The 144,179-nt window shown below is 37.4% G+C and overlaps 5 protein-coding genes, 1 long non-coding RNA gene and 3 pseudogenes across 9 annotated transcripts in view; 5 read left to right on the top strand and 4 right to left on the bottom strand.

Moving 5' to 3' along the window:
* Positions 1-9,180: 9,180 nt before the first annotated feature.
* LOC122660980 (ABC transporter G family member 25-like) lies at positions 9,181-17,117 on the top strand. 2 transcript variants are annotated; one of them, XM_043856255.1, is made up of 4 exons: positions 9,181-9,276; positions 9,509-10,349; positions 15,758-16,819; positions 16,858-17,117. In XM_043856255.1, the coding sequence occupies exons 2-3, from the start codon at positions 9,656-9,658 to the stop codon at positions 16,768-16,770; spliced, it is 1,707 nt and encodes a 568-aa protein (XP_043712190.1). In that variant the 5' UTR covers positions 9,181-9,276; positions 9,509-9,655; the 3' UTR covers positions 16,771-16,819; positions 16,858-17,117. The 2 variants fall into 2 exon arrangements, 1 of the variants encoding a protein (XP_043712190.1); XR_006332812.1 differs by lacking the exon at positions 9,181-9,276 and having other exon boundaries at positions 9,515-10,349; positions 15,758-16,825.
* A 2,933-nt stretch (positions 17,118-20,050) lies between these two features.
* On the top strand, positions 20,051-39,589 carry LOC122661674. Its single transcript, XM_043857151.1, has 9 exons — positions 20,051-20,381; positions 20,484-20,605; positions 31,142-31,349; positions 31,436-32,015; positions 32,199-32,450; positions 32,551-32,742; positions 32,833-32,907; positions 33,015-35,507; positions 39,112-39,589. Exons 1-9 carry the CDS (start codon positions 20,218-20,220, stop codon positions 39,409-39,411), a joined length of 4,386 nt encoding a protein of 1,461 aa, XP_043713086.1. The 5' UTR covers positions 20,051-20,217; the 3' UTR covers positions 39,412-39,589.
* Positions 39,590-42,629: 3,040 nt separating this feature from the next.
* On the top strand, positions 42,630-46,748 carry LOC122663311 (annotated as a pseudogene).
* A 35-nt stretch (positions 46,749-46,783) lies between these two features.
* On the bottom strand, positions 46,784-83,510 carry LOC122661673 (annotated as a pseudogene).
* A 14,706-nt stretch (positions 83,511-98,216) lies between these two features.
* Positions 98,217-116,403, bottom strand: LOC122660869. The gene is made up of 3 exons (XR_006332796.1): positions 116,393-116,403; positions 114,048-114,052; positions 98,217-98,653 (listed from the first exon to the last, which is right to left on the bottom strand). It is a non-coding gene; the product is annotated as an uncharacterized LOC122660869 (long non-coding RNA).
* On the top strand, positions 107,923-120,625 carry LOC122660868 (annotated as a pseudogene).
* Positions 120,626-126,785: 6,160 nt separating this feature from the next.
* LOC122660879 (polygalacturonase non-catalytic subunit AroGP2-like) lies at positions 126,786-127,866 on the top strand. The gene is made up of 2 exons (XM_043856130.1): positions 126,786-126,883; positions 126,999-127,866. The coding sequence occupies exons 1-2, from the start codon at positions 126,836-126,838 to the stop codon at positions 127,494-127,496; spliced, it is 546 nt and encodes a 181-aa protein (XP_043712065.1). The 5' UTR covers positions 126,786-126,835; the 3' UTR covers positions 127,497-127,866.
* Positions 127,867-130,990: 3,124 nt separating this feature from the next.
* Positions 130,991-144,179, bottom strand: part of LOC122660876 (ABC transporter C family member 3-like) — a 20,409-nt gene continuing 7,220 nt past the window's right edge. Inside the window, exons 7-12 of one of the 3 annotated variants that reach the window (XM_043856126.1) lie at positions 144,107-144,179; positions 143,682-143,742; positions 143,235-143,474; positions 143,013-143,113; positions 139,589-139,594; positions 130,991-131,000 (exon numbers count right to left, since the gene is read on the bottom strand). The exon at positions 144,107-144,179 is cut by the window's right edge and continues 233 nt beyond it. In XM_043856126.1, the coding sequence (XP_043712061.1) occupies positions 143,013-143,113; positions 143,235-143,474; positions 143,682-143,742; positions 144,107-144,179 (475 nt within the window). In that variant the 3' untranslated portion in view covers positions 130,991-131,000; positions 139,589-139,594. Of the gene's footprint in view, positions 131,001-139,588; positions 139,595-143,009; positions 143,114-143,229; positions 143,475-143,681; positions 143,743-144,106 lie in introns of those variants that run through there. The other 2 variants (XM_043856127.1, XM_043856128.1) reach the window with 2 other exon arrangements.
* Positions 135,651-136,404, bottom strand: LOC122660878 (polygalacturonase-1 non-catalytic subunit beta-like). Its single transcript, XM_043856129.1, has one exon. The coding sequence runs from the start codon at positions 136,387-136,389 to the stop codon at positions 135,757-135,759; it is 633 nt and encodes a 210-aa protein (XP_043712064.1). The 5' UTR covers positions 136,390-136,404; the 3' UTR covers positions 135,651-135,756.

Raw genomic sequence — 144,179 nt, forward strand, 5'->3', positions numbered from 1 at the left:
TTTATGCCTCATCAGTATTTATTGAGGGAGATGATAAAGAAATGCACGTTTGTGAGAGTTCAAGTGACCACAGATACCATGATTTAATGTAAGAAACTGAACACAATGTGTGTGTCTTGGAAATGAAATTTTTTTTTTATTATTCCAAAGGACAAAGTTAAAGGTAGACCCCACACCACACCACATTTTGCAACTGAAAACCAGATCTTCTTTTTCGGAATGATTATCAAAGATCCCATGATAGATTAGTTGAACTTCAATTCTTTTCCTCTCAAATCTCAATTCTCAATCCCATTTTGTTTCCACTATATATCCCTTTGAGGGACACTTGGCATGGGTGGTGTTGTTGTCTCATCACTAGTGCTAGTTATGGACTTGGATTTTAAAGTAGTTAAGGTTATGTTTGGAAAGTAAGAAAGAAAAAAGTAAAAAATTGAAATCTCACTACATTATTTGAAACTTAAAAGTGAAATTAACCATGAGCGCATACATACATTGGATCAGAAATAGGGTGGAAATTGGATCAAGGAATTCAATCTCCCTGTAATTAATAATTGGGATTGGTTGCGTGGGTTTAGTCCCACATCAGGTGTGTGAGTATGATATATTTTGTTTGTATTTTTTATTTCGCGATCCCAAAAGTTGGTTAACCTTTTGAGATTGGCATGTGGTTTGTGTGATTACCAAAAAATTAATAGTTGGGAACAATTGATCCAGACATGGACCTGAAATACGGTGGAAATCAATAGTTTGGATCAGTTGATCCAAACATAGACCTAAAATAGGGTTGGTTATAAACCTTGTTCTCTATTGATAGGAATTCAAACTCCCTATAATTAATAGTTGGGATCAGTTGAATCAGACATGGACCTGAAATAGGGTGGAAATTGTTGGGAGTACGATATCTTGTATTCCGTCGCTTACGTTTATGGGTTTATGTAGGTTGTGTTATAAAATTGTAGCGATGGTTCTTTGTAATCTAAGAAAAGCATAAGAACAAATGACTATAACCCTGTTCTCCAATGATAGTGAAACATATCTCATTTCACTATGGATTAATGATGCCATGAATTGTGTCAAGTTTAGTCTTGAAAGGTATGGGGTAGAGGCAGGATTAAATCCTATCCACCCATGTTTCAAAAATTAATTTCATTTTCTAATGTAAAAATGAAGTGATTACTAACTATACTTTCAAAACTAGGGTTAGAACTCCACTCTTGGATCTTACACCCTCCAGTGCCCAACCCATATATATGGTGTCATTGAGTTGAATACTATAAAAATAAATAAAAAAATTGGCCAAATGTTCTCTGTGTCGAGGTCGCAGGCTGTATCCAAACACATGGGGGTGGACAAAATGACCACCTTGGCCCCCTGAATACTCAGCCCATGTGTTTGGGTCAAGCTCCACTACGACACAGAGAACATCAGCCTAAACAAATTCATAAAAATTGGATTGAGTCATGTTTGGCTGCGTAGTATACATTAAGGCCTCCCTGTTTCTATCTCTCTCCTCCCACAATAGGAGGCAAATATGTCATTTCATAGAAGGAAGAAGAGAGATATATACATAGGGAGACTCTAGCATGCACTACGCGCATCAAGGCAGCATGGATGGAATCTTCAAGAGATCACAATGTTTGAATTTTAGGGAGAGGGTTCCTCAATGCCGCCAGTGTGGGTGGAATCTTCAATACCATACCGATGGCAGTGCAAAGGATGTACGGTATCAGGCACATGGTCAGGGAAAGAGAGAAAATAATAACTTAAGCCTATGTGTGAGGGTGTACAATATATTGGCAGCATGGGAAACTTTTCCATCCAGTTTCTAGCATAGGATGGAAAATTTGAGGTGGACGGCCGACCACAATATGGTTTTGGCCATCACAATGTTGACTTATTTCTAACCCGAACCCTGAAAAGAACCTGCAGGTTTTGTTGCACCAAGTAGGGTCAAGGATAGCGACCCTTAAACTTTGGTTATATAGACATTTTTCATGACTAAAACTGAGAAAGACCCACTTAATTCTTTAGAAAAAGTTAGCATTAATAAAAACAAATATTTGATCAGGAAATACATCATAATAATGAATTATTTTTTAATGAAGAAATTTGGTTCTACAGTTCATAATTAATGACTTATAATATTTCATAAATTATTTATTTTTCTTGGACTTTCCTAATCTACTAACTACAAAGGGAAAGTTAAGACAAGCCAACAGAACCTATAACTACCAAGGGGGAAGGGGGAGAGGGAAAAGGTACCATTTTAATGACACAAATGTGACCAGATGAGTCGAACCCTTGACCTCCTAAGGGCCATGCGCCCCAACCGGCAAGCCTCTAACCAACCGAGATAGAGGCTGTTCATTATTTCATAAATTAATTACTTCTAAATGTTTGGTCCTCAGGGAATTATGCTTTTCCATTGGGGTGGCGCCAATCATTTCACGCAGCCCTATATATGGGTTTTCTTCTGTAAGTAATCTTAATTAGCTCATAAACTGATGCACAGTCAGATTCTCAGTTTCTCTGATACTAACTATTAAATCCTATTGTGGTCCCTGAAGACTACTAGGGTTGAAAAGTGATAGGCTAACAAAAGGTGTTGACTTTCTTGTATCTGGGCGTAGGAGCGACAGTCATTTCGCGTGCCTCTATGTCTGGGCACATGGGCAACGCACTGCACACACCCAGATAACATTCTTTCTTCCTAGTTTATTTTTAGATATTTTAATTTTTACCTAAAAAATCTTATAAATCTATCTACTAAATATGATTAAAGAGGAGAAACAGTGTTCAAAAGATGAGCTCATGCATGCATGTTTTTGGTTGTTTCCTTTGACCATTTTTGAAAATCAGAGGTAATATAATATCAGTTTACCTGGATCCGACTTGGATCCGTCAATTCCACTGACCCAATCCGAGTTTTGATAAGGGCCTTTTCACTTTCGGGTTTACAGACCCGACCTCGGTATGACCTGCTTGTTCCCTATGGACCTTCTGCTTTTCATCCCAAAGATTTTTATTTAACACCGTTACACATATGGACATACACGGAATGTGTGATAATGCAAAAAAAGAAAAGAAGGGTATTTGATTGAATTAAACTCTGAAATTTGACATGTGGCTATTTTAGATCATATTCTCTCTATCCAACGATCAGAATGGACATATCATTTGTCCACGTGACAAAAAGACTGGCAAACTGCAAGCGCCCTCTGTGTCTATTTCTCTCTTCCTCCTTAGAAATGATCCCATGTCCCTCCTGTATGATGTCTCATCTTGCACCTCCATTGGCTTATTAAGTTGATAGCTACGGATTGAAAGAATCGAACACACTTCAAAGGGTTTAACATGACTCTTCAAGAACACGGGAAAATTTGTAACTTTTCAAGGATGCAATATAACTTTCTAAGGTTACGGGGTAGAACAATTCGAGGTTCCGATAGGTTCCGAAAACAACGCAACAGTTGAATAAACTTAATTCAATTTCATGCTTCCCTTTTGAATGAGCATAGCTCTTACAATTTATTAAATTAAAAAAAAAAAAAAAAAAAAAAAAAAAAAAAAAAAACCTACTTTCTAGCATCTATTGCTATTAATCTATGATTGAGATTAAATCCTAAAAGCCCATAAAAGATACTAAATCCTGTAGCTAAGAGATTACATAAAGAAAATAAATTTAACCAAGGTAACCCTAAAAATTCTACTAAAAATAAGCAATCCAAAAACAAAGGGAAGAAAGTCGGCTGCCAAAAAAAAAATCATTGGCCATTGTAGTCTCTCCTCCAAAATCCGTTCAAGGATGTGTGGTCTTCAAAAATGGTCCAAAGATGATGTGGCAAAGGTGGCTACTGGACATTCCTCCAATGCTTCATCCACGTCAAAATATTTCACAATAAATAAGATTGAGAGAATCATCTTCATTCTCTAATTCTCCAAATCTGTAGTGCTTGAAATTATCTTCCAAAAAAATTTATTTGCATGCTCTTCCTTAATAGCTTCCTTAAAAATAGGAAAGTGTCTAACAAAATCTCCAAACAATTGATTGTGTTCACAATGGAATGAAGAGAAGGCTGATAGTATTCACAATGGAAGATTTAGAAAATAGTTCCTCTCCAATGATTGTTAATCACCAAAGTTGATTTCACACCATCTATGGGGATGGAGACCACCTCTAGGTTGTGGGGACCATACCCTATGGATGATGTGAGATTGACTCTGGTGGTTAAACGTCATTGGACTGGAGAGGATTTGGACTAACTAAAAGATTTATTGATGAGGTGCCATGGACGGCTGGTTGTGTTCAAAGTTTGTAAAACCAAATTTTAACTGCTGATGTAGCCTTGTGGAACTAAGCCTACATCACCATACCCTCTTTTATCAAAAAAATAAATAAAAAAGATATTTTTATCCTCACTCATTATATCATATTCCAATATTTGACACTCAATTGGATTAATAGAAATCGAAAAAACCTAATAGAAATCGATACCTCTTACTTTAATACTAACTCATGCATCAATTGGATTAATTAATAATATATAATTAATTTAATAAATATAATTATTGCATCAACTTGAAGCATAAAAGAAGTAAAATGTCATGGGTTAACTATATATTATATTTGTTCAAATATGAATTGAAAATTATGGATGATGTTAAAATGGATTAACAAAATCTTACTTTTTAATAGAAGAAATAGTTTGCTCATCATGTGAGAGTGAAGAACAAAAAAAAATGGAAAAACAAATAATAGGAAAGAAAAAGGACGAGTGAAGATGGTAAGTTTTTTATTTTTTATCACATAGGCATAGGAAATATGATGAGTGAGGGAGACCGGGAGAGAATGGGGAAACACGGGAATATAAAGGCCTTGAAAACTAAGGTTGTCTTCATTACTGTTTCCTAAAACGACACTACACAAACCGCATGTAAACCGGTTATGAATCGGATAACGAAAACTGAATAGAAACAAGTAAAATCGGACCGTATGTAAAACGATTCTGATTTTGACTGATTCCTATCCGGTTTGGTTTTTATTTCACCTTATCAAAATATAAACCACACCGCAACCGAACCGAATAACCAGAACCACACCGTTTGACACCCTTAGTGTGTCTATTATTAGGATTTTGGGTTTAAGCACAAGGTTGCTTAAAACAATACACCTTGCATATCAAGTTTGGAATAAACAGGTAGCTGCCTCTAGCTAGTATTTATAGGAAAGACTAGGGTTTTAGGTTAGATGGGTTTTATCAAGTAGGGCCCACCACAGCTTGATTCCATATTCAAGTAGACTTATATTAGAACATTTATTAGATTTGTAGAATATATATATACCCAACATCTGTTTCTCTCTTCCTTTTTAAAAATGACCCCATGTCCCTCCTGTATGATGTCTCATCTTGCACCTCCATTGGCTTATTAAGTTGATATCTATATGATGTAGCATCGTTGGAAGCTACGGATCGAGAGAATCGAACACACTTCAAGGGGTTTAACATGACTCTTCAAGAACACATGAAAATTTGCAACTCTTCAAGGATGCAATTTAACTTTCTAAGGTTACGGGGTAGAACACTTCGAGGTTCCGATAAACAACGCAACAATTGAATAAACTTAATTCAATTTCATGCTTCCCTACTGAATGAGCATAGCTCTTACAATTTATAAAAACAAAAAAAACTCTGATTGAGATTAAATCCTAAAAGCCCATAAAAGCTATTAAATCCTGCGGCTAAGATTTCATAAAGAAAAAAAATCTAACCAAGGTAACCCTAAAAACAAAGGGAAGAACGCCGGCTGCCAAAAAAAAAATCATTGGCCATTATAGTCTCTCCTCCAAAATCCGTTCAAGGATGTGTGGTCTTCAAAAATGGTCCAAAGATGATGTGGCAAAGGTGGCTACTAGACATTCCTCCAATGCTTCATCCAAGTCAAAATATTTCATAATAAATAGGATTGAGAGAATCATCTTCATTCTCTAATTCTCCAAATCAGTAGTACTTGAAATTATCTTCCAAAAAAAAAAAATAGCAAAAAAGAAAAAAAAATTCTTTGCGTGCTCTTCCTTAATAGCTTCCTTAAAAATAGGAAAGTGTCTAACGAATTCTTCTAACAATTGATTGTGTTCACAATGCAATGAAGAGACGGCTGATTGTATTCACATTGGAAGATTTAGAGAATAGTTCCTCTCCAATGATCGTTGATCACCAAAGTCGATCTCACATTGGGGGTGGGGGACCACCTCTAAGGTGTGGGGACTAGGGACCATACCCTATGGATGATGTAAGATCAACTCTGGTGGTTAAACGTCATTGGAGTGGAGAGGATTTGGACTAACTAAAAGATTTATTGATGAGGTGCCATGGATGGCTGGTTGTGTTCAGAGTTCGTAAAACCAAATTTTAACAGCGCAAGAATTGAATGAACTTAATTCAATTTCATGCTTCCCTACTAAATGAACATAGCTAGCTCTTACAATTTATAAAAACAAAAAAAAACTATGATTGAGATTAAATCCTAAAAGCCCATAAAAGCTACTAAATCCTGAGGCTAAGATTTCATGAAGAAAATAAATCTAACCAAGGTAACCCTAAAAATTCTACTAAAAATAAGCAATCCAAAAACAAAGGGAAGAAAGCCGGTTGTCAAACAAAAAAAAAAACATTGGCCATTGTAGTCTCTCCTCCAAAATCCATTCAAGGATGTGTGATCTTCAAAAATGGTCCAAAGGTGATGTGGCAAAGTGGTCGCTAGACATTCCTCCAATGCTTCATCCAAGTCAAAATATTTCATAATAAATAGGATTGAGAGAATCATCTTCATTCTCTAATTCTCCAAATCTGTAGTGCTTGAAATTATCTTTCAAAAAAAATTAGCAGAAAAGAAAAAAAAAATCTTTGTGTGCTCTTCCTTAAACATAGGAAAGTGTCTAACAAAATCTTCTAACAATTGATTATGTTCACAATACAATGAAGAGATGGCTAATTGTATTCACATCGGAAGATTTAGAGAATAGTTCCCCTCCAATGATCGTTGACCACCAAAATCAATCACACACTGGGATGGGGACCACCTCTTGGGTGTGGGGACTGGGGACCATACCCTATGGATGATGTGAGATCAACTCTGGTGATTAAACGTCATTGGAGTGGAGAGATTTTGGACTGAGTAAAAAATTTATTGATGAGGTGCCATGCACGGCTGGTTGTGTCAGAGTTCGTAAAACCAAATTTTAACCGCTGATGTAGCCTTGTGGAACTAAGCCTGCATCACCATACCCTCTTTTAACAAAAAATAAATAAAAAAGATATTCATATCCTCAGATTCGACACTCAAACAAACAAGAGGAATTTCTTTTCCTTTTATCACTTTGACGAAAAGAAAGGAAAAGAAATTAAAAGGATAGAGACAAAGACTGACGAAAAGTGGAGGAGGAATCGTGGGAAGCTATTTTGGGGATTCACTGGACGAATGGACTCCACGTTCCCTTTGCTTACGGCTTGGGTTGTATTTAAACGCCACGCGTCTCTTCCTTTCCTAAAACATAGTGGGTCCCATGTGATTCCGAACCCCTAAACAGTAAAACTGTCCCATTCCTATTCGTGACGTGGTTCTTCTCGAAGCAACCGCCTGACCCACCCGGTTCCTCCGGTTCCCCATGCCATGTATCCAATTTGGATCCTCTATTATCGAGCTCTCCGATAGGATCATGCTGTCTAGATACGGTGAAATGTGCAATGACCGTCTTATCCCTATCCAAACATCTTGCCCGAATGAGGGTAAAGCGGTCATTACGCACCTCATCATGTCTAGACAGCACGGTCCTGCCGGGTAACTTGATAGTAGAGGATCTGAATCCCCATGTATCAGTCTGCATTAATGTCGATTTTAATTTGGAAAGAATCAATTAAAAATACAAAAAATGAGATCAAAAGTAAGAGATATTAGATTATGGAAGAAAGAATGTTACTTGGGTACTTACGGTGCTTTAGACACAAAGTCATACAAAATGACCATCGCACCCCATGAAAAGATAGAAATTTTCGAAGATACCACAAACATTTTGCATGGCCTAGTGTCTAAGCACATGGGTCATGCACCCAACACGCTTAGGTAGCATTCTCTTTCTTAGAATTTTTTACATTTTAATTTTTGAGTCAAAAATCTTATAAATATATCTACTAATCATAATTTTACCAAAAAATAATCTATTAAACATAAGATAGCCGATAGCCTTCTCTTTCCCTAAGATTTTCTTAGATTTTAATTTTTGCTCAAAAATCTTATAAATCTATCTACTAAACATAATTTTACCAAAAAAAGTTCTATTAAACATAAAGTAGCCGGTAGCCTTCTCTTTCCATTAGATTTTCTTTGATTTAATTTTTGCGTAAAAGTCTTATACATCTATCTACTAAACATAATTTTACCTAAAAAAACAACTACTAAAATAATTAAAGAGGAGAAATAGTGGTCAAAAGATGAGATCATCCATGTTTCTGGCTGTTTCCTTTGACCATTTATGAAAAAACAGAGTTAAACCTATATATCAAATTGACCTGGATCCGACTTGGATCGGTCAATTCCACTGACCCGATCCAAGTTTTGAAAAGGGCCTTTATCTTGGACCCGATGCCTATAATTGGTCGATCGGGTTTGCCTTAAGGCAATAGCATGTAAATTTGCCAGCTGCAATAAGGAGCTGCCACGTAGCATGTTTTACTGGGAGTGTTACAGTTTGGTGGGACCTTTATCCGCTCCAATACTGGAGGCAATACTGTGCGCATTGTGCGGTGCAGCAGCGGCCATGTGTGCACAGTGGAGTTCGCAGTGGACACATGTCCACTGCTGCGCCGCACGATGACACAGCAGCGCTGTTGTGCACAGCAGCGGATAAAACTTCCAGTTTGGTGTGCCAAGCTGTGGGAGCCTAAAACTAAATAAATAGAGGTTGTTGTGCTTCAGGTGTCTCCATTTCTGGGCCATTTTTCAACTCTCAAACCTCTTCTTCTTCTTCTTCTTCTCTTTATCTCTCCTTTCCTTTTATCAAAACCAGGTGGATCGAAGCTTTAAGTTCTTCTTCAAATCCATATTGTGTCTCCTCCTTCTTCACTTACAGAAACAGGAAGAAAGAGAGACACCAAAATGCCTGAAGTTGGTGAAAAAGAAAGCCCAAGTGAGAGATCACCAAATGACCCTGAAACAACAAAGAATTGTGGAGATTTGGAGTCTATTATCTCTTCCTGCCATCCCATAACTCTCAAGGTAGAGAGAGCTTTCTTTGGTTCTTTTGTAAACTTTCTTTCTCTTCTCTATCAAAAATTTCAAAAATTTGTTATTTGGGTTCTTAAATTCTCTGTAAGTAGTCTTAATTAGCTCATAAACTGATATTAACTCTTAAGTCTTACCGTGGTCCCTGAAGACTACTAGGGTTGAAAAGTGATGGGCTAAGTATAGGTTTTGACTTTTCTGTATCTTCTACCTCTCTACGTTGCAGTTCATTGACATAGCTTTCCAAATAAAGCTGGAGAGCAAAAGCAGTAGCCATTGCAACATCAGAAATATACTTGCTGGTGGTCCAACCAACACCGGTCGAACCACGAACACTTCCGAAGAACGAACGATCCTAAATGGGATTACAGGGATGGTTTCACCAGGAGAGATCCTAGCCATCCTCGGTCCCTCCGGGAGCGGCAAATCTACACTTCTCAATGCTCTCGCAGGGAGACTTCATGGTTCCGATCTCACCGGAACGGTTCTCGCCAACGGCCGGAAAATCAACAAAGCGGTTCAGAGACGAACCGGGTTTGTTACCCAAGACGATATCCTCTACCCTCACCTCACCGTTCGTGAAACATTAATCTTCTGCTCGCTGCTTCGACTACCAGACGCGTTGTCCAAGAATGAGAAGATCCGAGTGGCCGAGTCAGTGATAGTTGAACTCGGACTCGGCAAATGTGAGAACATCATAATTGGGAATAGCTTCATTAGAGGAGTTTCGGGTGGTGAGAGAAAACGAGTCAGTATTGGACATGAAATGCTGGTGAACCCGAGTTTGTTACTCCTGGATGAGCCCACCTCGGGGCTTGACTCAACGACGGCTTACCGGTTGGTATCTACGTTGGAATCGCTGGCTCAGAAGGGTAAGACTATTGTCACGTCCATGCACCAACCGTCGAGCCGAGTTTACCAAATGTTCGACTCAGTTCTTGTCATGTCAGAAGGAAGGTGTATATATTACGGCAAGGGCTCCGATGCTATGCATTATTTCGCGTCAATCGGGTTCTCGCCGTCGTTCCCGGTCAATCCCGCCGATTTCCTCCTCGACCTCGCAAATGGTACGTGCCCATTTAGCTTCTTTACCTTCTTCGTTTACAATCCATAATTCAACAATAATGAGTTAGAATCGGTGACTCGGTGAGTCTGACTCGGAATTCTTTTTCAAAAATTCCAAACATGGAATGAGAGAACTAGCACGTGGGGACTTTCGGTGGTTGTGGTTGAATGGGAAAATAAGTTTCTTTGGGTCCACCATATATTCCGATCCAAGGGTGACAAGGGGAGGTCCCACCTAACTGCTCAGTCCTCTTGTGTTTTCTGCTTTAAGGGACTCTTTTTAAACTTTAAGTTTAAAGTGGATAGAATCAATTAGGATACGCACCAACTCTATAGTGGGAAAATTGTGCTCTGTTGCAGTCAACGTGGCAAATTCTAATGCTACCACGTACCACCTCTCTTTCGATCATCAACGTGTTTCGTTTTAGAGTATGTTAGGGTGGGTCCCAGCCTTACCAAAATGGACTCTCGATCGATCATTTTTTTGACTCTTTTTCATGATTGAGGGAATATTAATATGTTAGGTGTTATGGTGGGGCTCAGAGCTTCCACCATGAGACATGTGGCATTTTGAGTGGATACTACGGATAGGATGACACGTGGTATACAGTCCAGGTTCACCCCTACGTTTTGCTTTTGTGCTTTTGGATTTTATAAGATATAGATAGATCCACCAGATTAAATAGCAGTAAATTCATGAATTATGGATTTTATTAGGGTCCACGGTGTTGGAATTTTTGTAGTACTTTTAATTATGATAGTAGTTAATTTATTATATTATTTTTTTTCAAAAAAAAAAAACCTCCGAAAGGATGCGTGGCCCTGCACCTTGACGTAGGGGGCGATAATGACCACTCCACCACCCATGAAGGGCGATAATGACCGCCTATTGGAGAACCCTCTCCCTTAATTATCCTTTGAGTATCCAATACTAAAATATTTAGAAAAGATTGATTCCAATCTGATGGTTGACAATTGGGAGAGTTGGTAATCGGGTCAATTTTCTAGGGTTGCTTGGATAGTATGGTATCATGCAATGATTCCTACATAGTGCTCAAACCCTAAAATGTTTCTTCACAAATGGAGGGAAATAAAAAGAATATTTTGATTTGGAGAAATACCATTGGTCAGAAGCATTGAGACCAATTTTTATATATATATATATTTGAGAATATTACATTAATATAATCTATGAAGAACCTTCCATTTTGGGATCTTATCTATTAAATTTTGATAAATTAGCATGCTATTCTAATTCTAGATACATGGTATAGTCTATTCTATTAATAGTGTTCCTAATATTCTATTAATGGTCATTTTAGCCTCAATTGTAAACTTTGAATCTGCTCACTTCCTCTAAAATAAAAAATAAATTACATGAAAAATATTTTTACATGTGATACTATAAACACATATAAAAAAAATTAATAAATTTTTATTTTAAATATTGGTCTTCCAATACTATCTAAATAGTGGTCCTTGTTGCTTTTTTATTGGTTATCCTTTTCAATTTGAACTTTGCTTTTAATTTGTTAAGCTTTTAGGAAGTGAGAACTTTGTGGGTCACAATAATTGCTAAGAAATTTCATCCTACCTATAAACCATATTAATAGCATCTAGATAGGGAATATTAGATAGCCTAGGTTTTCTAGGTTAAGTCCTAGGTGACTAATAATCTTTCTTTTTTTCTTTTTCTTTTTTTTAACTTAACTTTCATTTATTTATCAATCAATTGTTTCTTTCATTACATTCCTTTTTTTTTGAAAAGAACCATAAGGTTTGTTTTACTATCATCGGCGTACCTCTCAAGTTAAAATGTAACAAGAGATTTGTTGGTACCATGATAAAGATCGAGCTATCAACCATTAAACTAATGACACTTCCCATTAGTATTATGGTACATGTAAATATGATCTGCATAGGTTGTCAATTTATAGATCGTTTGTTATTAATTCAACAATTGCTTATTAGTTAGATTGTCAATGGTGTTAGATAAATCATTCTAATTTTTTAAGATATTTCATCGCCAATCTCTTTAAAAAAACATTTAGAAAAAGACATGTTTACATGAAAAGAAACAAGCCATTAATTGCCAAAGTTATGTGGCAAGATCCTTCGCAAAAGCTATCATATGGAGAATCATTTGAACCTATCTACTTTTATAAAAATGTATCTCAACAAATTATTTTTTTAAGTACTAAAACAAACAATAATTTAAGTATAAGGTTCTTCTCATATCACTTGAAAGCTCTAGTGAGGGAAAAGAAAGAGGGCTCTCTCTCTCTCTCTCTCTCTCACATACACACACATTCATTGGACCTATCTTATCAGTGGATTCGGTGGATTCGGGTCCTTTCTTTATTGATCCTAAGAATATTTGGTTTATAAAAACATAGATTTTTGGGATGAAAATCTCCCAAAAATAAGTGATTTTTTTAATTAAAAATTCGTGGGGCTCATCTTATTCTAGTGTTTATATTTTCTAAAAAATTATATGTTTTTAGAGAGTCAAAACCATGACCTTAATATAATTATTGGAACCTATTTTCTTTAATGATAAAACTTTTCAAAACAACCCTAAATTTGTAAACACACGCATCTTAAGTCCAGTGCTCACATATAAAAATTCACCATAGACATAGTTTAGTTTTTTTTTTTGAACCATAGACAGTTCATCAAGTAGTAAAATAGAGTATTACCAAAAAAAAAAAAAAAAAAGTAGTAAAATAGAGTGATTTTTTTTTGATAAAATAGAGATTTTAAAATTTGGATTATGGGGAGTATAGAGTAGTGGTTGAATTTGAAGTACTATAGACATACATAGACGTACAATCATAAGTTGCGTGTGATACACAAAAGAATATTTTATTAAATCAAACTATAAAATTTGACACATGACTAATCTAGACCATATACCATATATCCAACGGTTAGAATTGTCATTCCAACATTCCCATGACACGATGAGGATGAGCTGCTTTGATAAGCAAGCTTCTCTAATTAGTTTTTCCTTTCTTTGAAAAGATATATAAACCTCAGGATATTTTTGGTCAATAGAAATATTTATAGAAAGAACTCCACTTTGGATCCTCTTAAAATCCTATAATGGTGGACGCACTAATCCAATATTTATGGTGTTTCTTCCTCATCAATTTGTGTCTCCTTAGTTCTTATAAATTAAAAAACCTTAATTTAGAGGTTCTTAAGCAACTTACTTAGAACCTAGAAGAGACACATGGCGGTACGGTGGGGTACGTCCTTTTCCATGATAGAAAGAATTAAAAATCTAAAGCTTTTAGTGGGGGTGGTATTTGACCACCATTATCATTTAACTTAAAAGGGTGGAAGTTGATTAGCTACCATTGAGGACTTTCTTCAAACACCATGATAGTAATACAGATTACAGTGAGTGTGACTCGGATATTGCGTAAGAAAGCATCTCTTATCCATTGAAGAATAGAGGAGGCGAGAGGCCAGTGCATGTGGCGCATAGAAACAACAATGTATAGTGCTGTGAGCCCCACACAGAGTAATGGGCTCTAGTTTTTCTTTTCAAAACTTCAACTTTTAAAAGTGTTTTCGTAGAGGGGAGATTGGAGAATGGAAGGGAAGGAAAGGCTAGGGAGAAGCCGACAGCAAGTACTGAGCCCCTTTTTTTTTTATTGCAGAACACTTTATATCTTCCTTTTTAGAGTCAGAGACTTGAGCATTATGGTTGTGTTATGAAAGATGAAGGTTAAATGATTCCCATTAAGCAATCACAAAGCATTGGAGGACCATTCTTTTCCTTTGCTTTTTCCCACCACGTGTGGGTGGAAGATGGAAATCCTAAGAGTTCCTTTGAATGCTCAAGGGCCTTTGGTAGTGCTCAGGCTTTTTTCATGAAATTGATCATCTAGATTAGGCTATCTTCCAATGGTTTGTGGCCATGTCGATCTGATTGATGTGGTTACTTGCTACTTTATATTTTTAAACTACGTGAGTTGGCTCACAGAACTTGTCCGTGTTGGGATTCCACCATGCGGAGGGTGAAAGTAATATATAATCCTCACATCAGATGTGAGTAACCCGATATGGAGACTTATAGGTACTTGGGCACCTTCTCCTTAACGGCTACCTTTTAAGGATAAGTTCCTACTCAAGTCCCAGTCCAACCTGGTCCCTCTTGTATAGAGGGAGAGATTGCTCATTATACAAACCAGTAAAACTTGCTATTCTTCCACAACACATGCATTTCAGACCAAGGGGTCTATTTGTTTGACAGAACCAACCATTGAGCCTTTCTGTTTAGAAGCTTTGATTAGTGGATCAACTTAGAAAGATTGTTGACAAGGAAAATTAAACAAATAATTCAAATATAGTAAAATACTTTGTTTAGTTAATGAATTATTATATCATATCTTCTTATATTAATATACTCTGTTGTTGATCATTAAAGAAAAGAGGAAACTTTCCACTATAAAAGGACATTAAGTGGTCTAATCCAGCCACCACCAACATCAGTGGATGCCCATTCCTCCTTTTGGTCTATAAACCTTTAGCTGACTAGCTTTACTTGCTAACATGAGATTTAGACACTAAGTATGTCTTTATATTAAATAAAATGGTTTAGTGCGCATCCTATTACATCATATATTACAGAAACTTTGTGGTGGAAAACCACTAGTATAAATTTGATGGGCCACATGTAATGATGTTTAGCAGATACTCTTTGCTTCATTTAGGATTGTTTTATTATTTTTTTTTATTTTTGTCATAATTGAAAAAAATGAGATTTATTAGATTTTTTCCTAATCAATCAGATAAGAAAATTCTATGGAGACCTCACTCATCCTTTGACCACCTATTGATTGAACTGTTTACAGAACTAGGTTAAATTCACTTTCAAGATGAATTGCTTGTGATCCAAATACAGGGAAGTGAAAGAGCACTCTAAGGATAAAGGCAGTTTCTATTATAGATGGAAATTATTAACTTCTTAATTAGTGCTTAACCAAAGTCCCTACACCATAAGGAACATTACTGCTAATGATTACTATTACTAGTTTATACATTAAATTTAAAACACCAAGGTACCCTCCATCATTCTATTTCTTTACACAATAAAGAAACCTTGTAGTGAAGAGGAGAGAAGGGTTCCTCTTAGTGATTAAGGAGCAGAAAGCAAGGTCTAGTGTTAGTAATTTGGTACTAATTTGATAATAAATGATTAGTGTGAAATGCTCCTCATAATTATCAGAGTGTCTCTTCCTTCATCTTCATTTTTAGGGCAGTCTTATTGACTATTTGGATTGCTGTAGCATTCCAAGAAGAAAATGGACTGTCAATAGTGCTGTCCTGTGTTGTTGTTGTCATAATCACATTATGTTGGAATGATCTAGATACTAATACACTGTGCAATACTTTGCAGGAGTTTTTCAACCTGATGGAACTAGAGAAACAGATAAGGCCAATTTAAAGCAAATCCTTACCACCTCATACAGCAATTTGCTAGCTCCCAAGGTGAAGGCTGCTTGTGTGGATACCAGTCCTATCATGGTGGGGAGCCATGGATCACCAATCAAAGAAACTCAAAGAAGTATTGGTAGTAGCAGCAGCTGTAGTTGGTTAAACCAATTCACTATCCTCCTCCAGAGAAGCCTAAAAGAGAGGAGGCATGAATCATTCAACTCACTAAGAGTCTTCCAAGTTATATTAGCTGCATTATTAGCTGGTATCATGTGGTGGCACTCTGATATTCATGATATTCAGGATCGTCTTGGCCTCCTCTTCTTCTTTGCTATCTTCTGGGGTGTATTCCCTGCATTCAATTCTGTTTTCACAATCCCTCAAGAACGTGCCATCTTCATCAAGGAGCGGTCCTCGGGCATGTACACACTATCATCTTACTTTATGGCTCGAGCTGTTGGAGATATCGCTATGGAGCTCCTTTTGCCTACGGTTTTCACTACCTTGGCTTATTGGATGGCTGGGTTAAAGCCTGATCCGGGAGCATTCTTGTTGATGCTAGCAGTGCTGCTAGGCTATGTACTAGTGGCTCAGGGGCTGGGCCTTGCACTTGGTGCAATCATCATGGATGCCAAACAGGCATCCACAGTTGTTACAGTTACAATGCTAGCATTTGTGCTCACAGGAGGCTTCTATGTGCACAAGGTGCCTGCTTGCGTGGCCTGGATAAAGTATACTTCAATTACATTCTACTGCTATAGACTCTTCATCTATATCCAGTACGGAGATGGCCACTCAATCTGGTATCTATTAGGTTGCTCAGAACAGAGCAACAGATACAGTTTAAGTTGCAGCTTTGTGGAAGAGGATTTGGAACGACAAATTCATCCAATTATGTGCATCGGCATATTGGTTTTCATGTTTGTGGGTTATAGGTTAATAGCATATGCTGCATTAAGGCGCATCAAAGTCTGAAATAGGTAACAATGATGAAGATATTGGGATAGCTTATTCCTCCTAGCTAGAGCTATTCTATTGAGGAAAACCTGATATTGGTTTTCTTTCATTTAGCTTCACATTGTAACTTTCAGTAGCAGTCAGGTACATCAAATAGTGTAGCCATCCACTATTTCTTGTAATAGCAGGTAATCCAGGGTGTTGCAGAGTTTTCAGCCACTTGTTTGCAACCCAAATTGATTGCAAAAAAAGAAATGTTACTGAACTGTTGTAACAAAAGAAAATAGGAAATGTTGTCCCCAAATGGCTACCATATTGATGTTGATTACTAGCACATCTTGCAATCAAAAGCAGCATTTTCTTCATATCTTGAATACATAGTTGGAAGATTTTAAGTGTTTCATTTTTCTCTTTTTCTTCTTGTTTCTTTTATAGACCAGAACTTCAGGACCTGACCAGCCCTCAAAATTTTATTAATCTTGAAGAGAGTTGGAACAGATCAGAGGGGCCCATCCAATCTTACTCAAGAAATATCTACACAATAAAACAGCCAACTCATCATAAAAATGAAACATTTAAAATAACCCAGGAGGGCAATTGATCTGGTTCCAAACTGATCTTTTGCCCTGTAATCCTCAAGATGGGTTCCACTAGCTTTATGTTTAACACTGAAGAATTAAGGCATCAATTTACTAAAATAGATAATGACAGTCATGTAGCTTCCTAAAGCAAATCATGCCACCATGAGGACTTAAAAATCTAAGAAGTAAAAATGCACTACTTTTTTTTATTTTTATGAAAGAAAAGACTACTTGTTGGGAGATGTAATCCCTTTATTTTAAATTTCTAAATACTTTGATCTTACCTCATGCAGATTCTCGTAAGGATCGCAACACTTGATCAATCCAGACATCACAGGATCTTGAAGAATGTCTCCAACAAGCAACAATTTCTAAGAATCAGCAGCACAATCCTCTCCACAAAATATTAGGGATCAAAACCCTAATCTCACACTGAAGAACACAGGAGGGATAGATCAATAACGATAAGAGGAGAATCACAGTTTTAGTTATTGCAATCGTATTTGCTAATACCAGACACGGATTTGGATCCTTTGCGGCCTGGGGTTGAGCGGCCATTATGTTGCGCTAAACTCACAAGCCGCCGTGTGGATTTTTTGCCGATCCAATAGTTGATAGACGAGCTCAATTCAAAATCACCGTTCAAAATTTAAAATGTGAGGTTGTCGTCTACCAACCATTGGATTGACATGAAATCCATGTGACGGCTTGTGAGTTGAGTGCAACACGATGGCCACAGAGGATAGAAATCCTAATAGATAGAGTATTATTGTAAGGGCTATGAACCCTAGATTTTAGGTAAAAAAGTGGATTTTTGATCCCGTATCGGACTGATAACAACAATACATATTGGTATCGACATCGATACAAATAGTGAACGATAAATCTGTGAGGAGGAGAAGAGAATATCAAAGAAATTTATGCGAAAGGAGAGAGAATATCTTATGATGGAATAGCCTCTCTCTCTCTCTTCGTCCCTCCCTTCGGACGAGGCTCCTTTATGGCATGGCAAAGGGTCTAGTGCACATCTGACGATTGGGAGCACCTTGGGCTGCTCCCACCTGTGCTGGACTACGCGATCGGGTGCTATTAGTCGTTGGATGTATGTTGAACACCCTGCCACCCCACAGAGAATCCGGCCCCCCCTCCCTCCCTTCCTTTAGCTGCTTAGTTATGTTTGAAATTGGTAGGTGATGGTAAGGGTGTCAACCGGTACAGTTTCGGTATTGCGGTACAGTACCAAAAATAGGTACCCAATACCGATACCGTATTTTATCGTTTAAAAATCATAGTTTTAGTACCGATACCGTATTGTTTCGGTACGATTTCGGTATGATATAAAAACGGTATAGAAACGGTTTAGAAAATCACATTTGACATTTCATGCATGATGTATGAAGCTCCCACCATGTCACTATGATCCCATCCTAGGCTTGACTTTGACATGCCATTTGGGACAATTTTCTAGTTAATAGAAATGTGTGTCAAATGTCACGGTTTTCGATATGAAAAAGTCAAAAGTTGTCTTGTTTTACTCATTGTTTACCGTGTCACACACTCACCCTTAGTAATATTTTCCTATTTTTTCTATTTATTTATAAAAAATGCTACACTTGTCAAGGTTTCTGATATGGAAAAGTTAAAAGAAGTCAAAAGTTATCTTATTTTACTCGTCGTTTACAACGTCAAACGCTCACATCTCTTAATTTTTTCCTATTTTTTTTACTTATTTACCAGAAATGCCACTGAAGTGAAGAAGCTTTTTATTACTTTAGTACCTATTCTTACGCTCCCCAACACGGTATGATTTCGATACAATTTCGGTATAACGGTACGGTTTTGGTACATACCATCGATATTGTATCCCAATATCGATACTGTACTGTATTGTGGTCAATACCGTTTGACCATACCATACCATTTTTGCAACAGTACGATTTGGTATGATTTTACACGGACGATTTCGGTTCCAAATTGACACCCTTAGGTGATGGGATCACCTTATCTATCTCAAATTTTATCACTAAAATAAAATAAATATAGATAAAGACACCTAAATAAACAAAAACTCAATTTTATACAATATTGTAACTGTTTTATATAATTTTCTTATACTTGGCTTATAACTTTATAAGTAAGTTTAATGTGAAATTGGTAGGTCATGGGATCACCTTATCTATCTCAAACATTATCACTAAAATAAAACAAGTGTACACAAGGACACCTAAATAAACAAAGGGAGAATGTTCTCTGGCAGCGCAGGTTGCACCAGACACATGGGCCTGCCACTCATGGGGGCAGGGTGGTCATTGCACCCACTCCCATGTGCCTGGGCGTAGCCTGCGCTGCGGCACAGAGAACAGCGCCCCAAAATAAAAACTCAATTTTATACAATATTGTAACTGTTATATATAATTTTTTTGTAATCTTTTTTCTACCAAAATTTTTTTTCTTGTAATTTTCTGTCTTCTACTTGGCTTATAACTTTATAAGTAAGTAATTCACCAAAAAAAACTTTATGAGTAAGTTTAATGTGAATAATCTGGAGCTCTGGGTCCAGGTAAAGGTCAGCCTCCGGGTCACTACACAAGTCATAACCCGTACAACTCTTCAAAGACCAAACTAGAACCGTCGAGGATCTTCCAATGAAAGTACCGATTCCCAAAGATCCAAATTGAAAAATAAGCAATTAGAATAAAAAATCTTCGACTGCAATATTGTTCCAAAATGAAGGAGCCACAACTCTACTGGATTCAGTGAGAAGGGTTCGAGGTCTCGAACAGCCAAGTTGAAAGGAGGAGAAGGAGAAGGAGAAGGAGAAGAAGTAGAAGAACCCTAACCAAGTTTATCTCCGAAGTTAGAATCTAAACGTTAGAGGAGAGCCATGGAGGGGATGGGCTCCGATGGTTCGGGCGAGCTCCAATGCGTGGGTACGTTGGAGATCGTTCCACCAAAACCTGTTGGTTTCCTCTGCGGAACTCTTCCCGTTCCCACTGATAATGCTTTCCACCACGCCTTCAACTCCGCTATCGTTCCTTCCTCTCAAACGTAACAATTTTCTTCCTTTCTCTCGTTTTTGGTTCCATTTGGTTGTTTATATGCACTACGAAATGTAAATTGTCTCTGTTTTTGGTTTTGATTGATCTTCAGTGTGAGTGCACCTCGTTATCGAATGCTTCCGACGGAGACGGATCTTAACACTCTTCCTCTCTTATCGCATTTCCCTGACAAGGTCCTCCCCGTTGATGCTGTACGCTCCAAGACCGGCGGTGGTATGTCCCGAACGCTTTTTCATGGCTGTTGAACTGCTTCTATGCTAAATACATTTGCATTTGAGACTTTTGTTTGGTTTCTTTCAATTTTTTATGAAAACAACATTGACAATTTCCGTTTTGAATGGTAAGACATCTCATGGTTCATTTCTATTAGTTTTCTTCAGGGTATATTAGGAAGGTCACAAAACTTGTTCATATAAAGTCAATTGTGGCCTCTTGAAAGGCTATCTGGTTGCCTTTTCAGTGAGACCAAGATTTTTCAATTCTATGTCCACTACAAATTATGGCCCCTTTATTTATAGGGTGTTAGTAGCCGACCAAACAAAGGGGCAGGCCTAAAATGTCCATAGGTGGAAGTTGTGAAAAAGGACATGCATAGCCTAGGCCTTGTGCCAAGTATGGCTTCAGATAGACCTCAGTTTTACCTCCTTTGTTTTGTTTGGATCCATGTAGTCAACCCCATTAAGTTGGGATAAGACTGAGTTTGTTATTGTTGTTGTAGTAGCCGGCCACATTTAGTTGGGATAAGGCTAGGTGGTGGTTGTTTTATTGATTGGGAGTCAGTCTATGGCAAGGGTTATATTATAGGAAGTTTTGTTAGTACCCATTCAGATTGCTAAATTGTTACTGCAATTATATTTGGAGTCTTGGTGTAACTAGGACTATAGTAAAATTACCTAGTGTCCTGGTGGATGAGCTTCCACCAAAAACATTCCTCCTTTCAATTTGAAATAAGACAAAATTAAGCCTCAAGACCTGGTAATATCTTGAACATGGCTTGAGCTTGAAGTTTACAAATAAGCTTTAGCCAGGGCCCAGGTAGAAAAGGTTGTATGCTAATGGATATATGTTGTTGAAGCTGTTATAATTCGAGTTCTGTTCGAGAATGAAAGATTATTGGTTTTGTGTGGGAAGCTTCTTGGTCAAGCTTATGATACTGCTTTATGCTATTGTCTCCTGAATCTTAAACTGAGCTCTTCCATTGTTCTTTACCTTTTTTAATCTTCACTCTTTGGCTGCATGATCTAAAACTTTATTCTATAATTTTTGAATTTCATCCTTTTAGAATCCTATTATCAACTTTAATCCTTCATAGGGTTACAAATTGGGCCTAGTACCTACAGAGTTACATTGGTTGTTAAAGCGCTCCTTGTCATGCTTCGAGTGCACATGTGATGTGTATGTAGGGAAAAAAAAAACCTCTTGTCTTTAGAATAGTGTAGTCACATACCTAACATACCTAGTCGTTGGAGTTTCGCCAGCACCACCATAAGCAAAGTGCGCATCTGGAGAACTGCTACGCCAAAAGCCAAGAGAAGGACCCACATCTCTAAAAAAACCCGACCACGTCGGGTGAAGTCTTTTGGATACTTCTTTCCGCGGTTTGAGGAATGGTTTCAGGGCATTGGTACTTGTTAAGATGTATATGAAATTGACATCTGTGAAGAATTGTCTGACTAAAAATTGAATGATTTCAGTGTGTAGTAGAAGTAACTTGCAACGATTGGGGCAGACAGGAGGATGAGTGTATTTAACAATGTTTGATATGCTTACGTGTTGAAAAAATTGTAGCCAAAGTAATCCTCTAGTGTCTTAGATAGGGGTTAGGTGGATGAGTTTATTTGACTGTGTTTGTAGATGATTGTATTGTGCATCTTAGATGGCTAGGTGAATATTGTACAACTAGGTCTAGAAGATTGATTCAATTCTAATGATATGTTTGAAATAATACACCCACCTATTTTCAAAGAGCTGGAGAAGCATAGTTGATGTAGGAAGTTGGACCACTGGAAGACCATCCTTCTGGATCAGATACCAGTAAAAAAGAAACTATGGGATTGAAGGGTGGGAAGGGTGTGGGAAACTATGAAGAAAATCTATGTTGGGTGGGCTGAACAAGGGGGTACCTTTGGAAGATAAAGTACCAAAGCCTGTCTCTAGATGGAGGTATCACAAGAATATAGTTGTGAGATGGTTAAATGATTTTTTGTTAGGCAGTTGGTTGCTTTGAATAATCAAACTGAAAACTTGGTAGGTGGAGGGGCCTTTTGCTTTGCTGATTTGAGACACAGAGATGCTGCATTTTATTAGAACCGAAGAGAGTTTTCAAGGTATGGTGATCAATGGAACACCCTGGTCATGAAGATAAGAGGCTCTGTAACACCTAAATAAAGCCAATATATGCTTTTAGCATGTCATTGTGTGACCGGTATGAAACAGATTAGAATATTGTATTCAGGCAGTAGACAACAGAATAATATGGAGCTGGAAAGAACCACACTTCAATGGAGTAGGTGGAAAGCCATGGAATCTGACTCGACCTGCAGTTGGTTGGAGCATTTGGGATGAAAAGAAATAAAAGATTTTTCAAAAGAGATGCTGAGTCTACTTTAATGGTTGCTTGAAGGACTAAGGATAAAATTATATTATTGCATTGGAATACAGAGCAGTGAATATACAGAGGAAGTGGTCGATTTTTTATTTTTCATTGCGTCTCCTGGTTAGCTTTATATATAATAGCTCTAACAATGGACTCGTACAAGTATATGAGCCTGCTTCACTCATTAATATAATTTTTCTTAACTAATGAAGAAGGGAAAAAAGAATGTGGTGTTGGAGATCAAAAGGAACCTTTTTGTAATTAGAATCACCACTGAAAGGGAAGATGGGGGTGTGAAGGGCTTAGTGCTGGTTGGAGGGACTTTGGGAAAGGGTAAGGGGAAGTAATTTTTACTTGGGCAGCAAGACAGTGATGGCCTAGTTAACTGAACCAAGTTGGTCTGATTGTAGAGAGAGGGGAAATGGTTGTGGTCAGTTGTTGAAAGTGGATGGATGGTAGAGGGAGGGAGATGGTCTGTTATGTGCCTAATGGGGTCCAATGTAGTGTATGGGCGCTAGATTGGACCAGCCTAGTATGGGATAGGTTAAAGGGCTTGATTTAACGCATTTCATCAGCTTTGGAGCTTTTGGCATATGGAGAGGGCTACCTGCCACCAGGGAAAAACCCTGGAGCAGAGTGGAGCCGCTTGGAAAGGGCTACCTACCGCCTGAGGTTTTGAGGTTCTAGGCTTAATTAACTTCTGTTAATGCTTGGATTCCTCACCTTCTACTAAATTCTTCTAGTTACTATTTCTGATCAGCCTTGTTTCTAATTCTATTCTTTGCAGGCTTCTAAAAATCAGTTACTATTTCTGGAATGCTCCTGTATTGATTGGTTTCAAATTTCTGGAACTAATTGCTGATACCAATCCAATTCTAATTCTTATATACTTTCTATTTCTGTGATAGTTTTATATCTTCAGATCTAACTGTTGGTTGGAAACCAGGTTTTGAGGATTAATCCCCTTCTTACTGCCACTCGACCAGAATACCAACCCCATTGGATTGATCAAATCTGAGATATTAAAATCTCCTATTCTTCCCTATGATTCTGGTTTTATCTTGGAATCCTAACCTCACACTTTGGAAGGCTCAGGATCTACATTAACCTTGATCATGAATGACTTTCTCAGAATATCATTCTAGTCGGCCTGAATTAATGGATAAATTGATTCATATGGCTGGACTGATATGTTAGTTTTCAAAAATAGAATATGCTTTTCTAAACAGATCCTTAGTTATATGTTTTACTCCTTGGTTCAAATCACAATGGGACGAGGTTGGCCTGAGAGGAAAGGCTAATCTCATTCACAGGTATAGAACTTGAATATTATAAGAAACTGGTGGAATCAGCACAGCGCAGCCTTTTCCATATATATATATAGGGGCATGAGATTGCTGCCTGGTCTTGTAGCCCCTGCATCAGTGCTTGGACCAATGAGAGCACTTGCAGGGGAATCACATGGATGGAATTTTTGATTTCACGGGGGTGGGACGGTAATTTCGTGTGCTACTGTATCTGGGTGCAGGATCCGTGTGATCAAGGCCATAGGTGAGGCCTTGGTCATATCCTCCTATTCCTCCCTTCGACTCTCTTCCTTCTTCTTGTCTCTTTTATGTGACTGCTACAATATTAGCTCTATGAGGCATTCGGTACTTACTACGTCAGTGCTATTGTTAGCTGTTCAAGAAGCTGAAGTATTGATCTCATCAAGCCAGCCCCAAGAGCAGATACTGTCATCTTCCTTGACCTCTGGTACCTGTCTGTGGAGCTATACTGCAGCATATCTTCAGACCACATCATCTCATATCCTGGCTGACAGAACCAGTCATTATTTTTGAGAGGATAATCCCACCATTGGGACCTTCCTTCGGTATCAGTTTCAGCCATATCCAATGGCTGGATTTCTGTTTTTTTTTTTTGTTTATTTTCCTCTGTGAGTGGTTTTCTCTTAGTTTCTAATTTCGGACACAGGGTGTTGTCAGCACTTTTGGCCATCAAATCATTGAGATCTCTGAAGTGGTATACTACATTCCAAGTCCTCCCTTCCACCCGAGTTATGGTTTGATCCACTGGTCCTATTGGCTTGGAGAGAGCCTTTTTTTTTCAGTAACTACTCTTTATTCTCTGATTTGGCTTATTATATCTCTTGACTCAGCCATCAGTTGATTATAGTATTGAGGAAAGACTACTAAAGTACACATATTTGCAACACACCGAAGGCCTATATCTGATCCAAATTTGAGGGTATTCTACCCTATGGTTTGTGAGATATCCATAGTTGCTATTTCTGAATTCCATAGTTACTGATTTCTTTAACCCGGAAATTCAGACTGGTCTAACCTTAGAAAAGTTTCAGAACCAGTCCAAGATAATAGGATCACAGTACTTGATAACGCAGCAATGATACTAGCGGGAAAATAAATAGTAAATTAGAAGAAGACATGACTTGAAGAGTCTCACCCCAAGCCTAGGCTAGAATCTCACTAACCACCCAAGCATCTCACTGCAATTCTCTCTCTCACAGAAGTATGATTTAAACCAAATTTCATTCAAATTCTTTAACTTCCTTCAAAATGCTTATTGGCAGTTCATTTTTTTAGAGAGGTTGGGAGGGTTCTAGACTCAATATAACTTCCTCCTAAACTTAATGAACCTTACATTTTCAAGGTCTTTCACAACTAACAATGAAACTATTCTATTGACATCCCCGAGAAACCTATTGATATCCCTGAGACTTCAGAACTTTAGAGGATTAGATACTACCTTGTGAAATTCGTATGGGTCATTTATCCCTCGTATATGGGCTTTCAAAATAGGTCCATTACAATAGAGAAAATAAAAATTCCCAGCTCATGACCCATATAACCTATTAGGCTACTTATTTAACCCATCAGACTTGGATTTGGGCTTGTTTTGCCGTGAATACTTGTACTAGAACCTTTCTTGATCTACATTATCTCTCATTGTCTGTAATCATTATCATCAAAATTCCTGTTGCAGATGGGGTGGGGGTTGGGGGCGCGGCGAAGAGGAGGGGGTGGGGGCACTGGTCGCTATAGGGGGTTAGGTGGGGGTGGTCATGTGGGGAGGAGGGTGTAGGGTGGGGTTGAGAGAGAGAGAGAGAGAGAGAGACAAGGTTTGAGAACTCGGGTCTCGGTGGCATCTCGGCCAGGCCAGAAACCGAGTCGAGCCGAGATCTCGCGAGTTGATGCTTTTTTTTTTGGACTCGGACCCCAACTTGGTGGGTTGTACACATATTTTGGGTCCGAAACTTGGTATCCAGCCTATTTCGGCCATTTAAACACAATGGCATGCCCAGATTTGCCGAAAAACAAGTCCAAATATGAGTTTCACTTTGGACCATAGGTTGGTAAGCGACAGTCGTACTAAAACAACATAATCTATATATAATTTAGTAAAACATAGCAAATTAGCAATCAAAACATTCTAATTAGCACACATCAATCAAAACATTCAAATAAAATGTACATTACATCAATGTTCACTTAATTTGTTACATAAAATGAGATTGAACAAGAAATTCATCCCTATATCGATCCACATAGAATTCCCATGTCATGGAATTGCTATAGTGTTGCAAATAGTGTGACACACTTCCATATAAGTCTTCGATCAACATATACCAATCTCCCTATCTTAGGGTACATGGGAGGTTGGTATGAGGTGTAAGATCCACTACTACTTGTCATATTGAGTTTGAGGCATGTATGACTGGTTTGGGACTAGGAATGTATACCCAACACCGACCTAGAGCTTTATTGTCATACTCGATTCTTTGATCGCCCATCTCGACCATGGCACTATAATCGAACCGGTGCTCTGTGGCCATAGTCATAGCCATGATGATCCGAGATGATTGCCATGATCGATGCTCACTAGTAGTATCTATACTCATGCTTCCAAAACTTGTAAGCATCGTGTTCATCTTTGTTGTCCTCCTCCCGAGCATATGGTGATGTGAGTGTTTGCGACCCTTCTTTCATTGTATGTTTTAGGGTAACCACCATGGTCTTGATCTTGAGTGGCATGCGTAAGCGAGACTCACCGGTGAAACGCACGGGTCCTGCGTTCCAACTTCTTGCTCGTACTTCTCGCGCATCCCCTCATGACGATCATCATAATAACCGCAACTCCGCATGCCACTAGCACAGCACTTCACCACCATCACCATCACCATCACTAGCATCACCGGTGTCATCACCACCACCATCATCATCATGCAGGACTTCCTACAAGATGCTCAAAAGGTTTCAGTGACTCGCATGTGCACGCCCCTCTTGCGTCGACATATATTCATCAACATCGTGCAGTTACGACGCAATGGTGGGGTCGGCCTACCCCAGTTGATCCATATCAGTGTACCACGATCCCTCACCCTTGGAATAGGGGATCCTCATCGTCATCGAGTCCTCTTGAAAAATGTTGGGCGATTCAATGGGTTCTTTATCATTGGCCTCAATTCCTTCACGTATGTGCCTCATCCTTAATCTCATATTGTAGTGCACATACACAAGTTGCTCCAGCTGCCGCTACCCAACCTATTCCGCCTCTTTGAATGTATCAATGAGAATGTACTCGATTGCGCTCACATCCAGGAGGATGAACAAGTTTGAGAGCACTCTCACCGCTACCTTCCTCAGGTTGGGTGAACTTCACCATAAAGCACCCACCGATCGGTTGCATTACAAATATAGAATAGTAAGAATATGTACATTCTAAAGAGATAAAATTATAATTCATAAATGTAATATCATGCCACCTACCAGGGTCGACTTTTGTCTACCCTCCATCAGACTAGTCGACCGAAACTTGCTGAGGCCTCTCAAGTATTTGATCTATTTTCAATATGAGACATTAGTATTTCCTATTTAGTAATTACATTCATAAAACCAAAGTGCCAAAGTCCCATACTCTCACCTCATCGTTGCAGACTTGTGTCTTTGGATGGGGCTCCAACTGAGTAACGACTTGAATCGCTTCTAACAATTCTATGTCTAGCCCAAGATCATGGGAGTAGTGATACTTTGGATTCAAATAGTATCTTTGGTAAAGTAAACACCACAAATATGATTTGTTAGTGACTTAATCGCTTTAATGCCTTTAGGGTTTTGAATATGTAAATGTAAAAAAGTTATAACATTTAAAGTATAAAGTATGTTGAACTCACCAACCTTATGCAATGGATGACTCAAGTGCTTCTCCCACCGCTCATCAATGATGTTAGTGTAGGACTTTGCACTTCGAGGTATAGCAACTCTAACCATTTCCTTCATTTTTGGATGGCACATAAATGTGGCCCAAAGTAAGCTTCTTCTCCGTATCAACCATCCTCGATCGCCACCACTGGCTCTAATATGCCAACCACTTTCCCCAAGTCCTTCCAAAATCCATCATTTGCAATGGTGCATTTGTGTTACCTTTGCTTCTTCGACTTAGAACCTTGCCAACCAAACCATTCATGACTTGCAAACATACACCTTAGACCTATCGCCTTACTCAAAGCTCTTCAATGCAATGTAATTGGTGGCAAATCGAGTGACACCAGGCCTTACTAAATCTCCATTGCATTTCTCCGTCATCAAGGCTAAAGCATAAGAATGGTTGTACACAAAAGTTGTCACTTGTCTTGCCCTATTTACCACACCCGCCACCAAAGTCTTTTTCCCCATGTCCTTCAACATTAAATCAATAGAATGGGCTGCACATGGGGTCCAAAAGAGCCGGATCCTCTTACTCTTCTTATTCATCAACTTCTCTCAGCCTTTTTATAGTTGGAACCGTTATCCGTCACAATTTGGATAACGTTCTGGTCCTACCTCCTCCACCACTTGCTTCAACTCCTTATACAAGTATGATGCATCCTTTATATGCTTTGATGCATCGATAGACTTCAAGAATATAGTCTTTCCATTGCAATTCACCATGAAATTTATGATGGACAGCCTAGTAGGTCGATCCAACCATCACCATAACAGTAACCCCATATGTCTCCCACATTGGCTTCAAACCATCAATGCATTCTTTTAGCTCCTCTACCTCCCGAGGCAAATATACATTGTATAATTCAAATGGTGAAGGTCCCTTTCATCCTGCACTCACCCTCCCGCAGCATCAAGGAATGCATTATAGTATGTTCCTTGTGCTACATTGGCTGGAATGCCATGGTAAAGCATGAATTCTGTGAAGGCTTTTCGTGCTTTCTCTTGTTTACCACCAAATACTTGTGGGATGGTTGGGTGGTAGGCATCTTGTTGCCTAAAAGTGGTGGGATCCCGCTCAAAAATGGGTTCGGACCTTGTACTCGTGGTCGGGTTTGGGGTCGTGGTATATTTCTTGTCCCAGTGCTTCTCCTCCTCTCATCTTCTTGCACTGGTGCGCTGAGCCAGATCCGCCAGCTCCTCTTGCTTGCTCATATGCTCTTATATTATCAAAATGAAAACTTTGTCTACTCTCGCCAAAGTCTGGCGATAAATTCTCCATTCACCTTTGATTGAAACTCACCAGTGGAGGCCCAATGTCGGTATCATCTTCGCCACAAACCTCTGCACCAGCCCTCTCTAGTATTGCCTCATTAAACTCTTGTTGCATTCTTTCCCTCTCAGATTTTTTTAATCTTCCTCCTTTCAAATGTTGTGTCATTGCCACTTTCACTTGGATAGGAACATTTGGGCATGATGAAACATCCTTGCCTGTACTGGACAAGTGTTGCTTTAACCTGGTGGCTCCTCCGGATAGCAACTTCCTACAATAATTGCATTTGGACTTCTTTTTGTCTCGGACATGGGAACTCCATGTTGCCATGCTATATCGGACATTGTATACAAAATGTCTTATGTTTTACGTTACATAAAAAAGCATGTATTAATAACCATGGATCACTTAAAGTAAGGTATTCAAGACTTAAAGTATGCTATTCATAACTCTTAAATGTAATGTCAAGCTACTAGAACTATGAAATAACTATCTCTTATTTATCCCTAACTCTAGTATTTATTTGTTAATTAAAAATAATATTTTGAATTTTTTTAAAACTATTTATACCTTAAAGTATAAGAAAAATATAATGTAATGATGAATTTGACACCATTTGAAGTTGAATATTATGTACATATAGTTGTACATAATTTTCCATAAGCAATAAGTATTTTTCCTTAATATTATATATATATTTTTAATTTTTATAATATATTTATTAAATCTGAAAAATAAAATAATTTTTTAATGGGTGAAAATAAAAATTAATCCATGGGGCTGTAGAGCATCCCAAGTAGTTTAACATATATCAAAATCATTTTCAAACAATCACTATTCATCCTATTTTTTCATTTTCTTTTTCAAATAAATCATTTATTTTTCCAGAAATTATAATAAATAATTTATTAACTGAAAAAAATCCGACTCCATGAAGTGATAGATCGGGCAAAGATGTTCAACATATATTAAAACCACATGAATCTAACAAGGATTACAAAAATTTTTTTGGAAAAAATAGATTTGGGGAAGAAATAGAAAACACCTTTGAAATCTTGCAAATAGGTGATGATGCTCCAAATTGGCACTTGAATCTTCACTTTGGCACTTCAATCTAACTCCAAACAGTGCATTCCATCCAACAATCGAAAGAAAGAAGAAGAAATTTGACGGAGAGGTGTTTTTCCCCTTGGTTTAGAGCCTAAGAACTCTGTTCCTGCTCTCTCTTATGTTGGAAATGGGTTTTTGGGTGAAAATTGGGCTGAATACAAGTAAATATCACCTTTGGGCCCAACCGAGATATTGCCGAGATCTCGGCGAGATATTGTTTTTTTTGTACTAAAAAAAACTTGATTTTCACCTTCGAGATATCACTGCCGAGATCTCGGTCGAGAAAGTGCACTTTTGAGTACCGACTAGGAACTCGACTCGGTTTTGCCCAAAACCGAGAAACTCGGCGAGATCTCGCGAGTTCTCTGCGAGATCTCGCGAGTTCTCGAACCTTGGAGAGAGAGAGAGAGAGAGTAGTGGGGTCAGGTGGGTGCAATATAATCCCTTTATTATTTTTTACACCTTGCAATTTCCATAATGTAGCCAATCTTCTACTTGTTTTGGGTACTATTATAACATCAAGGATAAATTTTGGCTGGAACTTGCAGATTTACACTGGGATAGTGGACCTGTCAATCAAAATCTTGCTAGGAAATGTGAGGCACTTGCTGTATCTGGCCTGGCAGAATATGGAGATGAAATAGATGTCGTTGCTCCAGCTGACATTGTGAAACAGATCTTTAAGATGCCCTACTCCAAGGCTCAGTTGTCTATTGCAGTTCATCGTATTGGACAGACTCTTGTTTTGAATACAGGGTAGGCTCCTGAATTTTGATGCTTTGTTTAGATGATTGTAATTGTAAATTCCATTCCTGAGTGGTTTGAATTTTCTTGAAGTGCAGGCCTGATGTTGAAGAGGGAGAAAAATTGGTTAGAAGACATAACAACCAAGCAAAATGTGCAGATCAATCCTTATTCTTGAATTTTGCCATGCATTCTGTCAGGGTCGAGGCCTGTGATTGTCCACCCTCTAAGTTTGGTCCATCAGAAGAGCAAGCAGATTCAACCATTTTACCTGGACAATACGAATCTAGGAAGGGTTCTTTTGTATCTTCCAATAATCCTACTCAAGGTGATGGCTCCCAATATCTTGGTCAGGGTGCAGATGGTAGTCAAAAGGCCAGATTAAGGCATTGTACGGAGTATTCTAATGTTAACCCGGATGACTTCGCTTGGGCCAGTAAGCGGAATAAGAGAAATAACAGGCGTGATGCTGTAGAGAAAACGTCACAAGTGGGTGAAAAGACTAGATGCAGGGTTCAAGAGTCTGATAAGTACAGGAGAGTTGGTAATGATGGTTTCCTAAGGGCATTGTTTTGGCAGTTTCGTAACTTCCGCATGCTTCTAGGCAGTGATTTGCTTTTGTTCAGCAATGAGAAGTATGTTGCTGTGAGCTTGCACTTATGGGATGTTGCACGACAGGTTTGCACTTATTTCTTTTTTACTTTTTACTTCCTTATACCCTACTTACTTCTTTTTACTTCTCTTTTTTCTATTATTGTCATTGTCTCCTTTGGATCCATGTAGCCGATCCCATTTAGTTGGGATAAGGTTATGGTTGTTGTTGTTGTATTCTGTTTTCATCATGTTGCTTCATTTCGGCAGGTCACTCCATTAACTTGGCTTGAAGCGTGGCTTGACAATGTCATGGCAAGTGTGCCTGAATTAGCCATCTGTTATCATCAAAATGGTGTTGTTCAAGGGTATGAGCTTCTGAAAACAGATGATATATTCTTGCTCAAGGGCATCTCTGAGGATGGCACACCTGCTTTTAATCCTCATGTTGTCCAACAAAATGGACATTCAGTTTTCAGGTTCCTCCAGGATAACTGCAAGCAAGATCCTGGTGCTTACTGGGTACAGTTTTTTGGTCTCAATCTATGGATATCGGAATTTCGTATTTAAATTGCTTCTTAATATGGTTGCGCATCTGATTATGGTTACGGCTTATTTTCAGCTCTACAAGAGTGCTGGAGAGGATGTAATTCATCTTTTTGATCTATGTGTTATTCCGGAGAACCATTCAACTGATGCTCATGATAATAGCTCTAGTGCTCTGCCATCGCTAATGCACAGAAGGAGAAGAGATTCCTTATTCTCGTTGGGAACTCTTCTTTCCCGTGTTGCCCATAGGCTATCACTTTCAATGGTTTGAAACCTGACATTTCTACAGCTTTAGCTGCATTTCTACTGTATACTGCAACAATTTGTTAATCATAACTGATGGTTTTTGCTGCAGACTCCTAATGGTAGGTCCAAGTGTGCGAGGCTTTTCAAAAAATGTTTTGAGTTCCTGGATAAGCAGGATCATCTGGTATTGTTGCTTTTGAGCAGAAACTTGATATACTTCTTATTCTCTCCATGTTTCTTATAAATTTTTAACCAAATGGTGCACTACTGATGAGTTTAATGCTGAAATAGGTGGTCCGGGCATTTGCTCATGAGCAATTTGCGAGGCTTATCTTGAAATGTTATGAAGAACTGGATTTAACACCTGAATTCCTTCCGCTGGAGTCTGAGGTTACTGTTACTGATGCTGAAGGTGAGTCCTCAGACTATTCTCTGAGTGTGGCTGGATCAATTGGTTGTGATAAGTTTTCCTCGCAAGTTGCTGAAAAGACACCTTCAACTAATGATACAAAGATTGCTCAAGAGTTGGTAGCAGAGGTGGCATCTCCAAAACAGAATTTGGAAGCAAATGTATCTGCTTCTGGGAAAATTCTTACTTCAGAAAGCACTGAAAAAGGAAAACTGAGTGGAGATCTTACGGGGTCCGAAGAAGAGGATAGCCTAGTAATTTGTCAGGGACCTACAACTAACTCACATGTTGTTCAAACCATTGCTGATCCAATCTCTTCTAGATTGGCTGCAATACACCATGTATCTCAAGCCATCAAGTCTCTTAGGTGGAAGCGTCAATTGCAGAGCACTGAAGAAGAACTTATGGATCATGGGAATAGAACTCAAGACAGGTCCTCAGCTGTCCACTTTACTGTCTGTGCTTGTGGTGATCCCGACTGTATTGAAGTTTGTGATATCAGAGAATGGCTTCCAAAATCTAAAATGGACCATAAGTTGTGGAAACTTATTCTTTTGCTTGGAGAGTCTTATTTGGCTCTTGGAGAAGCTTATAAAGAGAATGGTCAACTGAATCAAACTCTAAAAGTTGTTGAATTAGCATGTTCTGTTTATGGATCAGTGCCTCAACATCTTGAGGATGCCCAATTTATTTCATCTATAATTATTAGCTCCCCATCCCATTCAAAGTTTGATGGTGTAAGTGGAAAGACGAAATCCTTTCTAGATGATGAAACAGATTCAGATTCTGGTTTTTCTGATAATAGTTTTACTACTGAACAATTATCTTCGTCATACCCATTCTGGGCTAAGGCATGGACGCTTGTTGGGGATGTATATGTTGAGTATCATATTAAGAGAGGTAATGAAATCTATATGCAAGGAAAAGCTCGTAGTAGTGAGTTGAGAATGTCTTCAGAAGTTCTGAAGGAGGTAAAAAGACTCAAGAAGAAGTTGGGACAGTATAAGCAGAACTGCAGTACTTGTTCTTTGATTAATTGCAGCTGCCAGAGCGATAGGGCGAGCAGTGGTAACAGTGCAAGCAGCAGTAGTGGAAATACACGCCCATTAGCTTATGGTAGAAAACAGAGTAAAAGATCTAATTCGAAGAACTCTCTGCCTTCACTGTTTGAATATTCAGAAGATGGCCTTGTTCACCCCAAAGCTGAAATTGAAAGTGATTTTCAAGGTCCCAAAAATGATAGAGGTGGTGAGTCTGGTGACACACTTATTCAGGCTTTGCATGCAGCAGATGAGTTAGGGGTGACCTATTTGTCTAGTAATTCTGGACAATCTAAGGGTACTTCAGCAATGCAAAATAATGACTCTACATCTAAAGAGAAAACTGGTGGAATTTTCAAATTTCTCGAGGGTCCTGTAGTTGGAGATATAGAGTATAATCTTTCAGCTGCCATAAACTGTTATGATGCAGCTAGGAAAGCTATGTTCACTAGTTCATCTGAACTACAGTCAATTCTCAAAAAGAAAGGATGGGCGTGCAATGAGCTTGGTCGGATTAGGCTTGAAAGCAAAGACTTGGACAAAGCTGAACTTGCATTTGCTGAGGCCATAAATGCATTCAAAGAAGTTTTTGATCATACCAATATTATTTTGATAAATTGTAATTTGGGCCATGGAAGAAGAGCATTGGCTGAAGAAATGGTTTCCAAAATGGAAAATCTGAAAGCACATACACTCTTCCAGAGTGCATACAACCAAGCTGTGACATCTGCTAAACAGGAATACAGTGCGTCCCTAAGATACTATGGTGCAGCCAGGGCAGAATTGAATGCTATTGGGGAGGGGGCTGGTTCAGTGTCAAGCAGCTTAAGAGATGAAGTAAGTACCCAGTTTGCTCATACATATCTCAGGCTTGGCATGCTTTTGGCTAGAGAAGACATTTCTGCAGAAATTTATGAAAATGGAGTACCAGATGATCTGCCCGTAGTTTATGTTAGTCCTAGTGAGAGGAGGATAACTAAAGAACCGAGGAAGCGTGAGATTTCAGCCAATGATGCCATTAGGGAAGCTTTGTGCATATATGATTCCTTGGGTGAACTGCGCAAACAGGAGGCAGCTTATGCATATTTTCAACTTGCTTGCTACCACAGAGACTGTTGTTTGAAATTTCTGGATTCGAATCATAAGCAAATTAATCCATCTAGAAGTGAGAGCATTCTTCAGAAGGTTAAGCAGTATGCTTCTTTGGCTGAAAGGAACTGGCAGAAGTCTGTAGATTTTTATGGCCCAAAGACACATCCCACAATGTACCTGACTATTCTGATGGAAAGATCAGCTCTTTCATTGAGCCTCTCATACTCTTTTCAGTCAAACATGGTATGTATCCTCAACTTATCCAATTTGTGGATAATATCCTGAACTTATTCAATCTGTGGATAATAGCAGTCATTGGAAATAATCCTCTTTTATTTAATACAAGTTTGAATTTCTTTGTGGTAGGTCAATAGTTTTCTAGTCAGAAGTAGTTTAGCAACAGCTATTTATTCGAATTATTCGGTCATTATAAAAAACTTCTAAAACCCTCTATTTTTGGTAAACCCCAAAAAAAAATCTATTCAGATTTGAGAATTATTCAGTGAATTAAACAACTATGCTTATGACTGTTTGAAAAAGATAAAAATTATTTATACACTATGTAATTCTTGGTTAGAAGTCTTTTTTTTTGGGGGTAGAAATTGTTGGTTAGAACTTAGAAGTCGGTAGCAAAAAAATGGTTGAGTAACTGTAATTTTTTTTTGTGTGTATGGGGTGGATAGTTTGAAACCATAGAATCGTTAAGAACAAATATTTTGGCACACGTGACTCAATAAATATCCATGATCAATCCAAAAGGTCTCAACTTGAATTTTAGGTAAAAAATGATATAATGTTTCAATCACAATCATATAATATATATATATAGTCAAGAACTGCATGTCATCCCAAAGTTTAACTTGAGATCCTTACAGGGAGATCCTTTTGGTTATGATTTTTTATTGAAACAAATTTTATATCATTTATATATTATGCACATATGATAATTGGTTGATAATGTTAAACATGAACTACAAATATTAAAAGGGAAAATTCCACTGCCACCCCCTAAGGTTTGTATTAAATACAGAGTGACCCCTTGTGTTTCTAAATTATACAGCCACACACCCTGAGTGGACGGTGTTAAATAATACATTTAAAATACCAACTTTGCCCTCTTCTCTGTTAATACTTAGCGGGAAATTCCAACTTTGCCCTTTTTAGCCTTGTCTTCTTCCCCAAATTTGAAGTTGCCTCCATTGACCTGCAACTCCACCGCACAGGTATTCATTTATACATCTATGTCGTCTCTCTCTCATCTCTTCTCCCTCTATTCTCTCTCGGATTTTTTCCCCCTGCTCTCATTCATTCGCTATTAACCCTAAAAAATCTGCAAACCCAAACTTTGAATCTCAACCTAACATGGTCTTCGTTGAGGGCATAAACTGAGTTTCACAGAGACACGATTCGATGACTCTGTCTATGACTTTGATCCAAAAGAGTAAGAATCAACAGATTCTGCTCTCAATGTTTAACATTCTGCTCTCTGGGTTTATTTTTCCTTGAGAAAAAAGAATGATTGCTTTGATGAGGTAAGATAGAAATGATTGCAGAAAGGGTTTAAACCCTCAATGCACAACTAAATTAAAGGAAAAAAAAACCCTGACAATCAATTATTTTTCCAAAGGGTGTTTTATTCCTACCATCTGCTTATTTTGTTTAAGCGATGCAGAGGTGGTCCCCTCTTCTGATTCATTATCCTTTTAGGTTATTACTTGAAATAGATTCCACAGGCCGTAGATAAGTGTTCCCTCTCCATGCCCTCATTTATCATATAATGGATTAACAAGGCCTGGACCATAGGAAGGAGATATCAACTGTACTAGAAAGAGATTTGCCTTTCTTGTTAAGATCAATTAGCCTCCGCGGAAATCTCTCAATAGATATCATCCGATGTATGCGACCACTGAGTGAAACTCTATGGTAACTGCTAACAAATGAAGTACTTCCAAAACAAACAGATCTTGCGTTCGTGATTCGGGAAAGATTTTTTTTACCTTTTTTGAGAAAATCGATCGAAATGGATCGACAGGAAAGGGAAGAACAAATCGAACCTCAACCGTAGGATTGCCACGGCTGTCGAAGATTTAGCTCACACCCCTAATAGGGGTATATTAGTCATTATAAGTCATGAATTACCAACACCTTACCACTTAACGGGAATGATATAACGGAGTGGGGCTGACTGTAACAACTAACCAAAACTCAGGGGGTGTGGCTGTATAATTTAGAAACACAGGGGGTCGTTCTGTATTTAGTACAAACCTCAGGGGGTGGGAGTGTAATTTTCCCATATTAAGAATAACGTCCGGATTTTTGTCTGAATTATTTTTTTTTAAAACGAATAATTCTTGAATCCGAATTTTATTTTGTCTGCTTCTTTGACCGCTTTTTTGATCGAATTCTTAAATTAACAAAACAAATTATTAGATGTAGATTGTTACGTAATTACATTTCGCTAAGTCTGTTTTGTCGTCTTCTCTTTCAGCATTAAGTTGATGCAGTCAGCACTCGGCAGTATCTAGCATTTGAAGTTCCTCTTCTTTAGGTTTTTGCTGACCCTTTTAGGGAGAATGGTGGGATATTACCATGTTTCTGTTTCTCTTACCCGCATGTTCTGTAACTCCATATGCATCCCAGTAAAACCTTGTATTCTCTTATAGAGTGCATCCTGTTTAACCTCAACTCAACTAAGCTATCTCAATTTAAATGAGGTTGGCTACAGGAATCCTGTTTCTCCATTCATAATATTTGTTGTTAATCACAAGCCATGCATATCTTCTCTCACCACTTCTACTGAATAAATTTTGGCCTGCACTTAATCTTTTAGCCTCTCTAATCTGAACTTCATCAGTCCTGTCAAATCGGAACCAGTTCATACAAACTAAACTCCAGCTCCCAAGCCTTATCTGAACTTCAGTCTTTTGGGTTGGCTATGTGAGTCCCGTTTAACCATTCTACTCTATCTGATACCATATATTATATTTGGTGTCTCTTTTTTAGCACCACTAATTTTCTCGGCATCACCACCCCTTACTGGTGCATTTAATGGTCTTTGATCATCTCTTATGTATTTCTCACGTTTCATTTATCTACTGTTATGTTTACTGAAATGTCTTCATTTCTAAATCAAATCTTCATAGTTTTACCACTCATATATCTTATCTCATTCTGGCTACACCCAATTTAAGAGTTCTGATGTTTCCTTGTTACCCAACATTAAGTTCCATGTAACATTACCAGTCGCATAGCTGTGCCACAGATTACAGAATTTGTCCCTCTCGACTTCAGCCAGACTTGCTTGAATTCAATGATTGGCATCTTGTTGAATTCCTCCCTCATTATGATTGTACAGAAGACATTGGAAATGGTCATTTTGATTGATCTTCACTGCTCCCTTCACTTCACTCCTATTCTTACTGAAAAATAAAAGAGCAACAAAGAATGATGTAACAATAGTGTGTGTCGGATAGTGAAATCAAGCATGAATCAGTCGTAGAAGTTTGATCAACATATTAGATGAATGGATTCTAGCCACTTCGCTGGCACATTCTTGTTGGGCTAAGTTCAAACAGAATCCTTGTGATCATTTTTCAATCCATCACAATGTGCTCTATATAAAAATTTCACTGCAAGATCAGATATACACCCTTATATTGTGATGAACTAAAATGTGTGCTTAAATGGGATATATTGATCAAATGGTTCACTTGTGGTTTAAACCAGTCCCTTTTGATTGCTGAATACTTATAATGTCCAGCGATACTTGGGATATATAAAGTTTCATTGCAGGTTCACCCGTGGTTCAAACCATTCCCTAATTGCTCTATTGTTGCCCATGATCCAGATGCTGGAATCAGCTCTATCTCGCCTGCTTGAGGGTCACCAAGCATTTGGAGAACCAGGCACAGATTCTTTGAGCAGCAACAGTTCTGAGGTTTATGCCAAGCTGTGGAGCCAGTTGCAGCTGCTACTGAAGAGGATGTTAACAGTGGCACGATCAGGAAGTGCGAACAAATCTTCTCAGGCAGTCCCCCTGATGAGTAGATCTGGAGATGTTGGGAAGTTGAAGGAGCTATACAGAATGTCGCTGAAGTCCACAGATGTGAGTCAATTGTGTGCCATGTATGACTTGTGGATGTCATAATTCACAGTAAACTGATACTGACTGAATTTTTGCTGATACATAGAACGGATTTATTTTCTGAGATTTTGAAATGGGAAATTAGAACCTTTGTTTGTAGTTCGATTTATATCATTGTAAGTAATAGGAAATAAAATAAATGGCCAATCTCAGGTTTTGTGTAAGATTTTATTGCATTTGAAAACGAAAATCACCTTCCACAGGCTTAATATCAAAATCAGATGCAGCCCGTCAAGCAAGCATCTGTGACATTAAAGTAATGAACATAAAAACTCTAGCTATTTATTTAATGGTGTAATGTCCTCTGCGGGGAGCACACCCTCCGCCAGTGCCCCCCCCCCCCCCCCCCTAACCCACTCTTTCTCTTCTCCATGTTTAATGACACTTTTCACCAGAAACTACCAATGCAGTCCTGTATCACTAAAATAATGTACTTTCATAAACTGCCCCAATATAAGGTGGTTGTCTAAAGAACTAAAAGTGGGTAGGGTTTTCTGGAAGGAAGTTTCTTTCATTATCTTAATTATTGACCATGTTATTTAAGCTTGGAACCTCCATTGAATCCATCTCCCTTTTATCTTTTCTTTTTAATTTTATGTAAACATCTTCCTTAAGCCGTCAATGTAAGGTATATGTGTCATCATCTTACTCTGGCTTTTCAAAAAAAAAAAATCTTATTTTGGTTTGAATTGATAATACTTTGACTATTGTTGGAAAAAACTCACTCTCTGCTTGATGAACAAAACTCCATAACCCTTTATGATGAATTTGATATGTGCCAAAATTATAGTGAAAACTTTAAAAGACATAATAAGCAAGCCAAAGTTGGTCTTTATTTACCCTTCAAAGATTTTAAGTAGTAACTTGTATCACAAAAGAGAGAATTGGAAGATAATCAATTCTTCAAATGCTGCTCAACCTAAAGTCTTTGTCCAAACCATTCCATTCTCATTTATCCAATGACAAACTTCAATTAGGCCTGGGCCAAAATCTGCTAGTAGCTTAAAAGCAAAATGGTTTGGTGTCCAGGCTGATGTGTCATAGTGACATGCCATGATCCCATGATTCACTTTCTTCCGAGCATGTATATCAACTGCATATACTTTTACTTTTGGTAAAACATGGCAATAATAGATTAGAAATGGAAATGGCTGACTATGACATAAGATTGGTGGTTCAGAGAGGTTTCCATGGATTAGTTCCATAGCTCCAATTGTGACATTCTCATAAGATCCTTCGATGCTCTCGGTACTCCAGATACGTACATGTTTCCCTAATTTCTCGACAACAAAATCGATGAGATCCTCAGCCGAATTCGCACAAGTGGACTGTTCGCCTTGAATGAGGCTCTTCTCATCACATATCTCAAGGGTTCCTTGAATATACTCATCCATGTTTGATTCATTAGCCTCAGTAAAGAGATTCTTCAATTCCTTGATCTGGGCAAAGGACAATGGAAATTTTAATGCCAGAGATCTTGGCAAGAAGGATCTATATGACATTGGGTCCCTTAGATCAGGGACAGGCATGAAACTTCCCTGTTTCACCATTGATTCTCGAAAATATGGCAATCCCCCTTGGCTAGCAACTGATAGAGGTATTTCATTTGGATATTCATATTTGAGTTTGTCAACATTCCAGGGGACTATTGGTGGTAGGGTTGTGTCATTTGCTCTGTTCTTCGATAGTGCATTTGTTGAACAAGCAACATTTGCTTGCATACAGAATGAATGCATGTGGGAAGCCAATTCATTTTCCTCCATAAATTTCATAAACACTGCTGCCTGATGGAAGGTTAATGGAGAAGCCTTTGTAGATAACCAATGTGGAGGGTGTGGAAGACCAATATGCTCTTCCCAATACTTTGAAAAGGCATTTTCTGCTTGAGAAGAACCCTGCAATGTCATAGGAAAAAATATCATTCAAAAAAAAAAAAAAAAAAAAAAACCAGGAGCAAGCAGTGACCATGTTCAAATGAATGGACAATGGAAAAAACATCAATTTTCTTACACTAAAGTATGCTATTATCACAAGTCCAAGCAACAGAATGGGATGCCTCATGGTGGAATGAAATAGGGAACAGAATGAGTTTGGTTAGTTGAATGAAGGGGGTTTCAATTTATATAGAGGAAAATTTTCTCTTTCATGACTTGATTTAAAGAAAATTTCTAGCTGCCCTTCAGCCCTCAAATTTGGTTCATTCTCATAAATACGAGTGTGAAACAGTTGGTTTGGTCCAACTTCAGTTGTTTTCTCCCCATTTTTTGTATTTATCGGGCTAAATCAAAACTAATCGATAATGGGTTTGGTTAAAAAAACAAATGAAAACCAATAGCTACTGGCCTGGTCGGTTTTGATTCGTTATTGGTTTCATTTAGCAGTCCCTTATCGGTCTATTATTAATACGGTCTCATTATTTCATATAAAAAAATTTAAATAAAATATTGATTTTTATAAAAAAAAAATTTAGGTTTTCTTCTTCAATTCTATCGTTTTTTGTTGTTGTTTCAGTTGTTTGGTTGATTTATCAATTTTTTTTTTCTTGTTGTTTAAGTCAATTTGATCAGTTTCGATCTTTCAATAGTTTCTGAAAACCAAAACCAATAATAAACCTATATGGAGTTCGGTCAATTGATACGATTGTTTCAATTTGGTCTGAGATATCCACATTGCAAACACAAACCCTTAAAAATTCAAGACTACCAATGAGGGTGCATTCATGCATTTGTCATACATAGGAATATAAGCCAAAAGTGGGTAGGGTTTTTCTTTCATTATCTTAATTATTGACCATGTTATTTAAGCTTGGAACCTCCATTGAATCCATCTTCCTTTTATCTTTTCTTTTTATATTTTATGTAAACATCTCCCTTAATCCGTCAATGTAAGGTATATGTGTAACACTACAAGAAATCCTATTTTTTCCGGCGGTGAGAAATATGGTCCGTAGCCAAATATCATTTTCTACGACGGTTAGTATAGTAGCGTAGCAGAATATTATTTTCCGCGACGGTTTCTAACTATCCATCGTGGAAACTCTAACTGGGCAACGGTGTGTATTTTCCCCCGTGGAATTGTATTTTTGCCGACGGTTAGAAACATGGTCCATAGCCAAATATCGTAGCAAAATATTATTTTCCTCGACGGTTCTAAATTATCTGTCATAGAAACTCAAATTGGGCGACGGTGTATAGTTTTTCGTCGTGAAAAATATATTTATAATGACGGTACTGTAAAGTTCGTCATGGATTACACATGTATAACGATGGTATAAGTCTTACCGTCGCCAAAATAGATATGTTTAACGACAGTACTAAAGATACCGTCGCCCAATTGCCTTAAATTTTTGGCGGGCTCCTGAGTTTCCAGCTTCCCGCTTTCTTCTATCCCATTCCCTCGTGAAACATCTCTCTCTAGCCAACCATCTCTACCCCATTCTCGCACGACGGAGAAGAGATCAGCGGTCAAGCGCTAGCTCCTCGGAGTTCTATTCCTCACCGTCATCACGAAATCGAAGTGGAAGGCCTCCTCTGTTGATTTCTAGCTCTGTTCATTCTTCTTGAGTACCTCCTTTTCCGATGAGTTTTACATTTTCCGATCTCAAACTGCCACCAACAATTTCAGTGTTTCAAAAGCCTCTCTCATCGTGAAACCCTAACCCCCAATCGGACTCACACCTCTTTGATTCCCTAGCCGCAACCCCTTCTCTACTATTGCCTCCCCCATCTCTGCAACCTTCCCACTCCCTTCTCTACTATCTGCCTCCCCCCCTCTGAGCAGTTGCCTACGGTGGCAACAGAGTTCTCTCTGTAAGGTTTGTCTCTTTCTCTCTCTCTCTCTCTCTATTTAAGGTTGAGTGCAATGTTTCCATTTCACAGTTTTGTTGAGCATTTTTTTTTTTTTTTGGGGTTTAAAGCTTTTTATATGTTTAAAGATATAAGTATTTGTACAGCTTAATTTTTTCTGGGTTTAAAGCATTTGTATATCGTTTAAAGCTATAAGCATTTCTGGGTTTAATTCTTACTAGTGTCTAAGAATTGAGTAGATTAGCATTGGTCCATTAGGGGGAATGGCAAAGATGGTTTTGAGCAGAAGGTCTTTAAATGGTTTTATTTGTGATTTTGGTTTAAAAACATTAAGCCATGGATGAGGCACTTCCCAAAGTCCTCTATTTCTAAGTTTTTTGTCCTCTTGCTCCACCCAGTTGTTAAATCAAAGTAGGAGGTATCATTAATCTGTGCAATACTTGATTATGGTAGTAGGCTTAATTGTGAAAATACTTGATCCATAACCTGAAAAATAATAATACTAATAATTAAATGAAAATTTGTTCTTCCTTAGCCCTGAAATTAACTGTAACTTGTTTAGAACCTCTTGAACAACTGTTGCCTCATTATAGAACAGTGCCACTTCAATAATATAATTGGCAGCGGCATCATTGATGCTTGAAGGCTAATTACTTAGTAGTGAATGAGCCAAGGGTTCACTATTTCCTGATCTCTAATAAAGAAACTGAAATCATTGTAGTACAATCTTATATGTTTTACCTGCAGATAGAGATCAAAGTAACAAACATTCAATTAATGGACAATAATATATACATATAGTTTGTATTAATCATATATATCTGATCACCCACCATAGAAGGTGCAATCTCTAATATGATCCTTAATCTTACGATAATACCAAACTGCCCTAGTCCACCTAAAACTCCATAGAAAAGTTCAGAATTTTCCTCTTTTGAACAAGTCACAAAATCTCCTCTCTTCCTTCACTCATAAAAAACTCCAAACAAGTCAAATCTCCAGGTAACCCAAAATTAAAGATTCATTTATTTAATATAATTCTTTTTATTCTAGGTTCAAAAACAACAAAGTACAGAATCACCCACAAGGTAGGACTGCAGGACCAGAATTGGAAACTATTGATATCTGATAAATCAGAACTCAGATGGGGTGGGGAACAAGGTCGAACAGGCCTCTAAGATGGATGAATAACTCCTTTAAGTGTGATTGAGATCCAATGGTTAAATTAGGAAATATAAACAAAGTTCTGAAATTAGTAAGTAGGTTCGGAATTAGTAACTGACTAATTTTCAATAGAACTAACTAGTGGATGTGGTTCAACTTCTGGTCAATGGAAGAATACTAGTGGTGGAGGAACTATCCAAATAATCTCAAAGATCTGTTGGGCAGATTGAGAAATATAAGGAAGGAGAAGTTTCAGCAATAGAACTCCAAGAAAAGGTCAGAACTCACATTATATCAGCAACACAACTCCAGTAGGTTAAGGAACAGTTGTAGGGATTAAGCATCACTACAAGAAATATGATTTTTCGCGACGGTAAGAAATATGTTCCGTAGCCAAATATAATTTTCAACGACGGATACCATAGTATGTTTATTTCATGTATATCTCCCTTTTAGAATGTTTTCTGAAGAACCTCTTAATTGCTTCCTAACAAAAAAGGCTATGTAATTTGTTTGCCTTGTTATACCAACTATGCATGTTGTCTCATTAGACTCCTGTAGTAACTATTATTTCTTTCAGTATTTCAAAATTGATATAAATTAGAAACATTTAGTACTTCATGTATGGTTGGGGTTTTATTGGATCCCGCTTTGCCTCACCACACCCTATATTGAGATGGATTGCGGCAGTGATGAGTTTTTATTTGTAATTTAGTGGTGACAGGGTTGGTTTGGTTCAGTACCTAGGATATGGTGGTACAGGAATGACTAGCCACAAATAAAAAAGAGAAAAGAAAGAGAAGAATAAGAATACTTACAAGAGGGGGAAAAATCTGACTTCCAATTACTTACAGTTACCAATAATTTGTTTCCAATGTTACCTGAAATTTGCATAGTCAACATTACCAGAAAGGACCTGTAACTGAAGTCCATAAGAATAGTGTCAAATAAATTCTGAGAAATGCACCCAAAGCTGTGAACCAATAGCCTGCTATGGTCTAGAACAGTAGGTCTGTCAATAACCCTCCAAAAGAGCAATATTAGCAAGATCTGTTTGCAACTCTCATCACAACGCATATTACGTGTGAGGAATGGGTTGCTAAAATTACAAGTGAATCCGACAGTTAGATTGGGAAAAGTCAAGAGGTTGTGATGACTAAAATTAGAAATATAAGGTTAGAATCAGCAGCAAACAGCAACTTAAGTGAAAAAATAGCAAGCCTTAAAATAGAAATTAAGGAACAAAATAGTATAGTAAATAGAAAGTAGTTGGACAGAATTAGAAACGAAGCCAATAAGGCTTTGTATGGCAATGTTTTTATTCTAAAAAATCGATTCTAGGTGGGGGGCCTGCTGTCGATCCCTTTTGCCATTTCTAAGGATGTGTTTGAGAGAATTAGAGTTGGATGGAAGGTGTATGGCATAGCTCGTAAAGTTGGTGAACTCCAAATTCCAAGTTCTAACTATCAGTTAATCTCATGTGACCTCTTAGACCCAATTCAAACTATAGAGAAGGTCTCTTTGCTTGAAGATGTAACTCATGTGTATTGGATCACTTGGGCAAGCCAATACCCATTGGATTCCCCTGAGTGTTGTGAACAGAACAAAGCTATGATGTCCAATGCTTTGAATGCTATTCTCCCTAAAGCCAAAGCATTAAAACATGTCTCTCTTCAAACTGGAGGTAAGCACTATCTCTCTCTTACTAGCCCTTCTAATAGTAAACCAATTCTTTACTATGAAGATAGCCCAAGAGTTGATGAAGGTCACATCTTCAACTACATTCTTGAGGATTTGTTGATGGAGAAACTAGAAGGGAAGGTGGCTTGGTCAGTTCACAGACCAGGATTGCTTATTGGGATTTCTAATAGAACTTATTATAACTTCATAGGTGGGCTTTGTGTCTATGCTTCAATATGTAAATATCTTAACCTTCCCTTCTTATTTGGAGGTTCAAAAGAGTGTTGGGAAGAAGTTTATATTGATGGTGCAGATGCAAGGCTTGTTGCTGAACAACATATTTGGGCATAAACAAATGAAAATATCTCATCTACTAAAGGTCAAGCATTTAATGTCACGAATGGTCCAAGCTTCACTTAGAAGGAAATCTGGCCTGCATTTGGAATAAAATTTGGAGTGAAATTGATTGAAGAAGAAATGTTTTCACCGGATTTACGGTTTTCGGAATTCATGGCTGATAACGGAAGTATATGGGAAGAGACTGTGAAGAAGGAAGGTCTGAGACAAACCAAGATAGAAGATCTAGCTAATTGGCCTTTCATGGATATCTTATTCAGATGCTCACACAAGATTTTGCTATCACCGGAAAAGGCTAATAAGCTTGGTTTCATGATGATGTCCAAAATATAGTTGCAGTCCTAGTAGATGTGGCCTTTACTATTATTAACCTATTTACTAGATCAATAAGAGATCTATTTTTCTTAATAATAGAGACAGTCTTAATTACCAAATTATTATCCAACATAAATGAGCCATTGTGAAGAGCTTTGGTTTAACCATCAAGCTAGGTCCTCGCTAATAAAAGGGTGATTAATTAAGGTGGTCAACTGCTAATATATCTGAATGAAGTAACATGTAACAGCACAATAGTTCTGCTATGGATTTGGCATAGGATCCATAGTTGTGAAGGCATCGCTTAGGCGTCCAGGCGCCTTGGTCGGGACGCCTTGTTCGCCTAGTTGGTGTCACCTTCAACTTTGGCCCTCTCCACCGCCTTGGGTCGCCTAACCCCCATGACAGCTATGATAGGATCAGGTGGAATTCCTGTTTCATAGCCTTCATCCTTTTTTCTCCGTTGATCAAGTAGATCAGGTTAGTTTTCTGTAACTTTTCTCTACATTGCGCAAGTTAATTCTCCCTTTTATCTTGATTCTACTTGCTTTAATTTCATACTTTTCATTCATCCAAAAAAAAATCATACTTTTCTGCTAATCAGTTTCAGCCTTACTTTACCTTTATTTCTATTCTGTGTACCTTGGTTCTTATCCTCATCTTAGATCTGTTTTAAACCTACAAAAAAGCTATTGATTTCGATCTAAGTCTTTGTTTTTGGTTTTCTTATTTCAAGTTTGATTGCAGACCACTAATAAACCATGCCCAAGAGTTGGATTGGAAAGTCAAGGGATCCAAATTTTTGACTGTCTTCACAATATAAATTAGAAGTCAACAAATTCATAGAGTATGCATTTTCTAGTATTGCAGTAGGAAATCGGATACTATGCCCATGTGTAAATTGCGTAAATCAACTACGCATGACTAGAGATACAGTGTTAGAACATTTGATAGTTGATGGAATCCTATGAAATTATACGAAATGGAGTGACCATGGGGAAGGTTCATCTTCACATACAATTCACCATGTTAACACAGTGGTACATGAGGAAGGTGAAACATATGATGTTACACATACTATGTTAAATGAGATGCGTGGAATAAATACAAATGAAGAAATAGAGGATGGTGTCACCGGTGAGTGTACAGAGGGTGGGAGTACCGTCGGCGATAAATTTGATCGATTGATGGAAGATACAAAGAAGGAGTTGTATCCAGGATGCGTGAAGTTTACCAGACTGTCCTTCATTCTTCGTATATATCACATAAAATGCCTTTGCAAAATGACCGACAAAGCATTCACAATGCTGTTAGAGTTGTTGCAAGAGGCACTTCCCGAGCCGAATACTTTATCAAAAAATATGTACGAAACAAAGAAGATCATCTAGGACTTGGGGCTTAATTACAACAAGATTGATGCGTGCCCAAATGATTGTATGTTGTATTGGAAGGGACAAGAGAAAGCCACGACTTGCTCCAAATGTGGTACTTCAAGATATACATCAGTAGATAAGAAAATCCTGGCTAAGACATTACGCCATTTTCCATTGATCTCAAGGTTGCAAAGGTTATACATGTCATCTAAAACCTCATTTAACATGAGGTGGCACTACGAGGGTCGTACAAATGATCAAAGGTTACGACACCCAGCTGATGGGCAAGCGTGGAAAGAGTTTGAGAAGTTGCATCCTACTTTTAGTGAGGAGCCTCGTAATATCAGACTTGGATTAGCTAGTGATGGATTCAACCCGTTCAAGTCAATGAGTGTAAAGTATAGCATATGGCCTGTTGTTGTGATGCCTTACAATTTACCACCATAGATGTGCATGAAGCCAGAGTATCTCATGCTTACTTTGCTTATTCCTGGACCACGACAACCTGGCAATGATATAGATATATATTTACAGCCATTGATAGAAGAGTTGAAAGAATTATGGAACACTGGGGTTGTAACTTATGATGCATATAAGAAGGAGAAGTTTAAGATAAATGCATGTTTGTTATGGACCATTAATGATTTTCCGGCTTATGCGGTATTATCGGGTTGGAGTACAATAGATATATATTTACAGCCATTGATAGAAGAGTTGAAAGAATTATGGAACACTGGGGTTGTAACTTATGATGCATATAAGAAGGAGAAGTTTAAGATAAATGCATGTTTGTTATGGACCATTAATGATTTCCCGGCTTATGCGGTATTATCGGGTTGGAGTACTAAAGGTGTTTTCGCTTGTCTATGCTGCAACAAGAATACTACTTCTCGTTGGCTTAAATATGGGAGGAAACACTGTTATTTAGGTCATTGTCGATTCCTTCCCCAAGGACATAGATTTCGACGTGATAAAAAGAGCTTTGATGGCTATGAGGAACATGAACTACAACCAAAGCCACTATCGGGTTACGATATTTTGGAGGAGTTGGAAGGTGTTTAGTTTTCTTTATTTGGGAAAGATATTATTGACAAGCATGGGAAGAAGAAGAAGAGGTGAAGGAAGTTAAAATAGCCAAAGCTTCCATTTAATTGGAAGAAGAAGAGTATATTCTTTGAATTGCCATACTGGAGATCTAATCTAATCCATCACAATTTAGACGTGATGCATATTGAGAAGAACGTATGTGATAGTATCATTGGCACATTATTGGATCTTAAAAACAAGACAAAGGATAACGTGAAGGCACGTTTAGATCTGAGAGAGATCGAAATACGATCAGTTCTTCACCCAAAGTTTATTGAAGGGAAGGATAAAATATTCACACCTCCAGCATGCTACACAATGTCTACTGCTGACAAAGATTTGTTTTGTTCCGTTTTAAGGGGTGTAAAAGTTCCAGATGGCCTTTGCCATAATATCTCACGGTGTGTGCAAGAACGTAACATATTAGGAATGAAGAGCCATGATTGTCATATCATGATGCAACAACTTCTTCCGGTAGCATTGCGTGGTGTGTTGCCTAAGAATGTTACCATTATATTAATACAATTATGTGCATTTTTTCGGGATTTGTGTAGTAAAGTTGGGAAAGAGGAGGACTTTAAGAGGCTTGGCGAAAGTGTTGGCATAACACTTAGCAATATGGAAAAGCTTTTTCCACGTTCATTCTTTGATATTATGGTTCACTTGATTATTCATTTAGCCCATGAAGCTAGCTTGGCTGGTCCAGTACAATACCGTTGGATGTATCCAATAGAGTGGTTAGTGTGAAAATTTTGGCTTAAAAAGTGAAGCTACTAGTGTAGGTTTCATATAAGGATCATTAAATAATATCATAAATTTATTTGTGTTTAGGTTCCTTAAACAACTTAAGGACTACGTGCGCAATCTTAGTCGGCCAGAGGGATCAATAGCAGAAGGATACATTGGGGATGAGTGTTTGACTTTCTGCTTTAGATACTTTGAAGGTGTGGAAACAAGGTCGAATAGAGCGATCAGAAATACAGGTTCAACAGAACTAGAACATCCAATCTCTATTTTCTCAAGAACAGATAGGCCTGTAGGGAAGTGTGAGATATTACGACTAGACATTCAAGAAAGGGACCAGGCTCATCGGTACGTGCTAAAAAACTATGATGGATTAAATGAATATCGAAAGTAAGTATTACATATCAATGTTCTATTTACAATATATTTATATTTGATTGAACTTTATATTTTATATGTTTATGAGAAAGTAATAGTTCTTAAGAAAATTATGTACATACTTCTAGGCTCCACAAAGAGAAGTTGCAAAGATTAATGGGTCATAAATCTCGCCCACATCTTATTTCGACAAGACATGCTAAGGAGTTTCCAGCTTGGTTCAATGAGCATGTAAGTGCAACACATTTCAATTGTTTGGGAGCTAGGTTAGAGCCTATATCTTCTTATATGTGGCTTAATATTGTGTCATCAGATCTTGCATCTACGTCAGAATGGGGAGGAGGTGCCTCATCATATCAGATGGCTTGCTCGAGGTCCTAACTTGGATGTGAGAAGTTATAATGAATACATCTATAATGACATCAAGTTTCGTAGTAAGTCACATGAGAAGCATAGAAAAACTCAAAATAGCGGGGTCCTTATTACGGCAATTTCAGAAGATTACTCCAGTTCAAGAGATAGACATCCTATTGAAGGAATTATCACGTATTATGGTTTGTTGAAAAAAGTAGTTGAATTGGAATATGCAGAGGATCTCAAAGTAATATTATTTCATTGTGATTGGGCTGATAACAGAAAGGGAGTAGAGGAAGATGAGTTGGGGTTTGTACTTGTCAATTTTAACCATTTATTGTATAGTAGCCGAGATCAGCTTGCCGAACCATTTGTACTTCCATCACAAGCAGAGCAAGTGTTTTACATTGTAGATTCTCATAGGCCTGAATGGAAAGTTACCATGAGGCCTAAAAGTAGGGGTATTTTTGATATGGGACAGCAGGATCCGGATCGTGATGATTTAGATCAGACATATACACAGAGTACATTACAATATAGACAATATGTAGAACATTCAGAGGATGATGGTGATGCCAGTCTTAGTTGGGTAAGATCTGATGTGGAAGGTATTATAATTGACACCCCCATCGGATTGATCAATTCAATGGAAAGTTCAGATGATGATATATCAAATTGATTGAACATTAAAATCAAGTAAGTCGCATATTCTTTGAGAAATAAATGGAAATGTACTGGCTTAAATGCAATGCGTTCTTAATTCCTTCACTAACACTCAAAGTCCAATATCCAATAAATTTTATATCGATTTTTAGTCTTTTAGTGACATAGATTAAGCTTTTTCTCTTTTTGATTTGATAAACACAACCATAAGTTCCTCTTTCTCCAACTTGGATAAGTCTTTCTTTCTATTTTTTCTATTACTTGTTTATTTTTATGGAATACAAGGAATCAAATCATCCAAACAAAATGAATACAGGTTGAATTAGAAACCATGCTCAGTTGAGAACAAACTGGTCTGAGAATGTGTAGATACATCACCATAACACTCAGCCACAACATTTTATGTTTCAGGCTCCAGCAAATGCAACCACACAATTTTACAGTAGAGAGACATCAAATTAGAGAGATATTTAAAGGTCTTATTTCTCTATATGAGGGAAAGATAGATTGAGCAATTGGATCATCATCTCCCAATTCTATATCGATTTTTTGTCTTATAGTGACATAGAAAGACTTCAGATTTTTTTACTTGATAGTGGGTCATATCCATTGCTTACATTAATGTATACTTCACACCAAAAGTCATGTAATTATGGATTAGTTACTTTCATCAGTTTACACTATTTATATTGTCATATAGAAAATTTATCTGATATATGATTTGAGTTTATTGATTTTGCAGGAGTGAAACAGGGAAGAATCAAGTCAGGATGATTCAACCCAGCCTCCTGGGTCGGAGGATTGGACCCAGGAGGATAGTGGCGCTACTACTCCGGGTTAGTCAATTGTAATGTTACTCTTTAAATTTGATGTCAAGTATTATTGTTACAGATGATTAATTTCTTCTTATGTTGGGCCATTTACAGTTCGTAGGGGAAGAGGCAAGAGGGGCAAAACAATGGCAAAAGACATTGTAAACATGCCTAGTGGGGAAAAAATTTGTATTGGTGTAAACAAGTATGGCCAAGCAAACTCTACAAGGACAGCCAAAATAGCTACTTGGATTGGGTTGTTAGCAAAAAACATCGACTTGTTACCATTAACGTACCCTGATTGGCGGAAAGTGCCGCAAGTGTACAAAGATGATGCATGCGCCAAAGTCATGGTATTATTAATATCAGATCCATAATTTGTATGGCTTACATAATAATAATATGATAACTAATATCTTCTTTTTTTTTCTTTTAGGAGAAATTTGACATACCAGAATCTAGCCGGAGTTGGATCCTAGAGAAACTTTGTGCTCGATGGAGGGATTACAAATCTCTACTGAAATCTGAACATTTTAATAAGTATGAGACGGATTCAGAACGTATGGCAAACATTGATCTGAAATGTATGTCTAAAGAACAATGGGAAGCTATGTTCAAGATATGGGGGGACAATAACCATTTGGTAAAGATACTTTTCTATAGAACTGAATGTAGTTTAAATACATTTTACTACATTTACTATCTTTGCAGTTTTAATTGAAGGCAATATTCTTGGTAGGAACTTTCACAACGAAATAAAGATATTAAGGCCAAACAAATAATGCGCCATACGACAGGAAGTACTTCCTTTGCAGTATTACGTGAAAGGAAGGTAAGTGATTTGTTTTACATTAATATTTCTTTTATTGAAGTTGGCTATCTCTTAGTCCCAACATTTTTTGATATTTTTTTCTATTCTTTTTTTCTTTTTAAGAAAAATGAGCACCCAGAACGTTTATGTCCTTCTCGTATTGAGATATTTGATTTGACACATAGATCGACGAAGACTGGAAATTTCATAGACCTTGAATCAGAAAGGATAATGGTTTGCATTCCAACTTAGCTATTTCAGTTGGCCTCTTCTATATTCCCTAAATTAAAGTGTTCTTGTTCATTATAACTTGCAAAATAGCATAAACATAGAGATTAGTAAGAGAAGTGAAGAAGATCAACAAAACCCTGAAGTCCGGGAAGAAATCTTCAAAGGTGCTGCTGGACAGGATTCTCATGTGAGAGTCCGCTTGATGGGTGCTGGAGTAACCCCAACAAAAATGTGGGGCAAAGAGGCAATGCGCACCCAACATAATGCATCTCAGATTGCAGACCTAAGAAAGCAAAATAATCAGTTGAAAGAGATTGTCTCTCAACAGGGAGAGGAAATATCTCAGTGGAAAGAGAGAGCAGCTGAACAGGATGCAAGGTTGTCTAAGCAGGAACAAATGCTGGCTGAATTTGGGGCACATATGAAATCATTTCAGGATTTTATGTCTTTGTCACAAGCTTCCAAATGAGAGGTACATGGATCTCCAAACCAGAGTTCAATATTCCAAGTCCTTTAAACTCTCCCTTGTTCCTTACATATTGAGAATTTTTTTTTTAATTCATGGATCATTCCCTATGGCTAACTCACCCACCTCTTGCTGCCCGTACACACACTCACACACTCACACTCTCCCACCCCTTTCTTTCTTATGTTGTATTAATCCACCCTACTGTTCTGTTCCATATGGAATTATTCATTTGGAATGTTTCATGAGTAGGCTCATGAGGTGCAGGTGGGTTGCACCACTTGAGTAGGCTGTTGGGACTATATGTAGTCTTATAGCGAGTTAGGAAGAGATAAAGAGTAACCTCCTTAATTTATTGGATATGACACGTTTTAAAGCTGTGAGACTCATTGGAGCAAAACAGAAAATATCATGCCAAGAGAGGGATTGGATCATCATACAGAAACTTTAATTTAGATCATACATTAGCACTAGGAATTTGTGAATCTCATTCCCAAAACCCAACAAAAAAAATATATTAATGTGGGATTTGTACGAAATGGATGAACAGATAAATGCATTTGTAGATGAAAATAAATAATTAACTAGGTCCCCACCTAAACACTATAATATGTCTTCCAAACTATAGGTACTCTTTATTTATAGAATTTTTTAAAATAAATTTTTTGACCCACACAAAGATGGTGGTCGGACTCTCCTTAACTGTTGTATTTCTTTTTGATTTGGAGTCCCACAATGGAAAATATCCAACAACAAAACCATGTCCATCCAATTATCCTTCCTACACTTTCCTTCTTATTAAACGCTGCATCCTCCATCATCAAATACATTCATATATATATACCTGTATTCCACTACCAAACCTAAGTAGTAGTCACTAGTGAGAGTATCTCATTATCTTTCATTCTCTGGTTTGTATGTGTGGGTGTCGGTGGTTGGTTTTTGAAGTTCTCTGTTTGGGTGAAAATGGGCAGGAAATGCTCACATTGTGGGAACATGGGACATAATTAATTCAAGGAGTTGCACCATTTACACAAGAAGTGCTGTTGGAGGTTTGAGGCTTTTTGGTGTTCAACTTGAGATTCCTTCTTCTTCACTTGCCATGAAGAAGAGTTTTAGCACAGATTGCTTGTCATCCACTTCATCAGCTTTGTCATCCTCACCTGCTTCCTCATCATCTTCTTGGCTAATAAGCTGAAAGAGTTATCAATCTTCTTGGCCAGATTGATTGATAGTGTGAGCGACCTAACATTGTTGGACATCTGTTGAACCCAGCAGATATGGTTTCACAAGACTCATCAGTGGATCCACCAACTGTTCACCCTTTCACCATCTCATATGGTTTCACATGACCTCCAGCCCTGTTGCAACAGGGCAGCAGCTCCCACTCTCCATCTCTTCTGCAATGCTTCTTATATTTTGTCTCCTTCAACTACTTCTTCCCATTCTACTCTTCTTCTTTCATTTTATTCTTTAAAACATCATTCTAAAGAAGGGAAAGTGCAGACTCAAATGGTAAATAAACTTCTGGTTTACCTGAAAATAAACAATTAGATCAGTAAGTAAATGAATCAATAAGTGGACCCTCATTGAGAAGGTTAAATTAGAAGATATTTGGAAAAAAAATTAAAAATCAAAACAATGATTACTTCTGTATTTGTTTCCAAGACTCAATCATGAATATTAGAAACACAAATCCAAGCAAAAATTCAATGATTTCTCTTGATATTTGGTTAAACATTTCATGAAAAGTTGACTGTAAGAACATCATACATGAATTATGGGTCATGGGAATCATGGCGTCTATAAAACAGAAACTAGGAATTTGCTAAAACAGTTCTATTCAAAATTATGCACTAAGATCAAGAGAACAGCTTTAGAAAACTCCAACAACTTGGAATAAGAGATATACAAGTAATATAGGCAGCAAGAATTAGAAAATATGGACATTACAGAACCTCTTGTGTGTCAATCTTGTTATGTTTTTTGATGGTGAGGTGGACCTTCTTAGATCCCACATTTCTGAGTGGTCAGTTTTCATCTTGGTTTGCATTCGTTTATCAACCATGAGACGGTCACTGGGTTGCTCAATTGAATTCCCAGATCCACATATCTGCTCTATTCCTTTTACCTCCGCCTTGGGACCCAGACTTCAAATTCAAATTTAAAGCGCCTTCTAACCTTGTTTGCTCTTGGTTGTTTTGCTTCCTCCTTGATTTAAGGCCATTGGCTGCACCCTTGGAATGGAGCACAATGGTGAAGGTCAGAGCTTTAAAATAGAATGGCAGACAAAGATGTCCATGAGGTATTCAGAATTGATTAAAAAGGAAAAGTAGGAACTTCCTGACTATTCTAGGGCTCTTAACTACTCTCTTTCTTAAAGGAAAAAAACTTTTAAAAACTGAAACTCCTAAAATTAGTAGACTTTTTTAGATCAACGTAAGACTCATCTAGAGTAAGACTGCGTACATGGGAAAAGGGGGTGATCGAGGGGTGGACGTTGGTTACCAATTGCTCACTAGGTTGGGGGCCTGCTGTCGATCCCTTTTGGCATTTCTAAAGATGCGTTTGAGAGAATTAGATAGCATTTGGCACCAGCTTTGGCAGGAAATTTAATGGGATGTATATAACTGCTCTCTATCAAAATTTATTGCTTTCTACTTGTTTTTATGGTTTTGTCATCCTCCCCAACTCTTTTTTAGCTAAAAGAGGAAGGATTTTATTTGGTTCATGGAGAGAGAGAGAAGGTTCCATGTTGTGGCCTTGTGGGTGTTATGAGAACAGATAGAAATTTCCATAGTCGGCCATTAATGAGAAGTGGGTCCAGACACTCACCTAACCTGAAGACAATCCTCCTATTCTTTTCCCTTTTCTCCATCCCTTTTTCTTCTCCTTCCTTTTCTCAGTAACCCTCTTTCCATTGCATCACCTTTTATCTCCCCCCCCCTTCCTTTTCTGAGTAACCCTCTTGCCATTTCCCTTTTCTTCATCACCTTATACTTGATCCATAATGTACTACTACACAATTATAGAAGTTCAGAGGAAAAAGACTAGAACAGTTGAGAAATAAAGATTACAACCATTCAGAACCCTTTTTTACTAAAAGTCCAAAGCAAATAAGCTTTTTTTTGCCTGTGATGTTGGCCCTAGAACCTTCCTTTTTTTTTAATTTCTTGTCTTTGACTTCTTCTTCTTCTGCTTGGTTTATCTTCTAACATGGATCTCTTATTTTGAGCTTGAGCTTGAATTTCTGTCTTAATTTGATGAGAGAATTGCCAAAATGGCATCCTTTAGTTGAGAAACCTCAGGAGCTTTTCCATCTTGAGCCAGCCAAAATTCATCCATAGCCAAAACCTGAGCCAAACATAATTCTTATTATATTCATGTATACTCTTTAAGGTTAGAGAGAATTTTTTGATTGAATAATTGAGTTAAGTAATCACCTTCACTTGCAATTGAAGAAAATTGACATAACTAATGGCCTTCTCTAGCATGGTAACCAAATCAACCTAAAGTAATAAAATCAAAGAAAGGGGAGACTATTCTCATCACCTCCAAAAACCCAATACAGAATTAAAAAGAAAAAAAGAAAAGCTGGGTAAAGAACTAGATAGGAATCAAACCTTTGCTCCATTGGGTACTAGATCCTGCAATATCTTCAACCTCTCACTGGTTCTTAATTTCTCTTCGATTCTGAAACAGAATTGACCTTTTAGCATTTCTAGCTATATAATCATTGTAATGAAGCTTCATATTGATTGAGTGGTGTAGCCTAGGTGGAATATGTCCCACTTAGGACCAGATTGGGTGTTGGGCATAATGGTGTCTGTTAAGTTTCGAAGGAGTATCGAGTAATTTGGCTTGAGTTAAAACTGATATTGGCTAGCTTCTAGAAGTTCTTTCTCTTTTACTTTTTTGGTTGGTTAATGAGTTTTCATAAGTTGTTGAGCAAAGTCAAGGTTTTTTTTTTTATTGCTTTGATTTTCTATATTGAAGATACGCCGAATTATTTTCCGTAAGTTTCAGATGCGTTAGCTTTATTTTACTGTCTTTTCCAGTATTCTTCTTGTGCTCGATCTGTTCATATGTTTCCTCTAATGGCTTTTCCTCTAAAAGGAAGCTGACAGATGTCTTTTCCAGTATTCTTCTTGTGCTTGATCTGTTCATATGTTTCCTCTAATGGCTCTTCCTTTAAAAGGAAGCTGACAGATTTCCCCCCCCCCAGGAAACCCTTCATATTCTGTGTGTTTATGGTTCTTTATTTAATGTTTCTGCCCTTGTAAAAAATTCTTATGTATTGATGATTGTTGCTTCTTTTTTTTTTTTTTTTGGAATTTTTTGGTAGAAGAGACCCATTCAAATCAAAAGCAAAACAAAAAAACTGCAGTCCTTGAACAACTCCCATAAGCCAGATAAGTTTGATAGCAAAGGTATCAAACTAACAATGTCAGAAGATAAGTTTGATAGCAAAGGTATCAAACTAACAATGTCAGAAGATAAGTTTGATAGCAAAGGTATTAATCTCCTCTGGATGGTATGAAAGGCAAGAAATGCTCTACCATGCATTCTAAACAAAAACAAACATTAAACAAGAAAGAACTGAGATCATAGGGAGCAGAAAAAAAGTTGGTTAAAGTTAGAATGTAGAGCTGGTCACTGTTTTGGTACAAAGGAGCTATAACAGAAATAATTGAGACAATCATGGCCTTATGTTGGGACCTTCTACTACTTTCTCCCATCCACACCCAACTTCTTGATGTATTCATCCTTTGCATTTGTTTCCAAACCCTCTCCCCTTGTTTTCTTGCTGTGTCATCATTTGGTTAGTTGTTTTGCCCTCTGGCTTTGATGTATTTTGTTTAGGCTCCCCCAACACCCCCCCCAAGGATTGCCATTTTGGCATTTGTATTGTTATCTTCTCTTTTTCCTTAATATGTTTTCCATTCACCCAAAACAAAAGTTGGCAAAGGAATAGGCCGATTATACACCTTTAGCAAGGGGTGGCACCATTCTGTCCAACCCATCCAAACTGTTTAACTCTATAGTACAAGGTGAAAGTGAAACAAATGATGTTACACACACCATATTAGATGAGCCGCGGGGAAGAAATACAAATGAAGAAGTTGAAGATTATGATATAAATGATCGTACCGACGGGGCAAGTATAGAGGCAGATAAATTTGAGCGATTGATTGAAGACGCAGGAAAGGAGTTGTATCTAGGGTGTGTGAAATTTACTAGATTGTCCTTCATTCTTCATCTTTATCATATAAAGTGCCTCTGTAAAATGATCGACAAAGCATTATCAATGCTTTTAGACTTGTTACAAGAGGCACTTCCTGAGCCAAATACTTTGCCAAAGAATATATACGAAACAAAAAAATTTGTCAAGGATTTGGGGCTTAATTATAACAAGATTGATGTTTGCCGAACATCATTTCTTACTAAATGTCCTTGTTTTGGTTACTAAATGTCTCCTGTTTCGTTCGCAAACTAGACTTGGTTGTAGATACTGGACTTGACCTGCTCTATCGATCTAAGTTGATTAGACCTGTTTTTCTATGTTAAGTCCTAATTAGTGTCCTGATAGGCTACTTGCTATAGCTGGTGGCAGTTCGCTTTCTCATTTTTTAAACTAGTTTTAGGAAATCCTAATCAGTATTTGATTGAGGCCAAGGTCCTTTTCTTAGTCTACAAATAAATTGCAAGGCTACTAAGTCAACCCCACATTTTATGGAATAGAATCCCAGTCCTCCCCCCCACTTCTTTTCTGTGAGTGCTGCGAGGGTTCGCAGTGTGGCTTGGGCAGATTCTCAGCATAGTTATTAAGGTGTCGCCATGGTGTCGAGGCTCCTTGGTTGCCTTGGACGCCATGGCGGATGCCTTGCCGTCGTGGCAGTGTCACCTTAAATTTTGCCCCTCTAAAACACCATGGTCGCTTTCCCGCCTTGCTAACTATGGTTCTCAGATTCCTTGTGGATTCCAGGCATCTGAACTTGCAAATGGATTCCTGTTCCTCTCTCAGATAGAATCCCAGTACCCCCACCCCCTCTCATTTCTGTGAGTGCTATGAGGGTTTGTAGTACAGCTCGGGTAGATTCTCAGGTTCCTTGTGGATTCTTGTTCTTCTCTCCCCTTCTACAATCTTCTATTTTCTATTTATTTTCCAACATGTCAGGTTAGTCTTCTGCCTATTTCCTACCCTGCAGCACCTCTGTTTTCATTCTTATCCAGTTAACTTCTATAAATCATATCTTCTTATTTATTCATATGTTTACTTAGAAATTTCATATCTGAGATTTATTCGAAGTGCTCTCTTGTTTAGTCAATTCCATATTCTTCCCTGTTGTTTGGAGATCAGATTTGCCATTACACTCTTTCTTACTACACTAGACTTATTTATTCTAGATGCAGTATCGAAGAAGAAGAGAAGGATGAGCTGATCTGGTCTTACTATGGAGTTTCTTTGTCTTTAAGAATCTAATACAGTCCTGGTCTTGGCGTAGTAATTAGGAGTCACTTTTGATTTGTTTATTCAGTACTATAAGCAGGAATTAGGTCAGTATTATTCCAGCTTGAATTTCGAGAGTTATTTTAATGTTCTAGATGGAATAGGAGTCTCCATCAGCCAGTCGATAGCTTAGTTTTTGTTTTCAGTTATGGACTTTAAGTTTTGGGTTTGATTTTTGTTAGTCCATATTGGAGTCTGAAACTGTCCACTTAATTCTATAAATAGATTTAAAGGCATAAACCCCCCCACCCCCCAATAAGTTTATGAATTATATTTCAGTTTTCTACTACACATTGTCAAATCAATACTTGCTCTGAGTAGATTCTTAGGTTCAACTTGGTAGATGCCAAAGGGGATTCCAGGTGAATTCCTGACCTGTTATATCTCGTCAATTTTTCAACTTAATTTATCCCAACAAAAGACCAGTTTATTCTAGCATCTAAACAACTGTGGCCCCCCTATTCTATCAAGTTTTCCTACTAGTTTGTTGTGCTAATTTCCGAATACTTCTTATTGTTGTCTCGATTTGGTATTCAACTTCTGAATAAAGTTTTTGGATACCGATATCTTATCGAGTTTGAACTGTTGGAATACTAGTGCGGGATCTACACCCTATTTTCCTAGTAGTCGCTTTGAGTTGGAGGCATTGTATGGTATTAAGACTTGATTCATCTGAATGGAAAACCCCAGCCCGACTCAATTTTATAATTAGATGACATGGGGCACAGTTGCTTAGAGAATGACTGCTACTTATATGTCAGTACCTTCCAACTTCTTGGGAGTTCATTCCAATCCGTAGTGCAGACCTAGTTTCTTCAATTGGTTTGGCATGAAGGGTAGTTTTTGAATTAATCACTATGTTTTTAGGAAGAAGCTTATATAGCACGTGGGTTTGACATCTCAGAGTCTAATCCAACAGTAGAATACGCATGGCCAACTCATCATTTCTTAAAGTTTTTTTCTTCAAAATCTTAGGGAAAAAATAGAATTGATTGTTTCTCTTTTTACAAGAGAAAATGTCTACACAAGCATCTTTAATAGAATGTGGAGGTGGAATTGTGCTGAAAATGCATGATCTCTCTCTCTCTCTCCTCTTTGCGTGTGGTGCTGTGGGTATAGTGTTTCCTTGGCCTTACCTATTCTGCAAATCTTAGTTTGTTTGGTTACACTTGATCTCGAAGTACTGAATATTTTAACTGTAATGAGGAATTTCTGGCTACATGTAGCTCTGTATTTTGATTTTGATCTCAGGTTGCAATTATGTGTCCTTCTGATCTTTAGTTTGATTTTCTTCTTTTGATTAGGTGCAGCAGTTGATGCACCTGATTTTCTTCTATAGGTGTATTTAGGATATCAAACTTCTTTCAAAATCCCATTGTCTTATTCCCTAAAGTTCATTAAGTTGGGGTAAAAGAGAGTTTTCAAAGTTATAATTAAAGTGCATTAGTATATATGGTGGAATTTCTACAGGAGCATTGGGTAATGGCTCTTTCCAGTTTATACTTTATAGCCCACCATTTCCTCTTTTTCGAATGTACGCACATCAGTGCATTAGTGTGGTGGAATTTCTGACAACCAAAGGTATATATATATTAATGTAAATGGGGCAGAAGATGCAAAACAGATTTCTTCTGGGGACTCATCCGGAGCAGGGTGATCCTAGACAAACAATCAATGGAAGAGGTAAGTAATGTTCTTATTAGAAGTTTGAAGTGTGGTTCAAATCAATCAAGCATGTTATTTGCATGCACCTTACTAAAGATACTTGAAGCATCTATATCTAACTAACTGTCTATCTATCTATAAATGTTTGTCAGTCCATCAAGGCATCTATTTACTTTAGTTTGTTGGTTTGTGCCCCTCCAGAGCAAGACAGAACTGAAACTCAAGCTCCTGAGGGATCTTCAAAAGTTTCAATATTGGTTCAAATAATCACAATGGCATGGATGGTGGAATGCAGTCAGTTTCATCTATTGATGATGGAGAATTTCATCAGCAAACAGGTTTACCTTCTAAGGAGGCCTTGCCCAGAACAAGGGACAACCAAATTCAAAGACAGGCATCAAGTGGAAGAGGTCAGTACTAACTGGTTTTATTCAGGAAGTAATTTTTATGCAACAAAAAATATATGGAAATTGTATTTCACAAAATTTGAACATGGAAATGGAAAATTATCTGATTGATAAGCTGCATAAGTTTCCAACTTTTTCTTCAAGAAATCTCTCATGTTGTGATATCCTAGAAAATAAACATACTATATAGATCAGTTTTATTATATCCCCTCTTCTTCTTCTTACCTACAGTTATAAGTACAGCTCTTGTTAATCTAGGTTTTGCTCTTGTTTTCTGTCATTATTAAAGGTTTATAATTGTGATAATTGGGAAGAAAATGGGTTAAATTTGTTTCAGTTTGATTGTTGTTCGTACACCTGGCGGTACCCCTATTTTGGGTGAATTCTTGCTGCAAATAGGAGACCTCTCCTAGAGGCATCTAACCCTTAGATTAAACTGAGGTTTAGATGTTTGTTCCCCTTCTAATATTCGATGGTTTCCTTTCCCTCCCCCCCCTTCTCCTTAAATTTCTCTTGAGGATAGCCTCTATTTGAAGCACTTGCTTGGGTGTGAAGATAAATGTATCAAAACCCTTTTCTCCTTTGATGGTTGAAGTTGCATATTATTATAGTTTTTATTTGCTATTCCTTCTTTTCCTTCTTAGTGTTAAGATGATGATTCTTTTTTTGTCCTTCAAAGGATTTTAACTTATGTGTAATTTGGTCATTTATGTTTCCTTCAGGTGCAATGATGTTAGAAGCTAGAAATTCGAAAAGATGAAAATTGGAAGGAGGACGTACTAGATTATGATGTTCCTGATCTACAATGTCGAGAGCAATGGTGATGAAGTATTTTTATTGCAAGGAGTGCTAGAACTTTTTCTCTGTGTAATTTTTTTTTTGATGTTTTGGTTAACAACTTTGGTGGAGAGTGGAATGAAAGTGAATTTTAAAGGCATCCATTTTAGTTAATTTTATGTGCTAATAGAATGTAATGCATTATTAATGCAATGTTTAATAGTTTTTGTTTTTATGGAGTGAATATTATATATGGATGTAAACTACAGGTGAATATTATAATGGAATGTAATGCATATTAATGCAAATTTTTTTTTTTAAAAAAAAAAGGCTTTTTGGCGACGGTAAATATATTACCGTCGCTAAATATGTATTTTCACCGACGGTTAAATGAAAACCGTCGCCAAAAATATATTTAAATATTGACAAAACCCATAAACGTCGCCAGAAATGGTATTTTTAGCGACGTAAAAATTAACCGTCGCCATAAATACATTTTTAGCGACGGAAGTAATAAACGTCACCAAAGATGATTTTGCTAGACGGCACCAGTTTTACCGTCGCGATTTTCTGCGACGTTGCTTTAGCCGACGGACTGGCGACGGTTAGATTTTACCGTCGGCGTTATTTTGGGCGACGAAAAATGATGTTTTGCGACAGTTTATTACCGTCGCGGAAAATCATTTTTCTTGTAGTGTAAATGTGTAATCATCTAACTCTGGCTTTTCAAAAAAAAAAAAAAAAATTTTCCTAATTTGGTTTGAATTTCAACCTGATACCACACAACTAGATGTCAAGGGAATACTTCAAAAATTGTTCGAAAAAACTCACTCTGTGCTTGATGAACAAAATCCTATAACCCTTTATGATGAATATGACATGCGCCAAATTTGATATGTGCCTCATTTTTATCAAGGGATGTTTGGAAGCGATTCCAAACATTCTTCCAAAACTCTTAGATGTCAAACAATGGTCCCTCATTAATCTCAAGAGTCCCAACCAAGTGAACTCGAGAAGTTGGCATAGCTTCTCGGTGTACTGGTGGACTACAACTTTGATTGCTACCCACGAGCGCTGGATGAGAAACTTCATTTGGACAGGTGTTGCTGAATCCTCAAAGGCTATTTCTATAGGGTGGGACAAAGTCTGCTGGCCTAAGGAGGAAGGGGGTTTGGGGATCAGGAGACTTAAGGGATGTGAATAAAGCAATGTTGTGTAAGTTCACTTGGAAGATTAGGAATGAAAATTCGGTATCTTCAAATTTTTTAAGACACAGGTTAGTCAATAAATGGGGGAATGTGCAGCCTGGGTATAGAGCATCTTCCATTTGGTCAGGTATTAGGAAATTGTTGAGCTTTGTGGTGGAGAAGGAACGCTGGATCCTGAGGAATGGGGTTCGAATAAATTTTTGGAAGGATAAATGGTGGGGTCTTGTCTCTATTCAAGAAAAAAGTCGGCTGAATGAGGAGTTCTTCAAGAATGATGGAACCAAGGTGAGTGATTTCATCAAGGAGGGAGAATGGAGGCTGCTGCTTGTTTCTTCGGGTGCTTTGTTAGAAGCTTTCCAGGAAATAAAAAAGCTGCCAATTCCTTGTTACTCAGTGGAGGATTCAGTGTGTTGGAGCTTGTCGAAGTCAGGGGAATTCTCGGTGGCGGCAACTTGAGAGGGTATTAGAAGAAGTTTTCTTACTGTTCCTTGGGCGAGCCTGGTGTGGCATCGGAATATCCATCCGCGACATTCTACTCTTGGGTGGAGGCTGGTTCATAGAAAGATCCCCAAGGACGAGGGAGTACAAAAAAGGGGTATCTGTTTGGCAGGGAGATGTTCTCTGTGTAATAAAGATGGTGAGTCAATCCCTCATTTGTTTCTCACTTGCGAGTTTAGCACTGTAGTTTGGAATTCTTTTTCAGCTTGGTTTGGTTTCGTGTGGGGAAATGCTTCCACCATTCAAGGGTTCTTTGAGTGGTGGAAAAGTAAGCTTGGCAGCATGAATGTGAAGGAGCCGTGGGCTGCAGCTGCTTCAATTATTAGTGCTATTTTGTGGGAAGAAAGAATTAGAAAGCGCCATGACGGTATCTTCAGGAATGTTTGGCAGGTCCTGGAATGTGTGAAAGGGGAGATTAGGGACTGCAATTTTGTGATTAAAGGGGGTGGAAAATTTTCAGGACTTGAGCTGTGTTAGGAACCTAGGATTGGCTATTTCTAATGCCTCTACTCGCGATATTCTGGAGGTGTTTTGGTGCAGGCCTGATTGGCAGTGGATCAAGCTTAACATTGATGGCAGCTCTATTGGGAATCCAGGAAGGGCGGGGGCTGGGGGAGTTTTTCGAAATTCCCAAGCCCAAGTGGTTCATTCATATTGCAGATACTTGGGGGTCTCAAACAGCTTTGTAGCTGAGTTCGAGGCTTTGTTAGATGGGCTATTTTTTGCTAGGGAGAGAGGCTTCACAGAGCTTTGGATAGAATCTGATTCGGCTTCCTTGGTATTGTCTATTCAAAATTCCAAAATTCCGTGGTTTGCGCTCCAAAGATGGCCGGTGCTAAAACCTTTTCTGGATTCCTGCAATTGGAAAATTACACACTGTTATAGAGAAGCAAATCCTATTGCTGACTACTTGGCTAAACATGCGGCGATAACGGGAGTGTCTTCCACAAGTATTCCCTTTCCTAGACATATTGAAGAAAATTTGGCTCGTGATGCTATGGGTATGCCTAGATACTGGTTCTTGTAATGGGTTGGGGGGAGCTGGCTGGCTGTCATAGCCAGTAGCAGTGTTCTTTGTTTTTTCCTGTCTTTGTAGTTGGCTCTTTGTCGTTCTTTTATTGCAAGCATCTTCTAGCAAAAAAAAACTCGGCATTCTGGATGGATTTAGGGATGGAAACTTCACAACTTTATCAGCTTCAACATTAAACATTAAGCTCAATCACAGCCCCATGAGATTCCACCAGGGATTTATTTCACGGTATCAGATTTGGTGTGGATAGGAAGAAGCAAATGGAAGGTGTCAATTAAGGCAAGGTCTAGCTAAAATGTGTTCATGGTGGCTTTGGTTCTCAATCTGCATTCCTCCATGTGAACCTAGAATCAGCATGGGTATTCAAAGAAAGGGAGGACATTGTGAGTTTGTCACCAATTTGACCAAAACAAGTTCAAAGAAAGGGGCTAACCCCAAGGGGCAGCGTAGTTGGCAAGGGACGAGGCCTAAGGAAGCTGAAGGTCCTGAGTTTGACTCCACCTCCCCTCTTACTGCCACCCGCCTAAGAGGAAACTCCTTGGTGAACATGGGGGCCTCAGTATCTCCCGGTTCGTGTGTGTTACGTGGTCGTGCGCAAGCCCTGGGAAAAAAAAGAAAAAAGAAAAGAAAGAAAAAAAGTTCAAAGAAAGGGGAGGACAGGGGAAAAGTGAGCATTAGCACCCCTGAGTAAATGGCTTCTAGTATCGAACTCCATCCACAATATGTCAAGAACTCTGCCACAGATGAATGGCATAAGACCCTCAATCGGTCACACCACGGTAGTACTACTATTTCCATTTCACCACAAGTTTCTTGCAAGTTGGGAGCTTCACCACTAGAGAATGGCAATTACATGGGCTTGAAGCTCATAGAAGGAAGTAGAGAGAATGAATTGTCCTTTTGTTATTGGTGAAGCCTAATCCCTGTTCAGAAAGTGCTATGGTGTTCCTTTAGCGGGCCATTTCGCATTTGATTTGATATGTATTTTGTCTTATTTTGGTTCAAATCTCAAACTAGACCGGATGGGTCTCTAGGGGCAGTCTTGTACTTTCTAGGTTAGGGTTTTCCTATATATTGTATCTCTTAAGAGATGAGAGAGAGGGTCTGTATTATTCTTCATTGAAATTGTAGTTTCGTACTATCGTGTACTATCGCTCGGCCGTGGATGTAGCTTCCTTCATGGGGGTGAACCACATAAAATACTGTCTTGTGTGTGTGTGATTTCTCCTTTTTTTTTTTTAACCCGAATATTCTCTGGGACCCGGGCTGGTCCCTAGGCTTTTATTGAAAATCAAAGAAATGAATAATGCTTACAAGGGGGGGGACATACCCGCCTTACCCCAACCTGCCACAAAACAAGATACACACACACTCATCAGATACTCTCACTCCCATACAAAGCCCACCTAGAATCATTGTCATACAGGGAATCCTCCCAGACGATGCGATCGAGGCCATCGGGTAAAGCTACCTCAGTCCCGAACCTGGAGTTAGTGTCAGACATGCACGCATAGTTCGCAAGCCAATCTGCAGCTCTATTTCCTTCTTTGTACATAAAAGCAATTTGCCTGCAGCTCTTCCATGAGAATTTCTATCTCATTATACCAGTACCAGAGCTTCCACACGTTGCATTTCCTCTTGAGAACACATTGCACAGTAAAAGCAGAGTCCGAATTTACTAACACTTCTCTAAGACCCAATTCCTCACAAAGCTTGAGCCCATCCCTCAAGGCCCTAAACTCAGCAATTGAGTTTGTATAGACTCCATAGTGGTTGGCGAAAGCCATCAGGACCTTCCCTGCACCATCCCTTATGATTCCCCCTCCTCTCCCAACACCAGGGTTCCCCTTGCACGCCCCATCTATGTTGAGTTTGAAACCATTCAAGTGTGTGTGATTTCTCCTTCTTTTTTGTTTTCTTCTTCAAAATCACCATTCTGCTGGGTTGTTTTTCTAACAGCTTTGGTTACCCAAGAGAAGGCTTCTAGTACTCTCTTTATAATTTCATTCTTGTAAATGTAAATGGATGGCAGATCTCCCTAGCGTATATTGCAGGGCTTCCTGGGATGTAGGTTAATTATGATTTCATCTTTCCTTTCTGTGAAGCAAAAGAAAACAGGTTCAGCACTTAATTTCATGCTACTTACCATTGCTTGATTGTTTTAATACAAATACTTGGGAGTAAGAAAGTGCGAAAAACAATGTTGTTTCACCTATTATATAAGATGTTCTAGCCCCAAGTTTGTCACTGTTATTAGTTATTGTGCAGGGCTTAAAGTCATTTATGCCTAAGGGCATCTAAGTATATATAGACCATTTCCCATTCATAATTTAGCTATCTTGAAGTGTTATTTACTTAGAATGTATTTTTTTTTCTGAAGAACCTAAACCATACATTTTTTATGTTAGAATGACCTTCCCATATGGTTGGCTCTTGGAAAAATTCAAATTGCTGCTCTAAGAACCATTTTCGAGACTTTTGGTCTAGAATGCAAGAAGGGAAGGACAACTTTCTTTTTTTTTTTTTTCGGTAAACAGGGAAGGACAACTTTCAGAAGCAGGGAAACTCAGAAATTTAATTATAGCAAGACTTAAGCTGTGTTTGGTATGCATTCTTTGAATGCATTCAAGGTAAATTTTGCATTTTTGGATGATAAAAATAGTTGTTTTTATCGTCCAAGAATGCGAAATTGAACTAGAATGCATACCAAACACAACACATGTTATTTATGAAAATTCTTTCAATCGATAAATCAAGATATAGAGGCAATTTTGACCGTTTGGATATTTATGTCTAAGGTTGACCACGTGACAAATTTTTGACTCAATTAAATTCAAGATATGCACTCCCATGTATTGGCATATTCACTTGTATTTTTAGATATCTATTTTTTTTAAAAATTTATAGTTGCATGCTTTCACTGGATTTTCAAAGCTTAGTTTGCCCCTTGACCAACTCCATTTTGGTTAAAACTTGACAATAAGAGACCTTGAGCTATATTTGTCCACAAAACTTTATGCAATGTAGTAGATATTTGTGACTGTCTAAAGATACTGCATACTATTAAAACTTCTCCCAAGGTTTATAGAGATGCATAGAGAAAAATATTTCCCCTCATCTTCTTTTTTCTAGTCCCAATATTTCAATTGGATGTCAATGCCAACTCAATGATTAAAGTTAGACTCGATATCTATTCAACTGTCTTCTTCTAAAAAATATTTTGTCACTCTCCAAAGCAATGAATCTCCTGCCTACATTTGAACTTTCAAAACACTTACTTAGTGTTCATAACCTAGGAACTACATCTTCGAGTATACTCCCTAACAAGCTTTGCAAATGATGAAGATTTGATCTCGAGCAATCTGGCTGGGGAATCATATTCCAGTATAAGACCTGCTTAACACAAGAAAACATGTCAATTTAATTAGGCAAGTACCTCAAAAGCATGAGAAAACGTATTATCAAAATCATTTGAACCAATTTCTTTATGGTATACTAATTACTAGCTACTAACCATTATCAAGAAGGAGAACCATATCAATATCAAGGATCGATGTTATCCTATGTGCAATTGTGATGACAGTAGACCCTGAGAAGTGTTGCCTAAGTGTTTGTTGAATGAGATAGTCAGTTGCTGTATCCATTGATGTTGTAGCTTCATCGAGTACTAACACTTTACTCTTCTTGAGTAGTACCCTCCCTAAACAGATTAGTTGCCTTTGTCCCATGCTCCAATTTTCTCCATTCTCAGTAACTGTGACAATCACCATATGAAAATCAGTTAGCTATTCAGGATATTATTTTCATTAACTTTTCTTCCCCCACTTTTTGTTCGAAAAAGATTGTGCGCAAGAAGTTAGAGATATCATATTCCAAGATTTTGAAAAGATTGTGTACTTATGCATAGATAAATTGAAGTTGATCAGCTTTAATACAGAGTGAATATGAGAAGAAACCAACCTATAGAATCAAGCTTTCCTTCCTTTCTAACTTTATCACCAAGTTGGCATCTGTCTAAAACCTAAGACAACAAAAAGTCCTTGTTAAATTTGATCACTAAAGATGGGCTAAGAGATGAAATGAACAAGCAATGAGGTATGAAGTACAAATGGAAATACAACCGGAAAAATAGTACGTTTCCCAGGTCCCAACTTGACACACAAGGTGGTCCAATGAAATGATTTCAATGTCCTAGTAGAAAGGATTTAAAAAGCTGAGCAAAAATAAAAAAGGAAGACAACCATACGAAACGAGTTCATAAGGATACATGTCCCAAGAGTTAGTTATGCTGTTAGAAATCTGAACAAAAAGGAGAGGACAGAAAGAAGGCCTGAGTCGAACGAAAACGTTCTGTCCTTAAGATAGTATTTGCACCCTCTTAATCCTGCAAAGGGTTGCAGCAAACCTGCCTCCCAAGATAAATCAGCGGATTTATCAAGGTTGAGGGACAGTAACATCGTGAAGCTATCAGAGATTTTTTTGATCTTTGGGTCGAGAGAATTCGTGGCCCATTTATAGGCCCACAAGGCCTGTTCGGATGGGTCACACCCATTGGCTCATATGGCTTGACCTGACAGGTCATGACTATTGGGCTAGGCTTCCTTGGCTGTTCGTGTGGGCTGCAACTCTTGGGGTCAATGTTAAACGAAGGGTTGCACTCCCTCTTTGATCAGCCACCGATCCAACGGTCGGATCGATCCTAAGCACCCTTTGATCAGACACTGTCGATTCCGAAAAGATTAAGGCGACATACTGCGATGATGCGCACTTGCGAAGTGCAAAGTATGCCATCAAAGAGCCACATTGCGCCTCACGCACGCGCACGCACATGCGTATGCTCTCGGACGGTTATCGTCCTTGCTCGCAAGTGCACCGTACAATCTCTTCTAGCATTACATGTGATAATAATAACTACTAACTACTAACACATATAAACCCAATGAGCTTTCCTTTCATAGCCGATGTGGGACTAAAAGTCCACATCAATATTTTAAAAAAAATTCCAACAATTTCTCCCAATTTTTAAAATAATTGAGCCTCAGTCAATAAACTCTCTGTACTTCTAAATCATACTTACATAAAGGTGTCTTTCGACTTGAACCTTTATGTTGTCAAAATACATTAGTACTTGTCAAAAACGAAGTAGCCGTAGCCTTGAACTTAGAATTTTATAGCGACAAATCTAATATACTAGATATATGACTTACTTGAACATAGTTTCAAATAACACCCGCACATTTATGGCCTTGTGCTTTCATCTTAGGTTTTCATAAGTGCCTTAGAGACAAGCTTTGAATCTCGCAGAAGCGGCCCCACTTCCTGCACTTATATAAGTGAATCTAATAAAATACAATTGTATGACTTGCATTTCCTATAAGGCATAGACTCATTGAAGGATTGATCCTACCCTCTGTCGATTTCTCCATACAAACATGCACTACCTTGAGATGTCAAGAGATCTTATCTCTACTAGTTGAGTGCATAACCGGTTATTACTACAAGTGTTTTTCCATTGAACTAGTTGACTAGATGTTGGTCTAGTGTCTAGTTGGTTTTCACTTGCAGGTTACCTCTCATTTAAAAGCTTTAAACCCATCTCCCTGGAAGTCTTCCATACCACATCCCTACCCAGGCCTTTTGTAAAGGGATCAGCCAAATTTTCCTTTGACTTTACATAACTAACAGTCACAACTCCTTTGATGAGTTGTTCTCTTACATAGCTATGTCTTAAACTGATATGCCTTGACTTTCCATTGTAGACTTTATTATAAGCCCTTGATAATGTTGCTTCATTATCACAAGATATTGATATAGCAGGTATTGGCTTAGGCCACAGAGGAATCTCTGTTAAGAGGTCCCTAAGCCATTCTGCTTCCTTTACTGTCATTGCTAAAGCGATAAATTCAGACTCCATAGTGGAGTGTGAAACTACAGTCTGTTTCTTGGATCCCCAAGAAATTGATCATCCACCCAAGGTAAATATCCAACCACTTGTGGATTTTGATTCATCGGATCCTATGATCCAATTAGCATCTGTGTATCCTTCTAGTACTGCGGGAAAATCTTTATAACTTAATGCATAATTCATTGTGCCCTTTAAGTACTTAAGTACTCTAGAAACGCATTCCAATGAATTTGTCCAGGGTTATGAGTAAGCCTACTCAAAACACCAATCGCAAAAAGCTATATCGAGACGAGTGCAATCGCATGGCATACATTAAGTCGCCAATGATACTAGCGTATTCCAATTGAGATATACAATTCCCTTCATTAGAAATTAATCTAGTATAATGATCATATGGGGTAGCAACTGGTTCACAGTCCTCATGATTGAATTTCTTTAATATTTTCTTTATGTAATGAGACTGTGTTAAAGAAATACAATCAGAGGATCTAACAATTTTGATTCCCAAAATTATATTTGCTTCACCCATATCTTTCATATCAAAACACGAAGATAGGAAAGCCTTTGTCTCCAAAACAGTGCTTGTATTAGTACCAAAGATTAACATATCATCAACATATAAACATATTATAACACCATGTCCATTCTTGAATTTAGAATAAACACATTTATCAGATTCATTTATTCTAAATCCATTTGCTACAACCTTTTGGTCAAATTTATCATGCCATCGCTTAGGAGCTTGTTTTAGACCATATAAAGATTTGACTAGTTTACAAACCTTACTTTCCTGGCCTTTCAAAACAAACCCTTCAGGTTGTTCCATGTAAACTTCTTCTTCTAAATCTCCATTTAGAAAAGCAGTTTTAACATCCATTTGGTGTATAACAAGTTTATTAATCGATGCTAAAGCAATTAACAATCTAATTGTACTAATTCTAGCAACAGGAGCATATGTATCGAAATAATCAATGCCTTCTTTTTGCTTAAAGCCCTTTGCTACAAGCCTAGCTTTAAATTTATCAATGGTTCCATCAGCTTTAAGCTTTCGCTTAAAAATCCACTTACAACCAATAGATTTAAATCTAGGAGGTAAATCTATTAAAACCCATGTTTTATTACCCATGAGAGAATCCATTTCATCATTTATAGCTTCTTGCCAAAAAGCAGAATCTTGAGAATTCATGGCTTCTTGAAAAGTCAATGGATCATGTTCAACATTATACACACAAGAATATGTAACTTCATTTCTGTTTCCTTCTACCAAGAATTGATAGAAATCTGGACCAGAGGATTTTTCCACTCTAACTCTTTTACTTCTTCTAAGTTCAACACTCTCATTATTCTCAGAATTTGATTGAACAATATCTTGATCCTCCTTGTTTGTATTTTCATTCTTCCGTTTCCTAGAGAATGAATCCTCAAGGAACTCAGCATCTCTAGATTCCAAAATTGTATTTTGGCTAACGGTCTCTGTAGATTCCATCGTTAGAAATCTATAGGCCTTGCTATGTTGGGCATAGCCAATGAAAATACATTCAATTGCCTTTTCACCTAATTTAGGTCTTTTAGGATCAGTTAATCTTACCAATGCTCTACATCCCCATATTTTGAAATATCCAAGAGAAGGTTTTCTCTTCATCCAATATTCATAGGGAGTGATATTAGTCTTTTTATGGGGTATACGGTTAAGTATATGACAAGCAGTCATTAATGCTTCCCCCCATAAATTCTTTGGTAAGTCAGAAGTAAGTAAAAGTGTATTCACCATTTCTGTTAGAGTCCTATTTTTCCTTTCTGCTACTCCATTCTGTTGAGGACTATAGGGTGCCGTTGTTTGATGGATAATTCCATAAACTTCACAAAAATCATCAGTGGAGAAGTATTCTCTTCCCCTATCAGTTCGTAAGATTTTAATCTTACGATCCAATTGGTTTTCCACTTCGGCTTTGTAGATTTTGAATTTCTCCAAAGCCTCATCTTTAGTCCTTAACAGATATACATATGTGTATTTTGAATAGTCATCTATAAATGTGATGAAATATCTTTTACCACCTCTAGTTAGAATACCTTCTAACTCACACAAATCAGAATGTACTAATTCTAAGAGTTGTGTATTCCTTTCTACTTTCTTAAAAGATTTTCTAGCAATTTTAGACTTGATGCATACAGAACATTTGTCATAACTAGAAGATGTGCATTCTGGTAATAAACCTAATTTAACCATATTTCTCATGCACTTATAATTAACATGCCCAAGTCTAGAATGCCATGTATCAAAAGTAGAAACAATGTAAGCAGAAGATGAGTTTTCATTAATCATATTAAATTTATACATCCCGTTCGATGCATATCCTTTCCCAACATAAACTCCCCCTTTGGACACTATGATGTTCCCTGACTCAAACAGGATTTTAAATCCATGTTTGTCAAGCAAGCTTACATACATTAAGTTCTTCCTAATATCAGGAACATGAAGTACATCATTCAAAGTAAGTTTTTTCCCGGATGTGAGATTCAGAACCACTCTGCCTTTACCTATGACCTTAGCAGTTGAAGAATTTCCCATAAAGAGATCTTGTCCATCTGCTATAGGTTCATAAACTTTGAACAAATTTTTGTTCTTGGCAGCATGTTTGGTTGCACTGGAATCGATCCACCATTCCTCATCATCACCCACTGCATATACCTCAGATATCATAGCAGCCCAGTCATCATTGTCAACCATGTTGGCTTGGTCCTTTTGTTGCTTCTCCTTGATATAAACTCTGCACTGTTTCTTGAAATGACCGGCTTTTCCGCATTTCCAGCAAGCCACTTTGGGGTTAATAAATGTACCCTTTTTCTTCTCAGAAACAGTGCCTTTCCCATCATACTTTCTCTTCTTGCCCTTAGAAGATGCATTTTCTATGACATGAGCCTTTGGAGATTTTTCCTCCAATTCAAGTTTACCCAGTTTGCGAGAATTCTCTTCAACTTGGATATACTTAATCAACTCTTGCATAGTCATTGCATCCTTCTTCTGTTTCAACTCTTTCCGACAATCTTTCCAAGTAAAAGGTAACTTTGAAATAATAGATGACACTTGGAAAGATTCGTCAAGAGAATGACCCTCAGAGATGATTTGATTCATGAGACCTTGCAACTCATAGGTTTGTGAAATAATAGACTTATCTCCTACCATCCTGTAATCAAACAACTTACTTATAAGAAACTTCTTGTTGCCAGTATCCTCAATTTTGTACTTTTTGTCGAGATCCTCCCATAGTTCTCTCGACGTGCTGTCTGCAAATTTGGGCTCATACACATCATAAAGTGTGTTTGATAATCCATTGAGGATGTAGCCCTTGCACATGAAGTCGTCTTGCTCCCACTTCGCGCTGTTTCGCACCGGTGTCTCTCCATTTGAAGCTTCTGCAGTGGTGTCCGCCGGTGTTGGTGCATCGGCTTCTCTTCGTCAGACATGAGCAAGTTTCAAAGCAAGTGAGGAAGAAATACATCTTCCCTTTCCAACGTTTGAAAATGACCCATCAAACTTCTCAAGTTTGCTTATCTCGCTCCCGTGTATCTTCATGATTGCAGTCTCCTCCATTGAACAATATCTGTCTTAAGATTGTTAGAAATCTGAACAAAAAGGAGAGGACAGAAAGAAGGCCCAGTCGAACGAAAACGTTCTGTCCTTAAGACAGTATTTGCACCCTCTTAATCCCGCAAAGGGTTGCAGCAAACCCGCCTCCCAAGATAAATCAGCGGATCATTCTGGTTGGAGGGACGATGAACCGTGAAGCTATCGAGATTTTTTTTGATCTCTGGACTGAGAGAATTCGTGGCCCATTTATAGGCCCACAAGGCCTGTTCGGATGGGTCACACCCATTGGCTCATATGGCTTGACCTGACAGGTCATGACTATTGGGCTGGGCTCCCTTGGCTGTTCGTGTGGGCTGCAACTCTTGGGGTCAATGTTAAACGAAGGGTTGCACTCCCTCTTTGATCAGCCACCGATCCAACGGTCGGATCGATTCTAAGCACCCTTTGATCAGACACCGTCGATCCCAAAAAGATTAAGGCGACATACTGTGACGATGCGCACGTGCGAAGTGCAAAGTGCGCCATCAAAGCGCCACATTGTGCCTCACGCACGCGCACGCACATGCGTACGTGCTCGGACGGTTACCGTCCTCGCTCGCAAATGCACCGTACAATCTCTTCTAGCATTACATGTGATAATAATAACTACTAACTACTAACACATATAAACCCAATGAGCTTTCCTTTCATAGCCGATGTGGGACTAAAAGTCCACATCAATATTTTAAAAAAAATTCCAACATATGCTGTGTTTGTTTTGTGTGTGAATCATCAGTAAGCAAAAGTTATTTTCATAATCTCGTCACTTACTAAAGATTATTTATAGAATGACAGAAAGCCCACCTCCCAAATATGTTCATCCGTGTACTCTTCAAGTGGGTCAAGATTACTTCTTAGAGTCCCTTCAAACATTGCCGGGTCTTGTGGGATGATGCTCAATCTTGATCGTAAGTCATGAAGACCAATACTAGAGATGTTGATACCATCTATCCTAATTTTACCGACTACAGGTTCAAGCATGCGGAAGAGAGCCTGTACGAGAGTTGATTTACCACTTCCCGTTCTTCCAACGATGCCAATTTTCATCCCTCCAGGGAATGTGCATGTGATACCTCGCAATATAAGAGGAAGGTGTGGGGCATACCGGACCTACATACATATTAAATAATCAAATCATGAAGTTTAGTAGAATTCCATAAGAGCATGAACAACTATTCAACAACGTTAGGCTTCAGAGGCTCTATTCCATGAAATGAGGAAACACATAAGGAGAGAGACTTAAAGAATCAAGATTAGAGATTACCTGTAAACCAACAATATCAACTTTCCCCTTTGAAGGCCATTCACGATCTGGCCTATTTCCTTCTACCAGCATAGGGGGTTCACTAGGGATACATGCATACTGCAATATTCTTTCAACAGATATGATCCAATTCTCAAGTCTGTTAAGATCCCATACAACTCCTTGCAAATTGAAATTAAGTCCATATGTGACTGCTAAACCCACACCACCTTCAAGAGAGAAAATAAAATAAAATAAATTTAAAATCTTGTTTTCATGTGAGCGATTATCATGGCTGCCCTAAAAGATGATTTCATAAGATCTTAAGTTTAACTTTTTACCAGGACTGAGTATTTCGTTCGGCATTGAGATCAAGAAAACTAAAGAAATGGCATATGTGATGGATGCCAACATATCCATACGGAAGCATAACCACTCCATTGCACCAGAGAAATAAAATTTGGGTCGAGAAAACCCATCCACCAATTTGAGGTTTGTGTCCGTAAACCTTTGTACTTGATCAAAGCACCTGATTGTGGTTGAACCTAAACTAGATTCAGAAAAATGTTGTATAATTGGAGCTCGACATACCTCGGCCAACCGTGATAATTCTCGTGCCGTTGATTTATAGTAATGCTACAAGACAAATTTCATAAAATGTATAATGAATGTATAGTTAGAGAAAAAATGTTATAGCTTTTCTTTATGAGATTTCTTAATGTGACCTTTGCTAATGACACCATATTATGGATGTAACTATAGATATATATTTCATTTTATTTTATTTACTTCAACTGTTCTTTTTGAAGGACAATTATTCTCTATTTTTATTAGATGTTAATTGAATACTTGATTTCCAAGATAATAAGCTTATTGAAAATGAGCGTAATTGTATTTGTAATATCCATTTTTTTTTACCAAATTTTTAATTATATTATCAAATTTCAATTCAGTCAATAACCACATGTGCCTATATCCAATTTTTTTATCCAAATTTAAATTGTTAAAGATGGACCAATCAATATGGCCTTATTTGGTAATGTCGAAAAAGCACATGAATATGTAGTTTAATGGAAAAAAATGCAATATAGTGAACATTAGTACTTCACTTAGCCTAATTGCAATAATTTTGCTTGCTTAGTATGCATAAAAGCATAGTCCACATGCTTTACTTAGAAAAGAAAGAGGGATGTAAAGGAGAGATTGAAAACTACTAGGGAAGTGGAAAAAAAACAGATTGAAAAGGAGAAGAAGATTTTTCCATTGAAAATTAACAACTAATTAATAATGTGGCATAGCTTCTTGGATGATTCACCAATATAGGCTTCTCTTGACTGCCCAAATACTTGTCACATGGCAGTTCCATTGGGGCTCAAATTTTGTGGATGTAGGTTGCATTGTCCAAATCACCACCTATCTATCTATCAAATTTGAGCGATGAATGGATAAGAATTCAACTTCTGCAACTTTAAGCAACTACAGTCCAATGATTGAAAATAAAAGAGTAGAAATCCAAACATGGGCGGCAATAAATGTTATGTTGGGTCCAAAACTTAACACATGACTAATTTAAATGGGGAACAACTATTTAATGGTCAGTTTAACTAAAACAACCCTCCAAATGATCCAATATTGTTGGATGATTACTAATTTAATTAAAATGGAGAAATGTTTTCTGTGGGGGAGTGTATCCTTACATCCAAACACATGGAGGGGGGGGGGATGACCACACCACCCCCATGAAATGCAAAATGACCCCCTGTTGATGCTTCTGCGTGCGCTCCTATTGCCCCCTGCGTAGGTGTAGGAGCCACATTCCCAGATAGAAAACACTTCACCCTTCAAATTTTTTACCAATCTATCATTTTAGAACATCTACTTATTTATTTTCAGAGTTACTAACTGATTTACTATTTATCTCATGCAAACAAAATTTATTTATTATTTATTATTTGCAAAAGTTTTCCTTTTTTTTTTTTTTTTTTTTTTTTTGGACGAAACAAAAGTTTCCCTTATCGGCATACTAGGTAAGGAGGTCTCCGTCTTTGGATGGGATGCCTAATTTTACCACATGGAATGATTAAATGGTAAATATGACCAACGGATATCTAGGAGATGGTTTGGATAGAGTACATGCCAAATTTCAAACCCAAATTCATCATTTATCTCATGTAATGCCATACCCTCTCATGTATATCAATGCATCCCCTTGATAGTCCCTTACACCCATGTTAAATCCTAAATTTTTTCAATGATTTCACCACATGGACAACTCCATTTGAGATGAAACTTAACACGTGAGGAAGGTTCTTTCGGGGTTTGCCTATCTACTAGATTTCAATACAATCTGATTCACCATATGATAGAAGTAGGTATTCAACCATGACTTGGTTATGTGGACTGCTAGACCAGAAAACCTTCTCCCTTAAATGATTTTTGTAATTCGTTAATTTAATAACTTATTTTTAGTTTAAGCTTCGACCGTTGGAATTACCTACAACGCTTAGGGCATATTATATTTTTATCCATACATATTTAAAATATTTTATGCATATCAAAAGAATAGTCATGCCCCTTTTGGTGCACTTCATTGGACTTTATGGTCTATAGTTGTCATGGTGGAATGGTCAGCCTAGGTGATGGGCACCGGTGCCTTGTTGGCATGGCACCTAGGTGGTCAAGTTGTATTACATAAAGAGGGGAGTTTTGTACAAAACACAACTTTTGTCCTATTAGTTCAACTTTTAGAGGGGAAGTAATGTGTAAAATAATGAATTTTTTCCCTTTTACTTATGATATGAGAGGGTCTTCTTCTTCTTGATGGAAGGGAAAATGGTGACATTGGCTGCCATTGCAAACTTTCTGGCAGCTTTGCCAGCTGTTATTATTTCCCCATTTTTCTTCTTATCTTTCCACTCTCTTTGGTTTTCTTCGAATTTCCCATATTTGTTTTCCTATTCCCCCCACCCCGCTCCGTTTCCTCTCCCCTTTTTCTTATTTTCCCCCGTCATTTCCCCCTATTTTTCTGCCTAAGCACATTGAACAATATGGAAAACGATCACCTAGGCTAGGACTGCTTTGTTGCCTAGGTGGTGCCTTGACAACTATGATTTGGTCTTGTTCTCAAACAATTTTGGTAATTAAAAGAATGCATCTTTGTATTAATTACCTAAAAATTTGTGATTGAGAAAATAGATTTCTTGTGCATATTATTCACAAATTCAAGAAGAACATTAATGTTTAATCACCATTTTCACACCCAAACATATATGTATCCACCACTAATTCAGTTCTAGAGTGAACAAAGCAAATTTTGTCTTTATCGGTTACACAGAGCTTGGGCCAACTTGTATGGCCTGTTAACCATGGGAAAAAAATGGTTGAGCTTAATTTGAAATTTTAATCATGTGAAGTGAAGTGGCTATAGAATTACCTGGTACCAGATGCATGCTATCGTCATCGGAATAAAAACTATTAACATTTGCCATGCAACTTGTGACACTACTGCAGCAGTTCCTATGAATAATATGATTGAGATAAGAAATTCTTCAATTTGATGTGGAATAGAAGTATCAACAGCACTTTGATCTATAGATACTTATATAAAAAAATAGTTACTGTAAATTTAAAATTATATAACTTCTATGGTGATCAAAGAAGATCGTTTGGATCCTAAGAATAAATAAGCATGTTTACTTACCCGATTTAAAATTCTTCCACTCGGAGTAGAATCAAAAAATGATAGAGGAGCACGGAAAATGCACAAATGCATTTTGTTGAAGAACAAAGTGGCCGTCTTGTATCCAGCAGTTACAATGAGCATGGATCTTGTAAGTACACAAAGAGAGCTTCCAACGATTAAAGAAAAATAAACAAATATTAGAGTGGATCCTGTAACATGAGGTTTCACATCCTTTGAAATGGGAGTAGCCAACACCATCCAGTAATTACTAGCTATTTCGAGAAGCTGAAAAAGAATTTGTGCCAACAATATGAATGGTACAAAAGCACCTTTGTATGCAGCCGTAATATACTTCCAGTAGACTGAAATATTGACTTCGCCCTTTTCTCTATTTTCTTCTTGGATAAGCTGCCCTTCTAGGCCAACCAGTTTTTCTGTTTTGCAGTTTTTGGGTTCTTTTTCTTCATCTTCTTTAATAGACTTCTTGTTACGCAACATATTACCATCTTCCTCACCACTACTTAAATTATCCGAACCATCCACATGTTCAATAAAATTAAGGTCTGCCAAAGCTTTCTTATGTGCACCCACTAATTTCATAAAGTCAGTTCCTGAACTAAGAATTTCTTCGTACTTTCCTATTTGAGTAATCTTTCCATCACTCATAACCTACCAAACAAGAGAAGGTAATAATCACTTTTAAATCGGGTTGGTGAATTTAAAGTCGAAAAAGAAAGTTGACATATTCTCACCATGATAAGATCAGCAAAACGTAAAAATTCTACTTGATGAGTAACATAAATTACTGTTTTTGAACCCAAAATTCTTAGCAAACACTCCTGTCACCAAAAAAAAAAAGTTAAGATGCTCATATTAGGCACTCAAAAAGAAGCAAAAGTAATGCATATTAATACAATTTATTTTTCACCATGATAAGTAGCAAACCATAGGTTTAATTTAAAAAACATGAATCGTTTAATGTCTTGTTTCTATAGATAACAATGATTTTATTCTTCGTAGATTAACTTTTAGATCAAGCTCAGTTTCTAGTGAACAAAATTGTGATTTAAGGAATGATATGTATAATCTTAAGTCATTTTCATCATGGAAAACCTTGGATATAAAGATCAAATATATTACCTTAAATAGATGAGTTCCTGTGTGAGCATCCACGGCACTAAAAGGGTCATCAAGCAGATAAACATCAGCATCATGGTATAGTGCACGTGCCAACTGGATTCTTTGCTTTTGCCCACCACTCAGGTTGAGTCCCCTCTCGCCTATGATAGTTTGGTCCCCAAAAGCAAACAATTCTAGGTCCCTCTTCAATGAACATGCTTCAAGGATCATATCGTATCTTTCCTTGTCCATATCCTTACCAAATAATATATTGTCAACTATCTTTACACTCTGTATCCAAGGTGATTGTGCAACATAGGCTGTCGTTCCATTCAATTTAATTGCTCCTATACCTTCGGCATTTCCCCTAATATGCATGAAAGCAGGCTTGACTTGCCTGACCCAATAGCACCACAAACAGCCACTCTCATACCATGGGACACTCGGAAATTAAGATCTTTTAGTGTGAAATTAGGGGAATGAAGGTCCCAAGAGAAATTTCCCTTGACTATCTGAACTGCAACTTCAACACCATCTCTTGGAAGTTTTTGTACTACATTTGGATCAAGTTCATCGAGACATAAGAATGAGATTATCCTGTCGAGGGAAATTTTAGTTTGAACTACCATAGAAATTGTGTCTGGGAGATTATAAATGGGTCCTTTCAATATGAGAAATGTTGTAAGTGCAGATAGAATCTTCCCCGACTCTAGTGGAATTCCCACAAACATACAAAACCCAAAAGTAGCCAGGGATACATACATGGGAGCAGACAAATAGACAAATGAAATCATAGCTGATGAATAAAGTAATTTTTTTAACCATCTTGTTTCCAAGTTTCTAAGCTCAATTATCTTAGTCAAGAACTTCATCTCCCAGCCTTCGAGCTTGAGAATCCTCATATTCCTCAGAGCCTCAGATGTCACCTTCATCCTTTGATCTTTTGAATCCATCAATTCCCCCTGCAATTTCTCTCGTAGTTTTCCCAATGGAATATTTGCTAACATCAAAATCGTTGTGGCAACAAAAGCTACAGGTGAAGCAAGCCCCAAGCTCTTGTACAAGATCAACAATGCTAGAACTATCTGAATAGGCATCAACCATATATCATGCAAGTACCAACTGAAAAAGCTGATCCTTTCAACATCAACACTCAATAAATTAATATTCTCCCCACTAGTGTGACCCTGCTTTGATTGGCTTGAAAGCTTGAGACCCTTCTTATAGACTATTGATAACAAGGCAGCACGCACCTTAATTGCCATCTTTCGCAATTGAAAGAACAAGTGCCTCTCTGATAGGCTCATTATGAGCTTTGAAAGAAAGAAATTAAATACTAGCTCATATCCTTTATATTTTAGTTGGTTAGGGTTATTGAGATATTGAACAAATGCGTCAATAAGGTATGGTCCAACATAAGAAGCCAATGTGCGTACGATGGAGAATAGGGCTGTGCATAAAATTTCTTTCCACGTTGTGAGAATCAATGCCTTCACTAGCTTGAGTGTGCTTACTTGGCCACTACTACCATTGTCATTGCCATCAGATTCAAGTTTATTTTTAAAATAAGAAAGAATCACATTGGCACAATCACAATTAGCAAGTTGAGGAAGATCATCCAAGTCCAATGTTTTTTTATACCCAAGTGCAAGCAAAGGGTCCATCCAAGTGAAAGTAAAAATACTAAAAAGATTGGCATTTGCGTAAGAAGTTACACTCTCTCCACTGACACTTGATTCTTGTTCTCCATCACCATTGTTTTGATTGAAATTAACTTTCAAAAGAGGATCCAAAAGATTGAAATCTTTATCTTCTTGTCTCTTGCCAAACAACCCAACATAGCAAAAGAACAAACCAATAATAAAGGATTCAGCATCAGAGGCCCATAGAAAGAATGGTAAAGAAGAATGTTTCCAATACAAACCAAGATGTATAACAATATTGGAACAAGACATTAGGAAGTAGAAGGCCCACCACGTCCTTAGTAAAATGGGGAACCTGCGTTCACTTGAATGAGAAAACTGGATGTGCAAGTAAGCAGAGATCACAAACCAAGTGAATGTTCTGAATGCAAAATCTAACTGGGCAACAATCTTTTGATTAGACCAACCATGTCTATACTCATAGAGATAGTTTAACATGGATAGGAGAAGATCACAGAAAGTCAAACCCATGGAACAGATAAGGGTTGACCGATAGTATAAAAAGTATGTATTCTTTGACATTGTTTTTGAATTTTCAAGGGTTGGCATCATATTTCTCTTGCAAGACCAGGAAATGGATAGAAATAATAACAAAATTATGTGTGAAGAAGCCGAAAGCCCATGTAGGAAAATGGAGGTAGAAGACTGCGAAAAGAATATCCAGGTATTCATACCATTCTTTGATTCTTCAAAAGCATCCATGTGTGTAGATTTTCTTTTCTTCTATTTGTAATTTGATAGCTCAGTTTAGGCAAGTACGATACGAAACCTATCAACTTTACCGCATTTTGAATTGATGTAAGCCTATTTGTGAAAATTTTGTGGAAGCTCTAGTATCTAAGCCAACCATTTTCCATCCATTGTTCCAAAAAGATTTAGACCAGTATTGGAGTCTCAATATCACCCTTAGAAATAATTGAACCTGTTACTAAATAGACAGAGTAGAAAATATTAGAAAATATATAAAGAACAAGAGAATAGTACAATTTTAGAGAAAATTCAAGAAGAAGCTACAATTATATATGATTTAATCCATGTTCATTTAATAACATCAATAGAGAGTAAAACCTTGGGTTTTTTTTTCAAATGCCCCTCTCAAATTGCCTATACGTACAAATGCACCCTTGAACTTTCACTAATTCCAAATGTACCCCTACTTTCCAAACTCTATAACGCTTTAGCCTAGTCTGTTATTCAGGGACGTTAGACGTTAGTTTTAGGGAATCTAATGATCAAAATGCCCTTATGATAAAAGCCCACCAAAATTAAAGAATAAAGTGACCAAATTGCCCTCATCTTCCCCAAATCGTTTAGGGTTTGAAACTAAAAATTGAATAAAACATAAATTCATCCAAAAAAGAGGGAAAATTGCTCCTAAGGTTTTAAGGTTTAACTCTTTTTTTCTTAAAACCATCCTTTGTAGAAAATAAAACATGGGCTGATGGTGCAAACCTCTTCAGAAACTTGGAGGAGAACGAAGTGGTGTAGGATTCCTGGAGGTTATCCTCTGTCTTCTATGAATCGTTTGTGAGCATGGCTGGCTCAATATGGATGCTTCATAAATTAGCCTTTGCGTTTGATCATGTTGTTGAGATTTTTCAGGTGGAGAGGGGTTGATTTCTCGATGGTTTATATGGAGATTGTCTCTAGGAAAGCTCCGTCTCCTGGTAAAACTCGACCCAAGATGGGATTCACAATGATTCCAGCCTACCAGATTGGGATAACTGCCATCCAGTGTCAGGTGTATCTAATTGGAACAAAATGTGCAGAGCATGTGTTTCCTGATTTTCTAGTGTGAAGAACAAATAGTGTGAGTAGAAACAATTTGTAGATTTAGCTTTTCTACAGAGGAGGACAAAATAGATATTTAGGTAGAACAAGATTTGATCCCTGACCTGCTTTTGGGCTTTGCAATTCATTTGGATTATAACATCTGTGAAGAGTTCGTTCGTTTGTTGGCCATCCAATCGATTCTATGTTTTATTTTCTGCGAAGGATGGTTTTAAGAAAAAAGGGTTAAACCTGCAAACCTTAGGAGCAATTTTCCCCTCTTTTTTGGATGATTTAATGTTTTATTTGATTTTCAGTTTCAAACCTAAACTATTTGGGGAAGATGAGGGTAATTTGGTCACTTTAATCTTTAATTTTGGTGGGTTTTTATCGTAAAGGCATTTTGGTCATTAGATTCCTTGAAACTAACGTCTAACGTCCTAGAATAACGGATTGGACTAAAGTGTTACAAAGTTTGGAAAGTAGGGGTGCAGTTGGAGTTGGTGAAAGTTCAAGGGTGCATTTGTATGTATGGGCAATTTGAGAGGGGCATTTGAAAAAAACCCTAAAAACTTTGTAATATGAGATGAAATAAACTTATAAATAATATATATAGTTAACGTGTTTGAGAAAAATTCAAGGAAAGACAAAGAACTTAATACTAATGATATCTGCAATGCTATACACAATTTCTTAATTGAGAGAATTATTACAAAGGGGGTGAACAATAGTTTTATCACTTTGACTCCAAAGGTTGATGGTGTTGGGAAAACACTTCCCTCCCTCCATTATTGTTTTGATGATAACAAACAAGTTGACACACGTCATTGTATATTAATATGTCAACAGGTCTGATGATGAAATAAGGAAGATCAAGCCAAGATTGAAAAGACATAAAGCACAAGGATGTTCAAGCCAATGCTTGGAAGGTCAAGATTTCAAGCAAAAAAGATCTTGAAAAGATCTTTTGAAGATTGAAGAACATCACTCGAAGAAATCAAGTTGAAACCCAAAACTGAAGACTTATTAGAAACACACTCCTCAATGCACATTGTATTGCATGAATTATAATGAAACTTGCATATGATATCATTCATAGATACTTTAAGACTCTAGGAAGTGACTTAAAGACTCTGGAATTCCTTAACACAGATTGGAAAAGGACTGGACCAAAGTCCATCAGAGCCAAGCTGACAAAATATCTCAAAAGACCAAACGGTCGATCCAACCGGTTACAGAGGTTATTTCGCCCACTTAGTTCCAGTAGCCAACTGGTTTCAACCGGTTTCCCCAACTGGTCACCCAACACCAATCGGTTGACCGACGATCGACCAGCAGGACAAATACTGCTCCAACGGCTCTTTAACGACTATATTCTTCCAACGGCTATATTATCCGGTCGACCGGATCATTCTTCAAGTCGATTGGATGAACCAAAAATAGATCCGTTAGAATACATTTTGCATATGTCTTTAGAGCCTTTAATGAGCCTATAAATAGAGAAAATGTCAGACTTTTTCATCTATCCATTACAGTCCAAAATACTATTTTTGTGAGAACTGAAAAACCATTCTAGAGCTCTATTAAATGAAGTCTACTTGTCTCCATCAAGATCATCCAATGTTGACTTCAACATTCAAGACCTTCATAAGCTTTGGTTCTAAAGAGAAGTTCTAAAGATGGTCAAAGGTCATATGCATTCATTTTATATCATTTGACACTTGCAAGGAGTTTATGTCACACTCCTTGCTTAGGTAATTTTTACTTTTTCTTTTCTGTATTCACTATTTATGCTTTTGACTTAAGAAAACATTAGTGTATTAATCTAGACTGTAATTAGATTAATACGTGAGATCCTCTTATCCAGTGAAAAAGATTGGGATCCTCTTATCTCGGTAAAAAGATTAGGATTCTCTTATCCTGTGAAAAAGAGTGAGGATTTCTTATCCTGTGAAAAAGATTGTAAATGTGGTCTTCCCACCTACTGTATTTGTGATACCCCGAATTTTAGTTTTCGAGATATTCTTATATACATAAATGCATTATATTAAATTTTCATAGATATATATATTTAATACATTCAAATAGGGTTTTCAACAAAAAGGGAGAATGGGTCATGTAGCTGAATAGTTGAATAGGTAGATATATTAATGAATATGGTTCAAAAGTCAAGATTATCAACTTCAACATCCAAATCTAAATACACTTCTCTTTATCTACACATGTAGTTGTCACATGGGTGTGTCCCTTCATTGTTTTCTTCTTCTTTAAAGCTTCAACAATATTTCTGTCGAGAGAATCTCGCAACCACGATCCTCTCCGTTGAGAGAACTTCTCCAACCACTGCGCATGATTATCTCTGCCATGCTTGTCTATTCTTTGTAAATATACATTTTATACAGTAAACCCCTATTTTTGAACCAATTCTCTGCAGAACCAAAGTCATCCGGGATTCACGCCAGTTCTACACCTCATTTTTTTTTCCCGTTTGCGTCGGCATTATGTGATAGGTAGGCGGCGGGTAGGATCCCTCTGTTTTGATTTTCTTCAATCAACTGGCACTCGCATTAATACCTTAGCCGTTTAAATCATGGCCGGAGCATCCTTTCTTGACTTCCCATTTCGAATTCCATCATCCCCCTCCAACGTACAGGAGTAAGAGAGAGTCTATAAAGCTAAGGCAGGGAAGGGAATGATCTTCATGCCATTAGCAGAGAGAGTGGATTGTGAGAATGAGATGGTAAGAAGAGGTAGTTTGTGAGAAAGTGAGACAAAATAGAGAGACGAAGGTGAGAGGTGGAATAGGGTCAAAGTGTAAAAGAATTTGAGGGAGCTGAGTTGCTTTTGGAATAAAAAGAGGAGGTGCTGTCGCCCACGTAGCAGCTGCGGTGCAAGACTCCACTGTCCAGAACCAGCTTCGCCGTGGAAGACGAAATCACCTGTTAACGTTTCAGGTATCCTTAGCCTCTGTAGTCCTCAACCTTGAGCATGAAATACCCCTGCCCATATGATCATAATGGACCAGATATATATAAACCCACTAGTTTTATTCCCATTCTTTTCACCTTGGTCATGACTCCGGTATCTTCTCAAGCCGCGGTGACTAAGTCACCAAGCCTATGACAACCGAATGCTTTCCCTCTTGAATAGTATTGGTTTCAACATAATTGTTAATTTTATATATTATAAGGCTAGTAGTGGATACTTTTCAAATCTAATACTTTATACATATATTTATGATGAATAGTATTACATGACCTCACTATGTTATATTTACATTGGTTTCATTTAATGTTTGTTGGATGATGATTACATCACCCCATTATTTAATATGTTGGTGTCATTGATGGGTGGTGGTGATCCCATTCCTAAATAGTATACCCTATTTTTAAATGAATATAGCCTAGCACCCTGTATATATAATACTCAATAATCCAGACCAACTTCCGTGCTATGCACAGGTTAAACCGATCTCCGACTTGAATCCATGTTTGAACCAGAGACCCCTGATTATTCCATATACCCCATGGTTATAAGAGGAACACTTGAGTCGCACAACCATCCTAAATAGCTTTGGCATTCCAGAAGGGTCCATGAGAAGCTTACGCCCCATCTACCTCAGCACTAAGCTTCCTATTATATTATTGCTGCTCCTATCTAACTCCCTATTATGTTATTGCTGATTGCATGTCTAGTAATTATTTTATGTTAGTTGCTTTTTCTAGTTATTATTTTATGTATCTTTCCTATTCTTCTTGTAATCTCGTGAGCTCAATAGCTAGTTAATGGCTATTCTATTGGATTGAGAAGACAGAGAGAATATGATATTGATTTCTATTTTGGAGGAGACTCCATTAATGAACCTTGATGAATCCTTGGGCAAACCTTGAAGGGCTTCTCTACTGCTTACTAGGGACCTAGGAGAGTTGCTACCCCTTTCAACCTTCTTCTCTATCGATCCTGCACTATAAGTAAACAAACAAAATAATGGTTCTTTGATTGGGTGAACCAAAGTCAAATCGGGGAAGTCGATAGTATATATAATGAACCAAAAACCAAAAATTAATTAGGACTGTCTATGTTTTAAATCATTAAAATTGAAGTAATAAAATGTTTAGATTTTAAATTAAGGAAGGATACCCATGTAGGTGACGTGGACGAATTCACAAGAAACGAGACAGAAAGGGGTTTTCATAGAACCAACGGACACAGTGCAATGTGAGTGGAAAACCGTCATATTATTGAGTTTTATCGCATTTTATGATCAAATATGTTTCATTGCATCATGATTTATGTTTAGTGAAATACATTATGATATATGCCTTAGAATGTTTTAAATGATATATAATACATGATCTTATTTATGATGAGATTTTAAGGCTAATATGAATTTCATGAACGAAAGATTGAAATAAATGTTAGACTCATGGAAATGAAACGAAAGGAATGGAATGGTAAAGAACCCATGTGACTACCACCCCTTTCCAAGAGGGGGTTAGGATCTTGGATGAGGTGTCTGAGATGCTAGAGTGTGATCCTTCCCGGGTTACGATGCCCGGAATCGGGAGTAGATCATGCCTAGTGTGAGAGATGTCCTCCCCGGGGTTACGATGCCCGGAACTAGGAGTAGACATAGTATATTCTGAGATAGCCCTTCCACGGGTTAAGATGCCCGGAATCAGAAGTAGACTATCCCTTATATACCGATGAGATTAGTCCCTCCCAGGGTTACGATGCCTGGAACTAGGGGTAGACTATCCATTGTTCGTGATATGGCGGTCCTCCCGGGGTTACGATGCCTGGAATCGGGAGTAGACCTTAAGTTTATGGCGTTATGACAACCTCACTTTCTACGTCACAGTGGTAGTTCACAATGACCAGACCAAATTAATTAAATGATTTATCTTAAGAATTAAAAGATGTACTATATTTTCATTGAGCATGTTTTTAGTGTTATTTTCAAATGCCATGCATGATTATATATCTATGATCAAATGTATAATATGTTCAGATTCTATCATCCATGTTTCTTGCATCATAATATGACTGTATTCTTCTCACGGGCTAGTTGAGCTCACCCCTCAATATTTTACAGTTGCAGAGCAGGCTCACATGGAGTGTCACTGTACGGAGTGCGTTAAGAAGGCTAGGGGAAAATACTTGATAATTCCTGAGTAGTGGATCCTTGATTTAATAACGCTTAGAGTTATTTCTTTTCTTTTTATGATTCAAGTCAGTTGGTGAGTTTTAGTGTGATAGTTGGTGGTCAGTAGCATTAATGTAATTTGAAGAATAGAATGGGATGTAATGCTTTATGATGATACAAGTTGTGTGATGACTTAAGTAAGAGGTTTTTAGACTATGGTTATGTGAATGAAGTTCTTGTTAGATTTCGGTCATTGACAGAATTACTTAGAATGAATAACTTCCGCTGTGCATTGAGGTGATATAGGCTTAGTTTCCACTGCAATTCAATGATATTTGAGTGATTGATTATCCGCTGCCAATGAATTAAATGTAAGTGAGATGGAAGACCGATCGTTATCACACGGCGGCCCGCGAGGGCCAGCACCCATATCTCACCCGGATTTGGGGGCGCTACAGTATTGAAAGGAAGATACTAGTGAAATTCTCTCAAGGTTGAGAGGAGTGGATGTAGGCAGATTTAGCCGAACCACTCTAAATCCTGTGTCTTTTTTTTGAGCATTTATTTGCATTTACTCTGTCTTAATCGAAGAAATTTAAAAAATGTTAATATTTCACTAGTGATAACCTATTCACCCCCCTCTAAGTTATCTCACAGATGGTGCTATCTCTCCAGATAAATTCAGACTGATCTATTTGGGGATTTCTTCTAAGCTGATCAAAACATTATGGCATCAAGAATGTTAGTTCTGTTACCTAGATTTATTTTTGAAGAGAAAGGAGTTTTCCAAAGAGGCAAAGTAATTTTATCGAATATTAGTATGACATCAAAGTTGGCTAAAATATTGCCTACAAAGGTTCATAGTGGTAGTATCGGGTTAAAGCTTGAAATCCAAAAGGCCTTTGATTTGCTTGAATGGGGGTTCTTGTTTGATGTGATGAGGGAGTTTGGTGTTGAACGTGGTCTAGGGGGTGCTTCAATACCCTCTCATATGTTTTTTTGCAAATGATGTCTTTAATTTCATGAACGCTAGCCTAAGATATGTGAAAAAAATTAGCCTTTTCTAGAGAAGTATCAGCTCTATTCAGGTCAGAAGATATATTTGAGAAAAAGCAAAATCTTTATGGGAAATATAAGTGGTGCCAGGAAATCTCAATTAGCAAATATCCTCAGTTTCTCGTAGTGTTGTTTCCTATCAGATATCTTAGAGTGGAAATGTTTGAGGGGAGGGTTAAAAAAGAGCACATTCTTCCGTTGGTGGATGAATTCAATCTTAATCTTTCGGGTTGAAAAGGTAAACTTATATCTTTGACGCGAAGGATTCAGCTAGTGAGATCCATTATCTCCAACATCCTTGTTTGTAACTTTTCAATCTATTGGTGGTCATCGTCTCAATTAAAATAGATGGAAAGTTGGATACGTAATTTTCTATCGTCTGGAGATCCGTAGCGATCCAAAAGTATTATAGTAAAGTAGGAGGTAGTGTGCATGCCTGAAGAGGAAAGTGTTCATGGCGTTCAAAGACTTTGACATGTTAATAAAGCTCTTTTGTGCATGAGCTGTTGGTCGATAAAAAATGATTCATAATAATTATGTGTATAAAATACAAGACATAAAACCCAACATGAAAATCATCTAATGCTTGGGAGAAAATCCTAACGACACAATACTGCAACCAACCACACTCAACCTGGTTTTATTTATAAACCAATAACTGGCTTGTGTCATATAGTGAATCATTCCAATTCATCTCATCTGATTAATTCAATTTCATTCTTATTTACGATAACTATATTTTTTAGGCCCTAGTTACACAACGCTTCAACTAACCAAACAACATGATTTTATCGAGTCATTCACCAAAATACAAATAGATTTATCATATAAGGCTATGTTTGGTTGGCAAGAGTTGGATAGAAAAGAAAAGAAAAAATTAAATCTTTTTTTTTTTGAATTTGAGGAGAGAGATAAACATATATTCAATCATTTGAGAGGGAGAGAGAGAAAAATGCACCTTGTCAAAGAAGATTAAAATTAGTCAGTGTTTCTGCTTTGCGAATGTTTAACATATTCGTGCACTTCTCCAATGAACCCAAAAATAAAAAATAAAAAAAAATTCTCTGCACCTCTTCAATGAACTTGGAGCATGGCTTTTGCTGGTAATCTAATTCAACATTACGGGAAGCGCTTAGGTGAGTTGTGGTGAGCAGAGGGGGGACTCATAACTCCTGAATCCCAGAGAAATAGTAAAGAAGCGGATCCGTACCCTCTGGAATGCGTGTTACAGGGATCACGCTGGATGTCCAACAAACTCAAAAACTTGATAAGGACCAAAAAAAAATCTCCTGAAAATAGGAAATACACCAGCCGAGTCAATTGGCATCCCATATGGGTGACTCCAAATATTTGTGGACGGTTCAGCATTCTACTCTTCACATGTAATCAGGAGTCAGGACAGAAAAGACGGGTTGAGTTTTTTGTTTTGGGGGCATTGACTACCCAGTCATCAATTAGAGTCTACTTTTTTTTTTTTTGGGTAATAATCTGTCAATTTTTAGGATTTTAGTGCTTTTTCTTTCCCTTCGTTTGTCATTTTTTGCTTTTTCGATTATATCATGCGTCATTTTACTTTGTTTAAAACCCGTATCATAATTTTCTGTTTGTTTTTTTGTGTCATTCCCGTTTTTGCTAACTATGGTTAGAAATAGGTGTCAATTTGGCCCAGCCAACCCGAGCAAGTTTGCCTGAGCCTGCCCTGAGCCCAGGTAGGGACTGGGCTGAGATTTTCAGCCCATAGAGTGGGATGGGGCTGGAAATTTTAAGCCTGAGTTCAGCCCATAGAGTGGGACGGGGCTGGAAATTTTAAGCCTGAGGCTAGCCTAAGGCTGAGCTAGCCCAGCTCAGCTCAGTCCGATCCCATGTAATGTATAAAACACAAGGAAAAGCCAAATTGGTTTGAATAAGCTTTCTCTCTTTAGTAAAATGGCCTATGCATCCGAATTCTTTTTTTCTTATGGAATATGATGTGGTAATTCCAACTATCACATTCTTCCCTTTTAGTTTTAACCATTCGCTTGGTTTAACTATTACAACAATAGTTTTCTTTCAAATGGATGTTCGAAACCTTATTTTTCCATGTGGTCAAATCCCATAAGAGTTATGTATTATAGTCCCACATCGGTCTCTTAAGGGCTTGGATGTGGGTATATATAATATTGGGTTCCCTCCTCTTGTAGACTGGTGTATGAGGCTGAGTTCTTCTAATCGTAATATTGGTATTTATATTGACCCGTTTTTTGCGGTTGATTACTTGGGAGGGCCGACTTGGTGTTAGAGTGCGAGCCGCTAGGAAAGGACTATCTGCCATGGGGCAGAATCCTGGAGCAGGGTAGAGCCACCTAAACAAGGCCACCTGATCTGAAGTGGGTCGATGAGGACGTCGGCCGTTAACAAAGCAACAATCTATCCTAACAGCCAAATCAAGCTCGAGGGGAAATCGGAAGAGTAAACAAGAACTAAGAGTGGACCAAGCCGCAGAGAGGTGCAAGCATTATATATATTGAACTGAGGAAGAACCCAGAGCAAAAGCTTAGCAACCCTAATATCTTCTAGTCTTATACTTCTTCTTCTCCTTTTTAGCAACCCTCGATGTGCAGATCCCTTGAGCTAGGATCTGACCCCAAGCCAGAGACATCATCCCTATCAGTATCAGAGTTCAAAACCAAAGACGAGCCGTAGTATAGATTACAAATTCTACTACTTCTCCTGCAACCCTGGCTATGGAATTTCTAGTGGACACAGCAACCCCCGTAGATGTGGATTGGACAATTAAATAACAAATAAAACACCCCCACTACCACTAGCATCATGGATGGCAACATTCTCTACCAGGCCAAAGGTTCTGGCCATAACACACTCATTGGAGTAATGCCCACAACACCATTCGCATCGCGGATTAGCTCACCAACTACATCACTTATATCGTGGATAACTTTGATGCAAGCCACACCTGGGCTGCTGGACTCAGATCGGGAGAGTAAACACAATTCATCTACAAAGATGCTAAATGAGAGAGATTTGCACACTGTCAGTAAAACATAGATAACTTTCAACTCACAACTGGGTTTGGGGTGATTGTAGTTGGAGGTTAAAAGCTAACAGAAAGGGCTACAATTTTGGTTATTTAGGTTTTCAAATATTCGAAACGGAAGATGGTAATAATGGTTTGTGAAGTAGAGGTATTAGTGTATGACGAAATCTGGAAACAAGGGAAGGTTAGAGTGACTTACTTCTCGTTTACATGATGCAAATCTACTCTAATGGTGACCTACAACTCTTCTAGGATGTAGGTGAAGAACAAAACTCCTACTTTTCTACGAAGGAGAGAAACTTCTTAAATGATTTCTTTATTAAGTTCAAAATGGAGAACTCATTATGGTTCTAACAAATGCTCAAAGCAATTTCATTCATCAAATTCTAGTATATTACAAACAAGATAGATAAACCTTTTATCGGCAAAACAAAAAAAATCATAAAAGTTTCTACGATATATTAGCTATTGAATTATATTGAGTTTCATAGGTTGAAATTACATGCTTAATTCCCAAGAAAAAGAAAATTCTAGAAGAAAATGATAAAAGTAAATTCCGAGACATAGGAGCTGCTTCAATGTGTCTTGATGTAAGCTTCAAGATTGAAGAGACTGTCCAAATAGAAAAGACCTTAGAAAATGCTATTGCTTTCCAATAGAGTTCATGAGAGAAGATGAGTTTTATGGAAAAATGAAGAGACACACGGGAGATGAAGGTCATCGGCGAACTGGACTACACATGGTTAGCATAAAAGACATAGTCCCTTCATTTTATCTTATATTGACATTCCAAAGCCATTAAAGAAGACTCAAAGGTCTATAACTTTTATATTTTCCATTTTTCCAAATTTCCAATGAAAATAATCTAAAATTTCACTTGAAGTGGAGATATGTGCACATGCATAATTCCAGTTAGTCTTTGGTCAATTTTGTTTGGTTACTTTGTTGGTCTTGGTCTTTGGTTCATTTTGGACCAAGAGTTAATGCTGGACCTTGAAATAGTTTTGGATTTTATGAGATTGAACAGGTTAATACTGGCCCACACGGTGGAGTTGGTCGGGGTCTTCAAGATGCGGATTAGGCCTCCATCAAAAACCCACAACACCATTCGCATTGAGGACTAGCTCACCCACAGCATCACTCTCAGCAGGGACGGGAAAGGATGGATGATCAATGTGACAAGGGCCACAAATTTGGGCCTCACCTGATTAGCCACATGGCAGATTTTTGGGCAATGAAGGGAACTATTGCTCTCATCAGGCGGTTCAAATAGAACTTAAATTTTGTGGACTGGATCTCCACATGATCATCCATCCTTTTGCAAGGTTTTAGCCTAGTCTATTATTCCAATGTGGAGATAAAGTGCCACAAAAATTGTTTTACAATTAATTCTCTAACAATCCTAACATACCAAAGATTGGAAAGTTTTTGAAACAAAACACATCAATCAAAAGTTGATCTTGAATTTCTATTTAATGAAGAAGATATCGTTTCTGCGAGGAACCTACGCCACACAATTTTTAGGTCAGAATAAACCTCCCTTATGGTTGGAACAATTCACATTGCCAATTTAAGAACTGATTTTGTGACTTTCGCATAAGAAAGCATGACCATGGAATGAAAACTTGAGAAGAGGAAGGAAAACTTGGAAATTTAATTAAAGCAAAGATTGGTAAGAAAAAATTAGGCTTATAAGAAGATAACACAGTTGTTATTTACAGAAATTTGGCTATAGATAAGATATGTCTACTCTAATGTAACGCGCAAGAGGAAAATTTTCTATTTTAGAAGATTTATGAAAAAAGCTTTTTAATTTGACTGGCAAGCCCTAGAGGGTAACAATAGATTGGCACCAAGTTGTGCCACATGAAAAGATTATGATGTGGTAATTTTGGACTGTATGGATCGGCACCAAGTTTTGACTAGGGCTGACCACATGTCAACTCTTAGTCTCATATTCTAGCATATACCCTCATGTATTTAGAAAAAATTATATTTTTTTCAAAAAGTTAGGGATCTTAATTAGAAATTTTCTCAAACAAAACAAATCAATCAAAAAGTTGATATCCTGAAGTCTTATTTAATAAAGAAGACATCTGTTTTTGTGAAGAACCTAAGCCATACATTTTAAAATAAGAATAATCTCCCTTGTGGTTGGCTCTAAATTAAAATTTCCGCTTTGAAACTAACTTTGAAACTCTCGAATTAGAAAGTTGGCCATGGAAGGAAATTTTGAACGGATGGGAAACATGGAATTTAATAATAGCAAAAATTTGTAAGAAAAATTTGAGCATAGAAAAGGTAACACAGTTGTTATTGAAAGAAATTTTTGCAGTGATAAATTAAGATATTTCCAATGTAGCAATAGGAAAATTTTCTATTTTAGAAGCTTTATTGCAAAAGTTTTTTGTTTGGCAGGCTCTAGAGAGTGTCAACAAACTAGCACCAAGTTTTGCCACATGAAAGGGTGATGATATAGTAATTTCAGACTATTTGGATACTTAAAAATTGGTCTAGGGTTGGCAGCATGTCAACTTTTAGGCTCATATAAGCTGTCCATTTCTATAAAAAAAAAAAAATGCATTTTTTCCACTGGATTTTTAAGGTTAATTTTTTTACTTGGCCATTCCATTTTTTCTAAAACATAGCATGTGAGCGATGAACCTTGAGCTCTGCTTGCCCATAAAATTTCAGCTCTACATAGGGAGTGATGGCATAGGCCATGCTCCTAGACAGATAACCACTTTCCTAAGTTTAATAGAACGATGAAATTGGCCACAATCCTTTTCTCTTCTATTTCAACAAATAAATGGCATCAATTGCTAGCATTCAAATATGGGAAACACAATGCTAATGCAATCATTTCTGTCTCTAGGACCCAATGACTGGCAGTTTTGATAACGGTTGTCTTTTATAATAGGGAATGCCTGTAGGTGTATTTAGAACTTGACACATTTTAATTGTCCCTTTTTCTTAGCATGACACCAGCTCATATGATCTCAATATGATAGTGTCAATCCGATCTCCTTTTCTATATTTAGTATGTAATTATCCTTGTGATTGTATATACCATATACGTAGGATTATAGAATAGGAAGTTAATATTGTATATATCAATCATTACAGATCATTTACAATCAAGGAAAATGAAATCCCCATTTTACCAATCCTAATCTTATCACTATTCTTTATTCTCAAAAGGTTTTTAAGTCAAGGGTATAAAGGGGTTTTCAAAAAAAAAATTGAAAGTAAATTATCAGTATCTCATGATCAAAAAGTGTCATTATCATGCATATTTTTCGAGTACTCATATGAAATGATACTATTACCCTCATTGAAAAAATTATATGTCATATCAAAAGGAAAAAGAAAAAAAGATTACAAATTATTTGACCCCTTGAGGGATACCAGTAAGAAAATCCCTATATAAACGAAGTAAAATATTATCTCAACAAATTGCTTTTATATGGGCTTTTTGTATGGCTAAAAGCTTAATGAGACACAATTTTTTGCTTTTAGGTTGTCATTTATTATACAGGACAATTGAGGAACAAAATTATAGTGAAACATAAAAGACATAATAAGCAAGCCAAATTTGGTCTTTATTTACCCTTCAAGTAGTATAACATAGTATCACAAAAGAGAGAATTGGAAGATAATCAGATCTCCCAATGGTGCTCAACCTAAAGTCTTTGTCCAGATCATTCCATTCTCATTTATCCAATGACAAACTTCAATTAGGCCTGGGCCAAAACCCAGTAGCTTAAAAGCAAGATGGTTTAGATTCCAGGTTGATGTGTCATAGTGACATGCCATGATCGCATGATTCACTTTCTTCCGAGCATGTATATCAACTGCATATACTTTTACTTTGGGTAAAACATGGCAATAATAGACTTGAAATGGAAATGGCTGACTATGACATAAGACTGGTGGTTCAGAGAGGTTTCCATAGATTAGTTTCACATCTCCAATTGTGATATTCTCATAAGATCCTTCGATGCTTTCGGTACTCCAGATACGTACATGTTTCCCTAATTTCTCGACAACAAAATCAATGAGATCCTCAGCCGAATTCGCACAAGTGGACTGCTCGCCTCGAATGAGGCTCTTCTCATCACATACCTCAAGGGTTCCTTGAATATACTCAACCATGTTTGATTCATTATCCTCAGTAAAGAGCTTCTTCAATTCCATGATCCGAGCAAAGGAAAATGGAATTTTTAATGCCAGAGATCTTGGCAAGAACGATCTATATGATATTGGGTCCCTTAGATCAGGGACAGGCATGAAACTTCCCTGTTTCACCATTGATTCTCGAAAATATGGCAATCCCCCTTGGCTGGCAACTGATAGAGGTATTTCATTTGGATATTCATATTTGAGTTTGTTAACATTCCAAGGGACTATTGGTGGTAGGGTTGTGTCATTTGCTCTGTTCTTCATTAGTGCATTTGTTGAACAAGCAACATTTGCTTGCATACAGAATGAATGCATGTGGGAAGCCAATTCATTTTCCTCCATAAATTTCATAAACACTGCTGCCTGATGGAAGGTTAATGGAGAAGCCTTTGCAGATAACCAATGTGGAGGGTGTGGAAGACCAATATGCTCTTCCCAATACTTTGCAAAGGCATTTTCTGCTTGAGAAGAACCCTGCAATTTCATAGGAAAAAATATCATTCAAATAAGAAACCAAAAAAATAAAAAAAAACAGGAACAAGCAGTGACCATGTTCAAATGAATGGACAATGGAAAAACATCAATTTTCTTACACTAAAGTATGCTATGATCACAAGTCCAAGCAACAGAATGGGATGCCTCATGGTGGAATGAAATAAGGAACAGAATGAGTTGGGTTAGTTGCATGAAGGGGGTTTCAATTTATATAGAGGAAAAATCTCTTTTATGACTAGATTTAAAGAAAATTTCTAGCTGCCCTTCAGCCCTCAAATTTGGTTCTAGATCTTTGTGTAAAGCCTGACTGTCCAAAGAAAAGTATCAAGAACTAAATCATTTATGGTATACATCATAAATATTCAACTCAAAATCTCAAACTATTTGGTGGAGGGACTCACATGTATATGAGACAAAGGAAGGGTGAGGCAACTCATCGAACACTACGAATGTTAATCAATTTGGTCCTAGTTTAAACAGTTCGATTCATGTTGAATTGATAGAATTTAGAATTGAACCAATTTTTATTCAATTTCAAATTTCCAATTTAAAATGATAACTAATCGGTTTTGGTCAATCAGTTTGTAATCAGTTCCGGTTAAATGTGTTTATTACCGGTTCACTTTGATTTGTTATTGAATTTTCACTATATAAGCTACTTAATTGGTTCGGTTATTCGGTTTAATCAGTCCGTATTTTGTTTTAGTTGTTTTTTATTTTTATTTTTAAAAATGGTTCTTTATGGTTTAGAACTGATGGTTTATAGGTTCAAAAACGAAACCGAATCAATTATTTTTTTTTCAATACATATGACTATAATTAAACTAATTTACAATCAGTTTTTTTATTTCGGTTTAAATGATTTGGTTCAATTTCGATAATCAGTCTTAATTTGAAATTAATACCCTTACTTGAGCATTGGTTTTCTTAATGTATTTTATTCTCGTCAATGAAAAACGGGAATATATTGATCCCATTAAGGACCTGATTTTGAAAATCAAACCTCTAGCTTGATCCATTAAGATCCTGATGGGCTTATCTAGGTCTAGTTGAACATGCAAACTTCGCCACAACTCACCAGTGAGAAGCATGAGTATTGTAGTATTGTGTTTACAGACTTTATTTATTTCTGAGATTTTGTGTTGTGTGGTTTGAAGCGATTACTATTTGTTTGAAGGTGTCAATTTATTTAACCACTAGATCACGCTTTGCGGAAGATGAGTTGTAAATATCGTAGAGGAGATGAAATAGGTTTTTACCCTTTTTTTTTCAAATCCTAAATGGTATAATGCACATTCTATTTTTTAGTATAACAATATTGAGATTTGGATCAGTTTAAAATTCCTGCAGAATTAGGGTTAGGGTTTCTGATTTTAGAAATTAGGAAAACTACTAAAATTAGGGTTTAAAGTGGGATTTAGGGGCTGGGCTTGGGATCGAATTTACCAAACAGGGAAGGGAAGGTTCGATCCAATTATGGGAGGGTTTTGATGGTTAGAAGTGCTGAATCTGGAATTTTAGGGTTTTGGGGTTTAATGGAGTTGGGGGATTTTAGGGTTGGACAGATCTGATCAAGCCCAAAGCTAGGTCGAATGAAAGGGTTGGGATAAGGCTGCTATGTCTGAATTCTGAAGGGATTTTGATGATAGGATATGACTGGACAGAATTTAAAGTACTAGGGTTTTTGAATTATAACAGAAAATTAAAGGATTGAATGGGAAGGAGAAGGAAAGATAAAACATAATTGAAAGTTCAAACTTACTACAGGATTCCACCAGCAACAGCTTGGATGATGAAGGATGACGCTACCTTCAGAAAGAGATCCTCCCAACCGTCATGGCGTAAGGAGTCGCAGGAATCCACCCACCCTTCCACCTTGAAATCCACAAGGATGCACACACTCACAAGGGAGCAAGGAACAGCAGCAATGACAGCTACGAAATCTGTTTTTTTAAATTAAAAAATTTGTTGGGGAGCCCTCCACAATCTACTTTATTTATAATAAAGGCCTAAGCCAAATCCTAGTACAAATTAATGTCTCTTCCTTCTAAAATCGTGGAAGGGAGAGATCCACTCTAACTTAATTAAATTAAAACAGTAAATGTCCTAACTTAAAATAAAAAAATCTAACTTAAAAACAACTAATTTAAAGTAGATTTCATATTAGCCAATAGGATATAAGAACCTATTAACCAATAGGAACACTTCACTTAAATTAGACCCATTGAACCAATTGGATGCAACCAATTCTAAACCGGGTCAATCTAAAACAAGAAAATACACTAAGTATGGAAAATAATAACCCTAATCTAAGGCTCCCTATTCAAACCCAAGTTCAGGGCCTCTTCTTCTTCTTCTTCTTCCTTCTTGGAGCTGCATCACAAGGCCTGGACCATAGGAAGGAGGTATCAACTATACTAGAAAGAGATTTGCCTTTCTTGTTAAGATCAATTAGCCTTCGCGGAAATCTCTCAATAGATCATCCGATGTATGCGAGCACTGAGTGAACCTCTATGGTAACTGCTGACAAATGAAGTACTTCCAAAACAAACAGATCTTGCGTTCGTGATTCGGGAAAGATTTTTTTTTCCTTTTTTGAGAAAATCGATCGAAATGGATTGACAGGAAAGGGAAGAACAAATCGAACTTCGACCGTAGGATTGCCACGACTGTCGAAGATTTAGTTCACACCCCTAGTAGGGGTATATTAGTCATTATAAGTCATGAATTACCAACACTTTACCACTTAACGGGAATGATATAACAGAGTGGGGCTGACTGTAACAACTAACCAAAACTCAGGGGGTGTGGCTGTATAATTTAGAAACACAGGAGGTCGTTCTGTATTTAGTACAAACCTCAGGGGGTGGGAGTGTAATTTTCCCATATTAAAAATAACGTCCGGATTTTTGTCCGAATTTTTTTTTTTTTTAAAACGAATAATTCTTGAATCCGAATTTTATTTTGTCTGCTTCTTTGACCGCTTTTTAGATCGAATTCTTAAATTAACAAAACAAATTATTAGATGTAGATTGTTACGTAATTACATTTCGCTAAGTCTGTTTTGTCGTCTTCTCTTTCAGCATTAAGTTGATGCAGTCAGCACTCAGCAGTATCTAGCATATGAAGTTCCTCTTCTTTAGGTTTTTGCTGACCCTTTTAGGGAGAATGGTGGGATATTACCATGTTTCTGTTTCTCTTACCCTCATGTTCTGTAACTCCATATGCATCCCAGTAAAACCTTGTATTCTCTTATAGAGTGCATCCTGTTTAACCTCAACTCAACTAAGCTATCTCAATTTAAATGAGGTTGGCTACAGGAATCCTGTTTCTCCATTCATAATATTTGTTGTTAATCACAAGCCATGCATATCTTCTCTCACCACTTCTACTGAATAAATTTTGGCCTGCACTTAATCTTTTAGCCTCTCTAATCTGAACTTCATCAGTCCTGTCAAATCGGAACCAGTTCATACAAACTAAACTCCAGCTCACAAGCCTTATCTGAACTTCAGTCTTTTGGGTTGGCTATGTGAGTCCCGTTTAACCATTCTACTCTATCTGATACCATATATTATATTTGGTGTCTCTTTTTTAGCACCACTAATTTTCTCGGCATCACCACCCCTTACTGGTGCATTTAATGGTCTTTGATCATCTCTTATGTATTTCTCACGTTTCATTTATCTACTGTTATGTTTACTGAAATGTCTTCATTTCTAATTCAAATCTTCATAGTTTTACCACTCATATATCTTATCTCATTCTGGCTACACCCAATTTAAGAGTTCTGATGTTTCCTTGTTACCCAACATTAAGTTCCATGTAACATTACCAGTCGCATAGCTGTGCTACAGATTACAGAATTTGTCCCTCTCGACTTCAGCCAGACTTGCTTGAATTCAATGATTGGCATCTTGTTGAATTCCTCCCTCATTATGATTGTACAGAAGACATTGGAAATGGTCATTTTGATTGATCTTCACTGCTCCCTTCACTTCACTCCTATTCTTACTGAAAAATAAAAGAGCAACAAAGAATGATGTAACAATAGTGTGTGTCGGATAGTGAAATCAAGCATGAATCAGTCGTAGAAGTTTGATCAACATATTAGATGAATGGATTCTAGCCACTTCGCTGGCACATTCTTGTTGGGCTAAGTTCAAACAGAATCCTTGTGATCATTTTTCAATCCATCACAATGTGCTCTATATAAAAATTTCACTGCAAGATCAGATATACACCCTTATATTGTGATGAACTAAAATGTGTGCTTAAATGGGATATATTGATCAAATGGTTCACCTGTGGTTTAAACCAGTCCCTTTTGAATGCTGAATACTTATAATGTCCAGCGATACTTGGGATATATAAAGTTTCATTGCAGGTTCACCTGTGGTTCAAACCATTCCCTAATTGCTCTATTGTTGCCCATGATCCAGATGCTGGAATCAGCTCTATCTCGCCTGCTTGAGGGTCACCAAGCATTTGGAGAACCAGGCACAGATTCTTTGAGCAGCAACAGTTCTGAGGTTTATGCCAAGCTGTGGAGCCAGTTGCAGCTGCTACTGAAGAGGATGTTAACAGTGGCACGATCAGGAAGTGCGAACAAATCTTCTCAGGCAGTCCCCCCGATGAGTAGATCTGGAGATGTTGGGAAGTTGAAGGAGCTATACAGAATGTCGCTGAAGTCCACAGATGTGAGTCAATTGTGTGCCATGTATGACTTGTGGATGTCATAATTCACAGTAAACTGATACTGACTGAATTTTTGCTGATACATAGAACGGATTTATTTTCTGAGATTTTGAAATGGGAAATTAGAACCTTTGTTTGTAGTTCGATTTATATCATTGTAAGTAATAGGAAATAAAATAAATGGCCAATCTCAGGTTTTGTGTAAGATTTTATTGCATTTGAAAACGAAAATCACCTTCCACAGGCTTAATATCAAAACCAGATGCAGCCCTTCAAGCAAGCATCTGTGACATTAAAGTAATGAACATCAAAACTCTAGCTATTTATTTAATGGTGTAATGTCCTCTGCGGGGAGCACACCCTCCGCCAGTGCCCCCCACCCCCCCCCCCCCCTACCCACTCTTTCTCCTCTCCATGTGTAATGACACTTTTCACCAGAAACTACCAATGCAGTCCTGTATCACTAAAATAATGTACTTTCATAAACTGCCCCAATATAAGGTGGTTGTCTAAAGAACTAAAAGTGGGTAGGGTTTTATGAAAGGAAGTTTCTTTCATTATCTTAATTATTGACCATGTTATTTAAGCTTGGAACCTCCATTGAATCCATCTCCCTTTTATCTTTTCTTTTTTAATTTTATGTAAACATCTTCCTTAATCCGTCAATGTAAGGTATATGTGTCATCATCTTACTCTGGCTTTTCAAAAAAAAAAATCTTATTTTGGTTTGAATTGATAATACTTTGAATATTGTTGGAAAAAACTCACTCTCTGCTTGATGAACAAAACTCTATAACCCTTTATGATGAATTTGATATGTGCCTCATTGTTGTCAAGGGATGTTTAGAAGCGATTCCAAACAGTTCCAAAACTCGTAGATGTCAAACAGTAGTCCCTCACTATTCTCAAGAGTCCCAACCAGGTGAACTCGGCATTCTGGATGGATTTAGGAATGGAAACTTCTCAACTTTATCAGCTTCAACATTAAAGATCAAGCTCAATCACAGCCACATGAGATTCCATCAGGGATTTATTTCACGGTATGTGAAGCTAGTATCAGCATGGAGGGTATTCAAAGCAAGGGAGGACATTGTGAGGTTGTCATCAATTTGACCAAAACAAAAACAAGTTCAAAGAAAGGGGAGGACAGGGGAAAAGTGAGCATTGGCACCCCTGAGTAAATGGCTTCTAGTATCGAACTCCATCCACAATGTGTCAAGAACCCTGCCACAAATGAATGGCATAAGACCCTCAATGGGTCACACCATGGTAGTACTATTATTTCCATTTCACCACAAGTTTCTTGCAAGTTGAGAGCTTCACCACGAGCAACCCATAACTATCTAATCCCGCCAGTGTGCAATCTCATTGCAATTTCGTGCATTTGTGTGGCGTATGCAGATAAGAAATAACCCGATGAGACATACAGGACAGAATTTTTGGGTTGACACTGCTGCCAATTATAGTAATCCACAGCATTGCCATGGCTGGTCTCAGAGAGAATGGCAATTACATGGGCTTGAAGCTCATTGAAGGAAGTAGAGAGAATGAATTGTGCTTTTGTTATTGGTGAAGCTTGATCTTAGTTCAGAAAGTACAGTGATGTTCCTTTGGCGGACCATTTAGCATTTGATTTGATATGTATTTCACCTTATTCTAGTTCAAATCTCGAACCAGACCAGATAGATCTTTAGGGGTAGTTTTACACTTGTGTCCCATCTGTGAAATGACCAAAACCCTTGTTTTGTTGGGCTGAACCTTCCAGCTCTCGCCACGATTGGAGGAGAGCCAAATTTGTGTGCCCAACCATCTCCCTTGAATTTAATTGGAAATCCAACGGAATTCACAGGACGCACTTGCTATTTCCTTGGGTGTCAGCTGCTATGAGACCGAGTCATACACGCTCATTTCATTCTTAACTTAAAAAAAATTCTCCCTTATTTAACGCTCAGGTTCATTTACCCTGCCAGCAAAGGCACCATCCAAGTTCATTAAAGAGGTTCAGGGGAAATTTTTTGGCTCATTGAAGAAGTGCAGGAAGCCGTTTAATCACTCCCCATGCAGAAAACACAATAATTTGAAGTTTCTTCGAAAAGGTGCACCCTTTATTTTCTCTCTCTCTGTCTCCAGGGAAAGAATGTGGGATTCCCATTTTCCTTCTGGTCTATCAATTTGGATCCTTCACAGCCGGGTTGCCAACCTGCCATTGTGCGGCGTCACACAGGCAGGGCGTGGACCTCACCGGGGTAGGATGCTCAGGTAATGGGTAGGGTGGTCATTTCACCTCTGTATTTGTGTGGGCCGCACAATGGCCGCTCCTCTGCGGCCGTAGAGGATCAAAATCAATGTTCTATTGGATTGAGGTTTTTTCAAATTGACTTAAGATAGCTAGGTTTATCGTTTAATACGAGGTTTGCTATCATCAATGAAACATGGCAGCTACTTAACTATAGAAAAGTTGAAACTTTATAGGAATGAAATTGAAATCATGAACAAACGGTGGTACACAATTTCCATCAACAATTGGGCTCTGAATGTTTCAACATAATTTTCTTTTCTAGAAAATCACTATGGCTAAAAGGTGGTGGTACGTACGCAATAATAGCTTGACAGTACGTTCTTCAATTGATAACTATTGATTTAGCCTCTTCAAATCTCAGCCGTTGTACTATTTACGTAAAACCGGTTGCCGCAGTGATCTGTTCTTCAATTGATAACTGTTGATTTAGCCTCTTCAAATCTAAGCTGTTGCACTATTTACCTAAAACCGGCTGCCGCGGTGATCTCTCTCTCTTTCATGCCTCTCCATCCTCCGCTCCACTCGGCCTTGCCCTCTCTCCTCTCCACTGCGAACCGGCAGCCCCATTCGCTCACTCTCTCTCTCTCTCTCTCCCTCTGCCGGCTTCATCAATCGAGTAGTGTTTTTTGTTTTTCTAATGTCATCGCTTTTGATTAGATTTGTACTTCATTTTTTTGGGCTATTAATTATCTCCTCATTTTGCCTGTCTGTTATTTTCCTCAATTCCATCTAATAGGGGGAGGTGGACCCCACCCAGACAATGTATTCGGGCAAGAGGTAGGATGGTCATTTCCGCCCCCTATTAGATGGAAGAAATTGACGGGCAGGAAAATTGAGGGCATATATATATCTATATTTAATAGTTCTATTAGTAGGTTAATTATCTTTTTGTTTTGTTTGTTTTTTTTTTTTTGGTTTTTGTTTTCGGTGAATAAGCTTTATTAAAAGAATTACAAACACCCGAAGGGAAACAAATTACAACCAGAGCATCAAGAGCTAGTTAGAGCAACTTAATCTGAAGACCCCAAGACGAGACAATACAACGTTTCTTAATATGGTCATAATAAGAAGAACGGAGATGATTGACCTTTGATTCAATGTCAAAGTCAATTGGACTCTAGATATGATAAATAGAAGCACACAAGACCATCTTGACAGCATATATAGTCACAAACAAAATTACACTTAAAATTATTCTTGATCTATCTCCATTCTCCTTCGAAGGAAGCCAAAGGGCAGAAATGAGGACCACCCTTTCCAAATAGGAAGAGGAGAAAGGATATCTAAAAATAGATGGTCAATATCCTCCCCGGCGTTCCAATATAGGCAACAATTAAGAATGCTAATTTTCATAGACATCATATGCCACAAAAAATCCTGAGTGGGCAAGGAACACGACAAGGCATGAAAAGCAATAAAGCTGTGCCTTGAAATGTAATGCTTGAACCAAACAATTTTATACCCTGGGATAAAGATATCTTTGGGATAAACCAGCTCCCAAGCCGACGCAAAAGTGAACTGCTTAGAAGAAGAAAAAACCCATTGGACCACATCTCCATTACAGGTTATTATCTTGCTAATGTAACCTCTATAGTCATTATTTGGAACTTATATGGATTTGATATTTTGGAAGTTCAGTTTTTTTTTTTTTTTTCATTTTAATTTGCTATGGAAATCTACTACAATGCGTAACTTGGTCTCTCTTATGATATGCAATTCTTTGTCTTTCTATGTGTTTTGCTCCATATGTTAATTCTAAAATACTTAATTCTTTTTATAGGCAGAAGAATGCCACCCAGTTGCACTAGACACGCCGTCCCTATGCCTTGACACAAGGGCGCACGAAATGACCACCGCACTCATGGGTGTGACGGTCATTTCAGGTGCCCCTATGTCAGGGCGCATGGGGGTGGCGTGTCTGGCGCGATCGGGTATCGTTTTCTTTTATTTTATTTTTTTTAATTATTTTATTTCACCTCACATTACTAAATTTTTATGCTCTATGTATAATTTTAATTGAATATGGACTAAATCATGTATATAATTGTAGCTTCTTCCATTCTTGAATCTTCTATGAATTAATTATAACAATTTTCTTACTCTTCATATATTTTCAAACAGTTTGTATAATGTTTGTTCATTAGCAGGTTCAGCTACATCTAAGGGTGATATTGAGAATCCAATGTTGGTCTAAGTCTTTCTGGAGCGCATAAGATGGAAGCGATTGGTATTTAGATGATAGAGTTTCCACACCATTTTTTTTTTCAAATGGATGATTTTGAAGAATCAAAGAACATTATGAATATATGGATATCCTTTTTGCAGTCTTCTGCAACCATTTTCTTGCTTGGGTTTTCTGCTTGTTCACACCTAATTTTGTCATTAGTTTTATCTATTTTATGGGCTTGCCAAAGGTGCACGGTGCCTAATCTTCAAAATTCAAAACCAATGTTGAAGAATACATACTTTTTATACTATTGGGCTGCCATTATATCTTGCATGGGTCTGTCTTTCTTTGATCTTCTATTATGCGTGTTACATTACATCTCTGGGTATAGGCATGGTTGGTCCGATCTAAAGATTGTTGCTCAATTGGATTTTGTATTCAGAACACTCACTTGGTTTGCGTTCTCTGCTTATTTGTACATCCACTTTTCTCATTCCAGTGAGCGTAGGTTCCCCATTCTACTAAGAATCTGGTGGGCCTTCTACTTCCTAATGTCTTGTTCTCATCTTCTTATACATCTTGGTTTGAACTGGAAAAATTCATCCTTACCGATCTTGCTATGGCTCTCCAATGTTGTGGCCGTAATTGCTGGTTTGTTCTTTTGTTATGTTGGGTTGTTTGGCAAGGAACGAGAAGACGAAGATTTCCATCTTTTGGAGCATCTTTTGAAAATTAATTACAGCCAAAACAACGGTAATGGCAAAGAAGGATTAAGTGTTAGTGGAGAGAGTATTGTAACTCCTTATGCAAATGCCAATCTTCTTAGCATTTTTACTTTCACTTGGATGGGCCCTTTGCTTGCACTTGGGTATAAGAAAATATTGGACCTTGAAGATGTTCCTCAGCTTTCGAATTGTGATAGTGCCAAAGTGATCTTTGCTTGCTTTAGAAATAAACTTGAATATGATGGTGTTGGAATGGTTAGGATGACGATCTTCTATCCTTGGAAGGAGTCTCCTATTGTTAGAAGTAGATTGATTCCTTATCCTTGTGAATATCTTGTTTCCTTGTTTATCTCCTTCTATGCTTAGCCATTCAGCTGTATTCCAATCTATTTAAGTGAAATAAATCCTCCCCAGAAGAATATAGAAAAGTGGGAGTTTATCATCCGTGGAGTAGGCTTCTTAGAGAAGACCGAACCACGTTAAATCCTTGTCTCTCTTCTTGATATTTTTGTGTTTTAGAACATGGTATCAAAGCGGGTTGAAGATCTGCAGATTCTGGAGTTTATCGGTTGGAGTTTTTTTCTTTGATCGAAGCTATCTCGTCGTGGTTACGCAAAGGGATCGGTTCCTTGTTCAACCTCTTTTAGATAAGTTTTTTTTTTCTTCTTCCCATTATGTCAGATTCAAGTAAGCCTGAAGTTCATAATGCTCGTCTCACATCTATATTGCTGAATGAACGAAACTATCTTCCCTGGTCTAGAGCAGTAACCGTTGCCCTTGGAGGCCGTTCTAAACTAGGCCATGTTAATGGCCAAACCAAGGCCCCTGCTACTGATGATCCAAAATATGCTGAATGGTGTGTAAATGACAATCTTGTCATGAATTGGATATTTAATTCTATGGAGAATCAGATTTATGAAATTTTCGCTTATGCCGAGACCTCTCAAGCTCTCTGGACGTCTTTACGTGATATGTATGGCCATGTTGATAACACATCACGTATTTTTGAGTTGCAACAGGAGATTGTTCACACTGAGCAAACTCCTAATCAAGCCTTTACTGAACAGCTTGGTACATTGAAGAAAAAATGGGATGAGCTGTGACAGTACCGTCCTCTAGCTCAAACCATAGATGAATATCTTAAAAGGGAAGAACATGATCGTGTCTTCCAGTTGCTTGCTAGTATCCGACCTGAGTACGAGGATCTCAAACGTCAAATAGTGATGAGTCCCGTGCTTCCATCTTTTACAAATGTCTGTGCCACAATCCAGCGTGAAGAAACTCGGAGACGGGTAATGCACCCTGACTCTAAGGCTGGGGGAGAGCAATCTGAAAAATCTGCCAATGCTGTTCTCGGTAATAGTAAGCTACAAAGTGATGGGAATGGGGGAAGCAAATCTGGAAAAGGAAATGGAAAGGGACGTGGCCCTTGACCACCATACCATTGTGATCATTGTGACCGTGATGGGCATACCAAAGATCGATGCTTTATCTTGCATCCTCATTTGCGCCCTGCTAAGGGTACAGGGACTGACTCTAAGGTTGCTGCCCAAACCAGTACAGGTGAGCTCCAGTCGGCACTTGAGAAACTCACTCCTTTTTTGCACCAACTTTTACAAGCCAGCGGGAATGCTTCTAACAGTTCAGCCCCGCCAACTCAAGAATCCGGGAATGTGGCTGCTATCTCTGGTAATGATATTTTTGCCCTTTCTACTTTATCTAAAAGTCAATTTATTGTCGATTCAGGAGCTACTGACCATATGTGCTGTTCCACACACCACTTGACTGATCTTAAATCCACGCCTGCTGGTTCAAATTTACCTATTACTGTTGCTAATGGGTCACAGGTTCCAACACATGGTCTTGGAAAAATTCAGTTATTTTCTACTAAATCAAATGCCCTATTTGTGCCTTCTTTGTCATCTAATTTACTGTCAGTTAGTAAATTCACACAAGAATTAAATTGCAATGTTATTTTCTCTTCCCATAAGGTCATCTTTCAGGATCGCACCACAGGGAAGACGATTGGTGAGGGACGGTGCCGTCAAGGTCTCTATGTTTTGAACTTTCCCCCTGCAGCTTTGGTTACAAGGTTAAGTTCAGCAGACAGGTCCTAGTTATGGCATTTGCGGATGGGTCATCCTTCAGACCAAGTGCTTCGTTCTATTGATGCTTCTCTTTCACATAATTCTAATGTTTGTGAGACATGTCATTTTTCAAAACAACACAGACTACCTTTCTCTAATAGTACACATGTTTCTACTGAGTTGTTTGAATTAGTTCACTCTGATGTTTGGGGCAGTGCTCCCGTTGATTCTCGGGATGGTTATAAATATTTTGTTACATTTATTGATGATAAATCTCGTACTACATGGTTATACTTGCTTACCTCTAAAAGTGAAGTGCTACAGGTGTTTCAAGATTTTTGCAATATGGTCCATACTTAGTTTCTCACTCACATTAAGACCTTGCGAACCGATAATGGTATAGAATATACCAATAACCCGTTTGAGTCCTACCTCAGAATCCTGGGCATTACTCATCAAACTTCTTGTGTTGGCACTCCTCAACAAAACGGAGTTGCTGAACGCAAAAATAGACACCTTCTTGAGGTCACTCGGGCGCTTCTCTTTTCGGGTCATTTTCCTAAAGCTTATTGGTCGGATGCAGTTCTTACTAGCTGCTACTTGATTAACCGCCTACCTAGCAAGGTTCTACAATATAGATCTCCTATTGAAATTCTTCATGGACGGCGGTTTAATATTTCTCATCTTAGAATCTTTGGCTGTATCTGCTTTGTTCACTCACAGTCTGGTGGAAAACTTGACCCCCACACTCGCAAGTGCGTCTTTGTGGGGTACTCGTCAGTCAAAAAGGGTTACAAATGTTTTGATCCCATTGCCAAAAAATTGTTTATCTCTCGTGATGTCATTTTCGATGAAGCTCACATGTTTTTTTCTGGCAGGAATCAACTTCATGGGGAGATTCCTGTGATTGACTACAATGATTTTAAACTTGAAGTTGTTCCTACCCCTCTTCCTGATGAAACTGGCTTGGCAGGCCAAGGTGAAACGGTGGAGGGTGAGGGTGACCAAGATGATCAAATGGTGAACATTGGTGGGGATCAAGTTGATCAAATTGATCAACCATTGAACAATTCTCAAGTGGCTGTTGTTCTTGAGGATAATAATGGAGGAGATGATACAGTGGGTAGTGAACCTATCCGGAAATCATCTCGAATTTCTCAACCGTCCACTCGACTTCGGGACTTTATCACATATTATATGGTCCCATTTCCCATTCAAGCTTACATCAGTTATGATAATTTCTCTCCCAATTTTTGGAACTTCCTGACATCTGTCGATGCCCATATCGAACCCAAAAGTTTCTTAGAGGCAAGAAATTCACGAGTTTGGATTAAGGCCATGGACGATGAGCTTCAAGCCCTTGATTGAAATAACACGTGGAAGGTGGTACCTCTTCCAAATGGGAAACGAGCGGTTGGGTGTCGATGGGTCTACAAAGTTAAATACAATAGTGATGGATCTGTTGAGAGACACAAGGCAAGACTCGTCGCCAAAGGGTATACTCAGACATACGGTGTGGATTACAAGGAAACTTTCGCACCAGTTGTTAAAATGAATACAATACGGGTGCTTATGTCAGTAGCAGTTAATCGTGGATGGTCCCTTTTCCAAATGGACGTCAAGAATGCCTTCTTACACGGAGACCTAGAGGAAGAAGTGTATATGGATCTCCCCCCTGGTCATCCGTTAGGAGGGGAAGATGGAATGGTGTGCAAACTTAACAAAGCTATATATGGTCTCAAGCAATCACCACGAGCGTGGTATGGAAAACTCAGTAATGCTCTTATAAATTTTGGGTTCAAAAAGGGTGAGTCGGATTCTTCGATGTTTGTGAAGAACGGTGCCCATGGGATCGTTGTGGTCCTTATCTATGTTGATGACATTGTTATTACAGGTAATAATCTCCATGGAATTGTTGCTCTTAAAATTTATCTTAGCAAGAAATTTGACATCAAGGATTTGGGAAAGTTGTGGTACTTCCTCGGGATAGAAGTTGCTACTTCTCAGAAAGGAATATTCATTTTTCAAAGAAAGTATGTCTTGGACCTGTTGAAAGAAACCGGAAAATTAGGAGTTAAACCTGCCAATTCTCCTATGGATTACAATAGTAAGTTCACCACTGCTGATACTCCGTTGCAGGATGTTGATTGTTTCCAACGTCTGGTGGGAAAGTTAATCTATCTTACCATCACTCGACCTAATATTGCATATGCTGTGAGTTATGTGAGCCAATTCATGAAGTCACCTACAAAGGGGCACATGGAGCTTGTGGATCGTATTTTACGATATTTGAAGTCATGTCCAGGAAGAGGAATTTGGATGCGAACAATGGGCACACCGAGGTTATAGGATATGCGATGCATCGGGTCGAAAATCCCATCGACAGCGTTCCACTACCGGTTTCTATACCTTTGTGGGTGGGAATATTGTTACTTGGAAAAGCAAAAAACAAAATGTTGTCGCTCGTTCCAGCGCAGAAGCAGAATACCGTGCAATGGCGTCAGCGACCAGTGAGTTGGTATGGCTCCGTCTGTTACTTCAAGAATTGGGTCAAAAACCTTCCTCTCAACGTATGAAGTTGTACTGTGATAATCAAGCTGCCACTCACATTGCTTCCAATCCGGTTTTTCATGAAAGAACCAAACACATAGAAGTTGATTGTCATTTTGTGCGAGAGAAGGTTCAAGACAAGACAATTGAAACCCCTTATATTCGCAGCGAAGCTCAACTCACTGATATTTTTACCAAGGCTGTGCCCACTGGTGCCTTTCAAAAGATGATTGTCAAGTTGACCTCAGACAATGTGTTCGCTCCACCTTGAGGGGGAGTGTTGGAATGGTTAGGATGGCGATCTTCTATCCTTGGAAGGAGTCTCCTATTGTTAGAAGTAGATTGATTCCTTATCCTTGTGAATATCTTGTTTCCTTGTTTATCTCCTTCTATGCTTAGCCATTCAGCTGTATTCTAATCTATTTAAGTGAAATAAATCCTCCCCAGAAGAATATAGAAAAGTGGGAGTTTATCATCCGTGGAGTAGGCTTCTTAGAGAAGACCGAACCACGTTAAATCCTTGTCTCTCTTCTTGATATATTTGTGTTTTAGAACAGATGGTAATGGAAATGGTAATGGTTACCAGGTAAGCACACTCAAGCTAGTAAAGGCATTGATTCTCTCAACATGGAAAGAAATTCTATGGACGGCTCTATTCTCCATTGTATGCACATTGGCTTCTTATGTTGGACCATACCTTATTGACGCCTTTGTTCAATATCTTAACAGCCCTCACCAACTAAAACATAAAGGTTATGTACTAGGGCTTATTTTTTTTCTTTCAATGCTAATAAAGTGCTTCTCTGAGAGGCACTTGTACTTTCAATTACGAAAGATGGTAATTAGGGTCCGTGCTGCATTGTTTGCAATAATCTATAAGAAGAGTCTCAGGCTTTCAAATCAATCAAAGCAGGGTCACACTTGTGGGCAGACCACTAATTTGATGAGGGTTGATGTTGAGAGGATTGGATTTTTCAGTTGGTACTTGCATGATATATGGAGGATACCTATTCAGATTACTCTAGGATTGTTGATATTGTACAAGAGCCTTGGGTTGGCTTCACTTGTAGCTTTTGTTGCCACATTGATTTTAATATTAGCAAATGTTCCACTGGGAAAATTACAGGAGAAGTTTCAAGGGGAATTGATGGATACAAAGGATCAGAGGATGAAGGTGACATCTGAGGCTTTGAGGAACATGAGGATTCTTAAGCTCCAAGGCTGGGAGATGAGGTTCTTGGCTAAGATAATTGAGCTTAGGAAGTTTGAAACAAGATGGTTAAAGAAATTGCTTTATACATCAGCTATGTCTGCCTTTGTCTACTTGATTGCTCCCATGTTTGTATCTGTGGTTACTTTTGGGTGTTGTGTGCTTATGGGAATTCCACTAGACTCAGGGAAGATTTTGTCGGCACTTGCGACATTTGAGATATTACAAGGGCCCATTTATAATCTCTCAGACACAATATCCATGGTAGTTCAAACAAAAATCTCCCTTGACAGGATAGTATCATTCCTTTGCCTTGATGATCTTCATCCAAATATTGTACAAATGTTTTCAAGAGATAGTGCCAAGGTTGGAGTTGAGATAATCAAGGAGAATTTCACTTGGGACCTTCATTCTCCTAACCTCACATTAAAAGATATTAGTTTTCAAGTGTATCGTGGTATGAGAGTGGCTATTTGTGGTTCTATTGGGTCAGGCAAGTCAAGCTTACTTTCATGCATATTGGGAGAAGTACCGAAAGTATCTGGAGCCATTAAATTGAATGGGACTAAAGCCTATGTTGCACAAACACCATGGATACAAAGTGGCACAATAATGGACAATATATTGTTTGGTAAGGAGATGGATACAGAAAGGTACGAGATGATCCTTGAAGCTTGTTCATTGAAGAAGGACCTAGAATTGTGTGCCTTTGGAGACCAGACTATCATAGGAGATAGGGGGGTCAACTTGAGTGGTGGGCAAAAGCAAAGAATCCAAATTGCACGTGGTTTGTACCATGATGCTGATATTTATCTACTTGATGATCCTTTTAGTGCTGTGGATGTTCAAACAGGAACTCATCTATTTAAGGTATCTTATTCTTTACCTCTACTTGCAAAGGTTTAATCCTTGAAAATTTCTTGAAGTTATATATCTCATTACTTATATCATAATTTTGTTCACCAGAAACTGAATTTAATCTAAACACTGGTGTAAGAATAATGAAATCTGGTTTTCTAAATAAACTAGATATACAGACATATAATATTTAGGATGCATGTTTTTGCATAAATCTTATGATTTGATGTTACATATCATTATGAAAAATAAATTATATTAATATGTATAATTATTTGGATATTTTAAGTAAACGATAATTCTTTATGAGTGCCTACATGTAAATATTTGAACTTTTATCGCAGGAATGTTTGTTGGGAATTTTGGATTCAAAAACAGTAATTTATGTTACCCACCAAGTAGAGTTTTTACCTACTGCTGATCTTATCCTGGTGAGAATATACCATATTTTTTTACTGACTTCAAGTCTCTCAACCTGGATTCGGAGTGATTATTAATCTTTCCTTGTTTGGCAGGTTATGAGAGATGGAAGGATTACTCAAACAGGAAAGTACGAAGATATTTTTAGTTCTGGAACTGACTTTATGGAGTTAGTAGGTGCACATAAGAAAGCTTTGGACGACCTTATTTCTATTGAACATGGGGCTACTTTGGATAATTCAATTAATAGTGAAGAAGATTTTATTACTCTATATAGTGAGAAATCTATTCAAGATGAGGAAGAAAGGGAACCCATAAACTACAAAATAGAAAAATCAGTTGGAACAGAAGGGCAACTTGTCCAAGAAGAAATGAGAGAAAAGGGTGGAGTTAGTCTTTCAGTCTATTGGAAGTATATTACAACTGCATATAAAGGAACCTTTGTACCATTGATATTGTTAGCACAAATTCTTTTTCAGCTACTCCTAATAGGCAGTAGTTACTGGATGGTGTTGGCTACTCCCATTTCAGAGGATGTGAAACCTCATGTTAGAGCATCCACTCTCATCTTTGTTTATGTTGCTTTGACCCTTGGAAGCTCCCTTTGTGTACTTATAAGGTCCATACTCATTGTAACTTCTGGATACAAAACAGCAATGCTGCTCTTCAACAAAATGCATTTGTGCATTTTTCGTGCTCCTATGTCTTTTTTTGATTCGACTCCGAGTGGAAGGATTCTAAATCGGGTTAATAAATATGCTTATTTACACTTGGGATCCAAATGATCTCGTTTTTCATCACCATACAATTTATTACTTTAAATTTTAAATAAACCTATTTTTTTGTATGCAGGCATCCATAGATCAAAGTGCAGTAGATACCTCCATTCCACGTCAATTTGAAGAACTTCTTATCTCAATCATAGGATTCTTGGGAACTATTGCAGTAATGTCACAGGTTGCATGGCAAATGCTAATAGTTTTTATTCCGATGACTTTGACATGCATATGGTTTCAGGTAATTTTATGGTCACTTCCACTTCTCATGTTAAAGTTTCTAATTAAGCTCAATAATATTTACTCTATGGTTTGTAGGTCATATATAAGTTGGTTCAACTTTGATTGATCAGTGAGCTTTGAATTTTTTTCCACATATAAATTGATTTAGTGGTGGATGAATATATGCTTTGGTGAGAAAATGATGATTTAAACATTCATATTCTTCTGGAATGGAATATACACAAGAAATCTATTTTCATACTCCCACATTAGATATAATAACTGTAAAGCTATAATCAGTCACTTATAAAACTTTTTTAAGAAGAAAGGGCAAAACAAAGACAATATTATCAATGTGCAAAGTGCATTTAAAGTGACATGGGTGCGTTTTGGATATACATTATATATATTTTGATAAAATATAATATGGCCTATTTACTTTGTTGGTAGCTCCATATGTAGGAGTTCATACTAAATAAGAAAATAATTAATAAAAGATAACACCTAATATTAATAAATAATTTTATTTAATGATAAATTAGTTAATAATTGTGAAAACAAGTTAGTAGGCATTTATAAAATGATAAATTGGCAAAAGATTTAAATTATTAAATGGTCAATTAATAAATAATTATCAATAAATAAATATTAAGTATTAAAGGAAATGTCCATTGCACAGTTTGTCTTAGTGATCTAATAATTTCGGCTCATGTGGAGGTTTGCTTTAGTCAAACCAACCATTTGAATAGTTGTTTCCCAGTTTAATTATTCATGTCCAAAGTTTTGGATCTAATCTCCATTGTATGGTCCACAATATTTGGAATTCTACACATGTACTTTTAAGGGTTGAACTGAAGTTGGCCAAAGTCTAAATCAATCAGTGCTCAACTGGATAGATGGATATGTAGTGATTTGGACAACCTATATTGATCAAATTTGAGCACCTATGGAACAGGTAGACCTCCTAGGAACTGGTGCCAATATTATTTAGTTGATAATCTTCAATAGGAAAATCATCTTCTTACTTCCTTTCGATCTATCTTTCTCATTTCTTTTCCAAATGAAGCATGTGGGCTACTCTTTATGCTATTCTACATAGCCTAAGTATCTAGGGTGCATTTCATTGCATTTTGCGCTAAACTATACATTCATGTGCTTTGGGAAAAGTGAATAAGGTCAAACTTAGGCCATCATTATCAAAATTAAATTCAACAAAAAATTGGATATGGACAAATGCAATTATTAACTGAATTTGAAATTTGATAATATAATTAGAATTTGGTAAAAAATAAAAAAAAATTGATACCACAAAATTTGGTTACAATTGCATTCATGTTCAATCAACTTTTATCGAAGAATTCGAGGATAGAAATTTTGGGATATTGTAAACATACAAGTATATAATTGAATCAATATATAATAAAAATATAAATGAAAACTGTTGAAAAGAAAATTGTTGAAGTAAATAAAATAGTGTGAAATACGCTTTCATCTATAATTATGTTGTTGCTCCCAATCATTTATATATAAGCAGCTCATGTTAAGAAATCCCTCGTAAAAGAGTCTATATCATTTTCTCACTAACTATACATTCATTTTTTTTAACATTGTACTTTATTTTATTTTTTATGAATCTTGCCTTGTAGTAATACTGCATATCTGCAGCAAGAGAACTATCATGATTGGGGAGAGTATGCCAATCTCCAATTATACAACATTTTGCTGAATCTAGTTTAGGATCAACCACAATTAGGTGTTTTGATCAAGAAGATAGGTTTATGGACACAAATCTCAAGCTAGTGGATGGCTATTCTCGGCCCAAATTTCATTTCTCTAGTGCAATGGAGTGGTTATGCTTCCGCATGGATATTTTGGCATCCATCACATATGCCATCTTCTTGATTTTCTTGATCTTAGTGCCAAAGGGAGTGCTAAGCCCTGGTAAAAAGTTTAACTTAAGATCTTGTAAAATCATCCTTTAAGGCAACGTCTTGATTAATTACTCATATGAAAGCATGATTTTGAATTTACTTGTTCTCTTGAAGGTGTTATGGGTTTAGCAGTCACATATGGGCTTGGTTTTAGTATGCAAGGGGTTGTATGGGATCTTAGCAATCTTGAGAACAAAATCATATCTGTTGAGAGAATATTGCAGTACGTCTATATCCCTAGTGAACCTCCTTTGTTGGTAGAAGATATTATGTCGGGGTCAGGCCATGAATGGCCATCACAAGGGAAAATTGATATTGTTGATCTACAGGTATTCTCCAATATAGATTCCTTAAGTTTATGTTCTCTTAATTATTTTCCCATTTTATAGAATAGATCCTCTAAAGCCTATGTTTTTGGACAATTTTTTCTTCTCTTACAGAATTTTGCTAAGCTTCATTTATGTAATGTGTATGTAGGTTCAGTATGCTCAACATCTTCCTCTTGTGTTGCGAGGTATCACATGCACTTTTCCTGGAGGGATGAAGATTGGCATTGTTGGAAGAACAGGAAGTGGTAAATCAACTCTCGTACAGGCTCTCTTTCGTATGCTTGAACCTACAGCTGGTCAGATTTGTATAGATGGTATCAACATCTCTAAGATTGGCCTTCATGACTTGCTGTCAAGATTGAGCATCATTCCACAAGACCCAACAATGTTTGAGGGGACTTTAAGAAGCAATCTTGACCCACTTGAAAAGTACACTGATGAACAGATTTTGGAGGTGAGTTTCTTTTTAATTTGATGAATAATCTTTAATCAGTGAGAAAGATAGGATGTACATCTTATTGACTGACTGATTATTCGCACACAAAAGAAACACATCACTATTGATTGGTTGGGACATGTATCTCTCTGAACCTCTTTCTCCTAGTCCTCTTTTTTTTTAAAAATCTTTTCTGCTGAGATATTTGAAATCATTTCATTGGGCATACTCGATCATCTTTGGGCCAAGTTTGGCCTAAGAGATTCTCTTAGTTGAGGCCTAGGAAGTGCATTGCTGTTAGTTCCTTGTTTTCCATTTCCACTTTGCACCCCCTTGCTTTGTCATTAAAATTATCAATTTTATTTGATCTTAAATAACCAAGAAAGGTGGTAATTGATATGGATTTTTTATTGTCATAGGTTTTAGATAGATGCCAGCTTGGTGATGAAGTTAGAAAGAAGGAACGGAAGCTTGATTCTATAGGTTGACTTCTTATCATATTCACTCTATACCAAAGTTGTCCAGTATTAATTTATCCATGCACAAGGGCACAATCCTTTCAAAATTCTTATTGTATGATATATTTGACTTCGAGTGCACATCCCTACATCCCCCAACACCTTTTCTGATAGAAAGTAGGTGAAGAAAAGTTAAAGAAAATAAGATCTTGACTAGCTGACCCATTTTCATATGTTGGCTGTCATAGTGGTTGAGAATGGAGAGAACTGGAGCATGGGTCAAAGACAGCTAGTTTGTTTAGGGCGGGTATTACTTAAGAGGAGCAAAGTGTTAGTACTCGATGAAGCTACTGCATCAGTGGATACTGCGACTGACTATCTAATTCAGCAAACTCTTAGGCAACACTTCTCAGGGTCTACTATCATCACAATCGCACATAGGATAACATCAATTCTTGATATTGATATGGTGCTCCTTCTCGATAATGGTTAGTAGTTAATATTAAATAATTAGCATACCACAATTAAATGGGTTCATTGAGTTCAGTAATACGTCCTCTTATCCTTTTCTAGTGTTTGTCTAATAAGAATGACATTTTTTTTTCTTAACCAGGCCTTGTACAGGAATATAATTCCCCAGCCAAATTGCTAGAGATCAAGTCCTCATCCTTTGCAAAGCTTGTTAAGGAGTATACTCGAAGATGTAGTACTTAGTTTTTGAAAGGCTCAATATGTAAGTTTTGAATTTTCAACTATAAGACGGCATTAGATTAGGTGCATTGCTATTTTGAGTATGACAAAAATCTTGTTGATTTAAGATGGCGGAATAGATATTTAGGCTGTCTATAATCATTTAAGTTGGCTATGAGATTTAGTTAAAGCAGTGGGTGTATAAAAGAAGATGAAAGGAAAAACATATGTACATTTTTTTTTCTTGCATGTTTGTAATGGAGACTCTTATTACCTTTGCCACGGCCTCGGGGATTAAGGTTAACCACTCAAAGTTTTCTATCATTTTTGAAGGTGTGGATACCATGGGTCATGAGAATATGTTGGAGATTACTAGATTTTTTGAAACCCATCTTCCATTGAAGTACCTTGGAGTTCCATTGATATTAAGAAAATTGAAAGCTAGTGACTGTGCTCCTCCCTCTTTGGCTTGGTTAGAAAGAGATTTGAAAGATGGAAATCTAGATTCCTTTCTTTTTTCGGGCCACCTTCAGTTTATTCTCTCAGTGCTTCAAGGAGAATATGTTTATTGGTCTGGTTTATTTGGATTACCATGGTAGCTAATCAAGAAATTGGAATCAATTTTCTCCAATTTCTTGTGGTTTGGGCCATCCTTGGAGAGGAAAATTCATTACATTGTATGGGATGATATCTGCAAGCCTAAAAAAAAGGGGAGATTATAGATAAAGCGTATTAAAGACATGAATGTTGCTAGAATTTTAAAGCAAATATGGTGTGTGGCCTCCAAAAAAGACTCTTGGGGTTAAGTGGATTCAACATAGACATCTAAAATTGGATTTCATTTGGACCATCCATCCGATTCAAAACTGCTCATGGACCTGGCGAAAGATGCTGAAGTATCGGAATCGTGTGGAACCTTTCATCCATACACAAAACTATAGGGAATGGAGTTTCTACTTTTTTGGGGTTTGATCCTTGGAACCCTACAGGGGTTCTTCTCGATAGATATGAGTACTACATCAGATATGATGTAGGATTTGTTAGATTGGCAACGTTGATGCAGACCTTTCTAGTTGATGCCTTGATGGTAATAAATAGGGCCTCGAATTTCATCAGATCTTGGTTTGGTTTGGGGGTAGCTTGGCATGTCCAAAGACACGCTGAATTGAGTGATGATTCTATCAGATGTATGGCTTTCCCATCTAGATCATTCTCTATGAAATCAGTCTAGAACATTGTGAGAGCTCCATCCTTAGACATAGATTGAGTGGAGATGATATCGTTCCCAAATGTATTCCTAGGCATTCAACAAATGTTTGGCGTTGTTTGGTGGATGGTCTTCCCACAAAGCATCAATTAAGAAAATGAAAGGTCTTGGCAGCTCTTTATTGTTCCTTCAACTGGGCGGGGGTTGAGAATAGGAATCACTTATTTTTTTGAGTGTTCATTCACTAAAAAAATTGGGAGAGCTATTTTGAGTTTATGTTCTCCTTCAAGAAGACTTGGGACAAGTATCATTTTGTAAGTAAGATGGATTAGCATGAAGTTCAAGGAGGATTCGATTGATAGTATTACTAAGTTGGCATTTTATGAGACGTTTGCCCACATTTGGAGGGAGAGAAACTTCAGAATTTTCAAAAATAAGATGAAGACCTTATTTTGCATCTTAAAGATATCAAAGTGGATGTTGAGGACCGGTGTAGAGCTGATATTCCAAAGGGATCACATTCCAATATGAACTTCTTCCTAGTTTAGAAATGGGGAGTTCTGTTAGAATTATATTTGGAATGTAATTATATATTCCCTAATATTTCCTAATATTAAATAAAGTAAAACTCAGGCTAATTATGGTATTGGTTTAATTAAGGGGGCCATTAAGTTATATTAGGAATCATATGTGGACTGGCTTTAATGTGGGTAGATAGATTCCTATTTGGACTGTGATGAGTCAGACCCTATTGGAATTACTATATAAGGAGAGCTAGGTCCTCCCCTATCCATCACAACTTATTATTCTCAATTGCTATTGAGGAATGCATTCTAGTCAGAGAGGGAGATATTCAGTGTTTATCATCCCTTGCATTCGGTATTCTCATCAAGCCAGTTACTTTGGGAATAGAGGGGAAGCACCTTGTTCTTTGGTCTTTATTTTCGCTGCGATCATCGTCATGGATGCGAAACAAGGTTGATGATTCTATCCCTGTTTTCTATTATTTATTTGTTTGTGTTCTTGAACGCCCTATGGAGATCTTGACTTTTGGGATTTTGTCCCTATTCGGATCAATTTATTCTAACAAGTTCATCCTATGCGGATTGAGAGGAGTACTGTTTTATTGAACTAACTCTTGTGCGAGGCGTTTTGTTCCATGTTGGGGTTGAAGTGGTTACTCTTTGGCATTAGTAGTGCCTTTTTCTCCTAGTTGGTTGCAACTCTTCTAGTCTTGGGGATGCTAACTCTGTGTCCAAGAAGGCTACTTTTGGTTGTATGTATTCTTCTTCTCTTTTCAATAAATTGATTTATCTATAAAAATTAGTTTTAGTAGTGCAACGGTATCTTTAGACAGCCACAAATATCTACAACACCGCACATTAGATAGAGCTGAAATTTTCTTTACATGTTGAGTACAATTTGACAGGTATGGCGCGCAACACAAGAGGGGAATGAATATGACAATTAAAGATTCAGAGTGGTTCGGCCTCTTTCCTATGTCCACTAGTAAAAACACTCCCGTCTTTGGATTTTCCACTATCACAATTGGCTTCTTTGTGCCTACCAAATACCACCACCACGATTTGTTTCGCGGTACCATTTAAACCACTTCACACTTGTGGAGGACAACTTCTCTATAGAAGCTTTGACATTTCAATTCTTAAGAATGAAGAATAAAGATTCAAGCCTCTTAATAGGCCAAATATACAAATGAAAGCTTACTTTCTCTTTCAACCCTTAAAGCCTAAATAAAAAAATGGATGCTCAGTTTAAGCTCAATAGATGCATCAATTTGGCATTTGCCCCAGTCCCTTATTTATAGGCCAATCACCTCAAATAGAATATCCAACCGTTATGAACAATTTGGGGCAATACAGATGGAAAAAAATCCTCTCCAATTCCCTAAAATTGTAGAAATGCGTTTGGGAATTGAAGGACATCCATTTCCATGTCCAGACTCCAGACATGGAAATGGATGTTATCATGACCTCAAAAGGTGATGTTTCATTGACGTTTGTATGTGAACCACATTAAATCTCAGTGTCATCTCATTTTATATATATATATATATTTTTTTTAGTTCGTGTTTCACTGACGTTTGTTTTAACATGCTTGTTGCTACATTAGATGCAGATGTTTATTAATTTATCTACTGCCAATATTTCCTTGAACAAGAAGTTTACGTGTTATCTTTTCTATGCTTAAATTTTTCTTGCCAATCCTTGCTATTATTAAATTTCCGAGTTTTCCCTCCTCTCAAAAGTTTCCGTCCATGGTCATGCATTCTGACCCGAAAGTCTAAAAATTTGTTCCTAAAATGGCAAATTGAATTGTTCCTATAGCCAACCATATGGGATGTTATCATGACCTCAAAAGGTATGGCTGAGGTGCTTCACAAAAAATACATCTTCTTAATTAATAACACCTTCAAGTCATAAACTTTTGATTGAAAATTTTTTGTCTTTCGAAACATTTTTAATGTTCAAAATTTTGGTGAGTTTGGAAGTTAAAGGAACTAAATTGTACCTTTTAAAAGGGTAAACGTTGGGTCCCTTTTGTTGAATTAATGAACTTTTTTGAAGTCATCTTTTCTTATTTTTCGTTAGTAATTACCTTTTTGGACGAAAAATACTTGTGTTTTTTTTTTTTCCTTATAGAAAGAAGGCTATTCATTCATACATGTCCAATGCCAAACAAAGAAAATCAAGATACATAAAACAGACAGAGAGTATGATAAACACAAAATAAAGATTGTTGAGTTCACATCATATTGGGTTGTGTATGAGAATAATTGTAAAAGTGAATCTAATAATTTGGGGTTTTTAATTTTTATTTTTATGAAAAGAATAATATTGTTGTTATCTACATCTTCCTCAAGTACTATTTTGAACAATAAATGGCCGATCTTGCGCACATCATAGTTGAAAAATCAGGTTTTGACTTGAACGAGTCACCCTAGTCGAGTCAAAAAATTATAAAACCTGGTCATGAGTCTTGAAGACTTGCCTAGGCTTAAAGTGCCCAAACTCGGTCCTAGTCAATCTGATTTTTCCCACACATAGCGGCTCGAGTAAATGGAGTAATAAGTGAATTTTGTTATTGGACACAATTGATATCCTTTACCTGCTGTTTCTCTATTGGAATTGAGTGGAATTATGCTCTTGTCGCCGAAGCTATGGTAGTTCGGTATTTTCTCTTGACAGCATTAGCTTTAAACATCAGAAAGCTGATTATCGAAAGTGATAACTTGCTGGTTGTGAGCATCTTAAGCCGTAGGACTCAAGTCACACCCCGGAGAATTGCCCTAATCATCAAGGAATGTTTTTCATCTTTCTCCAATGTTCGAAGAAATCCACTTCAGGCATACTCTTAGAGAAGCTAATTCGGTTGCAGATAGTTTAGCTACATTGGGTGAATGATCCCAAGATAAACTTTTCCGGCAACACTCCCCGCACCACTGTATTAATCTTCTTTTGTATGCTGACTATATTGGAACTTTGTTCCATCGTTAATAAATTCATTTTATCAAATAAAGACATAAATAAATAAATACAAGGAAAACTGCCATTACAAGGGGGTGTGACATTTAATTTAGCTTTGAAATTTGACAAACGGCTGATCCAAACTAAATTCCATTATGATAATTGGAATTACCACATCATAGTTTCATTAAGCAAATTGATTCGGACCACTTTGACTTTTCCTTGTGTTTTCTTAGGCTAGATTTGATCTGATTTGCATTTTAATTTTGGATTAATTTTATGAAATAGTCAACAAATAGAATTTTGGTCAAAAAATTGAAATTGTTTTGATTGTATCAATATGGAATATTTCAAGAATAAAAAAAATCCGTTTAGTGTTCAATTTTTGACAAAATAGATTCTCTATATTTCTTTGGAAAGGGTGGTTGAGGCAACAAGGTAGTGGCAATGGCGGTGGTGGTGATCGTGGTGGTGGGGTGGTGGCAGCTCTGGTAATGGTGGTGGTGATGGCATGGAAGTGGTGGCGGTGAGTGGTGATGAGGTAGTGATGGTGGTGGTGGAAGGTGGGAGGCGATGGAAATGGTGGTGAGACCATTACGAGAAGAAGAAGGGTGATGTTTTATTTTTAACATGAAATTATTACTTTGCCCATCAAATTAACCATGTGCTCAGTAAAGAGCAAGAGTTAAATCAAATGAAATAGAATTTCTAAAACAGCTATTTCAGAATTTCTATTCCACTTGATTTCTATTTCATTGAAATAAGGTGCAAAAATTAGACTAAACAATTTCCAAATAGAAATCATCCCCTGAAATTTTAATAGAAATCATAACAAATCAGGCCTTAGTACTTCGAAAATTATTTGAAGAAGTTTTGAAAGTCGTTTGAGAATGCTAGGTGAATAACAATGATTGCTCCAAAGATAACCTCCTTACAACCCTCAAGATTTTGAATAACCCTTGAACCTTTGAGTTCTTCTTTCCCCCCTTCCTTTGGTGATGGAGATTGTATGGGGGCTATCGTCATGGTGGAGGTTGACAACACGAAGGGTTGGATTCTCACCACCATTAAGTTCTTGAATCTTTTCTTTGACTACCATGGTTAAGCCTTACAAAAAGACCTATCCTGAAATCCAGATAAGAAAAGAAAATAAGATAATCGAAATTATAAGAACGACCCAGAAAGGCAATTTTTGTATTTAAAATTTTGAGGAGTGAAAAGTAGTAGCAAGTTTGCTTTAAGCCTTTATTGATAGTCACTAAAGAGAAGTTTTTACCATTTTTATAGGAGAAATTGGGAAATTATAGACATGTTTAGCCAGTTAGGGGACTGACAAAAACTTCCACTCATTTTATTTGTTGGTAATACAAAATTTTTCATATATATATATATATATATATATGATGTTCTCTACAGTACAATGCACCTGTGCCCAGAGGTGGGACGGTCATTTCATCCACCCCCATGCGTCTGGCGCAGCCTGCACCCCGGTGAAGAGAATATTTTCCCATATATATATATATATCCCACAAAGGCAGAGACTCAAGTCTCATTTTGTTTTCTGTTTCAGTTTCACCATAATGCATCCCATTTCGTTGCTTGGATTTCTGATAATTGCATACTTTAGTGTAAGAAAAATATATATATTTTTTTTTCTATGACCCATTCATTTCAACATGATTATTGATTGTTCTTATTTTATCTTTCTCATTTGGTTGTTAATTTCACCCCATGAAATTGCAGGGTTCTCAAGCTGAAAATTCTTTCTTACAATATTGGGAAGAGCATATTGGTCTTCCACATCCTCCTCATTGGTTAGCTGCAAAGGTTTCTCCATTAAGCCTCCATCAGATGATAGTGTTTATGAAACTTATGGAGGAAAATGAATTGGCTTCCCATCTGCATTCCTTCTGTATGCAAGCTAATGTAGTTTGTTCTACAAATGAAATGGTCAAGAAGATAATGGACAATACAACCCTGCCACCAATAGCCCAGTGGAATGCTGCCAAACTAAAGTATGAACAACTTCCGAATGAAACACCCTTGTCGGTTTACAGCCAAGGGGGATTGCCATATTTCCGGGAGTCAATGGTAAAAGAGGGAAGTTTCATGCCTATCCCTGATCTAAGGGATCCGATGTCATATAAATCGTTCTTACCACAACCTCTTGCATCACAAATTCCATTTTCCTTTGCACGGATTGACGAATTGAAGAAGCTTTTTGGTGTAGCAGATGAATAAAAAATGGATGAGTATATTCAAGATACCCTCGAGGTATGTGAGAAAAGCCCCATTCAAGGTGAGCAATGCACTTGTGCAACTTCTGTTGAGGATCTCATCGATTTTGTTGTCAATAAATTAGGTCACCATGTACGCATATGGAGTACTGAGAGCATCGAAGGATCTTATGAGAATGCCACAATTGGAGTTGTGAAACTCATCTATGGAAATCTCTCTGAAGCTCCAGTCTTATGTCATAGTCCGCCATTTCCATTTCAAGTCTATTATTGTCATGTTTTACCGAAAGTAAAAATATATGCAGTTGATATACATGCTCAAAAGAAAGTGAATCATGCAATCATGGCATGCCACTATGATACATCAACTTGGAGTCCAAATCTTCTTGCTTTCAAGCTGTTGAATTTTGGGCCAGGCGTAATTGAAGTCTGTCATTGGATAAATGAAAATGGAGTGGTCTGGACAAAGACTCTAGGTTGAGCACCACTGGGAGATCTGATTATCTTCTAGTTCCCTTCTTTGTCTTGCTTGAATTTCTTGTGCTATTTGAAGTATAAATAATGATCTATTTTGGTTTTGCTTATTCTTCAATTGTCCAGCATATTAGCCGACAGCCAGAAATTAAAAAAAAAAAAAGTTTTTCCAGGCCAGCCATAAAAAAAAAAAAAAAAATTGATATCTTGAAGTTTTATTTAATTAAGAAGCTAACTTTTTTGTGAAGAACCTAGACCATACATTTTTAGATCAAAATAACTTCACATTTGGTTGCATTGGCTTTGCCGCTTAAGGAACAGATCAAATTTCTGCTCTAGGAACCAATTTTGAGACTTTTAGGCCAGAATGCAAGACAATGGAAGAAAAACTTTGATATCTTGAAGCTTTATTTAACTAACTTTTTTATGAAGAACCTAGGCCATACATTTTTAGATCAAAATAACCTCACGTATGGTTGGCTTTAGCTACAAATCAAAATTTCCTCTCTAGGAATCAATTTTGAGACTTTTGGGCCAAAATGCAAGAAAATGGAAGGAGAACTTTGATATCTTGAAGTTTTATTTAATTAAGAAGTTAAGTTTTTGTGAAGAACCTAGGCCATACATTTTTAGATCAAAATATCCTCACGAATGGTTGGCTTAGGAGCAAATCAAATTTTCGCTCTAAGAATCAATTTTGAGACTTTTGGGCCAGAATGCAAGACAATGGAAGGAAAACTTTGAGAAGAGGGGAAACTCAGAAGTTTAATAATAGTAAGAATTGGTAGGAACAAGCTAGGCATAGAAAATATAACACGCTTGTTACCAAGGAAATTTTGCAGTAAAACAATCAAGATATGTCTAATATAGAAATAGGCAAATTTTTCTATTTTATAAGCTCAAGCCCGGCACAAGTTTTTCCCACATAGAAGAATGATGTTGCAATTTTGACCCTATGAATATTTATAAATGGTCTAGGTTTGACCATATGTCAAATTTAGACTCAGATTCAAGCATGTACACTCCTAGGTATTGGTAATATTCACTTGTATTTTTAGCTGTCCATTTCTTTCTTTTAAAAAGTTGCTTGTTTTCACTGGATTTTCAAAGCTTTATTTTTCCACTTGCCCAACTTCATTTTGTTAAAACTTGACAGAAAGAGACCTTATATTTGTCCATAAAAATTCAACTTTATCCAATGTGCCATTGGTAGATATTTGTAGCGGTCTAAATATATCGTAGACTACTAAAATTTCTTACAAGGTTTAAAAAGACACACGAAGAAAAAGATTTTTCCCCCCCCATCTGATTTTCTACTCCAAATACTTCAGTTGAATGTCAATGCCAACTCAAATGATTTCAAACAGACTCGATATCTATTCAACCATCTTCTCCCAACAAATTTTTGTCATACTCAAATATGAATTAATGAACCCCTTTCTAATGCAGCCTGATTACATTAATCCTCGAAACTCAATTACTTCACATTCAAAAACTAGGAACAAGATATTTACGTCTTATCGCTAACAAACATTACAAATGATGAGGACTTGATCTCTTGCAATTCGGCTGGGGAATCATATTCCAGTATAAGATCTACTTAACACAAAGAAACATGTTAACTTAATTAGACAAACACCACAAAAGAAAGAGAAGACGCATTATCAAACTCATTTGGACCCATTTCATTATGGTGTACTAATTACTAGCTATTAACCATTATTGAGAAGGACCATATCACTATCAAGAATTATTGTTACCCTATGTGCGATTGTGTGACAGTAAACCCTAGGAAGTGTTGCCTAAGTTTTTACTGAATTAGAAAGTCGGTCATAGTATCCATTGATATAGTAGCTTTGTCAAGTACAAATAGTTTTCTCCACTTGAGCAGTAGTACCCGTCATAAAAAGATTAGCAACATTTGACCCATGCTCCATTTCCCCCCCATTATTAGTCACTGTGACAGCAACCATATGAAAGTGTTTACCATTTCATGATCTTATTTTCATCAACTTTCTTTCCCCAGTTTTTGATGGAAGGGAGTTGGGGGTTGGAAGATTAGATTCTTCATTAGAAGTTAGATATATCATACAATAAGAATTAAAAAAATGTTGTGTACTTGTGCATGGATAAATTGATGTTGAGAAACTTTAGTGTAGAATGAATATAAGAATAAACTAACCTACAAAATCAAGCTTCCCTTCCTTTTTAATTTCATCACCAAGTCGGAATGTGTCTAAAGCCTAAGACAAAAGAAAAAGTTCATGTCAACTTGCCACCTTGCTTGATTAATCAAGATGACATAAAAATGATCATTAAAGATAAGTTAAGTGATGCAGGCCCAACCCACATCTTGAAAACCTCAACCCAACTCCATTTTGTGGGCCGGCATCAGTCCATTCAAGATCATGAAGTCCAAAATTATCTCAAGGTCCTACACCAATTCTTGATCCAAAATGTACCAAAGACCAAGGCCAACAAAGTGGTAACTCAAAGTTGACCAATGAATAATTAAGAATTATGACTTTGCATATGACTTCACTTCAAGTAACATTTCGTATTATTTCCATTAGGAATTTGGAAAAGTGCAAAACATAAAAGTTATAGATATTTGAGTTTTTGTTCCAATGGCTTTAGAATAAGGTCATATGGATCTAAAATAAAAGAGTTATGCCTTTTGCACTGAACTTGTGCAGTCCAGCTCATGAATGACCTTCATCTTCCTTGTGTCTCTTCATTTCCCTATGAACCTCACCTTCTCCCATAAGCTCTCTTGAGAAGCAACAAAAATATTATAAAGTCTTCTCTATAGGGACACCCACTTCAATCTTGGAGCTTGCATCAACGCATTGGAACAAAATACAAGACCTTGGAACAAGTATCAATGACCAAGCATTTATTAATTAGTTCAACCTACTAGATAGTGGATTGTCTCTATTTGAAAAGTCATTTTCTTTCTTAGAAAATTATGTAGCGGTTTAATCTCAACCCTTGATTTTCAACGGTTGAGATATCATGAAAGCTTTTAGCATTTCTTTTGCTTTGCCTATAAAAGGCCTACTTATTTTATTTGTAATAGAGACTAGAGTTTGAATGAAAATTGCTTTGTGCATGTTTTCAAAACCTTGACGAGTTCTTCTTTTCTGAACCTAGAAGAGTTCATCCCATAGAAAAGCCTAGAAGAATTTTCCCATCAACCTAGAAGACTTGATGCTTTCCTCATTGCATCCTTGAAGAGATTGCAACCCCTAGTTCAGGGATAGGCTGGTCCAACCCATTGTAGTGAGACAAGCTGGAGTTTTCAAAAATGCAAAATTAACATGTATACTCGTAATATTGTGTAAGACAATGACAACTTTTGTTAATGATATAATGATTAGTCACTTTCAAATTATTTTGAAACTCTTTACCCATACCTTAACAACTCTTGGGAATAAAACAAAGGTAAATCAAAAGAAGGTTACAATTTCTCACTTCACCACTTTGTTGGCTACAAGAAACACCCTTTATTTGATCAAATATCATGCATGCATATAAATTCTTTCATGGGCTGAGGAACTATGATCTTTAATTGATACTTAATATTAATATGTTTGAAGAATGAATAAACTCTAGTTTTTTTTTGGTGAAAAATGAATATAATCTAGTTGTTTGTATTTTATTCTATCAACTATGAAAGTTTTACAATTGAAATATATATGTCTATTGTTTTGCATTTAATTATGATAAAAACATGTCTTAAAAATATCATCAAATAAGAAGTGAGAGACTTACGAGGATAAATACCTTGGTCACCTCCAATGTCTTACGTGAGACATCTTTTTGTCACCTCAAACATAAATAAATTTCCAGAAAAGCCTCTCCAAGCTGCCAGTGTGGGTTATGCCAACAGTTCCTGTTATTCTCTCTCCTCTCTCTTCTCTCGTACCTGGGCTATTAATGAACTGCCCAAGTAGCCCTTGATTGGTGTGCTCACCTATGTTGCTTGCTCAGAGAACCCTCTGCCTTGTTGTACAATGTGCATTATACAATCTATCACAAAAGAATAAAACTCAATGATAGTGAAGCGAATGTTATAGAAAGACTCGACAATGCTGGTATCGCAAAATAAATGGGAAGACAAGAGTAATGGTTAAAAACAAAGTTTAAAGTTAGTAGTTTGGTAATTCACATTTAACTTGTTTCATAATTCATTGCAATGTTACTTTAACTCCCTACATTTATTTTATAAATTATGTCAAAATAAATATTACATTAACCATGCATGACTAATCATGAAATGATTGTTTCACATGCTAAATACATGAAGTGAGAATTGCACCTGTAACGGTCATGCCAATTAATTATATTTATAGAAATAGAATGCATTTTGCAATTACATATATCATATTCTAGAGGGGAAAAAAAAATCTTATATGGGTCTTAATCTTTAGCCGCAATTATCATATAATAAAAATTATTGATATTAAAATAAATAAATTTTTAACGTAAATCATTTGATACAACATTTAAATAAATAAAAATGAAAACTCATGGCCCTGATGATATGTTCACACTCAATGCATGACAAATTATATGATGTATCATATGATATACAATTAAGTAGTTTACCAAAAAAAAAAAACAATCAATTAAGTAAAAGAACTGCGTAATTTGAGCTTGTCTATTACAGTTCCAAGCCCGACCAGCTTAGGCCTGATTTGGTATGATTTCTATTTTTCGGATTGATTTCATGAAATTAGTCAACAAATAGATTTTTAAAATTTGGATGTATCAATATGAAATATTTCAAGAATAAAAAAAACCCCCATTTGGTGGTTCAATTTCTAAGAATAGATTCTCTATATTTCTTTGGGAAGGGTGGTGGTGGTCATGGCAGCAAGCAGGTTGGTGGTGGTGATGATGGTGGTGGTGGTGATGATGGCAGTGGCAATGGTGGTGGTATGGTAGTGGCAATGGTGGTGGCGGTGGAGGTGGTGGTGGTGGTAGCGGTGGCGGGGTGATGGTGACAATGGTGGTGGTGGTGGTGAGACCATTACGAGAAGACGGGTGGTGTTTTATTTTTAACATGAAATTACTTCTTTGCCCATCAAATTAACCATGTGCTCATTAAAGAGCAAGAGTGAAATCTAATCAAATAGAAATTCTGAAACAGGTCGGAGTGATTTCTATTTTGGAAATTGTTTGGTTTGAGTTTTGCACCTTATTTCAGTGCTCAGTTGTTTCAGAATTCCTATTCCACTTGATTTCTATTTCACTGAAATAAGGTGCAAAAATCAAACCAAACCCTAGCTAACCATAACTTGGTGATTACAGCATTATATGGACATGTCCATTAAATTTGAGGCCTAACCAAATATGATCATGCATGAAACAAAAAATATACTTGTTTTTCTATGAATCGGAGCTCAATTTGGACCTGGAATCTTTTCAATCATCCCTTTTTTTAAAAATAAATTGTGCTGGAAATTCCCATCCCTTAAACCCTCCCCTCCCAAAAGAAACCCCAATTGAAGGCAGAGTAAAATCCAAAACCTGGTGACAACAGGTCTATTTCCTTTGGACCCTTTTCAATCCTATTTAAGGGGGAGAAAAATCTTTCCCACAACACCAGACTGCAATTCAAATGGTTTTTTTTTTAATATTATTTTTTTTTCATTTTTATTCGTAATATTTGGGTCCCATATGGATGGTATATTTTTCAAAACAACCATCGGTAGAATTAAGGGTGTCAACTCATACCGCATACCGTGTATCGATACCGATACCATTTATACTGTAACGAATAAATTAGGTATGGTATGGTATGAGATACCTGTACTGAATAGATACAGTATCGATATGAGATACCTGTTGGATCCATTCCCTATAGTCCATGTGCTAACATGTACTCTGGTCCCAGCTAGAATGGTATAGCTGGCAACCTCGCAATCTTCTTCAAAAAGTTGATTTCCTGAAGTCTTATTTAATAAAGAAGATAACTGTTTTTGTGAAGAACCTAACCCATACGTTTTAAAATAAGAATTATCTCCCTTGTGGTTGGCTCTGAATTAAACTTTCCGCTTTGAAACTAACTTATTTGAGACTTTCGAATTAGAAAGTTGGCAATGGAAGGAAATTTTGAACGGATGGGAGACATGGAATTTAATAATAGCAAGGATTGGTAAGAAAATTTTGAGCATAGAAAAATAACACAGTTGTTATTTAAAGAAATAAATTAAGATATTTCTAATGTAGCAATACGAAAATTTTCTATTTTAGAAGTTTTATTGCAAAAGTTTTTTGTTTGGCAGCTCTAGAGAGTATCAACAAACCAGCACCAACCTTTTGGGAAAATTATCCTCTCCAATTCCTTAAAGTGTGGCAGTGCGGCAGTGCGGCAGTGCTAGGTGGAGATTTCGACAGATGGCAGCTGTCGCATCCAACCATCCGTATCAATGAGTTCGGACCATTGAATGCGACAGCCACCAAGTGTCAACATCTCAACCTAGCACGCCACATGAAAGGTGATGATGTAGTAATTTCAGACTATTTGAGACTATTTGGATACTTAACAAATGGGTCTAGGGTTGGCAACATGTCAACTTTTAGGCTCATATAGTTGTCTGTTTCTTTAAAAAAAAAAGCATTTTTTCCACTGGAATTTTAAAGATTAATTTTTTTATTTGGCCATTTCCATTTTTTCTAAAATCTTAGCATGACACCTCATGGGGTCATGGAAATCTTATCTCCAACTGTGCATTACCATCTATATCTCGGTTGTATCTTTCCATTGATCTATGAAGAGTATTATATACAAGAGGTAGTAGTAATCTAATCCTATATACAAGGAAACAAATAAATACAAGAATAGAAAGGATAAATACAAGGATAATACAAGAGGTATAGATGGTAATGCACAGTTGGAGATAAGATTTCCATGACCCTATGAGATGTCATGCTAAGATAAAACATAGCATGTGAGCGAGGAACCTTGAGCTCTGCTTGCCCATAAAATTTCAGCTCAACATAGGGAGTGATGGCATAGGCCACGCTCCCAGACAGATAACTACTTTCCTAAGTTTAATAGAAGGATGAAATTGGCTACAATCCTTTTCTCTTCTATTTCTATAAATAAACGGCATCGTATGCTAGCATTCAAATATGGGAAACACAATGCTATTGCAATCATTTCTGTCTCTAGGACCCAATGGCTGGCAGTTTTGATAAAGGTTGTCTTTTATAATAGGGAATGTTCATAGGTGTGTTTAGAATTTGACACATTTTAATTGTCCCTTTTCTTTATTCTCAAAAGGTTTTTAAGTCAAGGGTATGAAAGGGTTTTCAAAAAGAAATTGAAAGTAAAATATCATTATGCCATTATCAAAAAAATGTCATTGTCATGCATATATTTCGAAAACGCATGTGAAATGACACTATTACCCTCATTGGAAGAATTATATGTCTATCAAAAAGAAAAAGAAAGGATTACAAATTATTTTGACACCTTGAGGGATGTCAATAAGAAAATCCCTTTATAATAAGATATTTAAACGAAATTAAATATTATCTCAACAAATTGCTTTTATATGGGCTTTTTGTATGGCTAAAAGCTTATTGGGACAAACATTTCTTTTGCTTTCAGGTTGTCATTTATGATAAAGGACAATTGAAGAATAAAATTATAGTGAAAACTTAAAAGACATAATAAGCAAGCCAAAGTTGGTCTTTATTTACCCTTCAAAGAGTTTAAGTAGTAACTTGTATCACAAAAGAGAGAATTGGAAGATAATCAATTCTTCAAATGCTGCTCAACCTAAAGTCTTTGTCCAAACCATTCCATTCTCATTTATCCAATGACAAACTTCAATTAGGCCTGGGCCAAAACCCAGTAGCTTAAAAGCAAAATGGTTTGGATTCCAGGCTGATGTGTCATAGTGACATGCCATGATCGCATGATTCACTTTCTTCCGAGCATGTATATCAACTGCATATACTTTTACTTTTGGTAAAACATGGCAATAATAGACTTGAAATGGAAATGGCTGACTATGACATAAGATTGGTGGTTCAGAGAGGTTTCCATAGATGAGTTTCACAGCTCCAATTGTGACATTCTCATAAGATCCTTCGATGCTCTCGGTACTCCAGATACGTACATGTTTCCCTAATTTCTTGACAACAAAATCGATGAGATCCTCAGCCGAATTCGTACAAGTGGACTGTTCACCTCGAATGAGGCTCTTCTCATCACATATCTCAAGGGTTCCTTGAATATACTCATCCATGTTTGATTCATTATCCTCAGTAAAGAGATTCTTCAATTCCTTGATCTGGGCAAAGGAAAATGGAAATTTTAATGCCAGAGATCTTGGCAAGAAGGATCTATATGACATTGGGTCCCTTAGATCAGGGACAGGCATGAAACTTCCCTGTTTCACCATTGATTCTCAAAAATATGGCAATCCCCCTTGGCTAGCAACTGATAGAGTTATTTCATTTGGATATTCATATTTGAGTTTGTCAACATTCCAGGGGACTATTGGTGGTAGGGTTGTGTCATTTGCTCTGTTCTTCGATATTGCATTTGTTGAACAAGCAACATTTGCTTGCATACAGAATGAAAGCATGTGGGAAGCCAATTCATTTTCCTCCATAAATTTCATAAACACTACTGCCTGATGGAAGGTTAATGGAGAAGCCTTTGCAGATAACCAATGTGGAGGGTGTGGAAGACCAATATGCTCTTCCCAATACTTTGAAAAGGCATTTTCTGCTTGAGAAGAACCCTGCAATTTCATAGGAAAAAAAATCATTCAAAAAAAAAAAAAAAAAAAAAACCAGGAACCAGCAGTGACCATGTTCAAATGAATGGACAATGGAAAAAACATCAATTTTCTTACACTAAAGTATGCTATTATCACAAGTCCAAGCAACAGAATGGGATGCCTCATGGTGGAATGAAATAGGGAACAGAATGAGTTGGGTTAGTTGAATGAAGGGGGTTTCAATTTATATAGAGGAAAATTTTCTCTTTCATGACTTGATTTAAAGAAAATTTCTAGCTGCCCTTCAGCCCTCAAATTTGGTTCATTCTCATAAATACGAGTGTGAAACAGTTGGTTTGGTCCAACTTCAGTTGTTTTCTCCTCATTTTTTGTATTTATCGGGCTAAATCAAAACTAATCGATAATGGGTTTGGTTAAAAAAACAAATGAAAACCAACAGCTACTGGCCTGGTTGGTTTTGATTCGTTATTGGTTTCATTTAGCAGTCCCTTATCGGTCTATTATTAATACGGTCTCATTATTTCATATAAAAAAATTTAAATAAAATATTGATTTTTATAAAAAAAAAATTTAGGTTTTCTTCTTCAAGTCTACCGTTTTTTGCTGTTGTTTCAGTTGTTTGGTTGATTTATCAATTTTTTTTTTCTTGTTGTTTAAGTCAATTTGATCAGTTTCGATCTTTCAATAGTTTCTGAAAACCAAAACCAATAATAAACCTATATGGAGTTCGGTCAATTGATACGATTGTTTCAATTTGGTCGGAGCTATCCACATTGCAAACACAAACCCTTAAAAATTCAAGACTACCAATGAGGGTGCATTCATGCATTTGTCATACATAGGAATATAAACCAAAAGTGTGTAGGGTTTTTCTTTCATTATCTTAATTATTGACCATGTTATTTAAGCTTGGAACCTCCATTGAATCCATCTTCCTTTTATCTTTTCTTTTTATATTTTATGTAAGCATCTCCCTTAATCCGTCAATGTAAGGTATATGTGTAAATGTGTAATCATCTAACTCTGGCTTTTCAAAAAATAAAAAAAAAAAAAAAAAATAATCCTAATTTGGTTTGAATTTCAACCTGATACTACACAACTAGATGTCAAGGGAATACTTCGAAAATTGTTCGAAAAAACTCACTTTGTGTTTGATGAACAAAATCCTATAACCCTTTATGATGAATATGACATGCGCCAAATTTGATATGTGCCTCATTGTTATCAAGGGATGTTTGGAAGCGATTCCAAACATTCTTCCAAAACTCTTAGATGTCAAACAATGGTCCCTCATTAATCTCAAGAGTCCCAACCAAGTGAACTCGAGAAGCTGGCATAGCGTCTTGGTGTACTGGTGCACTACAACTTTGATTTCTACCCTCGAGCGCTGGATGAGAAACTTCATTTGGACAGGTGTTGCTGAATCCTCAAAGGCTATTTCTGTAGGGTGGGACAAAGTCTGCCAGCCTAAGGACGAAGGGGGTTTGGGGATCAAGAGACTTAAGGGATGTGAATAAAGCAATGTTGTGCAAGCTCACTTGGAAGATTAGGAATGGAAATTCGGTATCTTCAAATTTTTTAAGACACAGGTTTGTCAATAAATGGGGGAATGTGCGGCCTGGGTATAGAGCATCTTCCATTTGGCCAGGTATTAGGAAATTGTGGAGCTTTGTGGTGGAGAAGGAACGTTGGATCCTGGGGTATGGGGTTCGAATAAATTTTTGGAAGGATAAATGGTGGGGTCCTGTCTCTATTCAAGAAAAAAGTCGGTTGAATGAGGAGTTCTTCAAGAATGATGGAACCAAGGTGAGTGATTTCATCAAGGAGGGAGAATGGAGGCTGCCACCTGTTTCTTCGGGTGCTTTGTTAGAAGCTTTCCAAGAAATAAAAAAGCTGCCAATTCCTTGTCACTCAATGGAGGATTCAGTGTGTTGGAGCTTGTCGAAGTCCGGGGAATTCTCGGTGGCGGAAACTTGGGAGGGTATTAGAAGGAGTTTGCTTACTGTTCCTTGGGCGAGCCTGGTGTGGCATCGGAATATCCATTCGCGACACTCTACTCTTGGGTGGAGGCTGGCTCATAGAAAGATCCCCATGGACGAGGAAGTACAAAAAAGGGATATTTGTTTGGCAGCGAGATGTTCTTTGTGTAATAAAGATGGTGAGTCAATCCCTCATTTGTTTCTCACTTGCGAGTTTAGCACTGCAGTTTGGAATTCTTTTTCAGCTTGGTTTGGTTTCATGTGGGGAAATGCTTCCACCATTCAAGGGTTCTTTGAGTGGTGGAAAAGTAAGCTTGGCAATACGAATGTGAAGGAGCCATGGGCTGCAAGTGCTTCAATTATTAGTGCTATTTTGTGGGAAGAAAGAAATAGAAGGCGCCATGACGGTATCTTCAGGAATGTTTGGCAGGCCCTGGAATGTGTGAAAGGGGAGATTAGGGACTGCAATTTTGTGATTAAAGGGGTGAAAAATTTTCAGGACTTGAGCTGTGTTAGGAACCTAGGATTGGCTGTTTCTAACGCCTCTGCTCGCAATATTCTGGAGGTGTTTTGGTGCAGGCCTGATCGGCAGTGGATCAAGCTTAACATTGATGGCAGCTCGATTGGGAATCCAGGAAGGGCAGGGGCTGGGGGAGTTTTTCAAAATTCCCAAGCCCAAGTGGTTCATTCATATTGCAGATACCTGGGGGTCTCAAACAGCTTTGTAGCTGAGTTCAAGGCTTTGTTAGATGGGCTGTTTTCTGCTAGGGAGAGAGGCTTCACGGATCTTTGGATAGAATCTAACTCGGCTTCCTTGGTATTGTCTATTCAAAATTCCAAAATTCCGTGGTTTGCGCTTCAAAGATGGCCGGTACTAAAACCTTTTCTGGATTCCTGCATTTGGAAAATTACACACTGTTATAGAGAAGCAAATCCTATTGCTGACTACTTGGCTAAACATGCGGCGATACGGGAGTGTCTTCCACAAGTATTCCCTTTCCTAGACATATTGAAGAAAATTTGGCTCGTGATGCTATAGATACCAGTTCTTGTAATGGGTTGGGGGGAGCTGGCTGGCTGTCATAGCCAGTAACAGTGTTCTTTGTTTTTTCCTGTCTTTGTAGTTGGCTCTTTGTCGTTCTTTTATTGCAAGGATCTTCTAGCAAAAAAAAAACTCGGCATTCTGGATGGATTTAGGGATGGAAACTTCACAACTTTATCAGCTTCAACATTAAACATTAAGCTCAATCACAGCCCCATGAGATTCCACCAAGGATTTATTTCACGGTATCAGATTTGGTGTGGATAGGAAGAAGCAAATGGAAGGTGTCAATTAAGGCAAGGTCTAGCTATAATGAGTTCATGGTGGCTTTGGTTCTCGATTTGCATTCCTCCATGTGAACCTAGAATCAGCATGGGTATTCAAAGAAAGGGAGGACATTGTGAGTTTGTCACCAATTTGACCAAAACAAGTTCAAAGAAAGGGGCTAACCCCAAGGGGCAGCGTAGTTGGCAAGGGATGAGGCCTAAGGAAGCTGAAGGTCCTGAGTTTGACTCCGCCTCCCCTCTTACGACCACCCGCCTAAGAGGAAACTCCCTGGTGAACATGGGGGCCTCAGTATCTCCCGGTTGGTGTGTGTTACGTGGTCGTGCACAAGCCCTGGGAAAAAAAAAAATAAGAAAAGAAAGAAAAAAAGTTCAAAGAAAGGGGAGGACAGGGGAAAGTGAGCATTAGCACCCCTGAGTAAATGGCTTCTAGTATCGAACTCCATCCACAATATGTCAAGAACTCTGCCACAGATGAATGGCATAAGACCCTCAATCGGTCACACCACGGTAGTACTACTATTTCCATTTCACCACAAGTTTATTGCAAGTTGGGAGCTTCACCACGAGAAAATGGCAATTACATGGGCTTGAAGCTCATAGAAGGAAGTAGAGAGAATGAATTGTGCTTTTGTTGTTGGTGAAGCCTAATCTCTGTTCAGAAAGTGTTGTGGTGTTCCTTTAGCGGGCCGTTTCGCATTTGATTTGATATGTATTTTGTCTTATTTTGGTTCAAATCTCAAACTAGACCGGATGGGTCTCTAGGGGCAGTCTTGTACTTTCTAGGTTAGGGTTTTCCTATATATTGTATCTCTTAAGAGATGAGAGAGAGGGTCTGTATTATTCTTCACTGAAATTGTAGTTTTTTACTATCGCGTATTATCGCTCGGCCATGGATGTAGCTTCCTTCATGGGGGTGAACCACGTAAAATACTGTCTTGTGTGTGTGTGATTTCTCCTTTTTTTTTTTAGCCCGAATATTCTCTGGGACCCGGGCTGGTCCCTAGGCTTTTATTGAAAATCAAAGAAATGAATAATGCTTACAAGGGGACATACCCGCTACAAAACAAGATACACACACACACTCATCAGATACTCTCACTCCCATACAAAGCCCACCTAGAATCATTGCCGTACAGTTGGGATTCCAAGGGAATCCTCCCAGACGATGCAATCGAGGCCATCGGGTAAAGCTACCTCAGTCCCGAACCTGGAGTTAGTGTCAAACATGCACGCATAGTTCGCAAGCCAATCTGCAGCTCTATTTCCTTCTTTGTACATAAAAGCAATATCTGCCTGCAGCTCTTCCATGAGAATTTCTTTCTCATTATACCAGTACCAGAGCTTCCACACGTTGCATTTCCTCGTGAGAACACATTGCACAGTAAAAGCAGAGTTCGAATTTACAAACACTTCTCTAAGACCCAATTCCTCACAAAGCTTGAGCCCATCCCTCAAGGCCCTAAACTCAGCAATTGAGTTTGTACAGACTCCATATTGGTTGGCGAAAGCCATCAGGACCTTCCCTGCACCATCCCTTATGATTCCCCTCCTCCCCCAACACCAGGGTTCCCCTTGCACGCCCCATCTATGTTGAGTTTGAAACCATTCAAGTGTGTGTGATTTCTCCTTCTTTTTCGTTTTCTTCTTCAAAATCACCATTCTGCTGGGTTGTTTTTCTAACAGCTTTGGTTACCCAAGAGAAGGCTTCTAGTACTCTCTTTATAATTTCATTCTTGTAAATGTAAAATGGATGGCAGATCTCCCTGGCGTATATTGCAGGGATTCCTGGGATGTAGGTTATGATTTCATCTTTCCTTTTTGTGAAGCAAAAGAAAACAGGTTCAGCACTTAATTTCATGCTACTTACCATTGCTTGATTGTTTTAATACAAATACTTGGGAGTAAGAAAGTGCGAAAAACAATGTTGTTTCACCCATTATATAAGATGTTCTAGCCCCAAGTTTGTCACTGTTATTAGTTATTGTGCAGGGCTTAAAGTCATTTATGCCTAAGGGCATCTAAGTATATATGGACCATTTCCCATTCATAAGTTAGCTATCTTGAAGTGTTATTTACTTAGAATGTATATTTTTTTTCTGAAGAACCTAAACCATACATTTTTTATGTTAGAATGACCTTCCCATATGGTTGGCTCTTGGAAAAATTCAAATTGCTGCTCTAAGAACCATTTTCGAGACTTTTGGTCTCGTTTGCAAGAAGGGAAGGACAACTTTCAGAAGCAGGGAAACTCAGAAATTTAATTATAGCAAGACTTAAGCTGTGTTTGGTTGGAAGAATGCATTGAACGTAAATTTTGCATTTTTGGATGATAAAAATAGTTGTTTTTATCGTCCAAGAATGCAAAATTGAACTAGAATGCATACCAAACACAACACATGTTATTTATGAAAATTCTTTCAATCGATAAATCAAGATATAGAGGCAATTTTGACCGTTTGGATATTTATGTCTAAGGTTGACCACGTGACAAATTTTTGTCTCAATTAAATTCAAGATATGCACTCCCATGTATTGACATATTCACTTGTATTTTTAGATATCTATTTTTTTTTTAAAATTTATAGTTGCATGCTTTCACTAGATTTTCAAAGCTTAGTTTGCCACTTGACCAACTCCATTTTGGTTAAAACTTGACAACAAGAGACCTTGAGCTTTATTTGTCCACAAAACTTTCTGCAATGTAGTAGATATTTGTGACGGTCTAAAGATACTGCATACTATTAAAACTTCTCCCAAGGTTTATAGAGATGCATGGAGAAAAATATTTCCCCTCATCTTCTTTTTTCTAGTCCCAATATTTCAATTAGATGTCAATGCCAACTCAATGATTAAAGTTAGACTCGATATCTATTCAACTGTCTTCTTCTAAAAAATATTTTGTCACTCTCAAAAGCAATGAATCTCCTGCCTACATTTGAACTTTCAAAACGCTTACTTAGTGTTCATAACCTAGGAACTACATCTTCGAGTATACTCCCTAACAAGCTTTGCAAATGATGAAGATTTGATCTCTAGCAATTTGGCTGGGGAATCATATTCCAGTATAAGACCTGCTTAACACAAGAAAACATGTCAATTTAATTAGGCAAGTACCTCAAAAGCATGAGAAAACTTATTATCGAAATCAGTTGAACCAATTTCTTTATGGTATACTAATTACTAGCTACTAACCATTATCAAGAAGGAGAACCATATCAATATCAAGAATCGATGTTATCCTATGTGCGATTGTGATGACAATAGACCCTGAGAAGTGTTGCCTAAGTGTTTGTTGAATGAGATAGTCAGTTGCAGTATCCATTGATGCAGTAGCTTCATCGAGTACTAACACTTTACTCTTCTTGAGTAGTACCCTCCCTAAACAGATTAGTTGCCTTTGTCCCATGCTCCAATTCTCTCCATTCTCAGTAACTGTGACAATCACCATATGAAAATCAGTTAGCTATTCAGGATATTATTTTCATTAACTTTTCTTCCCCCACTCTTTGCCCGAAAAAGATTGTGCGCAAGAAGTTGGAGATATCATATAACAAGAATTTTGAAAAGATTGTGTACTTGAGCATAGATAAATTGAAGTTGATCAGCTTTAATACAGACTGAATATGAGAAGAAACCAACCTAGAGAATCAAGCTTTCCTTCCTTTCTAACTTTATCACCAAGTTGGCATCTGTCTAAAACCTAAGACAACAAAAAGTCCTTGATAAATTTGATCACTAAAGATGGGCTAAGAGATGAAATGAACAAGCAATGAGGTATGAAGTACAAATGGAAATACAACCGGAAAAATAGTACGTTTCCCAGGTCCCAACATGACACACAAGGTGGTCCAATGAAATGATTTCAATGTCCTAGTGGAAAGGATTTAAAAAGCTGAGCAAAAATAAAAAAAGAAGACAACCATAAGAAATGAGTTCATAAGGATACATGTCCCAAGAGTCAGTTATGCTGTGTTTGTTTTGTGTGTGAATCATCAGTAAGCAAAAGTTATTTTCATAATCTCGTCACTTACTAAAGATTATTTATAGAATGACAAAAATCCCACCTCCCAAATATGTTCGTCCGTGTACTCTTCAAGTGGGTCAAGATTACTTCTTAGAGTCCCCTCAAACATTGCC

This window comes from Telopea speciosissima, chromosome 5, assembly GCF_018873765.1.
Source record: "Telopea speciosissima isolate NSW1024214 ecotype Mountain lineage chromosome 5, Tspe_v1, whole genome shotgun sequence".
NCBI lineage: Eukaryota > Viridiplantae > Streptophyta > Magnoliopsida > Proteales > Proteaceae > Telopea > Telopea speciosissima.

Coding starts and splice junctions, on each gene's coding strand:
- LOC122660980 (XM_043856255.1), top strand. CDS start 9,656: ATGGTTTCACCAGGAGAGATCCTAGCCATCCTCGGTCCCTCCGGGAGC. Junction 10,350..15,757: donor CCTCCTCGACCTCGCAAATG/GTACGTGCCCAT, acceptor AATACTTTGCAG/GAGTTTTTCAACCTGATGGA.
- LOC122661674 (XM_043857151.1), top strand. CDS start 20,218: ATGGAGGGGATGGGCTCCGATGGTTCGGGCGAGCTCCAATGCGTGGGT. Junction 32,451..32,550: donor AAGATCCTGGTGCTTACTGG/GTACAGTTTTTT, acceptor GCTTATTTTCAG/CTCTACAAGAGTGCTGGAGA. Junction 35,508..39,111: donor ACTCTTTTCAGTCAAACATG/GTATGTATCCTC, acceptor CCCATGATCCAG/ATGCTGGAATCAGCTCTATC.
- LOC122660879 (XM_043856130.1), top strand. CDS start 126,836: ATGCATCCCATTTCGTTGCTTGGATTTCTGATAATTGCATACTTTAGT. Junction 126,884..126,998: donor TGATAATTGCATACTTTAGT/GTAAGAAAAATA, acceptor ATGAAATTGCAG/GGTTCTCAAGCTGAAAATTC.
- LOC122660878 (XM_043856129.1), bottom strand. CDS start 136,389: ATGGTGAAACAGGGAAGTTTCATGCCTGTCCCTGATCTAAGGGACCCA.